Raw genomic sequence first — 141,781 nt, 5'->3', positions numbered from 1 at the left:
TCGTGCAGATGAGACAGAAATTTATCTGGGTTCTGGGTACAGGATACGCAACTCAGCTAATACCTAGAGTGCCTGAATCTGTTGGCCACAGACAGGAGGCTCCGGCTTTAATTCCACTGCTGTCACCGCACCTTGGACATAAAATGTGAAGACAGGTATGTCCATTTCTAAGTCACTTCACACCACGTTTACAATTTTCACTGTGGTTCTGATCTGTATCGTCCTTCCCAGACGTTCCAGCAACAAGAAGGGGAAGAGTAACCAGGTCAGGTTCAGTTCAAGGACAGGAACAGTTCAGTCAAATGTAGCTCGGCAGTGAGAAAAAGCACCCAGACATGTAACAAGCCCTCATTAAACCATTACCTGTTGGATGTGCCCATTGACCGTCTGCACCATCTGCTCCCCTGTGGTGGCAGCCACTGTGGTGTACTGCTCCATGCTCACTGCACTTTTAGGCTCTGCGGAGTACATGGTGGCACATTAGTGTAGGCTGACGTTTCCTTTCTTTACCAATAGGATGAACTTCCCAGCCACACCCTTGACATAACGAAACATCCACATTAGGGACAACTTCTCCCTGCAACACAGTCTAATGTGAAGTTAGTTTGCATTGTGCACAATGAAATTAAGAAGGTGGTGAGTCTGAATCTGAATGACCACCACAGACCACACTGTCATCTTTTTCATGTAGTTTTCATTGTCAGTCCCTTATTCAAATAGGCTACACACAAAACGTTTCCCTGTGACAGAAAATGGGGATGTGATCGGGATCTTTTTATCATCGAATTAATTGATACTTTGATCTCTGAATGAACTCTGGAAATGCCTGAGACGTTAAAATTAGTTTTACATCGATTATGAAGCTAAATAAAAGCTTGTTTACGTTCGTAGTATGTGATAAGATAGTTCAAAAAACTTAGGCCTCTTTTCTTCTGATAAGTAGAAAACGACGGGGCCAACATGCGCTCATGCTGTGGCTCTTCTTTGTCTCACGCATTATGCATTTATTGCTGATGAACGACAAGCAAACACCGATACCTTACTCTTTCGTAGGGATTGCATTACCATCTTATTAATGTTTCTAGTCCCTTTAATGTCAAGGTGGACATATCTGTGAATTGCACACGACATACAATTAACGTCAGCTACAAACAGGTCATTGGTTACCTCATGTTAGCTAACCTTAGATGCTAACTTGCAACTGTACTGTTTTGCTAATCTCGCTCATTTTACCTGACAAACTGGGAGTGGCCAAGCAGGGAGACTTGGCCCGCTGAAGTTACTGGCCTGATCTTTACATTACATTGAAGAGAGAAAAGTAACCGTTTCGCGACTTTTTAATAGACTTCTTTACTATTTTCACCGCTCACCGTTTTGTTTGTTTCTGTGCCGCCCGGTCCTGATTGGCTCCAACGACCACCGATGAGTCCAATCACCACGCGCTCGGTCCGCAGTAAAAAGTGAACGCAAGCAACTCGCGGGCCAGAGAGTATCCAGGCAGAACGAGAGGTTTCACTTAAAGGGCAAAACAATTGGCTTTTGAAGCCAATGCGGAAGTCCTGGGAGAGAACAACTTGAAACTCCACCCACCTTTATATACTCTGTGTTGAAATATAAAGTCAGTATTTTTTTTCTACAAGATGTTACTGTCACAGTAACTAATTTAATTTCTTCTCTCGTTATGCTGATTTTTTTTTTATATAATTGTGCCAACAGAAAGATATTTGCATTCATTTCAGTGTATACAAGCATTTATTTGCGTCTGCATAATCTTGTTCTTGCCTAGCAGCGTCAATATACAGCCCAAGCACAGCCACTTCACTTTGAGTCGTTTTGCTCTGTCAAAAGTTGTCAGTGGGCGTTTCATTCGGTGTGTTTTGGGGCATCAGAGTAAATTCTCAGTATGTTTAACATTATTTTTGAAGACACATTATATATTTGATCATTTTCTTCATTTAATTTTCCCCAAATGTAAACAATAAGCATTCATTACTCTACTGCACAAACTCTGGCTCCAAAATTACATGTTGGCACAGACTGTGAAAAAGGCACCAGTTGGCACGAAGAAATCCCTCTTCCCAGGCTTCAAATGGGCCAGTATAATATCAAGAGGTGACATCACCGTCACTTTGTCCATTATTGGAAGATAATAGTGGACAGAAAGTGGCCTCTTTGGAAAAAGAAGAGCCTGACTTCTTTTTAGGCAGAGGAGAATGCTTTATAAAGTTGAGGGAAGTTAAACTATTTTCACTATGGAAATAAACAAAGTACGTGTCATGCAACCAGCTTTTCATTATCAGCACAAAATACATTAAGGGACCACTTATTCTACAAAAAAATCTAAGAGAGTTGAGTGTTAACTAGACTGCTTCTCTTCTGAGAGTGTCTCACATTCATACCTTTATGTGTGCAAAAGGCTTATTTGATTCAGCCAAACAGTTTAAGGTCTTAGTAAGATAGCCTACTGATAATTACAATTACAATTACAATTTCACATTTGGCAGACGCTTTTATCCAAAGCGACTTACACATGAGATTTGCATACAACACAAGCAAGTTTCTAGATAGGAGAGAACAACGAGAGTAAGTGCTATAGAGCTAAGTTCTGGTCCAACAGGACATAGGTGCTACGAGGGAGTGCTACGAGGCAGTGCTATGAGGTAATGCATAGAGTGCATCAAATTTTTTAATTTTTTTTTAAATTTTTTTTATGAAAGGAGGTATTCGCTAAAGAGCTGGGTCTTTAGCCTTTTCTTAAGGATAGAGAGGGATTCTGCGGATCGAATGGAGTTTGGCAACTCGTTCCACCACCGGGGAACCACAACTACTGATAACATTGTAAGAACTATAAATGTCTTTAAATTAGTAAAAACAATTATGATGCAGATGCTCCTGTTTTGTGTATGCTGCCTGATGTCATAAATGGATATTCACATTCATACTGGTGCGCATGTGAGGTGCTTTCCCGCCCCTACGCTGTACCGGTCAAGCGGACAAAGTAATTATCTTGATAGTATAAACTCTTGGGACGAGCTAGACCGGCGAACCCACTTTCTTTGTCACCACCCCTGGATTGTGTGTGCGTGAGTCTGTGCACGCGCGTCCTAGTGTGCGTTCGTTAACCTATCCGGATCAGCCCTTTGTTCATCCCTTTAAAGTGTTCGGGGAAATGCCTGAATATTTTAGAAATCCCTCTCAATAAATCAAACATGTTGAAATGGTTCCTTGTAATAACTAAAATGTGTATCCAGGCTGTATTATTTAATGTAACGTTAGCCAACATAGCGGCACAAATGACAGGCAACACTTGCCCCGCCCTCCCAAAATATATACTGTAAATATACGACGAGCCACCACCTGGATATCCTGCTAGTAGACGTATTTTTCGTCACGCCATTTTTTCGTATACGACCGGAGGGGGTACAAGCCAGTGAACTGTGGAGAATTTGTGGCGTGAATTGCATCAAATACGGTAATTTACGTTGTACCAGTATGTGAACAATTATTGCTATTATTACATCGGGTTGGTTTTGTAATACTTATCCGTTTGAACGGTTAATTGGATATGCATATCTATTTTACTGATGGACTCGGTTGCTCCCTGGCTAACGCTAGTTGGCTAACGTAGGCCACAGAAAGGCGACAGCCATTTTAGCTATCTAGGTTAACGTTAGCAAACGCTGAAATGTAACGTTAAATATGCAACAAGTATTTTTCATTATGTAGTGTAGGTTCGCGTTTTAGCTGTTTAGTGTATTATTTGACTAAACCAAAAAGTTAGCCAACGTTAACGTTACTGCTATAGCTAGCGTTAGCGTTAGCTAACGTAAATAAATGTACGTAATTGAGACTGCCCGTCAGAGACGCAGGCCAATATTCCCGTTATTCCCCATCCGTTTGAAACACTGTAACGTTAAAGGATAAATTTCGAATGTGATGTGATGCAAAGTTACTTTTTGCATGTCAACCATTAACAGAATGTTGCTATTGTTACTATTATCACAATGCAAGAGGAAGCAGAATCGGTCATGGAACCTGGAACGTCAACAACAGAATGATACTAGCTACGTTTCTATGTGCCATGCATTTCCACCCATAGACATGCTAGAGTCCTAGGCTTTATCTTATAGTTTTGCCCAAAACAAAACCAGAATGGTGGGAAGCATACATACTTGTTGCAAACACATCTGGGCCCATCTAACAGGTTTTGCGTGGTGCAGGAGGGGGCTGTGATCACTGTCCCAGTCTTTGTCATTCTTCTGAGTATAGGTCGTTATGTTGTGGGAAATGTGTATTACATGCATACTTAAACTGACAGTTCTTTCAGTTGCTCATTCACAAATCAATCATTTTTTGTTGTGGATGGACTACATGTGGCCCTCCGCATCATACTGAGGTGATTCTCAGAGCATGATTAAGTCACTTTCTGAGTTGTCAACTATCCTGTGCAATGCTACCATGATCAACTCCACATCCTTGTTCATAATGTTTCAGATCCAGTCATGCATAGAGACTGTCCTCTTGACTGCAAGGTCTACGTTGGAAATTTGGGCAACAACGGAAACAAGACAGAGTTAGAGAGAGCATTTGGCTACTATGGTCCACTCCGCAGTGTTTGGGTGGCCAGGAACCCCCCGGGTTTTGCTTTCGTAGAATTCGAAGATCCCAGAGATGCAACTGATGCAGTGCGCGAGCTTGATGGAAGGTAGGCAACCATTAAACCTAATGGTGAAATAAAATTGCTAAAACTAAAATGAAACTGGACTTGTCTTGCTTTAGTTACATCAGTAGATGGTGATTGGTTGTTTTGTCTGCATGGATTTTTACAGGACACTTTGTGGTTGCCGTGTTAGAGTGGAGCTGTCCAATGGCGAGAAACGCACCCGCAACCGTGGTCCTCCCCCTTCGTGGAGCCGCCGTCCTCGAGACGATTACAGGCGTCGTAGCCCGCCGCCCAGACGAAGGTAACCCAGACAATCTCATTTGACAATGGTGCCTTATAGAGACCACTAATATTTCTGCTCCATCTCTGATTTTAACCCTACACTTTTACTTCCTGATTTCACTCTCTGACCTGCAGTATATTTCCTGGTAATTGCACGTGTTTTTGCAGTCTAGACCTTTCTAGTGTTTGTAACATTTTGCTCTGTGGTAATATATATTTGTGACTGTTGCAATGTCTAAGGCCTGCAGTTTTCATCTTCATTAACATTTTAAGTCATTTAATCTAAAGTATCAAAGAGCTAGACTTTCATGACCAGTGTTTGCAGTTAAATGTGGTATGGGATTGGACATTATATTGGGTAATTCAGTGTATCTTTTTCCATTGCTAAACACCTCTTAAAATCTGGCTTGCAAGCCTTTCACTTTTGCTTCAAGCACTGATGTATCTTTTGAAGTGTACCATTTCCTGTGCACTTTCAAGAAGTTTTGAAACTTTATTTCATTGTTTGAAATGGCAATAAGATATGTGAAATAGGATTAGGTAATTCCTATGTCAAAAAAATACCCTTTTGTATACAATTGGGGGGGGGAAATGAAAATGCCAGTTGTGATGCCTTTTCTTTTTAAAAAAAAATTGAGGATGCCTTTTATTTTCCATCTATATTAATAAGAATGAAACCCGTTGCAGAGTCACCACCATGCCTCTTCTCACCACCCTCAATCAACTAGTCCTCTTTCAGCATCATGTGACCGCTGACCAGCGTGCCCCAATCAGCTTGGCTGGTGCTGTGTCACATGACCCGGGCACGGCCAGTCGTCAGGTTGCACCAGCCCATTGGTTCCTGAGCATGCCGTTCTCAACCTCCTCCTCCTCCAACCTTAACCCAAATGGCAGCGGCCCACCTCACATTCCCGACCAATCAGCGTTTTACGTTCCCAAATGTCTACACTACAACCTACCAGCAGCAGCCTTCGGCTAACCAATAAAAGCAGGAAAAAAGCCACAGCCAGCCCCCATCTGCCTGCCAACTAATCACCTTGCAGCATCTGGCCAGTCCTATTCAGCCAAATCTGCCTACCCGGCCGACAGTCTGCCTCCCTTTCGTCATATCTAGCTTGTTGAAAACCAAAATACTAGTAAGTTTTCCTGCTTCATTCAGTACACTGCTGATTACAGTTTTGAAAGTGAAGAGACAGCTGGTTTAAAAAGGTTCTTCTTTTTTTGTTTGAATCGTAAAGGTTTGTCTTTTGTCCTCACCCATAACTGTAACTCATTGTTTCAAAGGGGAATGGCCCAACATCCAATGTCTAGAACATCACATTTCCAGAGATTTGGATGATAGATAATCTTCTGCTGTGTCTTGGGGCTCTGAGCAGAATTATGAAGACACATGAGTCAAACTCCTCCTCAACCCCCCTGAAATCAAAAGTCATTTTTCTGTGTTCTCTATGGTTGATTGTAATTGATCTTAGCCTGCTTGTTTCTGCAAGATTTATTCCCAGTACCCAATGTATTATCATTGGTTTTGTTACAAACCTCCATTTCCTTATGCTCTCCATTCACATGCAGTGGACCAGTTGCATACAGATGGTGGCCTGTGTGTGTATGTCTCTTATTTTCTCACACCATGGCCATCCCACAGTGCAAAGTGTTCAATCTTCAGACAGGATTGAGATATGCAGTTTAGGAGTGCTAGGTCTCCTTCATATTGTCATAAGCCTTCCTTGTCTGCAGGCATGGTGAGTAAATGTTCACAGCTGGTGGGATCATATCATGAATGCAGCAAGGAAGCAAATGGTTTAGGCCCAAACATCAAACCATGAAAAATCTGTAATTGTGTATGTATAATCTTAAAAATCTGGAATGGTATATTCCATTCCAAATTAAAAGCAGGACTATAATTGTCACTGCGGATTATATAGTTTGGTCACTTTCTTCATGACATAGATACCCTCTTTGTCCAAAAAACATAATCAGCTTTTGCCAGTTTGGACAGAGAGGAAGACACGGAGCAAATCCTGGGTGCGCATTGCACTGTGGGATAGGCCGGGAGGACAGAATGATGTCAGCCCTCAAGGCCCGCCATCTTTATGGACTTGGTCCATTGCCATTGAGTAATCTGTATTATCTGATTATATTGAGGTTATTGTGTTCTTGTGAATAATATTCTCAAGTCTTCTATTTCTGTTTCTTGAGTTACCGAGCTAGTCTAAGGGGCTGCGTTAAAGGAGGCCCATTAAGGGATTACCTCAGGGGGGTACGGGCAATAAGGGGATTGGAGTACTGTGGGGGTCAACAGGTGAACAATGCATCTGCCTTGTTGCTAACATTTTTGTCTTTCCCCCTCTCAGATCCCCACGCAGGAGGAGCTTTAGCCGCAGTCGAAGCAGGTATGTAAGCTTTCAAGTTCTGGTGTTTCCAAAACTAAAGGCTATTAGTCCTTTTCCACACAGTCAAGCCTAGAATGAACAGCTCCAACCCAAAGCCAGAAACCAGAGAGCCAAAGCTCTAATCTGATTTTAATCGTGTGGCAAAATGTAGAGTTGCTCTATTGACAGCAAATATGTAGACTTACTTTGTGGTGAGTTGAACTTAGGAACTCCCTACTTGGGCTAAAAGAAAGCTTAAAGCAGATGATTGGGGATCATTTTTCTAGCAGTGACAGTCCATGGGTTTTTTACTAGTGTAACAATTTATTTTAAGAACTTCAAAGTAGAAGCAAGATAATACTTTTCTGATTGTATGGCTTGGCTTTTGCAGGTCCCTCTCTAGAGAAAGGAGGAGGGAGAGATCCATCTCCCGGGACAGGAACCACAAACCTTCAAGGTCCTTCTCTAGATCAAGGAGGTATTTTCATCCTCTTAAACTGTTTTCAAATCATTTTCTAGTTTATCCTGGTTAAGTTTGCCAGTGCATCTATATAAAAAATGTATACATTTTATAAAAGTTATACCACTCTTTTAGTAGCTATATATGGGGGCTCTCACATTTGTAATCACAAATACCTTTGCATCTCTCATCATGACAGTTCTTAGATAATGGAAAATAATGACTCGCCTGTTGAAAGTGCTTTATATTTGTATTTTCTTTAGTGGACATTGGACCATTGAGACACATACTAAGAATAACACTTCTACAACATGCATGCCGTACACACAACATGCAAATAGTGCTGCACATCTACATCAAATCATATGGCAATAGCACATACACATAAAATGCAGAGTCAACTGGATTCGTTATAAATGTTACTCAACACAATGTATGCCAAGGTAGCTGGACACAGATGAACACTAGCGCATCTGAACTGAACTTGTGACTGGATTAACTTTCAACTGAGACAGATTTATTTTATCTGTGAGATGGTCCGCACCTCCCAACAAAATCTTCCACCACTTATGAAATTTCAGTGTTTATTTTGCAGATCAATGCTTATGTGTTTCAACTATCTTCCTCAGAGCATTGAGAACAAATAGACTGACGGTGTCTTTATAGCTCTGTAGAGGAAAGACTGTCCACAGGTGTAGTGACTCGGCTTATAGGTGAAGTAACCAGTGGGTGAATCAATTTAGTCTGCTGTTACAATAAGTCACTCTGCATATCCAGGGGAATTCATCACAATCTCAGAGGAAGAAAACAAAACAGAAGAAGGGGCACAAACAAAGGAATGGATGAACTATCACATTTCCCTCAAGCACTAAATATTAAAGTGAAGAACTACAATGAATTGGAGAAAAATAAACATGTTTTATTTCATCTAGTAACAGCATTAATCATGGAGTACATATTACAGTTGAAAATATAGCCGCAAGCGGCGATTGAGGGGTCCAAGCACAATTTGATAAGACAGACAGATAGACAAAACATTACAGAAGGTAGAATGACACACAAAAACTGACATGTTGTGAAGATCAAACATGCAGTCTAACACCGGCTTTTGTGCAAAATGACTCTCTCTGTAATGACTTATCAATGTTAAAAACATTTTATAAATCAAACAGTATGAAAGTCATTGTAATGACATTTAATAGGCCTATAGTTGCTTACTATATGAGTAGTCTATTCATGAATTGATATGGATGGATGGACAGGGGGATGAATGGAAAGTAATTGGCCAAAATGTAAAATTGTTTGTTAAAATTATTTGAATAGCAGTGATATAAAGGGTACTGTACTTCCTACATCACACAGTACTGACCTTCTGGCTTTTTTAGTGCCTTGGTTGACCCTGGCTTCAAAGTAAGAGCTGAAGAACTGAATTTTGTTGCCTCCAAAGGCACTTGACATACCCACTGAGCCAGTGAGGGAATGACACTACTTTTGCGTTTCTCACAGTATGACTTTAAGAGAGCACGGTTTGAAAAGCAGATGCATTTTAGAGATCTTTTTTGGACATTGCCACTGAATCTGCTTGAACAGAGGAAGCAATGAAAAAAGTTTACAATTAAATTGAACTCAATTTGTCAAAATAGTAACCTGCAATACTATTCTCTGCTAACTGATTTATAATTATCTACTGCAAACATAGGGCTGAAATGGGAGTGGCCTATATGGATAGATGTGACTTGGCCCAAGGAATCCAGCAATCAAGGAATTTTGAAATGTTGCTATAGCGCCCCCTATAGGCAAAATGACACCAATGTTTGTATATTGGCTCAGAGTACATACCTGCACACATGTACCAAGTTTGGTTACCATAGGACAATGCGTTTCTGAGTTATGGCGATTTTTGTGAAATAGGCCCCACCCACGACAGTTGACCAAAATTTGGAAGTCAATTATATGAAAACGGTGTGGACTATCAAAAAACTGCTTGATAACTTTTGTGCAGGACAGTCCAGACATGCTGTGTGGCAAATTTGGTGAAGATTGGACAAAATTTGTAGTAGTAGCGAAAAAACAGTTTTGGACAAAATTCAAAATGGCGGAAAATCTAGTTAGGCGGAAATGGGCGGTGCCTATATGGATGGATGCAGAATGAACCAAGGAATCCAGGGGAAGTGGAATCCCATCACTTAGATATTTATATATTGGGAGAGAGAAGAAGTATGTCAACATTTTGATGTATGATATGTCCATGTAGTGTGAAAATTGTGGGAGCTATTACAGATCAAATATTGTATTTCGGCATGTTTTTTGGGTTTTTTTTTTTTGAAAAATCGGTAGAAACAAGGCAAAATGACTGTAAAGCAGCAGTGTTGAACAAATGTCCCTAACTCAAAAACTACAAATGCTACCACTTACATTCCCATTCTCACATTGTGTGAGAGAGGAGAAGTGTGTGAACAGTTTGATGTAAAATATATGCATGTGCTGTGAAAATTGTGGGAATAGTGGCAGTTTAAAAATCTGTTCAAGTTTTGCACTGATGTTAAACAAATGTCGTAACTCAAAAACTATAAATGCTATGGCTTAGATACTGGCATTTTGAGTGGCACAAGAAGTAGCAGAACAGTTTGATGTGTGATATGTGTTTGTAGGGTGAAAAATGTGGGAGCTACCCCAGTTTCAAAACTTGTGATATTTAGTAAAAATCACAGCCTCTAGAGTTCCTGGAGTGTGTGATGACATCACCACTCTAGCAGGCTGAAGATTCTCCATTCATTTCTATGGGGAAAAATATCATGTTTAAACATAAATTGTGAAAAAAAACTATAAATCCCAACACTTAGAAAAGTAATAGCACGCTATTCCCGAACATGCTGAACGTGTGAGAGTTTGAACCGCTTCGATAGCTCAAACGGTTCAAGCCGCATTAAAGTTTTAAAAAGTGTCCGGAAGAATAAAAATAAGTATGACGGAGAACAATAGTTGCTGAAGCAAGCCCTACTAATAATCCCAACAAAAACAATAAGGTTCCCAGTACTACGTGCTTGGACCCCTAATAAGAGCATGGTGAGGATGATTTATAAATTTGTCCGCCTCCCACCCCCCAATTTATACTTTAATTGCTTTCACTTTAGCTCAGCTGCCCCTGGCTCCCCGTAATGTGAACCCTGTTATTACATGAATGTTGCACTGACAGTTTTTTTGCCAGTATTTCATGTTTGATTGAACAGTGTTTTTCTTTTTCCCTTGCAGCCGCTCCAGGTCTAATGAGAGAAAGTAGGAGAATGCGTGGCTGTCGATTGTAACCGGAACTGAAGATGAATGAAAGGTTGTACTGGATTTACCTTTTCAAATGATGGACTGAAACAAGACCCTGTGGTCATTTTGTGTTGGATTTTGTTTTTTAAACAATCAAATATTTTACAGGTTTAGGATTACTTTTTTTCTTTCTTTTTGCTTTGGTAATGCAATCTACCTAATTCCTCTTAATTTGTAAATACAGTAAGTGGGTGTGTGCAGGTGTAACTCTTGACCCAAGTCCTGTCAGTCCTGTCAGTGCTGAAACATAGTTGTGCCACCCAGCATTCCAATTCACCAGGTAATCTTTCTTTTTGTTTTTTGTCAATGAATGTACTGTGTAGTTTGACATACTGTAATAGTTCTTCATTATTAATGTGTAAACGCCAGCAGAATTTTTGTGTCAGGAAGGATGGGATAGTGAAAGGAAGTCCCTCCCTTTGACCGCCTGTTTAGCCAACCTGTTTTCTTATTTAACTTTCATACTTCTATTGGTAAAGGTTGGTCAATTGGAATAAAGGCACTCTGATTCAAGATACTGTAACATGGCATCAATGAAGATGCAATGAACACAAGTACAAATTTTTGACCATAAACAATTCCACTGTTTTTCATTTCTTTGATATGTGTAATGGTCTCGATTAAAATACTGGTTGTAGAAAAAGTACTGGCTGTATTATATTGTGTTGTTTGTTTTTTTTTTCTTGAGATTATTAAACTGCCAATGAAGTACACTCACATACATCTAGTTTTAGGTTTTCCACAAGAGGTCACTCTTTTATAGTATCACTGACCTTTACAAGGATCTGTACAGTTCTGTAAGTTGTGTTACTTTAATGTTTAAATCAGTAGCTGTATAAGCTGAATTGTATAGCTCTCAGTCGCTTGCACACATAAATTAAGATATAACACAGAGCCAGTTATTGATTCCTCTGTTGCCAATTCAGTGAAGACTTTGCTGAGGCCCAGAGCGAGAGCACATGCTGTCTCAGTTGACTTGAGTTGTGGTCCCTGTTTCCCCTGTCTTACCTGCGGTTTTCCTCTACTATCCTTATGAAGACCAAATTCTATACATATCACTTAAAACAGTGATTCTCAACCTTTTTCATATCAAGGACCCCTAATTTAGTCCACATTAGGGCCATGGACCCCCATTTGAGAGTATTTCTATTGTTAGATATGATTTTGTCCAGAATTCCATGACTATCTGTATTGTAGGTAGAGAGATAACAGTGAAACTATGATCAGGATTCCTATACCTTCTCTAGTTGTGTTAACTTCTGAAATAAATGAAATAATGCTGAAATGTAACAATTCATCAATTTGCTGGGGACCCAGGAACCCCCTCAAGGACCACTGGTGGTCCCCGGACCCCACGTTGAGAACCACCGACTTAAAACATCCATATGTGCTCTTCATTGTATCGGACTTGTATAAGCCAGTCTGAAGTTACAGGTGTAATTAAGTGGATTATGGTATTGGGTGGAAGGTCCATTCATCCCACCCGGTCAACTCGGGAAAACACCGAAGACAGCCAGTCATGTGTCACACAACGCTGTAACTTGCAAGTTCCTGGTGACAGTCCCTCAAATTTCCCTCCTTTTCTGTCGTACACTGTGTCGGGGTCCGAGGTTGTTATGTAACTCGGTTGAGTTACATAAGATTTACATTGAGAGTTTAACCCTTTCAGGCAAACAGATAAGTGATAAGCATCCAATTAAAGGTTTCCTTGTGTTAACAAAGTTATCTGTGTATATATGAAATGGTCCTAAAGGCTATGATTATCCCCGTGTAATCTGAGGCTTCAATTATTCACAGATAGTTACATGAGGAGCAATGAATCATCATGTTACATTTTCAATTAGGCTGTGTAAGGAGACTAAATTAAAAGTATGTTGTTCAATCCGGTTTTAAAATGGTATCTCTGAACTACTTGATTTAGAGATTCCCACTGATTCTTCTCGTAGCCTGCCATGTCACCCACCACTCTCCCACGTTATCCAGTTGCGTGTTTTCGGTCACACCCCTTCCAGATCCACAGCTCCCTGTTCACGCACACGGTCCACGTGAACCGGCATAGCAGTCTGACAGAAAGCTCTCAAATCTCCGCGCGCTTTTCCTCCAATTACTTAAGCGAGTGTGACGTCACAGTAGATGACTCATGGTATCCACGGGGAGAGGTCTCAGAGACAAGGAACTCGCGGGAACCCACTCAGGAACGTAGTATTTCCACCCACTGTTATGTAACAAACTTGCCTTTCCTATAGATATGCCACCTATGGCTTCCCGCCCACGAAATGTAGCCGTTGAGTAATGACAAGTTTCACAAAAACAATGGTGCATTTTGTGGCTAATAAGCTATTTAATTTAGCTATTTTTTTAGTTTGATCCTACTTTGCCCTTGTTTTTGGAACCAGTCTTGGATGCATCAAAGAAGAATAGGATATAAATAAGAATAGAGCAAATGGGGTTTATGTGCACATACATAATCATCTATCTATCTATCTATCTATCTGTCTGTCTGTCTGTCTGAGGATGAGGACTAGGACTGTAGACCTGTTACTGTCAATATGAGCACATTTTTACACATTCTTTATATATGCTGTAATCTTTCACATACTGTCTCCTCATACTTTAATATTTCTCTCAGTATTGTATAGTATCTCACTACTGCTGTTATTTTGCACATCCTATCAATGCCGGTATCTATACTCTACACATTTTCATTCATACATTTCTACTTAATATGTCCGAGTGTATAAATTGTTGATTATGTATGTGCACATAAACCCCATTCGCTCTATTCTTATTTATATCCTATTCTTCTTTGATGCATCCTATTACTTGCTGCTGCAACAGCCCAGTTTCTCCATAAGGATCATTAAAGTTTCATCTAATCTACTCTAACCTATCCATGATTTTACACATTAAAACAGCATTGCTAATACTTTGTTCAGGAATAAAGGCACCAGGCAATCCCACCTGACCTGCTGAATGTAAAAAGTCATGTGATAAGGTTATCTCTCTAGCAGAAAACATACCATATCCTTCCCCTGTACCTGTAGCCCACGTGTTGGATAACGATGGTGGCAGGTATTATTGTTCCAGAGAGTGCAGGTCCCTTGGTGACCTTCTGTCACTCACTGAATAGTTAACTAATAGTTAACTAATGCACAGGCCATAAGCACGCTGTACGCTCCAGATGGCACCATGTATGACATCAAACTTGTTGCTGTGGAGCCAGAACAAAGGCCTGAATACGGTCCAATATAATGAATAAGACAATTTGGTGGGGCTGGCATACCCGCTGCACTGTGCAGCTGCCTTCAAGTTCAGAGATAAAGCATCTAGTCAGCTGTACAAATTCAACTGAGGCTAAACTGTGCCAAGCGGTATGCCATAATTGTATATTTCCATTTAGTTTGAACTTAACTAGGTTGAATCTCTCGACTACCTGCTATCAGCATAGCTATAGATCTACTCATCTGAATCTAGTATTCGGTTGGAGTTATTGCTCGTTTCCCCTCAACATCCTATGTGTTACTCAACAAAGGACTCACTGTCACATCAGATCAGTTGGGCCATTGTGCAGTGCATCCTACAGTTAGTGCTCTTTTTGTGGGTGTGCTGGGAACTGGGCTGAAGGGAAGCAGTGATGGGGTTGGGAAGGGATGATGGGAGGGGTCTTGGCTGAGATAAAAACACCTGGCTTCAACAACATGAAGACTAGGCGGGCTGAGCAGAAATATTAGCATATAAAATGGCAGATAATTGAGGGAGCCTGGTAAACTAGTCCACATTCTACTTATATGTTCCTATTCCTTTACATGTCTGGGAATCAGAAAGCACGTTGTATAAAAATTGACCTACTGTCATTCACTCAAGGAATTTCCTTTCTCTTTTTTTCCTCCACGTTCATGAAGTTGGCTGCTGCTCGTGATCTCAACTTGACTACACAGGTTAGGCTTACATATTTGTAGGTGGGAGACAGACGGAGGCTACAGAGAGTAGTTAACAGAATAAACCACCTGGGACAGTGTCAAACTTTTACATTTCCGCTAAGATTTAACTAGGCAACAAAAACGCCTGATTCTACAAACTCCACTACACCAACCGCTCTCCTCGTCCCGCCCCCACCCCCCTGTCCAGGAAGACGGAGCCTACATGCCATGCAGGGCTGTCCTGCTCCTGAGCTGGAATTTCCTCCTGCTGCAGAGAAAACCTTCACGTGTGTTTACCGGGCTAAATCCACGTGTGGGAGCGAGCAGACCCCGCCTCTGCACGAGAGAGGAGGGTTTACGCTCACCGAAGTTCATAAAAGTTTAGCTCGTGCATGTCTGTGAGAATTACTTGGAGAAAATATCAAGCGAAGTCGCGTTTGACGTTGAAGTTTAAGAAGTTTAACAAGAGGATCTCGATTTGGAGTGAACTGCAGTCGGCTGACAATGTAAGTGAGATGTCTCTGAACTAATGTTTTAAATAGGCTATAGTTTGTTTGTTTTTACATTTGATCATTTCATTTAGCCTATCCGTGTTTCATTAGCCTATTAGTTTGTAAGCTGTTATAGCAACACGTAGCTCTATCCATAGCCTATGTCTATATAGTCTATATGTCTACTGGGACAGCCTATCCTAATAGTTACGAGAATATTGATTGTTACTATACTATTCTGACTTGCAGTAGCCTAGGCTATGAGCTATAAACTTGCGTTTTATACGTTTGCCTTTGCATTTATCACAAAAGAAAACTAGGCTCAACTAAACACGACATTGGAAAATAGGCTATAACCTAGTGACTTCTTGTCAAAGTTGAGTTTGTGTGTGTATGGTGACAGTAAGGGAGGTCGGACAGCCTGAAGTGACAGCCCGGTTTGAACTTGACTGGTTGCCACGAGCTTCAGTCTCACGTGGAGTGTGTAGTAAACTGGGCAGGGTCTTCGGTTCTTCCGCTCGTGCCGCAGTCTCCCGCCACAGCCTTGAATCGCCACTCCCGGCCCCGCCCCGCTCTCTGACGTCCTATCCCGTCGAGAAACTGAGAGGAGGAGGAGATCCACGTTCCTCAGGGCTTAGAACAAACAGGGGTCCCCAAATTTTTCCGAATCAAGCAGTCAAGGACGCCTAGATAGATAGGCACATTGAAGACCTCTCTCCCCAATTTGATAAGAGTTTCTCCCAACGAGCCCCATCCGAGAGGATCCTTAGCTAGGCCTTATAGGTAGATCCTTAATAGGTCGCAAACATGCATTAATTCACAATAATAATAATAAAAAAACATAGGCCTATCATAAATAAAGGATTTTGGTAAAGGTTAGAAATAGATTTTCTCAAATTCATTTCACCACCCCAGTATCATCTTGGGGGGGTAGCCTATTGAACTCCAAGATAAGAACAGCTGAAATAACTTTGAGTGAAATACAGTTAATTTTAGGGAAATGTAGGCCTATTTCCTATGTAGGCCAATCAAGAAGACTACACTTTTTAAGTGTAGACTGTAACGGTTGTGTGTCTGCTTATTCCGAGTTTCTGTCATTGTGCTAAGTTTAGAATGAATGAGCAGTAGGTCCTTGGTCTTGGGAAAATGCCACAGACATGAATGACCTCAGACTAGTCTGCTCCGCCCCGCCCGGCCTTGTGGGGTGGGGTGGGCAGCAAGTCAGGTGATTTAGGCAGACACACAGAGTTGTTTTACCAGGATTTCTTTTTTCATTTATTTATTTTATTTTATTGTATGGGACAAAATGTCATGTCCCATTTGGAAAGTACTACTCTACTCTAAACCCACGTTTTTTTCAGCTGCTATAAGTAGGCTATACAATCCAAGTCAAATAGGTTAGTGCAGACAGGGACCTATTCATGTGATTCATATATTCATTTATTTATTTTTTGGGGATGGAATTGCCTACTTTAACCATAGGCTATGTGTCATGTGTCAACCCAGCACCACCTCACCCCAGCTAAGACCAGAACATTTTCTCTGCTATGATAATCAACGGCATCTTACCTAGTTCATCAGCAACGACAAACCTAATTAGTGTCCTCCATATTATCACTCTAATCGAAATGACCTCGCCTCTCCCACGGCGCATATTTTGCTGGATAATTAGGATAGGCTGGGAGGGGTTGCTCTTGGTTGTTGGCTCAAATGGGACCACTGGGAATACTGCCCAGCCCTTCCTGGATCCAAATTCATTATTTGCCTTAGACATTTGGCTGATCTCTTGTAGTATCTTTTATCTCTGTCTTTCCAACTCAATCAAATGCAAGGGCCGTTTAACCTATCCTGGAGAAGTTTGTGCTCTGCAATATCTTGTTATCATAATTCGAAAAGCTCCGGTTTAAACACTAGCTTCAAATTTCTAAAATCTGTTCCACCTAAAAGTGTGTAATCTAGGTTGATAGGCCATTTCTGACATGACAGAGTTCACTTCACTGTGTCCAGCTGTGAAGTTTGTGTAGATGTGTTTCTGACGATGGAGCGACACTGCCTCCTAGCGGCGACACTGTCTATCTGCAGTTAAAACAGTTGCCGAGGACTTGTCTTAACATGTCGCTGTGAAGATTATGTCCGGGCATGTACCGGAGTGAAACGATGAATCACTGGTGTCTGTTTATAAAGAGCTTCCCGTATCGGACAAGTTTCAATTGTTCTGTAACTTTCACTGAGAGAAGTTGAACTGACTTGCACAATGGTAATTTTGTTTTATGTTCTGTTATGTTGTAGGTTTTTGATTTTTTGCAGTGATTTTTGATTGGGAAAAAAAATACATTTCAAATTTTGGAATTGGATCTTTTTTATTTGCGTTTATTTGTGTGAAACAGAAATACATTTTTGTGTTTATTATTTTAACACTTAGTGACAGAATGTGATAATGTTATAAACTGATCAACACTCCAGGTTCAGCTGTGCCAACTAACCAGTGCTGCTTTCTGTTCACTTGTCTCCTGCAGTGTAGAACTATGGCTACTCACAAGCGGATCCTGAGCGTCCTGGGGAACGGCCCCACCCGACGAAACCTGTTCGGCCCGGTGGACCGAGAGCAGCTGCAGGCGGAGTACCAGGCTGCGCTGCGGAAAGACCTGGAAGACGCTTCGCACCGCTGGGGCTTCGACTTCGTCTCGGAGAAGCCTCTGGAGGGTGGTGACTTCCAGTGGGAGGGCGTCCCGGGCACCAAAGTGCCGCTCCTCTACCGACCCTGTATGCTCGGTCTGGGGCAGGTAGGAGGACAGAGGGCGACAGGGGCAAGAGTGAACCGCTCCAGAGCCAGGGTGGGACCGCCACAGAGCGAGAAGGAGAACATCCCCCGCACCCCGGAGAGACGTGTGCTCAACCTGGAGAACCTGGAGAAAACACCAGAGAGAGGAGACAATGCAAGGCTCAAGAGGAAACAGACCAACATTACAGGTAGCTACTTTGATATAGTAATTGTTATTGTGGAGGGGGGTTCAAATGGGTTTGCTTGAGTTGAATACTTCAGTGTTTCCTTTGTAATTTTATATAGCTGTGGTTCTTTGGGGATATAATTCTAGTTTTGTCCCATATCTGTTGCTATTTGGGTCTTAGTTATGTTTCAAGTTGAGGTTGTAGTTCTAACAATGTTTTTTATCATAATAAAATTTTTCATAATAAAAAATAAAAATGTGGACTACACTTACTTTAGTTTAAGATGATAGTAAGACTAAATTACCATGCTGATGTTAATTTCACATTTTGGTGGTCATTTCCTTGCTGTGGTGAGGCACCACTGCCATACGAATACAGAGGAAACACTGTACTGTAAATTTTCACTCCGGTGCTAAACACAGCATTTCCTGTTGTCTATCTCAACAGATTTCTATCAGGCTAAGAAAAGAGTGGTTTGGGTGCCCCGCAAATCCGGCCAGTGATTCTGGTGCAGTGCAACGTTGAAGGTGCCATTATTCCAGGAGAACCACAACAAACACTACTTCACTCAGGAAGAAACGGACGTTCTGCACAGACTCTGCACATTCACACACGAGGAGGTCTTGAACACAGTGAATCATCGAAAATCTGAAAACCGAAGAGACCTCAACACACAGGTGTCGTTAGGCTACTATAAGGCTAATTGGTGTACTGTATTCACTCTAGGGGGAGGGGTTGGTATTTTCCCAGTGGTAGGAGGGAGACATTTGACCAGAGAAGATAAGTGGTAATCTGTTGTATCAGTGGATTTCCTCTTTGTATTTGGACCAAGAGGACCTCAGAGTCTTGACTGATACTGTCTACATTCAGTGCCGGCGTGTGCCAATCAGGCGCCCTGGGCAAAACTATAAACACCGCCCATCTACACGTTTTCACGTTTTATCAACTATTTTACGTAGGGTTTGCAACTCAATGTTATTTGGCGGACGCCTCATATTATTATTAACTAATAATAATATGATGCCCATTGTTATTGCCACACAATGACCCACAGCATCAATCAGTTCTCTCTCTCTCTCTCTCTCTCTCTCTATCTCTCTCTCTCAAACACACACACACAATGTTACCATGCAAAATAGAAAAATAGGACCATCTACTATGAAAATTTGCACTTTACTTCATTCCTGACATGTATTTTGTTGCCAAATTGCCATATGCTGTCACCATAACGCAATGCCAAAATGTATTTATGCTGTGTCACCCAGTGTAGTAACAATCAAATTAAGAAAAGTGTGGACAAATTTGGCACCCCTACTGGCGTGGCGCCCTGGGCAATTGCCCTGTCTGCCCCGCCCACGCGCCGGCACTGCCTACATTCCTCAGTACTGAAAATACAGCCGCATCTCTGCCTCCGGATCTGCATAGAAACTCTTATCACCAGAACGAAGCCATACTTGTTATAGAGCTATGACAGATGAATATATGTATTATACACTGCTAAAAACAGATGTCATGTTTGTAAAAAAGGATTCTCTCGTCACAGGGAAATTAAGGCGTGGCTGTGGCAAAGTTGTGTTCAACTACAAAATGATTGAAAATGGTAGAGAATGGATGAGGCCCCTCGGCTCCTTTCTCCAAATCCACTTATGTTTTTGTATCATGGTTTTTCATTATGTGTATCATGAGGGCAAGGAGTCATTTTTAACTTGTTTTTTTACAATCACTTTCTGTCCAAAGTGTATCTTTTTATATCTTGATGTAAAGTTGTGTTTCGTCTGTCAACATGATTAGTCAAAGCAGATCTCTGCAGGTGCTCTGTAAGTGTGTATAGCACCAGATATACAGTAGGTTAAGAGCATAGCACAAGGTAGGAACGCTTAAAAAGCTATATTTAGGTTATATATCAGAGATTTATCTATAGAGTTTAATGCAGCACTGTTAAGTAGCGAAATCATCTGAAAACACTGCAGTATTACACATACAGCTGAAAAGTGGTGTATTCTAAACAATCAAGTGCCTTTATGATATTTGAAGCTCCATAAACGACAATAAGAAGAAAGTGTTCTCAGAAACATGCATATAGCTATTATTTACAAAGCTTAAGCTAAGTGCTTCATTCTTTTATGTTTTGGAAGTAGTGCAATTGAGACAATGTGTTTTTATCTGCCTCATAACAAATAGGATATTTGTCCAAGATAATTATTTATGTCAATGATGGCAAACCCTGCTGCTATGGGTAATCTGAATGGGTGTCAGACAAGGTCACTGTATAATGCTAATCCTTACAAACTGCTTTGAAATGTTCACCGCTGCAAATATGATGCTAAGCAAAAAACAGCATTACCCCAAACAATGAATGCACTTCTGTTTATAGATGCTTGTGCACAGGTCCTACATTGTGTTTTATGTTAAAAGCTACGAATGAAAAATCTATTCTTATTTATTTTGAGATGCCTTGTGGATATTTAGTTGCGTTTAATTCCAGTGAATTCCAAATTCCAATAAAAGGTTAAAATGAAGATTGTTGTGGATGTTTTGCTTCATTACGGTCCTCACTGCATCCAGTTGTCTCACTTTGACCCATCTCCTCTGCTCTCATCTAAGTATATGTATGTGTGCACTTGCATGCGTGAGGAAGACGGCCAATCAAAAGTGATGTAATTAATAAATATGTAGAATAGCCACCAGGATTAATCTCTACTATTAATTTGCTATAAATTCAGGCCTAATAAACAGCTCAAACAGGGTGTGTCATGTCCAAATTAACATATGTGATGGGAAATAGTTTTGAGTTTATCAAACAATATGCCTTTGTTTTTATCACTGTTTTCTTACCTTTAGGATAGAGAGGAAACCTTAACCGACTGGAAGAGGACTGTATGTAGTCTTATAAAACAAATACACATTGTGAACAGGAGTTTGACTGAAGCCTCCTGGCCTCCTGACCTGCTGCCAACAGCAAGGAGACTCATTTGGAAATGTTGGTGTAATATTTTCCAGACAGATAACAAATAAATCTAGTTGTTTGCAAGGGCTATGCCAGTTGGTCCTGGCAAGTGTTTCACAGTGGGATACTGGAAAAATGCATAAAAAACACATAAAACAGTAAAATAAAATAAAAAACAAGGAGAAATAAAACAAGACACAATCAAAGGCAAGAGACTAGAAATGGGTCTTCAGCTGTTGTTTAAAGATGTTAGTTGATTCAGATAATCTGATATCAAGGAGAAAGCTGTTCCAAAGTTCAGGGGCAGTGATAGTAAAGGCACTATCCCCCTTTAGCTTTAGACAGGCAAATTTGGAGAAACAGTTTTGGAACAGGCAAAAATATCAATGTTGATTTATGTTTACAAGTTACTACGTCCACAAATAATTTTAGTGAGCTACTCTTTTATTTTCTAGCCATATTACACTGGTGCCCTTGCAGTAAGAGTGCTTCAATTTGAATAAAATATTTCAGTATTCTTTCCACTGCTAGAATACCCTTGTCATTACTGTTGGCTTAAACAGTGTATCGATGTTGGCAAAGCACACTGACGATAAATACACATACACTCACATATACAGTATAATGTACAATAAGCTCCACTAGGATAAAACCAGTCATCCTAGTATTTCCAATGAGGAAACAGTCTTGAGGTTGAAATGATTTCATCTCAATTGTCAGTAAGTTGCTAAATCAGTTGTTGTTGTTGTTGTTGTTTTGACCTGGAATTCCTGGAACTGAAACAAATCGTGGGTGTAGGTGACATCATTTACACCAGGAAGTAGATTGGAATTCTAAAACTGTTTGATTCTGTTTTGTAACCAGAGGGAGAGTTGTTCAAAGGGCGTTTCTACACATTTCCACAATGCTAACAGTTATAATAATTTGGGTGACTTTACATTACCGGGTCCTTTGTTAAATTATATCATGAAATTGAGAAATGGACTGGACCAGAGTTTTTTGAAGTCCTATGGAGGTGTGTATGATCAGTAATTCTTGCAGAAAAGACCGCTAGTGTCTTTTTTCCATCAACTTATTGTCAGGCTGGTTGCTAAAATGATGATGATAATATGTTCACATTCCTCATGAAAGACCTAATCTGGGTGCCAGGATACTGAGGGAGTATCTAGTGTCTCTCTCTCTCTCTCTCTCTCTCTCTCACACACACACACACACACACACATACCGAGATTTAGACACTTATGGGATACTTCTACAACTTTAAAAAGTTTAAACAGGCTTCTGTCCTCTATAAACACCTATTGGTGTGACACTGCAGATATTTTCCTTCCTTTGTGAAGAGCAGCAAAGGCAAATTAAGATAGTGAGTCATTGTTGAGACGTACTCTAGCACCACATCACTCCAGCCCCACATACGTATGCACTGGGGTGTGAACATTCAGGGTTTTAAGGGATGAAGGGGCCATAATAGGCCCTGACACAAGCTCTGCTGTTTCCCTCCCCCCTCCCTCTCCCTCTCCCTCTCTCTCCCTCCTCTCCTCTCTAGCCTCAGCACAGAGGCACCTGCACGCGTGCGCTAAGCTCTCCCATCCCCCCTCCCATTTCCCTCCATCATCTGTCCCTCAGCTCCCACATCCATTATAGGGCAGGACGGCTAGCGTTTGCATTTAGACAGAGAGAGAGATAGAAAGAGAGTGAGAGAGAGAGAGGGAGAGAGAGAGAGAGAGAGCGCGAGGGAGAGAGAGAGGGAGAGGGAGGGAGGGTAGGAGAGAGTGAAAAAGAGGCAGGCGGAGGGAGCATATGACACAAAGGAGAGAGAGAGAGAGAGAAATAGAACAGAGCGTTAGAGAGAGGGAGAGGGAGAGGGAGGGAGGCTGCAGACATCGTTGCCGTTAACAATGGAGCATTAGGATCTAGTGAGGCGATAGGCAGACAGAGATTGGTGAGGGTAAAGAAATTTGAGGAGGGGGGCTCCTCTGTGAGCACGGGGGGAGGAGGGAGGGAGGAGGAGGAGGAGGAGGAGGAGGAGGAGGAGGAAAGAAGGATGGGCCTCGAACACAGACTTGCAATGGCACTGCCAATCTTGGATTAAAACAGTATGGTAACGTTTCTAATTTAATCTATTGCTGTACTGGTTTTGTCTCATCCTCATGTGTTCGCGTCCACGCTTGTTGACATCCATCACCCATCGCTTATGTCGCAGTGTGTGTCCCCCCCGCCTCCGCCCCCCCGTGTGAAGTCATGGGCACATCCTTTTCCCTTGTTTTTATGCCACAGACATCTGTCATCTTCATCCTCATCACAGCCCTGCTTCTGCTCTGGCCTCCAGGAGTCTTAATTCACCACGGACATCACCCTGTGGCTTTACAACCACCGTTGAATTTGAGCATCGGCCATTGCTGTCTATTTCCCTGTGTTGTTTATGTTGTCTCTTTTCAACCATTACCATGTACCGTTGCACATTTCATCCCTTCCACCGAAGCCATTGCTTACTGCATAAGCATCTGACTTTCTCTGACAAGATCAGTGGATGATTAACCAGCAGGGACTGCAGTCATCTGTTTTTCCGTTCCATTCCATTTACAATGTGATTGTAACCTACTTGGTAAAAATGCTGTCTGCTTCTCTGTGGGTGACTTAGAACGGCACAGGGAGCTTCTGTTCATTTGACACTGTCTCTCACACAAATAAAACTGTAATAAATCCTTGCACTGTCCTGTCTAGAGAAATGAGAACAGCGTTGTGAGATGTTTGGTGTCATGTGTCTGCCTGAGCTCATGCTTGCTGGGTCTGATTACATTATTTTGATGTCTGGCAGGGCGACAGGGGGTCATTAATGATCCACTGTCCACCAAGATACACACATAGAATATAATACTGAACGGGGAAACCCCACATCGATCAATTTGTCTGTAAATTATATGTCAGCAAAGGGCTTGTTGTTTAAATGGATTACAACTTCATGCTATTGGTTTTCCAACTGAGGAGGAGGGAGTACTTGGTACCTGGAATCATGCAGATAACATAAAAAGATACCTGAATAAGATACATGGGCATAAAGCTGAACATTTGTTCACAGACTATTATCAACATAATTTTCATCAATGTCATTAATATATCATACATTATTTAACAATGTACCATAAAAACAGTGACAAAATCATTGTTGTAGTATGATTTTAGTTTCTTATTCCACATATCTAGCTAATGCACCTTCAAAGGAAATATGTTATATCCTAAAAATGTTTTGTATTGAGGCTGAATTTCTGAGGTTGAGCTGGGCAGGGCAGTGTAAATGTGTGTCATCTGATTTATGCATGATGGCCTTTTTGCTCTGAAATATAAAGTGTACTCTCTGGTGCCACCACCAAATCAATTACGGCCATTACCATTTCCCCCTTCTCCCCCCCTCAGCTGGATAAGAGTGAGGTGACAACTCTAGGCCTACCCCCCACCACCAGCCATGGAGGCTCTGACGGTAACATCAGTGTGGACGGAGCAGGGGCAGCGGCTGGGGTTGTGGCAGGGGGAGCGGAGGCGTCAGGGGTTGGAGAGCCACAGCGGACCCGCGCTGCTCTGGAGCACCTGCAGCAGAAGATCCTAAAGATCACCGAGCAGATCCGTGTGGAGCAGGAGGCCCGCGATGACAATGTCGCAGAGTACCTGAAGTTAGCCCACAACGCAGACAAACAGCAGGCCTCGCGCATCAAGCAGGTGTTCGAGAAGAAGAATCAGAAGTCTGCGCAGACCATCGCTCACTTGCACAAGAAACTAGAGCACTATCACAAGAAGCTAAAGGAGATAGAACAGGTAAGTGAACGTGTGTGTGTGTGTGTGTGTGTGTGCAGAGAACCTTAGTTTGTACAGTACATAAGTAAATGTGTGTCAGGATATCTGTGTGTGTTTTGAATTTGAATCATCATGTTAAGGCTGTCAACAAATGTTGAACTATCTGGTTGGTTGTTAATGAGGACAGTTGTGTCCAAATATAGAATGATATTTTTACCTCTTAATATTTATTTATGCAAAAACATCATCCTTTGTCTCATCTGATAGGTCCTATTTACCCACCTATCTTCCTCCAGTTTTCTCCCTTAAACCTCATCACCACTCTCCTACCTTCGGGATCCTCTCCTTCTGCACTCGTTCCTCATTTCTCTTCCTTCTCTACAGAATGGGCCGGCCCGGCAGCCTAAGGATGTCCTGCGGGACATGCAACAAGGATTAAAGGACGTTGGAGCCAACGTTCGTGCTGGGATAAGTGGTTTTGGCGGTGGAGTAGTCGAGGGGGTCAAAGGAGGGGTATCGGCCCTCACTCATACAGCCGTGGTCTCCAAGCCGAGGGAGTTCGCCAGTCTTATCCGCAACAAGTTTGGCAGCGCAGATAACATTGCTCACCTAAAAGACACACTAGAGGACGGAGTAGGAGGGCACTCTGAGGACACGCCCACGCCCCGCGCCCTGAGCGGCAGCGCCACACTGGTCTCCAGCCCAAAGTACGGCAGCGACGACGAGTGCTCCAGCGCCACGTCCGGCTCGGCGGCAGGCAGCAATTCGGGCGGGGCCGGGGGAGGAGGCGGGATGTCGGGGCTGGGGCCGATGATGGGGAGCCCCAGGCTAGACGGGCACCACCACCACCACCACCACATGCACAGCTCCTGGGACACTCTGCTGGAGGGCCTGCAGGAGATCAAGGCCAGCCAGGCGCACATGGAAGACGCCATCGAGGACATGAAGGGCCAGCTGCAGAGCGACTACTCCTACATGACCCAGTGCCTGCAAGAAGAGAGATACAGGTACAGATGCCAAAACACTGGCCACTACACACAACCTGCGGGCCCACACATTACAGCAGATTCAGACTTTGGTTCAAGTGTCTGACAATGTGCCGCACTTAACATGCATGACTTTGGAGAGAGAATATTTATGATTTTAACTTTGATTTTCTATGTTATTTTGTGATTCTTGAGTGGATTCTTGTTTGTGTTGTATATTCAGGTATGAGCGACTTGAAGAGCAGCTGAATGACTTAACAGAGCTGCACCAGAATGAGATGACCAACCTTAAACAGGAACTGGCCAGCATGGAGGAGAAAGTGGCCTACCAGTCCTACGAGAGAGCCAGAGACATTCAGGTAAAAAGGCAGAAGACACTCAAATATTAGGCTAACTAGATCAGATCTTCTTTTAAATCTCTTCCTAAAACACACATTTATAGACTAGCTTTTAGCTAATTGAGATCCTTGTTCCAAAAGACAGATAGTGCAGGAACTATCTGACCTTGGATATTTGCATCAGTAGTTTTTACCTCAGCCAAGGAGGTAATGTTTTCGCCTGCGTCTGTGTCCGTCCGTCCGTCCGTTAGCAGGATATCTCAAACAGTTGGGCACAGATTTGCATGAAACCTGGTTTGAAGGTTGGTGATGGGCCAAGGAAGAACTGATTAACTTTTCATGTCAATTGTCCAAAAGGGGGCATGGTGGTGGGAGTGGCATATCACCAAAAGGTGCATAAGTGCCATCGGGGTGTTGTCAGCCTTGGCGGAGGTCTGTCTTCTGCTGAGCACATTTTCTAGTTTTCAGTTATGCTCTTATCTTATTGCTTCTAGGTTTTGTTGTTTTATATTGATATGTTGTTGTTTTTTTACCTTGATTTGTTTTTAGTCTGTTGCTGTCATTTTACTATATTTGTATGGTCTTTTCTTGTTCTTGTTTTATTTTGCTAATGTAAAGCACTTTGTAACTCCATACAAATAAAGTTTATTAGGGATGCGACTAACAATTATTTTTGCTATTGATTAATCTGTCAATTATTTTTCGATTAATCGATTAATCATGTAGTCTTAGAAATGTCAAAAAAAAGTATTCATTTTAGAATGATATGAAACGAGAAAGATCAAGCAAATCTTAGCATTTGTGAAGCTGTAACTACCAAATGTTTGGTATTTTTACCTGATAATTGACTAAAACGATTAACCAATTATCAAAATTATAATCAATGAATTTTCCATCGATCAACTAATCGATTAATCAACTAATTGCTTCAGCGCTAATTATTGTTATTACTAAATTTAAAGAGGCATTTAAGATTTTAGTATGAATAATACTAAATTAATAGCTTTGGAGAATCACACTAATGGTCATGGTGTGTGTTTCTGGGTGTGTGTGCAGGAGGCGGTGGAGTCGTGCCTGACCCGCATCACCAAGCTGGAGCTGCAGCAGCAGCAGCAGCAGGTGGTGCAGCTGGAGGGAGTGGAGAACGCCAACGCCCGAGCTCTGCTGGGCAAACTCATAAACGTCATCCTGGCCCTCATGGCTGTGCTGCTGGTCTTCGTCTCCACCCTCGCCAATTTCATCACCCCGCTCATGAAGACCCGAGCCCGGGTCGCCGCCACTGTCCTGCTGACCCTGCTGCTGTTTGTCCTGTGGAAGCACTGGGACTTCCTGGAGCTGTGGCTGCTGCCCAGCTGAGCGGAGCCTCCCACCTGAGGGACCGGAGCAGGCAGAGCAGAGAATCACACAGCGAGCTGCTCTGCACTCAATCACCACCACTAAGGATTCAGTGACAGAAATAGAATGAGAGCCAATGCACTTTTTCCCTTTGAGTTTAAAGGCGGAGTAGCTGTACTAATAAGAGCTGCGAGGGACAAAAGATTGGGACACTTTTGGTTGAGGAGTGGACAAGAGACTAGAGGGAGTGTTGAGAGTCCTGTGGTGTTTCCACTGAAAAACAACATAGAAATTCTCTGCCTGCCAAACAACAAATGACATTTTCTCATCTTGCCCAATCCATCGGTGTTGATGACCTACCATTGATTGCATTGCTGTCACCAAAACAAGACATCTTTGGAACGTCTTTTTCTAATAATTTATGATACATGAATTACAAGGACTAGAGCAAATTATAATGATTTCTGTAAAATGCTGATCATGTTTGCTGTAAACTTCATGTTGAAGCTATAGTATATTTGAGAGAAAAGGATTTTTCATTTTCCATGAATGTTGAGTATGTGCTCATGCATGTCCTCATATGTGCATTGAGATGCATCTAGCTAGCATGAGTTAACATTTCATCACTAACAAAATGAATTTTCCTCTGACTAACTGCCATTATGTTGTCAGAAATACAGTGCAAATATGTTGTATCTCAACTCAATGCCATTCCTATTTTGTTTCCAGCACACCCTGTTCTGGTGTTGAAGCAGTGCTTTTAGATGCATTTCTTTTTGTCTTTTTTGTGTGGTTGAATGAACAATTTTCAAACAGAGCGATAACTGCTAAAGATTAATCAAAATAACTCAGTTATGTAAAATCTGTTCTGTCCACCAATGCTATTTCATAACCACTAATGTAGAACTGCAAATATCCTATCAGTGTCAAATTCAATGGCATGTCAAATCATTGTCTCAAAAGTTTATATCCAGTTTGCAAAATTCATTATTACTCTGTTTTATTCTTAATAAAGGATTTCTTATATTAGGCTGATCTTGAATACATCCTTATCCTCATATACTGAGACTGACCTTTTTTACTGAATCTATTTGAGATAGCGAAGCCTAAGAGAGCAACTATAGCAGCTATAACTTAAACTACAGAAATAATAGCAATAGTTACAATACTTGAAATGCTTAACATATTTACTAAATACTGTCAAATAAAAGGATAAATAATGAACAAAATTAAGGAGTTCAAATAAATATTACATGAACATATGCATGAGTGACTGCTGAGTAGAACATGCCCACTCAGCAGTTCAGAAACTGCACTGTAGTCTTTGAAACAGAAATAAATACAACTTTTAAAGAGTACAGCTAACCATATGGTGAATTACTTAAAAGCACATTTAACTGTACTAAACTATAAATTATAGGTTCATCTTATGGCTTCAGGTAGGAAGCTCCATAATCTATAGGAGTTTTACTGGCAAAAGCCAGATTGCCTTTATATTGTAGTCTTGGCAGAGCTTTGCCCGAGGACTTAAGGCTGTTCATGTGCTCATAGAGTTAAAATGTCTGTACAGACGACGGCAGACCCATGGTGTGCCCACTCAAGTGACTAATAAAATCTTAAAAGCAATATTTTGTGGTTTATGTTGCCCTTCCCAGGATGTTGTTCCTTTATGTGAAAATTCAATAAAATGCATTCACAGACAGAATCAATTTCAAATTAAGGTGGATCACAATTTAAAGAGGCTAAAATAGAACTGAAAACTCCTCCTTGCTGCATTCAGAACTGTTGCAGGCAAGAAAAAGCTTTAAAAAATATAAAACATAAAAAAGCCTCATTATGGTACGTCAATGAAAAATAATAAAAACTGTCCATTGCATGGACTGCAGAGGGTATTTATATTTATAAAGCTCTCTCATCACCAGCATCTTGATTTGGACCAGATTACATTTATTCTTGGTTTCAAATCTTTAATAAAGGCTTAGCGAAGTGGAATTAATAGGAAACTTCAGCTCAACTGGGTATCCATCTACTAATCCTGCGGATTATTTCAGTTCTACTTTACTACATCAGTCTCAGTTGTGGTGCTAAATTTGCGACAAGATGACTGATAACACTTTGTTCCTGGTTCTGTTTATGCAGTTGGAGATAAATATTTAGGTAACCTACTAAAATGTTATTTAACACGGATGCTGCAGGCATTGTGGAGGCTTAGTGAGTGAAGCTACATACCGTTTACTCTGTCAGTGTGAATCTGGCTGATGACTTTGTGACATCATACTGCCCCCATCTTTCCTGACATTCTCCATTGGAAACTGTCTAACGAAGCAAAAAAACGCCAGAAAATAATCTTTAGATAAGGATGTTGCTGAATTCATACAGCACACCAATTACTAGCTTGATTACAGTCTTAGATACAATTACAACAGCAATGGCTCAGAGAAGCTAGTGCTCAGAAAAGTGTACACAAGCACATATTTCCATTTTGTTTTGTCTTTTTAATAATTACTGTCAGGCAAAACCCATATGACCATTACATTTATGACAGGTATTCTTACAGTACAAGACAAAACTCAAAGGGATCAGAGCCAGTGGCAAGGCCATACCTGACCACTAAAAAGTAAGACATTCATCGTCATCAGATTGTTCCAACTTTTACATAGTTCACAAATGAATTTTGCATTTGACTCATATCAAACACAGCAACAGTTTTTCTTGATTACCTAGCAAATTCTAAAGACCTTGATAGAAACAGCAGAGTAGAAAAAAAAAACAAGCAGAAGAATTCCTGATTTTATCTTAATTTCCTGTCAAGATGTAAGATGTACAATATATTGCTTTCAGGTGCTCAACTCGAATAAAATGGGTACCCCAAGTCTCCCAAAAACATTCTTCAATATCGCAGTCTGCCCTTTCGCTCATTTTTGATCTCCTGCGGTTAGAACAGAGGTGCTGACAGGTGGTTACTCCAACCTGGGCCAGACTGGTCTAACCGTTAAACTGGGGGGAGCTGCCATGGAAAGAAGATAAAAGAGCTAAAAGATGAACAATCACAAAGATAGGACCAACAACGTCAGCCCCTCCTCAAAAGTGCAGCTTTCCATCAATAAAGCATCTGCAACTCAGACTTTTTGCTTATTTTCATGGAAGTGAAACATAGAATGTCTACAAAAAATTGATTCCTGTTCATCATGACAGTCCAGACCAAGGCCTCAAGCCTAAGACACAGTATCCAGTCACAGCAGTACAATTGAGGAGAGGACATGATGAAATACAAACAACACAGGGATGAGTACTAAAATGTCCGTGGCTGACATTTCACAATAATTAAAAAAGCCGGACAGGAGGCAACATGGATTCTGGAGTGCAGTCTGTACTATCACTAAATTTAGCAAGCTATAGTGAAGCTCCCATCCTTATCCGAAATGGTTGTTTTCATTCAAGTGGAACTATGCAATGATGTTTAAAGATGCACATTACCTCTTATAAAATTTAGTGCATTGGGATCAGATGCACAGTTACATATAAAACGCACACTCAATCATTTACCAACATTATTGCGACCCCTTTGGGGGATAAAATGTTCCGAACTCCAGAACCAATGTTGCCTTTCAATGTAAAATGTTCTCTAGCGCCTGGTTGTTTCCAGACTCAACAGACATGAGCCTGATTGTTTATAAAAGCCTGGACACACAACTTGGTGCGCAACAGGCTGAGAGGAGAGTTGGACCTGCTCCCACAGTCTTCAGGCCATAGACCATTATGTTGGTCCAAGTCCTTGGCTGAGACACCGGAGGCCTCATTTATCAAAAGGTTCTTCTTTAGATGCCTTTTTTCCTATTTTACTTGCATCCAAATATAAGCCAAAGTTATCCTACACCGGCAGTTGATTTCCTTTGTTTTAGTAACAGAGAGCAAACCTTTATTATCGTGCCAAGTATGGTAGGTATGCCATGATTTTCATTGCTTTACTCATCTGGATTATGCTAATATTTTCTGTTACACCTTAGCCCCTTTCACACATGAAACCCGTAAAATTGCTGTTTTAAATTTAGCAGTTTCTGTTGTTCACACAGGACATGCCTTTCCGCCTTTGTAACGTACTGCTACCATTTACACAATACTGGCAATACTGTTAAATTCCACTGTTGTCGTTTCCCAGAAATTACGTTTAACCGCCGGAGTTGCTGCAGTTTGAAAATACGGTGGGCCAATCTCTCTGTCCGTCTGTCCAATTCCACATTTTTGTCAAAAAAGTAAAGCTACAGCCCGGTGTATAGTGGCTTGTATTTCCTTCCTACAGTTCGGCGTTGTGCTGCTCATGCCGTTAATGTTCTGGATTCCCGTCAATACAGGACTTTACCAGTAATGTTACAACGTCTTGAACAGTACTGTGGCTGCCCTACTGCCCTCATTGTTATCATCTTTTTTTAGTAAATTCTCTTAAGTGGTTGTTTAATCAAATCTAGGAAAAGGTCGAAGAACATTTTCATAAATGCGGCCCTAGGCGATCACGTTCAGGTCGACATCACAGAGAGAGGGGCCTAGGCAGACCTCTGGGTATAGAAGAGAATATAGGCCTGAGTGTTGCACACTTCCTCCACACTGCAAACGTTCATCTCAGAGTCATTACAGTGGACCCAGAAACCTGAGGATACAGAGACAAAAAACAAATGTTACACGTGATAGTACACACACACACACACTGAATCACAGACACTACGGGTTAGTTTCAAAATGTCCAGCGTTCCTCACCTCCTTCTGTATTGTAGCAGTATGCGGTATAGTGCCCTGAGCCAAAGCCTTTACCATGATGCATAACTACAGCAGACAGGTCGTAGGTGTAGCCCCCTCTATGGACAGAGTGACCTGAGCCTGTGCAGCAGTAAGGTTTGATGTTCAGAATCTGGTCAAAGGCCACGTGGACGCCGATCTTCTCCCTATGGTTCCGCCCCGACCATCTGCCACAGAACAGAGACGAGTTAGTGTCAAAATGATTTATTAGCCCCATTATAAAATTAATGTTCTGATTTCAGCTAAAACAAACCAAGGACAAACTAAGGTATAGTTTAATGACTCTGGGGTTCTCAAAGTGTGGTAAATGATCAAACTCCAGTTTGTTGACAGCCTGTTGAGAAACTTGCCTGAAGCGTTTGAGGTGCAGCCGTAGAACCTGAGGTAAACGGTAGATCAGAAGCTGCTTACATGCCTCTGACAGTACTAAGGGTTTGTGGGATGTTTTTCGTCTTCTTTCTGACAGATCATAAGACAATGAAATGGTAAGTTATTCTGCAGATGAATTCAGAAGCGTATTGTGGATGTCAGGCTTTGCAAAGATATACAGAAACAGCCCCAGCCTAGTTTTCAAGACGTTGCGTCCTCCAAGGCTGCCAACAGTGGGCTAACACACTTCACTTAGCCAACCACAAGCCACTGTTCTCTCTCTACTCTCAATCACCGACTGAGGAGATGAGCAGGGCATTATGCCACATGGCTTATGGTTGGCTAAATGAAGAGCGTTAGCCCACTGTTGGCAGTCTTACAGGTGGTGACTGTCTCCCAGCCGACACTCAGGGAATTAAAGTCCCCTGTGGCGTGTTTTCTGAGACACACGACCGTCCGTCCATTTTTAAAAAATCCATTAGTTCAATATGAGCATGATAAATTCAAATCCACGCAATTCAAATTCAATCTCCGCTAGCACTAATCTCTTTCCACAGTGAAAGTCCTACATCCTTGTTTGACTGAACTTCTTTTGCATGAGTAAGTAGAATGTTGTAGACAGTTTTAAGACCAGTACTATTAAGAAAGCTGTATTTCAGACATTAATACTTTTAAAACTGTATTCAAGACTTAAATTAAGATAAAACATTTTTTTTTTCAAGGGTGAGCAGATATTAATTCAAGAAATCAGATTTTTCGACCCCTGCTATAGTAGGCCTATCTTAATAGACGGGAAATTAAAAATTCTACCATGTATTCAAAACCTGATATCTTAGATTTGCATTGCATTTAGCACTGTACTAACTGTTACAGTGGTTGCAGGCATAGATGCTGCCTTCAAGGGCCTCCGTCTCTGTAAACTTGGCCAGCATCTCGGTGAGGGTACAGCTGCGCTGGTAAGCCGTAGAGCCTGAGCCTTTGTCTATGCTGTGATAACGTTCTGGAAACTCCAAAGACAGATCCCAGAATGGCTCAACCGTGTTGGACTTGTGCTTACAGGACAGACATGTCACCTATAAAACACACAGGGAGGAAAAGAAAAGAAAGGTTTCACATTTCAAGGACAGATCATGACTCACTGCAGTAATGGATAGTTGTGATGTTTGATGAATTCACATCTTAGATTTAGGTTATTAATCTTGTTGGATCTCCAAAAATAATACAATATTGAGACAAAACAAGTGTCACAAAAACAACATCCTTTTTTGCTAAGGAAAAATGCACTAGCCATGGAATATTTAAAGTCCAACTAAATCAAAGTGCAGTGGATATGTGTGGAAAGTCTCACCTGGCTGAGTAGCTGCCCATGAAAGATGGTGTTGAGAACCTTTAGCACTTGCTTGGAAAGTTTCCTCTGGGTGATGGGGATGACTATCCTGCGTTTGGATCCCTCTGTCTCCAGCTCCTGTTGCACCTTGTCCAGCAGCTCACACAGGAACTCCTGGGCATCCTGCTGGTCATACCCACGGAAAGCTGGGATCAGGTTCCACACAGAGTGCAGCATGGCAAAGGGAGATACCAAAGACCACCGGCCGGACCACATGACCCTGAAAAGTGTATGCAACTCATGGCACAGAGACATCTGCTGGCGGGTAGAGCAGCGAGGCTCCTTGGGCTGGACCAGCTCTGCAGCATGCAGGGAAGGGGGGGCGCTTTCTCTTTTGCCCATTGGCAAATCCGTACAGCCTGCCTTCCCCATGCGTCCAAGAGGGCACCCTGACAGGGCTGTACTACCGCTGCTGACTACACCTCCTGCCACATCCTTCACTCCCTGGGAGTGATTGGTCTTGGCCAGCAGCTCCTCAGTCTCACACAGGTCCAAAGTGAGAAAACACTCCCTGAATTTCTGCAGGTGGCTCAGCACCTGCAATATAGAGTTCATGTAGCATGTGTTCCCCAAGTTGCGCAGACCAGTGACACCTGGAGCAAGTCTCCGGCGCGTTGCCGAATGAGAGGAGTAGTACCTCCTCAGTTTACCAGCTCTGCCGTTCTGAGGGGCCTTACGGGACAGGGTAAGAAGGGGAGGCTTCTTGGGAGGAGGAGGTAGGCGTTCTGGAGGGTCACGAAATTTACGAGGAATGAGTGTGATGGTTGAACGTGGCGCCTGAGTAAGGAGCCTAGCACTCTTTCTGGGAGGAACACTGCCAAGCTCTTCCATGAGTCTCTTTTTCACTTCCTTCTTTTGTCGTCTAACTTCTTCCTTTTCTTCCTCTAGCTTCTGCTCACGCTCATCTTGCAAGTCCTGATGTTTGCTCATCCACCTGCGAAGCATCTTCCCCAGGAGTGCTTTCCTCCTGTGCCGCGAGGCCAACTGCATGGCAGGCTGGGGCCCACCTTCTCCAACCCACTCCCCCCCTGCAGAGGAGCGTAGTGAGCGTCTTCCTGGGCTGCGAACAGTAGAGAGAGCCCCTCTGAGGAGTTTGAGGTCTCCCTCTGCATTGTCATTGAGTACATAGTCTCCACAGGCAAAACAGAACACATCCAGCTCCCGCACCTCCATAGCCAGTGGGTGGCATGACTCCTGAAAGTGTTTCAGTGAGTGCTCCTCCATGAAACTTCCACAGGCCACATGGGAGCACTTGAGGCAGGCCCACACTGAATCGGTGGTGCTGCAGTCCACACAGCGCCATTTTTGTGGATTGAGTATGGAATGGTCGTGGCCGAGACGAAGGCGCCCCACGTGCTTACAACGATCCATCTCTCCAGATACACATGTGGCCTCAGTAGTAGGACGCACGTCCCAGAGCCAAGCAGCAACTCATTCTGAAATAAGATGTATGGGGGGAAAAACATCAGAATCTCACTGGAGAATAAATAGAAAGACTGGTCTACTCTTGCTGAGTGGCTCTAAAATACCGATGCTAGATTTCACCTTTGGTAAAACTAGTAAACCTACAGTGTCAAAAGGATTACAAAAACTAATACAGATAAACATATTCTAAAGGCACAGCATAAAGCCCTTGCACATTTTACAATTATTGGTATTCAAAGTGCTGAGCATACACACATTGTACTGTATAGAAGCTGACAGAGAACTGACAGGTATACTTACTGTACAACTTGTTTGCTTGATCAGATTTGGGACAATACATCACTACGTCTGCAAAGAACTTAACGGCAACATTCAGCTTGATCACCCATGCCCACCGTCACCACAGGCATTCACAGGAACATCCTAAGAAACAGAGATAAAATTAAGTCAACAGCATATAGCTTGTTTAACAACACTGACAGCAAAAATGACAATAATCTACAAGCAATACAGCAATAAAAATGGGAAACGGGGAGATGATAGGTCAACATGGACCTACCCATCTCTCCATTTCCAGGATATCCAGCTTTCTGACTTCAAATGCAAGTTAGTTGAGAACAGAAAATCCTTTTAATAAGTTCTCACTTAAACTCACATATCCACTTTGCAAGGTACCCACTTGTTTAAGGTATTAATAGATTCTCTGGGGTGGTGACAACATGCAAAGGTTTAGACTTTCTGCATTTGCTAGTTTAAACAACAATAATAACAATAATAATAATAATATTAATTCACCCAGATGAACAAGTGGCACCAACAGAAATTCTTAAGTAATTAAAAGTCTGTCCATTTAAAAAAAATCCTAATCCAAAGATTTATTAAAAGCCAAACCAGACCTCGAAAACTGGAAAACATAAACTTCTAAAAAAAAAAAAAAAGGTGGGTTTTCACAGTTCAACAGAGATATTACTTTTGACTTAAGAAATTAGTATAATGGAGTAGGTTGATATATGCTGTTTGGGAAAAGTTTGATATTTGGAGCAAATTGCTTGATACATCAGATCTATGGGATGAGATCGTTTCTCTCTCAGTTCCATAGCTGATGGAGTTTACTATAAACAAATGGAGGCAGTCATTCAGTAGGCTTAATTTACATGCCATAGTGTTAGAGTACACATATAGAGTACTTCTGATAAAATATAGTAATTTATTTTGAGCTGACTAGATAGCCATAGAATGTTGTTATGTGGCCATGGGTTTGGACAGTTAATGTTTGAAGTTTAGCCGTGTTAGTGGAATGTTCAGTGAAACCATGCCTTTGCCATGGTAACACAACAGTGTATCTATTCTCATTTCCATGGCAACATTATCGAAAGTTCTTTTGCGGCCAAATATAATTTAAATTCTGTGGCTGATTGATGTAATTGTATTCCCTGCTGGTCTGTGGTCGCAGTACCGACTAGGCCATTCTTCTATCTTATGTCTGCCTGTTATATTTTACAACATCCACTACTTTGCAAACTAGATTTCTATTTAGAAGACAATGTTAACTTGCAAGCCGGTGTAACTATTTTATTGTTGTATATCTAAATTGTATAACGTTGTGTTGCGCTATTCACACTGCAGCTAACATTAACTATGTCTATTATTTGACGCTGATGTTTAATGTCAACGTTACTTTGACTATATTTGTCCATTTTTTAATGCCAGATGTCTGGCTCAGTCTGGCTGGTTGCTGATGCTATGCTAAGCTACCCCACCATCACCATTTTCAGTCAGAACAAAGAACAGTCAGAGAGCCACTCTCTAGGAACATTCAACAACTTTGTTGGTTTGAGGCAGCCCTGCAAGCGTTAAGTTAGCCAACATCGCTATCCGCTAGCTACAGCGCCACTGCAGAGGGCTGGCATTAACAAGCCTACCATATATTGTGTGACTTGCCTGATAAAATACTTTATTAAAAATACAAGACCCGCTTGCCACCAATGAGCTAACGTTAATGTTATTAGCTTGCCACAATAGCCAGCTAGCTACATGGCTAACGCGTTTGCTGAGGACAATCGAAGTTAGCGTTAGTGTTGTTGGTCGCTAACTAACGTTATATAGCTTAGCTCGCTAGCTAATTGCGCTGTTAAAGCGAACAAAAAACTCGCCGGTGACAATCATCACAAGAAACCGGTTAGTGCAATTTACCATAATACTAGCAACATTGATGTCCATACATTTATAACATCTGATACTGGAAAAGATAGCTAACGTTACCATCCCCACCATCGTTTGCACGGTGCACTCCGAGCCGATTGTTGTCCTCACTCAGATTGAACAACCGAACTCTCACTCTGACCCGAAACCCTTCTCATTGGACTGAGACTGTGCGCGAGACTCTCATTGGCGGAATGGCGGAACAACAGGCAGCAGGGTGGACGCTCAGCGGGCTGCAGGACCTAAATACATCGCTGTTATCTGCCGTGTATGGTCCATCCACCCACCATGGCCACATGGAACAATAACACCTCTAATCATTGATTTTGTTGTAAATACCTTTCATTCGTTTTTGCAACACTATGACACACACAGAATCACTGGATGAAAAGATTCAGTTGTTTATTGTACTTCCACGAATGTGCTACAATAAAGAGTTTCTTGTTCAAAGCTTTATTAATTAAATTACACAAAAGTCATGTTTTATGTTTTAGACACCCTCTCTCCACTTTTGAAAGTTCGATAATAATAACCACAAGATAAAAAAAACAGCAAAACTATCAATTATAAGGCTTTACACTTTCAACCAACATTGTTTCTGTTGTAACATCTGTTGATAGATTCCAGTTTAGGTTTCTATCACAACCACACCAAGAGAACAACCAGTATTATGGGGTGAGACGCTTCTATAAATGTATGTAATTACAAAAGGAGTATCACAGTCCGGTCAGAAACATGCACGAATTTTGGGCTACTGTTCGCCACATTGTCTTTTTTTAAGCAATTACTCTTATCTAATGGGAGGGTGTAATGTGTTTACTCTCCAAAAATAGAAATATAAATCATGGGCTGTAATAAATGCCTGGATACCTTGTTGATCCATAGGACCAGAATCGAGAAGCAACAATACAAACATTAAAAGTTCTCTAGATTGCCACTGAGACTTCAGCGCACATTGCTTCCTGGGATCTGCAGTTTTCGGAGTTTGTTGAACAACTCTAGGTACTGAGTCATGGTGTCAACACAGTCTGCTGGTGCATAAAGCCCCTCAGGCTTGGTAGCAAACACAGATGGCAGCTCAGGGACACTGGGGCCCAGGAAGGTTTGCATGAACTCCTTCATTAGGTTCCAGCAGTCCCCTGGAACCACACAGGGACAGTACTCCACCTGAGGAAACACACCAAGGGCTGTAACACCACACATAAGGTAACCACGGAAACAGTGGGAAAGGTTTAATGTCTCCACTCCTCCTCATGTGCATTCATTCATCATCATACTAAATACATACCTCTACTGATATCCCTCTGGCGCTGGAGCTCATTGTCACCGTACCGACTTTTACCAGGAAGTCACAGTAGCGGTATCTTGAGCCGCGGCACTCCACCTTGTGCCCCTTGGCGTTCTGGAAGTGACTTTTTAGCTTTACCATGAGAACGTCAAAGTTCCCATCGGCTGTGAGGCAGGGCCCGCCTTCGAACAGGCCGAGGCAGCTCAGGGGAGTCTCAGAGTTGTGCATCACATACAGGAGCTTGGAAGGCTGGCCTGTAACAGACAGGCAAAACAGACAGGGTAATACTGCTGTAACTGCAGTAGAAGTTTAGCAGCTTCTAACATTGTCAGAAAACTGGTATGCATGTTTGCAAGGATCAAGACAATAGTGATACATCAAAGGAAAAGTGGAGAACTATGCATTACCGCTGACATTTCCTGTGGCATGGTACGTCTCACAGTCTACGCAGAAGCTCCCCTGCTTCACAGCACCCAGCTGCTCCAGTTTCTTGTGCAGGATGTCCACAGTCTGCTGCACACTCTTTCCCTCTGCAACAGGCACCTGGCACACACTGGAGGACACACAAAGCACAGCATCATAAGGTACAAATATAAAACATCAGCGTACTCAGCAGAGCAGTATAGAATAACTAAGAAGGCATATTGAATTCTGCTTATCAGCTACTATGATGAATGCAGTTTCGGCTACTTGCTTTGTTTGCTACAGAGCATAATGCGTATGAAGCAGAGCGGTGCATTCTTCCCTAGTAGTAATATAGTATATTATAGTTGTTAAGGCAAGATGGCAGTTCTTTAGGTGGACAGGACAGATGTTAAATCGTGAAACATTAAACAATCAAGAAATTAATCTCACCAAGTAACCCCCATTGATTTTCGCCGCCAGTTACCGTATTTATTTCAGACTGGACGGTTCCTGTAACTTCTTCCGGGTGAAAGAATATTGTCTTCCGGTAATAGGAATAAAAAAGACATGAAGCATTGCTGATAATTCGCGGTACTTGATATTCAGATACTGTGGCGAAACTCAAATGCTCATGGGAACACAAATAACGAATATTATTAGGCATGTGTATTCTTGCCCTGGCAAATAACTTGAGTGCCACATGACCTAAATTACGTCACTTCCCCCATGCTGAACGTCTGCACGTGCTAAGTAACCATCGCCTACTGCGGTGTGTTTACTGAATTCGGAAAAGCTAGACATTTAGCTCACACATGCCAACAAAAACTACATACAGTTTACTCACTCTGTAAAAGCTGCAGTAATGCCGAAGGTGAAAAGAGCGAAAGGTGGAGGCGGTGGCGAGAAGAGTGGAGGAATGGTCGCGCTGGCTGACCAAATCCTGCAAGGGGACGTGGTCCGAGGACACGGCCGGATGAAGAGCAGAGACGACCGGGGAGAGGACGAGGACACGTACGTAGACGAACGTCTGTCGCGGAAGATCCTGGAACAGGCACGGATTCAGCAAGAGGAGCTTCAGACAGAGTATGGCTTGGCACCAGAGACGAAGAAACCTCCAGTCACAGTTCTTGGTAATGACAGCTAAAACCTACAGTGTTATAGTTAGTTACCCCTAACACCACTAGCTATCTCATCGTGGAGTAATACACATCTTGAAGCTGTTCTCACATTATCAGAGACTATTGATCAGCCATTGGCCCCGATACGTGCCGTTCTTTCACACCAAATTCAATTAAACAATCTGCCAATTTAATGCGGCCTTGCTTATCTGCAAAACTACACACACATCGTAGGACATGGCTTCTGATCTGTTGTTTTCTGAAAAGCGTTAGGGTCTATCCTTCTATTCGGCATGCATCTGATCCAAGCAGCACTTAATTAAATGTCAACTTTAACAACTGGTTCACTTGTTATTACCACAATTTTCTAAATACGCTGTAGCAAACAGTGTGAGCCCAAAAAAAAGTTGTAAAGTTGAATGCTGCTTGGTGGATCATCTATCAGCCGAATTTACCAGAGGACTCTATAGATTTGTAATTGTAAAATGTCATAAGTTATGCTGTGCTAGCCCATCACATGAACACCCATTACACCTAATTAGACTATGAGGATACAGTACATGGGAAGCTACACACTTCAGTGAGTAATTTGATGCAGTTTTCCGCACACACATAAACATCCATCATACACACTACTTAATATTACAGTATCTATCACAGCCTTTAACTTCTGTGGATTGTGAGCAGATATTCCTTCATTTCATTCAACTGAACAGCATTACAAAGCTATTTCCATGAAAGCACTGTGCTATTGAAATGTACAACTTTGCTCTGCACACCGCCCACTTCATGACAGCTACTCCACAGGAATCAGTGCAAGAAATCACAGCCATGAGTACATGACAGCACCGAGTGTCCCCTCCCCCAAATTAAAATTACTGCTTCCATGGCACAGGTTAGGAATTTTTGTCTTCTGAGAAAGAGCTCAGGAATAATTGACCAACGAACACTAGCAGGTGAAAGACCATGACACATCACTCAAATTCATCAAGGCTAGATTTGTGCGGGCTAATTTGCTAATCTGTGACTGACTGTCTTTGTCGTGTTATCAAATTTTAGGGTCTGATACTCAGGATGCAGACTCAGATGAGGAGTGGCCAGCGCTGGGAGAAGCTGGTACTGGTGACGGGGATGCTGGCTGTGAAACCGAAGTAGTGGTTGACCCCGACGACGAGAAGGCCATTGAGATGTTCATGAATAGGAATCCTCCAATGAGGCAAGGCGTAGCATAATCCTGACCGTACCCTCACACACAGCACATTTTTTTGCTTGTTGTACTGTGTGTGCTCAGTTCCTGCTCTAAATGCAGAGCTCTTATCGTTAGTCCTTTTTTCTGTTTCTTATAGACGAACCTTAGCAGACATTATTATGGAGAAGATTACAGAAAAGCAGACTGAGGTGGGAACAGTGATGTCAGAGGTGTCAGGTCGACCAATGCCCCAACTAGACCCAAGGATCATAGAAGTGTACAAAGGTGTCAACAAGGTGAGTTATGTCAGTTGTCCCAAAATGCAGATGTTTAGATGAGTGAATATTTTATCTACCAGTAACAAGTGTGGTAGCGCTTCCTAGGTGCTCCGGTGGAAGGTGGGGGGGCAGGGGTTATGCATGTTTGGATTGAGTGAAACTACTTTGACTTTAACAAGACTTAAGAGTCTAACAGCCCTGCAACATTATATTTTGTGGACGCGTCCCTGGTCTCTCGACTGAGAGTCTGCAATCTAACTCCCTGCGCATCAACATTAGAGCTGGCTCATGCATGTGTGACTTCTACCGTACTGTCTGGTGTATGAGCGCAGGGCTCTTTGGTCTCTGAGTGGCCTTAAGAGCGCATACCGCCTACGCAGTGCACGTTGCAAAAAGTGATTTCATGCATTAATTGTTAAACAGACTTGATTTCAGCAAGTGGACAATCAGACAAAATATTTGTAATTTCTGCTCTTTTATTTCAGGTTCTGTCAAAATACCGCAGTGGGAAGTTGCCAAAGGCTTTCAAAATCATCCCAGCACTGTCAAACTGGGAGCAGGTTCTGTATTTGACTGAACCTGAGACCTGGACTGCAGCTGCCATGTACCAGGCAACAAGGTTAGTCTACAGTTGTTTTGGGTGTGATTTTACATTAAGAGAATTATCATTATATTTACACTGGATATCTCAGCATTGGTATAATACCTGTAAGGTAATATGTTGTGTTTTTGGTGTAGAATCTTCTCATCCAATCTGAAAGAGCGAATGGCCCAGCGTTTTTACAACTTGGTGCTGCTGCCCAGAATACGGGATGATATTGCAGAGTACAAGCGACTCAACTTTCATCTTTACAATGCGCTCAAGAAGGCCTTGTTCAAACCAGGGGCATGGTTTAAAGGTGAGCCAGAAACTTACTATGTTAATGGGGAGAATTCAGACATTAGTCTTGCGTTTGTAAACTCATTGAATCTTTTCTGAATGAAAAGGCTACAGACAACACATGGTGGTAAGTAATAAGTAGATAAATAACCAATCACCAATCAATAACCAATTGTGTAGTTTCCTTTCACCATCTGCAGGTTTTCCAGTTTCCTTCCACAGTCCAAAGTCAGATGGACTGGGGATTGTAAATTGCCCTTATCTGTGAATGTGATTCATTGTCTGTATATCTGTGTCATGGGTACATGGGCCTTCTGCCCAGTGTATGATAGGATAGATATCGACTTGATAGCTATAAATATTTGACAGACAGTTACAAAATGGAAAATACAAGCTTTCTGGGCCTCAGTATTGAGCTTTCTAATTTAGGTTTCTAATTTCAGTATTGAGTTTAGAAATTGTGTTCTGAGCTGGGACATTGGGACATTGAACGAAGATTGGCCAGTGTCCAGAGGCTAATTTAACAGCATTGGTTCTGGTAGCACAGTAATTGAGGCGGTCAAATCAACTCCCATCTATCTAGAATTCATTTTGGCTAATGATTGTCGTCAGTGAAAATTTGTTCTAATTTTCCAGTCCAGTTTGTTCACAAATTTTCTGTCTCTCTGGGCTCTTTTCCCCAAACATCCTGTGGTTGATACGTCCCATAGTTTGAAAACTGCTAGTGTAAGACAACACCACTTAGTGGCAGTGTTGCTTATAAATACAATGGCAATAAGGGAGCTGATTTACCAGTAGGGGTGTGCATTTTCCATTATTTTTGATTTGTTTGAATTCACAGAAGAAATTCAATATTTAACTAATGAAATTGATTGATGAAGCAAAGGAGTTCATTTTGAATGCATATTTCATATGATAGAGGCACTGTAGGCTCTGAAACAATACCTAAATGCTTTTACAAAAAATGCATGTCCTCCTATTAGGAGGTAGGGTTGTGTATAATGTGGAGCAATGTTAAAGCAAAATGAATAGAGCACAGAAGTAAACCTAATCAAAAGCCCACCACAGATTATCATTTCAGTTCTACAACTACACAGTGGCTGTACAGTAACGATTGGTAAATTCATTTCTCAACACCCTTTTTGTTGAATATAGGCTGTTAGTAGAAAATCAAACATTCCTAGCTTATATTGAATCAGGTATTTTTTGTCAAATGTGCTTATGCATCACCTCTGGCTGATTATTCAGGTTTTCAATTTTCCTTTCTAACCCTCAGCAGTACAGTTGCACTTCATGTTATTTTTTGTTGTTTTGTGATGGGACAATTTATTATGCAATCATTAGTCATAACAATGGATCTCTTTGTGTGTTGTTATGTGAACATTTTAAAGAAAGTATCATTGATCTCATGTTTGTGCTCCCCCTCTCACCTAGGCATACTGATCCCACTCTGTGAATCTGGGACATGCACTCTCAGGGAGGCCATCATCATCGGCAGCATACTCACAAAGTGCTCAATCCCTGTGCTGCACTCCAGGTAAGGGGAGAGGAGAGGAAGCCTTGCCTTTCGCTAACTCACTGTTAGATTTCAAATATCAGCAGTCGGTTAGATCTAATGTCTAGCCAGTTGTCCTTGAGGGCCTTTTATTGTGTAGTTTTGCAATAGTTGTCATTTTCAGAAATAACTGCATCTTTGTTAAAGCTTGGAAAGAAAGTGCAAGGACTCCAAAATTTATCACATTCTTGTTTTTCAGTGCTGCGATGCTCAAATTGGCAGAAATGGAGTACAATGGCGCCAACAGCATCTTCCTGCGTCTCCTGCTTGACAAGAAATACGCCCTACCGTTCCGTGTCCTAGATGCCTTGGTGGCTCACTTCCTGTCCTTCCGCAGTGAGAAACGTGTCCTTCCTGTGCTGTGGCATCAGAGTTTTCTTACTCTGGCCCAGCGCTACAAGGCCGACCTGGCCTCCGAACAGAAGGCCGCACTGCTGGAGCTGCTCAAGATACAAACACACCCTCAGATCTCTGCAGAGATTCGCCGTGAGCTACAAAACTCTGGGTCGCGGGATCTTGAAACTGCTGTGCCTGTTACAGTGGCTATGGACTGAGTATTTAGTCGAGTCAGGCACAATATTCTTCTTCTCTGATGCAAATGCTTATGGTTTCTTAAGCAGGCAAAAGGCTAGATGTTTTTTTTTTTTAAATCTAGCCTTCTTCATTATATGGATGCTCTCTGTCCTATTAAAGGGCAAAAGATGACTCTGACAGCCATCATTTTATTCTCCCCTTGGATGAGATTGCATTTTCAAAAATGCAAATTAAAAAGTGATGAGGCTGCTGTAGTATGAAGCTCAGAACTGTTTTGATGCCACTGTTGGAATGCAATGTTTGCTTTACAAATTGAGAGTAATGATGTACAACAGGTATTTTGTATACATTTGAGCAACTTTGTCTTTTTGAGGCAACACAAGTATCTTGGATTAAAACAAAACTATGCTTCAGTTACAAAGGGCTGTGTGTCTATCCCTTGTATGGTATTTAAGGTTTAATAGATCCACAAACAAGATAAATAAAATTCATTTTGGTTTAAATTGTAATGCCTAATGTATTTGTCGCAGAGAGAGACGTGGATCAAAAACGTGCTAACATGATTGACAGGTACATAAGTGGGTCAGATGACCTCTGACCTGTCAGTTGGACGTCAGGCCCGTCAGGGGACAGAGCTGGACAGTACGTCCGCAGTTTAATTTCTTGACTTTGCCCACTTTTAGATTGTCCCGTTAAAAGAGCAGGGCAATGAGGGTGAAAGTTGTCGAAATTTAAACAGTCAGCCCCTCGGACCCCTGCAGAGCCCGTCACAGGTTTGCTGTATCGTACACTGGTTTACAACACAGTAGTTACAGGAGTGTTAGCTAACGTGGTAGGTAACTTAGCTAGCTAACTTAAAGTCTAACATCACGTTACCTGTGTTGCTGTTTCATGTTTAGTTGAAGGCTAAGTATTTATATTTTCGCCGAAGGGTTGGGGTGCCAGAGTTACCCAAAAGCTCGGCTTCTACATAGTCAAATGGATTTGGTGTGTTGTGAAGATGGACAGCTTCAAAACGGATCCGACACAAGCGCCGGTGAAACGGCTCAGTTGGTAGCTCTTCGGGCCGGCTGTGACCCGGCTCTGACCGGCGACCACAGGGCCCTGCTCCACCTGACGGCCCTTGAGAAGACCAGCCGGCTCCTCCCCTACTTTGGGACAGTTCAGACAGACATCCAGCCATACATGAGGAGAATATTGGCAGTATGGATGTTGCAGGTATGCAAATTGGCCAAGTGGGATGCTTATGTTTGCTGTAAAGTTCACATAACATATGAAGTAAAACAGACCTGATCTCCGACAGGTGTGCGAGGAACAGAAATGTGAGGAAGAGGTGTTTCCACTGGCAGTAAATTACTTGGACTGTTACCTGAGCCGTTTTGCCACTGAAAAGGCCAACTTGCAACTTTTAGGAGCAGTTTGCATGTTCCTGGCCTCCAAACTGAGAGAGACTGTTCCACTGAGTGCCAGCAAGCTTTGCATCTACACAGACAACTCCACTTCAGTCTCAGACATCCTGGTAAATCTGTAACATTTCATTTATTTGAATTAGACGCTAGATGGGATGATAGAGAAGTGCTAATGTTCACAAAGTGGAGTCTGGGGACCCCCAGGGGTTCCTGATGGGGTTTCAGGGGGTCTCCAGCAAAATGAGGAATAGTTGAATTTCACTCTTATTTAATTTGCTAGAAACCATCCCAAGTAGAAAATGTACAATAATAACTTCTCTAATCATAGCTTTGGCTCTATTATTTAGTCCTAAATTTACGACTCATTCAAATGACGTTAGTTAGGTCTAAGAAGTTTTTAGGAACCCCTGACGAGGAAGGTACCACCAGGCGGTCATACTCATTTTGAGTCTGACATCCAGATCTATGACTAGGCCTTATCACTTTTGTTAGAGGTCTGGTGAAATAGCCTATAGTCTAACAGGTTCTGTTTTATTCTATAATCTTGCTTGTTATGACTGGATAACATCTAAATCCACATGCTGACAAATGAGTTAAATATACAGTGTATGTTCATTTTGGATTTATTTAGAAGAATATGTGTGTGTTCCAGCAATGGGAGGTGGCAGTGGTGTCAAGGTTAAACTGGTGCCTGGCCTCTGTGATACCCTCTGACTTCCTGGAGCCAATTCTTCATGCCATACCCTTTGTTCACCCCCACCACCTCCAAAACATGCGCAGGCATGTTCACTCCTACATTGCCCTGGCAGCCATAGGTAAGCTACATAACATGGTAGGCTGCCAACATAAGTGAGAATTTATCCAAACAACAAGTTTGAAGGCACCCAGAGAAAAAAAACAATATGTTTCTAGAGTGGATGAACTGTTTTTTGTTTTTTTTCAAACTAGAATTTTCTTGTGTTAATTGAGTCCCGTGGTCAATTATAAGACCATTTTATCATTGTAGCAGTAGAAATCTTATGCACCATGCAACTATAGCAGTGATAATGTTTTTCTGTCATTTATTGGGTGAAATTAAGTGACTTTCTACATGGTGAACAAAGGGCACAAAGCAGCCATAACTTTGATTACGATGTGTCAGCAGTTCATTTCGGAGACAGGGAGCTGAGTTTGTGTAATCCTGTATTGTGTGCTTTGAAAGACCCACGTCCGTCTATTCAGCTGGCTGATTTCCCACGAATCTCCATGAGGTTGCCCGAGGCAACAAGTCACAGGGATACAGCCAGTTAGGACTTTTTAGACAGATTGTGGCATTGCAGCCTGTAAAATTTAGATATTTCCTGGCTCCAGACATTGTAATCCATTCAAAAAGGTGTTTGAGAAAGGATTGAATGGCTGACGTTTTGTCTCACCATCTTTTCTGCCTGAAGCAATTAGGCTAATGTGTCGGATTATCAGGTTTTGGGAAATGTCTGCTTTAAAGCACTTGCTTTTGTCTCTCTGGGTGTGTCTGTAATGCTGGCATTCCTTTAATTATGTTACATGTCACCTACCATTTAGCTCTTATTGACTTTCTCACAGTCTTGTCCTTAAGGTGAACTAGAAAATGATGATAATTATCAAGTAACAAATATGTGGATAATTATAATCCTTTTGGTTTTAAGTATACAAGTCATTTTTCTCTCTTATCCTCAGACTGCAAGTTTTCAGTGTTCTTGCCCTCCACTGTTGCATGTGCCTGTGTGGGGGTTGCCATACATAGACTGAAGTTACTGGATGGTACCATCTCCACTGATTCAGTCCTGAAGCTTTTGGCCAACCTTCTGGTCATTGATCTGGTAAGGGTAATGTTTAACTAGACACTTTCAGACATGGTAAAACCTTCATATCAGTGTATCTTTTGACTTTGCCCTGTTGTCAGCATTGACTGGTATGTTTTTGATCTTTTTGGAGTATTACCAGGCACTCGCACGAAATCCGCTCTCCAATATCAGTCAAGTAGTTGGAGACGGATCATAGCTTTCAAGCACCCTGAACAAACAATTTGAGAAATATCAGTTCAAGATGCATCATCCTGGTTTGCTTAACTACTCCCTGAAAGTCAATCATGCTCTTCAGTGCATGCTTGGAAGGCCAAGCATGCTTTACTCAAACATGCACATAAAATATTGAGTAAGTTGCTTTTTTATTGACCCTGAACAGAACTCTATCCGCCTCTGCTATGACCAGCTGGGGAGCGTGTTGGAGCTCAGCCTGCCCTCTTGCTTCCAGGCTGCTGGTGTTTACGGATCAGGAGCACCCAGCCCACAGATCAGCTGAAATTCAGGATGTTGCATTGACACCTGTGACATTACCGCAGGCAAGCAAGCTCTCAGACTCCTCCCTGCCATGAATGGCTAGGGTACATTATGAATTAACTGCCATGAGAGACGGGAACGCTAAATACCAGGCAAAACTATTTGAGTGTCTATTCACAAAACAAAGACTGTGATAAATGTGTTTCTTCACATGTTGATTTTTGGAGATCCGTCTGTGACAAGGCTCTGCGACATGTCTAAAGGTCCCACTGTTTGACATAATGATTCAGAGTTCTTTGATATGTCTATGCTGTTGCTGCTCATGTTTTTTTTTTACTTTTTAAAAAAGCATTTTGCAATAGGTTTGAGAGATATGAATCTGATGCTTGCTATCTAAGATATTTCAGGGCTTGTTTTAACTTTTGTGATATTACCAGATATATTGCACTTATCCTGATAACAATGTTTGCACATTTTAAATGTAATATTTCAATTAATATGCAATAATAAAATGGCATTTTCCATTTCTCTTGATTTCATTCCAAAACGAATAGTTAGCTTTGTAGACATCCTCTGAGCACTCTGGACTTTATTCCTGATTTCAACATTGTATTGTATTCTCCAACTACTACCATAAAACATTTGTAACTAGGTCGCAGTCAATTTAAGGCAGCACTCAAGCACTTTTTTTTTTATTGATTTCTTCATCCAGGTCAGATCAGCTCAGCAGAGCACACAGTAATGCAAAAGATAAGCCAGTAACTTTGGCAAACATGATTCTTGTTGCTCTCAAGGAAAAAAAACAAAACACATCTTTGAACCTGCATATTTACTATTTCTGGGACATGTTACCGGTTACATGTGTGTGAGATGAACAATGTAAATTTGTAAAGATAGATAGGAAACATTTGACAAAAATTAACCTTGATGGCAAAATGCACAGTGCATATTATGTTTAATTACACATAAAAAAATTAAACAAATGCCACCGTAGACCCGTCTTCTCTGAAGATGACTGTATTTCTTTTATCTGTACCACAATGAATCAATAATGAATGATATTGCCTCAGCCAGCGGTGACAATGACTATAGCTCAGTCTTCAATACTATCCCTTAGTTTCCACAAGGTAGAACTTAAAGATGTAAAAACTTTAAGAACTTCCAGTTGAAATTAGGACATTTCCTAGCTTATATTAATGCACATACTGGCTTTAAATTCCTGTTGCTCTTTTTGGGGGTATACCACCCATCAAAAAAAGTAATTAAATACAAAAAAACACTACATTCCTTACATTCCAGTAATTGAATAACAGCATGATTTTGCAGCTTCTGGGAATTGTCTTGTGCGTTTTATTTTGTTACATGAAATCAATATTCATGGGTAAGTGGATTGCATGGTTATCAGGTTTCGATGGTCTGATAAAGTGCTATTCCAGGCACTGGCTTGACATTATTAAAAATGCAACGCCAAGGCACCAATCCAGTAAATTCGCACTAATCCTAACACTTAGAATTAAATATCTATCTCTATATGTAAATTAAAATAACATAATATGCCTTTCCCTGACCACCTGTTGTTTTAATTAAAATGGAAAATGAAACACACCTGAGCTCCGTGTCTGATCTTCTACAGCAGACTGGCTGAAAGGTTACACATTAACTGGCCCCCACATTATACTTGGCTTAGTTGGTTGGAACTCATTCAGACAACAACTTTTCAATGTTGTTCAACTTGTCACCTTCCAAAACTATGAACCGATTTCATGAGCTAACCCTAAATTTCCTGTAAAATTGCCAACTGCATAGAGACTATGGCCATCTGAGCATGTATACCAGTGTAGGCCTGGCAGCACAGGCAGGTTCTACAGGTTTCTCTTGTTATGAGCCAGTGTATGACAAATATCATTCAAGTCATTTTCTCATCTTATTATTGCAAGTCATCTCAAGAGGAAAAAAAACAAAACAAAAACAAAAGGTTCTTTGACAGATCAAGTCCATGTTGCATACAAATATCCTCTTGGCACTTTGCTACCATTTTAAATAATAAAAAAAAAAAGAAAACACAGCGTTAGATAATATCAAATTTACTCTTTGGTATTGATGAAATGTACCATTTCCCCATATCCTAAAATGCAGTAAAAGCAGTAGTATACATTAAAAGGAGAACCCGCCCTAAAACTGAACTCATGTTATTCCAATTATCTTGGACACAATATTTGAACATATGAAACTATGCTAGAACCATTACTAGAATCTAAAGAGTCAGTAATTGGACTATAAACACTTTCTCAAACCGTTCTGTTGCCAATAAATGAGAGACTGACTTTGTGGATTCGGTTAAGTGATTCTGTGGATTTCACAACTAAAATCAGCTTTATTTCACAATAGTGCTAACCGTTCTAAATCAAACATACGACCAGATATTAGCTCTGGGGCCTGTCACAGTGGCCGCACAGTCAGTCTCCTAATCACTGTCAATGGCGCAGTTCTAAAAACTGTTGCTTGATGACATCGCAGACCAGTGTTTTGGTTTTAGGGTGGAATTTTGCACCAATTATGAAACTTTGAGAGCAAGCCTAACAATGTCACCTTTCTTCTGAGAATCTTTGAAATGGACATTTCAACTGCAGTCAATAATTGTCCGACACTGTGTCATCTGGTGATTCTTAGCCTGTTATCAATCAACAAGCTATCTAATAATATCATGATTGAGAATTGTTTATTAATCACCACCTAAACTAGCAATCTGATCTGAAACAGAAACTCTTTCCCCTTTTTGGTACTGTACAATTCCTGAAGTTAGCCAAAACGATTATCACCTACTACAACGTGCTATTCATTTCACATACTGCACTTTGGCTATGTGTATGTTCAGCCTCATTGCTACTGTCATTAAAGAATTCTTTACTCAGTGTCCATTGCTGCTTGCTGGTCTTCAGCTTGCTGCAGCCCCTCTTATTACCATGGCCTGCTTGTAAGCCTCCGTTACATTCTCACAGTCTGTGATAGAAAAAGCACTGTCAGCAACTCCAGACTGGTAGCAGTTCCAGGGCCTCAGCAAACCTTCCCCAAGAATCCCGTCTTCTTTGATGTCCAGGAGGTTGTCAGCAGACACACATCCCCTCATGCTACCTTTGGCTGGTTGATCCAACTGCGCTGGAGGTCCCACACGGTCTGGTAGATCCAGCTGATCAAAGGATTCTGAAGAGAGAATACTGTCCTCGCTGATGGCCCCACTTGGCCTCGCCCTGGCATCCCCTCGGGGTAACGACGCTGCCAGCTGGTCGAGAGAGCCAAACTCCTGCAACCCACCAGAGGAGAACTTTCCATTGCGCTTTAGGATGCCTTTCCTACGGGGTGGTGCTGAGGGGCACTCGTTAACCTGTGGTATCCAGGCAGAGTCACTGGTCTCTGGGGAGGAGGAGTAGTACCCAGACTCTTGTTCTGTGGGCTTCTTTAGGATACCCTTGCGAGGCAACAATGCAGCTGAAGGGGCATTGGCTGATGTAGACGAGCCAAACGTTCTCTGTGGCTCCACTGCAGCTATAGTTGGGGTTTCACTGGTCACTTTCTGTTTCAGACTGCTGCGTCTCTTGAGAATGCCCTTAGAGGGGCGAGTGTCGGTGGTCCCTTCATGAATGGTCTGGGAGACGTTGTTCTCTTTTCGTGACCTCCGCAGCGAACGCTGCCGCACTACATCTCCTCCACCACCTTGTGACCGGAGCAGGCAGCGCATCTTGGAGCCGTTCTCCAGTAAAGGCCTGGATGTACGGCGCAGCCAACCAGCAACACTGGCAAGCCCACCAGGATGTTGTGTGGAGGGAGAAGCTGGTGAAACTGTCTGCTCTACTGGAGCCGTCTTACCCTCAGCCAGTAATGGCTGCTGGTAACCCCAATTGAGCCACCAGTGTCCTGCTATCTCCTCTATTGTGGCTCTGCGTTCAGGATTCACCATCAGCATCCAGCGAATAAGCCCACATGCATCTGATATAGAGAAAGAAAAAAATAAAGTTAATTATGGTGCTCAGCAAGGGCAAGTCAAGACATCACCATAAAGTACACTGCAAAACAAAGTACATCAACTAAAGTAACATTTCAGTTCCAAGAGAAGCTGAGCTGAAAGACTCACCTGAGGGATTGTTAGGTTTGCGGTAGTTTCCAGTGCTTATCTGCTGGACTAACTTTTTGTGGTTGTTCCCATCAAATGGCATAGCGCCATGAACCAGGGTGTATAGTAGCACTCCAAGGGACCAGGTGTCCACCTCTGGCCCCCTGTAAGGCCGTCCATTGACAATCTCTGGGGAAGCATACAGAGGGCTGCCGCAGAAGGTTTGAAGGTACTCGTCACCATGGTAAAGATTTGACAGGCCAAAATCTGCAATCTGCAAAAATAAAGAATACAGTTCAAGCTGACCCATGTCTGATCTTTTACAGCGTTGTCAAATTAACTGTGAATATCTCCGAAGTGTTTTCTGTCTGTATCATTTTTTTTTGTCACTTTCAATATAAAAGATTTCATAGCAAGTCACCTTTTCCTCCACAAAATCTTATGTAAGTAGCAATAAAATCCTGTCATACATTACAGGACTTGATTTAAACATCTAAATTCCTTTATAATATTTCACTAATACCCAACACCTCCTTTATAATCCCTTGTATTGTTTGAGTATCAAGTATTATGACAGCCAACCCTAACCCAATAAATAAAAAAAATACCATAAAAATAAATGACCATGAACCTTGTGTGTGAGAATGGTACAGGTGTATAAATGCCATTTTCTTTGGGTGTTGGATCACATGTGTCCTTTATGCCTACCTTAACATTACCACTGCCATCTAGTAAAATATTCTCCAGTTTCAGGTCCCGATGCACTATTCCATTCTAGGAGAAAAAGATAATCAAAAGTTATTTGCATAACAGTATTTTTGTACAATGATAAATTCAACACCCAGGCCATTCAATATCAGTTACTGGAAGTTGTCCACATGATATAAAAGGATTCCCCTTTACTGGGTCAGAACAAATTCTTTTCCGAGAGAAGATTTTTCTGGTACGTCAGCTATGCTCTATTGTCCTCTACTCTGTAGGGGGGCATGCCTTTGGCTGGAGCAGGAGTTTGAATTGAGTTTGCCTTCAAAAATGCAGGTCAGCTACTTCATACTTATATGCCTGTTGCTAGCACAGTTGTAGCAACTGACACATTCTGTGTTTATGTTTTGCACCATTATTTAGATGCAACCATTAAAAAACTTGTTTAGAATGCTTTAGACTTCATCGGACCAAACATAATTTGGGAGAAAAGCTTAGATGATTTTTTCCTGCTTTCAACATGGATACTGAAATATTTACTTAACACATAAGCAATCAAAAAGTAAAGAAAATTGACAGACGGTTAGTACAGTCAACATGGCAATCCACTCTGCAAATATTGTCCAGGGCACATTTATGATGATTGCACTGTACTGTGCTGAACAGCCACACAATATAATATTACACAGTGTGCCACAGACTTGCATCGTTACAGTTCTAGACTACAGAACAACTGATTTGTGTGTGTGTGTGTGCAGAGCCCTTCTGTTCCATCACACCCTCATTAGAGTGTGAGACCATGTGTGTCTGTGTGTGTGTGTGTGTGTGTCTGTGTGTGTGCTGGGACCACTGGCCTTTAGCCCTGACGCTGGCTCTCCACAGACCAACTGTTCATTTCACCCTGCATCGTTCTCACAGCCGCCCGGTTCACAATGGCAGGCTGACAGTGAAGAATGCCCATTATGTAACTTTGGGGGTGCCAGTGCCCTGGAAAAAGGCTGATGAGCTGAACAGTTAGTGTGTGCTGAGCTCTGCGTCATTAGGTTTGGTGTGGTGGCCGTGGGTGAAGATTTGACAGATTTCCACACCATGTATATTCTACTTTAGTCATAACTTCAATTTGTATTCAATTCCTATGACAGATAATCTAATCATTTCCTTTTTTAAACCAGTTTTATATGCCTTGTAAGAAAGCCCTGCACCTTGACATGATGAGAGGAAGAAGAAAACTACCTTACCTGATGGCAGTAATGCACAGCTGATACAATCTGTCTGAAGAAGTGTCTGGCCTCCCGCTCAGAGATGTTCTGCTTGTCACAGATGTAGTCATATAGGTCTCCCCGGCTGGCATACTCCATCACTATCACAATCTTGTCCTTGTTTTCAAACACTGCAAGACCACACATACAGTAGAACCTCTTTTATCCAAAGTTCAGACTTTGAAACCCAACCAGTCTACCGAACGGTAATACACAGCAAAACCTGCTGGAACATGAAAATGACTTCAACAGATCATGCATAATTATTGTTTAAGCAATTTAAAAGGCCAATTTCTGCACAAACATTTAAAACAGCATATTGGACTGTGCAGCATTTTATAGTACTTACACATAAATGTTAGATGTTGGGAATAAGCATTGGTGTGGATTTAAAACATATTTCAGAGTTCTATAACTTCATTATCCTGTACAACCTCCATTCCCAAGGGATTAGAATAAAGAAGGCTCCACTGTACATATAATATACATGTAATGTACACAGACAGGCATGCAGCGAATGGTTGCACTGAGGTAGAGACCTCAAAAGGACGACCATCTAGGCAGGGAGGGACACTGGAGAGCACAAGGCTCTGTACATTATCCCGCAGCAGTGACAGGGTACGTCAGGGCATCACTGCTTATGTAACCTCGCATCAGTCTTCCAACACAAAGACTTGCGTGACCAAACTCTGAATGCCTCTTCAAACAGAGATTGATTCGGAAACTTCTTTTTCCAGGTGTCACGCATGCAACTTGGAGATCTCATTCACTTCTCCCGAAATGTAAACACTGATGCTTTGCTCCAAAAAAAAAGAAAAACACAAATACAATAATTTGATTTTGTATATCGTACCTTCATAAATGGTGATGATGTGCGGGTGACTGAGTGAAGACATGATCTCAATTTCTCTACGAATATGAACCAGGTCCTGCTCATCCTTTATCTTCTCCTTTCTGATGGACTTTATGGCAACCTTAAAAGAGAAAAGCCTGACTTTAGAAGAAAAATGTACTTTCAAATTGCAGCATTAATTTAAAACACAACCATTAACCTCATTCAAGCAAAATTGATTCCAGACACTAATGATATAATACAGCTTTACTGTTATAGAAGAGTCAAATGGTTGTTTTAACGACAAACAACACTGAATACAATGGTCACCAGCTGGCTCAAGACTAATAACTTATTGTAGCAATGGTTAAACCCTCATTGATGACACAATATAATGGCAATGGAACAATGTTAGGCCTCTTTATTTAGTTTAAACATATATCTCTCCCAAGAAATTCCTTTCATCCTGGGGTGGTCCAGTTGTGAGAAGGACAACAGATCGTGAACTGAAAACACCACAGTGTTGTTTGTAACAAGGCAGTAGGGGTGGGGGGTCATGTATTGTCTGTGGTTATAAAATCCATTGTCTGGCATTATGTCAGTGAGGCCCCCAGAATAAGAAAATTTAAATGCAAAGTATGTGTAGGGGTCTGTATTCGTAAGCCAATTTTGGCAGACTGGATACACGTCTGTACGTTGCGCTTGTCAATTTGAAGCTCAGATGCCTCGGATTCCTCTTTGCCCCCCCGAGTGAGTCATCAATCCACCCCAAGGTTGAGAGGCGTCATGAGGCAGCAGATGGCAGTTCTGGTATCGTTGGTGGGGTGTCCTCGCTTCCTCTTGTTTATGACCCTCAAAACTACAGACATGAGGAATGAGTAATCTACCGACTTGTCAGATCAGATCAGCGTCAACACACAACTGTCGCTTCTACTGAGTCATTGTCTGGAGTAGATGATCCTCCAGTATTATCATCACATAGGTCTCCTTCCTGAGTCTGGGAACGGAGGTGGTTTCCTGCTTTTGTTGTCATAGCTGTCAGACAGCCTCATGATGAGTTAACACCGCTGTGAGGTTATCTGTGGGTGTTTGTTTCTTATTGTAGGTCTGTTCGACTGCAATACTCCAACTGAAACCATTTTTTCACTGCAAAACACAGAATTGATAACCAACTGAAAACAAGTGGTGTTTGATACTGTGTGAGGGGAAATAGTCAAACACTGATCTGGGTGTCCTGATGAATCAGTGAACTAAAGCACATACTTGTGACGTTGTCAGTTAGAGACCAGTACAATATTGATCCACGTTGAAGCCTCCCTGCCTACATAATAAGATTACGTAATCAAACTCAGACAATGGCAACAGCAACACTAGTGCCATCCGCACGCAAGATGAAGCCATCCTTTGTGTCGTGTCACTCCCCGTGTCAAATTACATATCTTTGCCCATTGTGCTGTGAAGACTGAGGTAGGAAGATCAGAGAACAAAAGCATTTGAATGTACTCTAAATATATCTGCCGTTTCAGTTTCCTGGTAACTATCATTTAAATCATGCCCGTTTGGTGTGGATTCAAACAATAAATCTGGGCTGAACATAGCCAGCTTAACCTGGGACTGAGGCATGCAGACAGGGCTGAACATGTACAGGATCTTTACTGTAGTTGTCGGGGAGAGAAATCCCAAACTGTTACTTCCTTGAGTTTTCATTATAAAACGTCATCTTTTAACAAAGTACGTTTGTAATAAAAAAAATAAAACCAAGATGACATGACAGTTGGGACACACTTGGGGACAAGGGAGTTAAATACTGGGAAAAGTAAATAAAATGTAGGTCCTATGCTTTTTTTTCTCCGTTTTTTAAGTCGTATAGTAAATGAATGAATAGTAAAAATGCATTTACATTCTAGGTGTAATTTTTGTTAGATCATCATCCTAAAAATGAGGTCCACATTTCATGATGGTCTTGTGCGTTGGGTTATGGAAACAAAAAATCTTTCAGTTTATCACAATGTAAACTGTTTGTACTGTTCCAATAATGGATGACTCCATCCATGATGATGTTAAATACAAACTGATATTTTTTTGTTGATAAGATTCAATCATCTGAAACATGTCTCTGACCGTCACAGGTGTAAAGTAGACATTTATACAGAGACTGTTCAGTTTATTTTAAATACCTCCCTTTCCTCTTAGGTCATAGGAAATTGGAATCCACCTAGAAGAGTAGTGGCAACTTCCCCTTACCTCACCAGACGGGTAAATTTCCAATTTTCCCATATTCTTTCCAAGACCGAAACTGGGGGATAGGCTATACCTTATCTCATTAAAACCTAATGCCATTAGAATACAATTATGTAAAACTTAATGAGTCTTGACAGATTTTAGCATATCAGCATTTACAACCTAGCCTTTGTATGATGACCACAAGCAGAGGTATTGCTTTTATAGTCCAACAACTCATCTTTCTCTTCATTTTAATACACCACAAAGAATCTGTTAAGCCCCAGACACAGGGACATCTCTTAACCGTCTGTCCAATAACTGATGTCAGGATATGACAGTACTTGCACCGTTTTAAATTACTTTAATTAAGTTTGTCCAGTAGTTCTCAATAAGCACCCTTGTCTCAGCACAGGACCAAGACTAGGTACATGTGCAAACTTCAGACCTGCCAAACATAACAAAAAGTAGCGAGAATAAATTTAAGCTTAAGCATTACCCATGCGGTCTAACTCACAGGACAACATAAAACAGCCTGGCTACTCAGTGATCTGACCATCTGAAATTCAGACGGGACGCTGTGTTCAAAATCCAATAGGTCAAATAAGAGCATCCCCACCCCCCAGACACACACACACACACACACACACACACACACACAAACTAAACTCTTGGGCAAACATAAGTTGATTAGCCAACTGCCAATCATTTGTTGTTAAATTTGTTGTCTTTTACTAGTACTTTTACCATTTATTTATGTTTTTCAAATTCAGTAATATACTCACAACTCTTAATAAAGACAATCTGCCACTGGCCTACAGATGTCTGCCATATGTTTTGCCAAGCAGTAGACACATTTTGATTAGTCAATAGATTGTTCTATGTACCTGTACTTTTCTATGGATTTTATTTTATTTCTTTAAATAAAAATCCAAATGTAGGCTACCTGTGTACACAGACAGTCCTTCTAAAAATAGCACAGAATCTCCAAACAGGTGGTCAGCAGGACAGTAGTACAGCAGGCCTACAGACCTAACACTGCAGATGTGGGCATCACTGTTCAAATGCATTACACCGCTTACACTGCAAACAATCCCAAATAAAAAGTGAATATTAAAAGCCTTACCAGTCTGCCGGATCTTTCCTTTGCTTTCTTCACTTTCCCATAAGTTCCTTTCCCGAGGGTCTCCAGAAAGTCGTATCTGTGTTTCAGGTTGTGTTTGTGGTGATGCCTTTTCACGGCTTGCTTTTTCGCAGGCACCTGGGACGCAGGTTTCCCCAAATGACCGTTTTCCCCGGGTAAAACCTCCCCGATAGGCGGCCTATACCCTGACGAGAGTCCGGCATTATTTGAACCCTCCATTCTAGTGCACGAAGTTATTTTCTTTTTTGCTTATTCTCGGACGAAGGCAGTGTTGTTGAACCACATTCCTTCGTGTTGAGCCCTCCAGTTGTTATTCTTGGTGCGAGTTGTTCCTGCTTTCAAGGTGTTGAGGTTAGAAAATTGAAACCGCTGAAAAAATAAACATGAACCGAGCCTCCACCACCGATTTCAGGAAGGTTATTTACTGCGGCCGACAAACTAGGGTTGAGGACAGACGGTAAAACCCAATTTATACCCCAGGATGCGCCTTTCGTATTCGTTGTGTACTGAAACCTGCTGCTATCAGTGCCACAGACATGGACCTATGAAACGAACCAGCATGCACGAAGAACCACGTCAAATAGCCGAGGGGCGTTTGAGCAGCTCGGTGTCACGTTTGATTTATACGACGGGAGGTGCCGTTCTACGGTTCCTGGGTCTACAATTATATTTCTTTGCAAACCCTGCATTAGTACTATAAAAAGCGTATTATTAGTAGAAGTAGTAGTAATATAAGTAGTAATAGCTGTAGAAGTAGTTGTAGGAGTAATGGCAGTAGCAGTAGACAGTAGCCTAGTAGTAGGAGGCCAATACAATATAGGTCACAGCCAGTAACTGTTCTGCAGAGGGACATACAACGAGCGCACCAAAAAACAGGGGGGCGGGACAAAGGCTGAACTTTGATAGTGTCACAGGTGTTTTTACTTCTGTTCTCAATCTAAATAATCTACTTTAATGTATCACCCCCCCCCCCCCCCCCCCCCCCCCCAAAAAAAAAAACAACAACAACAACAAACAAACAAAAAAAACCCTTTGTGCTCCGTTGTTTCAAGGCCAAAGCACTGGGCTGTGTGGAGGTCTAAACTGAAGTATTAATCATATCCAAAGAAGTCTTAACCGCAGAAAGCTTATCAATATATAAATTAGCAAATCATCCAGGCACTGTGTCCAGTATCATTTCCTCATCATGCGGTTTATCCTGCTGCGAACGTGTAATGTGCTGTAATTGTTGAAGTAGGTTTTTTTCCACTTGTAAACCACTATGGGAAAAAAATGAGATGAATGATCCGGTGCATCTTTTTCTTACACATCAACTTCTATCTGATTAAGTAATACAGACTGGAGAAGGTAACTTGCATGCTTTGACTGTCATTCCCCTTGAAATCTGTTTCAGGACAGCAGAGTGTGAGTGTTATGTGTGAGTGTATGTGCTGCAAAAAAAGTTTGGGTTTGTGGATGACTGAACTTTTGAATTCCACTTTCCCAGAGATGTACTATATTATCTTATCTCATCTTATCTTATGTGCAATCTTTATCAACATTTCAAAATCTGGGTCCACTTGACCAAGAGGGAAGTTGTCCTAGATGTACGGCTTTATTCGGTCAACTTGACCTTAGTACTGTATATCTCTCTAGGGAACTGGGATAAGTATTGTATTAATTTGCTTGTGTAATGCACGGGCAAGGGTTAGGGCAGGTTATTGGGTATGTCATTACCTCTGTGCGCCACTAGAGGCCAGCATACAGTCAACAGTTTCTTGAAATTGAGTTGTTTGAGTTGGACTGAGTTGGCTTCACTGAAAGAAAACCTGGCAAAGCCATGATTCTTTTGATTAGCTAGTCAGGACATGTCCTGCAGGATGGCCGGACATCCCCGTTTTTCAGGAACATCCAGTGTTGGTGCCGTGTTCCCAACTGACACTGTCCCCATAATATTCACAGATTGCCCTGAAACAATCTGAGCAACATTTTGATTTGAATCCACTTGGCTGCTCTGTCACAACAAACATCTCATTTCTGTCTTAATTGACCTCATACCACAACACGAACATACCCATTGTGTTTGCTTTTTGGTTTAGAGTGCCAGTGTTTATTCATTTGTTCAGGTCCGTGTGCACAAATTAGACAATGAAAGTGGTGCTTTTGGAGCGAAAAATGTCCCCTCACTTGGTCCACAAAACCATGTCACAGGGCAGCTGAATGAAATGCACAATGTGGAAGAGCGGTACGTATTTCTGATCAAGTCTAAAAGAGCTAATTCCAGAAAAATCGAGCTTTATTATCACAAAAACCTGAATGTAGGCAGGGGAAATGAATCCCATCCGCACAATGCTAAAAAAAAAAAAAAAAAAGAAAGTCAAGCTCATCACAAATATTTGTCTCTAATGACTTCATAAATATCAAGTGCACTTTACTATTGCCTACTCTAGCCATTAGGCCACTTAAAAGGGGTTGTTTATGTAATTTATATCTCTGCCACAAGATGGAGCTCATCAGCACTTTGACCCAAATCTGCTTTACTCACAACTGATTTTCTCCCTCAAATGAATGTATGTATAATACGTGTATTGTGTTTTCTCATTTTCACCTAACAAAAAGTTTGTCATGTAGGCTGATATTTGTTATGGAATGTATATTATTCTAAAGGAGGAGGTACAGAAATACATATCTCTTTACTTGAGTATTATACTGGACAAAGAGAGAACAAGTTTAGTTCCAACTCCACATGGTAGGCTAATAAGTCTTTCTTTGACACAACATTAATATTTACATACGAGAAGATGTATATAACCGACAATATTATGTTAAAATTAACAAACGTCTTTTATGCTTGGGGTCAAATTGACCCCAGCAATTTGAGATTTTTCTTTTTTCATACCTGTAATCTGAACCAGTCCTAAATCCCTATATTTTGCGCTTGGTTTCACAACAAGTAGTGACATTGTATTTGGAAACACAGAGTGCAGTGTGATGTACCCAAAACAGTAGAAAATAAAGTATCATCCAGCTGCAGAGGCGGAAATGGTTCTGGTGTGTCGGAAATGCCACCGGCACACCAGGGACATGTGTGATAACGATGCTACAGGAAGATGGGATATTGATGCTGCATTCCACTGGAAGTCGGGTCTAAATGCGTTCCAGTGAGGCTTCTCGGGAAAACATGGACGCAGCACTCAATTCACCCATTAACGTAGCTATCTGACAGCTAAAATTAAGTAAACGTCAGGTGTGTTTATGTCGGAGAGGAACTCGGGCGGAATGAATCTTGCCCGAATCCCCGACTGGGAACTCCGACCGTCCTGTTGCACTTCTCCGTGTTGGAGGTTGTTTTTCCGAATACAATGGAATGCAGCATCGCATGATTATTTTTATTGTATCATATCTTCAATGACACGTACAATTTAATTGATGCACAAAGTCAAATAAAGCACATTAATTTGTAAAACAGCCATTTGGAGTAATTATTCTACTGTTTTTGGCCACTTGATTAGTCTCAAGTACTATTATTATTATTGCTATAGTTATTGGTAGTAGTATTACGATTACTGTGATTTTCACTATTGATATATCAAGACTAGTGTACATGATGTATTATTATTATTATTATTAATATCACCACATGCACATACATTGTACATACAACTACTTTTACATTATACTATTATACTGAATATTCTGTATACATTTATGGTTTCTTCAATCCATCACTCTCATTGTTTTTGTGTTCGCACTATAAGGGCCAATAAAGAGCTATCTATTCATCATGAACTCCAAATAGTCTGGGTTCAGATGATTATAACTTTTGATGTGTGCCGCAAAGTATATGGCCATGTCATTATCAGAAAACACTTCTTTCATCAATTAAAAAAAACAGGTATGAAAATGATGGCAATAGTCTCCGGGTCTGCAGCTGATGATACAGGAGATGTTACAGGAGTAAAATGCTAAAGTAAAGTAAAGGGAAGGTGGGAGAATTCAGCCTTCGGCCTACGTTTCCCAGATGGCAGTGCGCAATATCGACCCCGCCTTCTTCCCTCCCTGAGTTGATTCTTGTCGAGTTTCTCTTTGCAGTGATTTGATTGCTTGTCTGTATGTGATTTGGCTCGGACACACCTCGCCCCGCATCATCACGGTCCTCCTCATCTTCATCGTCATTAAAAAAAAAACAACAACATTCAGCTTCAATTTTATTGACGTCGATCGGCGGTGTTGAAGATGTCTGCTAGCTTCCTTGGGCCAGAGCCAGTTTAGGAATACATCTTCCCACGGAACCTGAGGAAAACGCCAACGTTTTGTTGTGAACAGGCCGCTGTCATTCAGAGGCAACGGGCTAAAGTTCGCCTCTTTACATTCAGCTGTACGGCTGTAAAGCTATGCCCGGGACTGTTTACGTGAGTTGAAAGGGCATGTCTGTGTGCCAGGCCAAGGCGAGGACCGGAGATGCCTACTGGCTAGTAACGCTACTTGGACCATAGCTAGGAAGCAGGAATCAGATTAGCACATTTGCCATAAACAAAACATTGACGTTTGACTTTTGGCATTGTTTGTTTTTCAAGGCGCTCATTGGGTTGCAGTCAGTCACACAGTCGAGGTTAAGTTAGCTAACTTAGACGAGGCAGCTAGTCGAAGATGGCTTAAATAGCAGTAACATTGCTAGCTAATTGTCAAAATCTTGCCTTGAGTCAACACTAGTCTCGCGCTCAAGGCTATGGCACGATGTTAGCTGTGCTACTCAGCTTTCCATCATAACAATACAAGCCTTAATGCCTTTATTCATTGACACTAGCGACTGTAGGGACGTTGACTGCCCAACACTAACGCTACACTAATGCTAAAGAAATCGTTGGTGGGACTACGAGCGAAGGCGTTTATTTTTTAGTTGGTTATCTAACAGCCTAAATTAGCTGTATGATGGACAAACCCAACGCTAACTGTTATCTAGCACGTATTGATATGACCGCAGAGCAGTTGATTCATTGAATTGTCTTTGAGCATCTCTTAACCAAGACTCTTAATTTGGGTGTTGTAAGAATCGGTACCTGCCTTGAAGTAGTACCCTTGCAAATCGGTGCAGGAGTCGACAGCAGATCAACTATTGATCATGGAGGGAAGTTTACAGAAAACGACTCCTTTAGCTCGAGAGCTAACACGGACATTTAGCAGCTACAACAAGCACTCCACACAACTGAAAAAGAACCTGAAAGAGACGGATGTATTCTTCCGGGAAATAAGACAAAATTATAGCAATGCTTGTGCATCAGCCATAAGCTCGGATGCAGCTTCTCTGGAGGCAGGTAAGTTTTAAGCACCTGCAGCATGTGACCATAACTGTAGCGTGTTCAGTGCACCCACAACTTGAAGTCTATTTAACAAAATCAAGACGTTCTCGAAAAATAACTGCAGCCACATCCCCGTGATTTCAAGTATTTTATATTAATGTATCATTTGGGAAAACTGGTGGTTCTCTAATAGGAAGAAGTAACAATAAGCCGCTGCTGCCAAGTGATTTCTCGTCCAACACGTCGACTGGAAAAATGTATTAATTAGGGTTGGGGAAAACTAAAGAGATTAAGGTCCTTCTCAAAAGCATGAGCAGGCTAAGTGCACCAAATATGTTGAGATTTATGCCCATGAACAGTGAGAGCACCTCACTAGTTGGCTGAAAGCCTGGGGTGTCAGGCATTCTCCTTTTATGCATTAATTGTGTGTGTGTGTGTGTGTGTGTGTCACTGTGAGGAGTTGATTAGTTCTTGTAAAAAAACGAAATCCTTTTAGGTTTAGTATAGGTTTAGAAATTTGTCTCAGTTGTCCAGATAACTGGTAGGCCATGGAACCATTACAGTATCTTTTTGGGCCAACTTAAGAAGGATCTTACTATTCACTGTGTGATCTTGGATACCATCATGTCACATCGTTGCATTACAACTACTTCCACGGAAGAATGTTTTAAAAAAAACTTTCAGTCATTGCTACATCTACTCTAACATTTCATGGGAATAGTACACCCTTTTTCACACCATACTGTTAAGGTACTTATCTCTGTGAAAATGGATTAAGCACACAGGATGACATTCCTGGTTACAGTGGTGTTATGCTGCTAAAATTGCAATGATTCACGTCTACAATGGTAGCTTAGGCTACTGAAACTTGTATCCTGTACAAAGAGTAGGCCAAAATATTTTTTCCAATGTTGAATGAACAATGTTAAGCCTAAGATTAGTCATAATCTATCGGAAACAGGACCATAATGCTACCTTTCATGGGTAAAGCCAAATGCATGTCATCACCTACTAACTAGATTCATCATTCAAATGTCTTGGTCAGACTTATTTGTCTGTACAAAAATGCATAATAGCACATGATGCAGTGGGATCTTAAAAGAATCCTTGATGTATAATTTAGGTAGAGGCTATACATAGATCTACAAGCACAACCTGCAAAAACTGAGGCTGTTTAGCATTGTCTATCCACTGGACGTAGGTCATGCAGTCAAATGCTTAGCACAGGTCGGTCTGAAACTGTAGGCTTTAATGTATCATGTTAGGTACAGTCCAGTGATAATGCCAGATTAGACTTAGTAAAATTTGGTGGATACGAGAGAGAAATGTGATGGGATGTTAAATGTAGAGTAGGCCATTGCGGGCCTCTGTTCTTTGTGTGTTGTATAACTGTTTTGGACTGTGACTCAGCATCATTGAGGATTATGTCTGTTACCCTCAAATAATCAGGGTGAAATGGTTCTTCTGTATGTACTCCAAGTCTCAGGGTTGGATCAGGAAATGGCGCGAGGAAAGATCTACTATCAAAATCTACTTTAATATCTCCCCCACGTCACTATCACAAGAGTGATCTATATCCTGAAAATAAGGCTCTTTAAAAGTTGATCATTAATAACAGGAGCGAGTAGGGTTGCTTAAGACTCTGTTAGAGTGGTGGGGCATCTTTAGTTGTAATACCTAGATAACTGTGTTCTGTTCCTAGTCCACTGTTAAACATATCACTGCTTTTCTCCTGTCTGTTTCCCCTAGGCCAGCTCAGCTGCATCTCTCTCCCCAGCCATGAGGAAGAGTTCCTGTGCAACACCGTGGGCGCTGCTCCTTACATCCTGGTGCTGGGCCAGGACTGTGCTGCCCGCTACCAGCTGCTCAATTGCCTTCTGGGGGAGAGACTGCTACCACTGGGCCCTGAGGCTGGGGAGGCTTGTGAAGGGGTCCAGGGCACTGTCTGTAAGAGGAGGAAGTTGTGTTTCACCCACGGGAGACAGACGCGGCTCAGCCTGGCGCTGCCTGGCCAGTATGAGCTGGTACACCAGCTGGCAGCGAACTGCGGACGCTGGGACACAGTGCCCCGGGAAGACCTGGAGATCCACGAGGAGTGTGAGGACCCCGCCCACAGGCTAGCAGAGCTGGAGATTACCCTGCACCACTCACTGCTACAGGTAGGCTTCAAATATATAGCCCAAGCCAGTAGAGAGGGCATCGCTGTGAGTTAAAGTGGCGTATTAGGGGGTTTCAGTCAATTCTAATTAGAGGAGCGTTTACATAATGGAAGGAGAGGGCACTCTCACAATGGCCTACTGACAGAGGGAATAACTGAGAAAGTATTTTGGCAATTATTTTGTCCCCATATACACAGGCTTAGTCACTGTATCTGGTAACCTTTTGTTTGCTGCAATTGTTAAAGTAACCAGTATGATACAGCCTACCTTAAGAGAAGAACAGCCTACTTCAGAAGTCTCTCACTGTGCGTGCTGCATGGTCGCACATACCCCCAGTTTTCTCCCCCATTTTTGAGCATGTCAGTGAGTATCTCTTAGCTGAATAAGACAAACTGATGTTATAATACTGTAAGTTTTATTTTCTGTGAGATGTTTATTTTCCTGTAGTACTGGACGGAGATTGATTTTTTTTTTTTTCATCATTGTCTCTGGCTGGAACTAGCCGTTGCGCTCACACATGGCTTAGCTGGCATACAGATTACTGACCAGAGCTGATTATTTCCTGTGTTTTTCAGTCTTCTCTTTGCCTGATTGGTTGTACTGTTTGGGAATACAGTGTCGTTGCGGTTGCTTTTCGCCTGTTCAGGTTTCAAGAACACGTCCGCAGGTTACTGTTGATTGTTGTATGGAATAAGGAAGACCTGCTGTACGCATAGTGGTAGTCATGCTGGTCTTCAGCCAGTGGGACCTGATGATCAGACAATCTTGTGGGGTTAATTGATTTGCCATGGTGTATGGGATTGTAGTCATTCCTTGTCATGTGTGAAACTGGGAAATTTGTGCCTAATCCTTTAGACCCAGGCCTCTTAGCAAGCATCAGACAGCCCCAGAAACTAGGCCTAGCATTGCTTCAAGGCTGCCCACCCGCCCAACCCCCTTACGTAATGGCACTGGTCTGGTGCGATTCACATGACTAGGCCATGGAGAATAAATCCCAAACCCTTTGCTACGATGAAGTTGCCATGGTTACAACTGAATTCCGGGATACTGTTTGTTCATGTCGTCTTAAGACATTTTTTATTTGAGGAGTTTTTATTTTTATTTCAATGTTTTCTAAAGCCCCAAACTGTGATTTTGAATGAGCTGTGCTGATGGAAAGGAGCTTTTCACAGCTTTTAGATCCACTATTATAACTCTAAAAGTACTGTCTGTAATATTTACAAACAATATAAACATAAACTTTGATTGCATCTTTAGAATCATCACATTTCTGTGTCAGGCACCTAGTCAATAAGTTAAGAATGAACAATTCTCTTCAATCTTGTTTTGACTTGTTTTGGATTTCTGTGGCAGGCAAGCCTTTTGTTTACATTTGTATCAAGCTTTGGACCTTACATAGCTGAGTTATTGTTTGGAAGACATAAACTACATATCCTATATAATGGAGATTCAATACAGAATGGCCAGTGTGGTCTTGAATCTATTGTCTTTGCAGATTATTGGCTGTGCTTGATGAAAATTAGGCCTGTGGCTTCTAGTTAGTTAATGTTAGGGTTGAATAAATTTGCATTTAATTTCAATAGGTGTGAATTGTTTAAAAAATTATGATTGCTATCAGCCAGTAAACATAGGTTTATATTTCATCTCTTACAAACTAAAGCAGTATGCGTTTCTGGGTTTGGTTTCTGATGAATGAATGGAGATTTACATGTTTACTTGGGGGTAAATGAAGTCAGAGAACCTCTCCGCTCACTGTGGTTTTCACACAACCCTGTCATAATCACAGTACCCTGCTTTGGAGGCCAAGAGGTAAGAACCAACTTGCTAATTAGCCTTCTCTTCGTCCCAGAGTTTGCCCATGCTTCCTACCTCAACTTAGGCACACAGTAACACAGAGGACATAAAGGGTGGTAACCTATCGCCACATTTCTAAGATGCTTTTGAGCTGCATAATCTAGCACGATTGTTCATTGCCAGTGCTCCCTGAGTTCACATAAGACACCCTGCTTATTAACAAAGGGTTGAGATATTAACAAACACCCTTTAAAATGTGCTATCAAAAGAAAATTCCAGTTTCTTTCATGGCCATTTGTCTGCCTGGTTGCATGTTACTTTTACATTTGTGACTAGGTGGGACGGTGGCAATGACACTAGAAAAGATTGACAGATTTTTTTAAGACGCATAGGAAACAAAATAACAACTTCAAAATAGCCTAGTGGTGTTCTATTGAAAGGTTGCTGTTGGAAATTGACTGTATTAAGGCAATTAAAACATTGTATTTATTTTGATTGGTTGTGAACAAATGTTTGCAGGCTATCTTTGTTCCAAAGAGACTGCTCAGTTGGTCTCGGCTCTTGTTTCTTGGAGACAGGACTGACTGTCTCCTTTGTGTGGCTGTTAGTCATTTATGCCTCTCTTTTCTCTGCCCCTCCCCCCCCCGATGTCTCCCTCTCATGCTCTCTCCAATTCTATTTTTGTTAATGTTGTAATTTATCAAAGGTTAAGCATGCCCGCCTGCCATAGACATTCCCAAGACCACCATACATGTTTGTGTCACTATGTGTTCAGAAATACAACTAGCATGTGGTCTGTGTGGCTAGAAAGTTTTTTGCTCCTGCCAAGGAATCCCTTTTAACATATTTTATTGTAAATGTGGTTGAAAACTGTGCTCCGATTATCTGGGACACTATATAGCCCAGAAGTTATGGTTTTATTCTTAAGGCCTGGTCCCCTGCATTCCCTGCATGAGGTCAAGAAATGAATAGAAACATATTCTCTAATGATAACCTTCATAGAAACAGGTTAACTTGAAAGGAAAATAACATTGTCTGTGGTTTCTTTGTGGTTCCTTATCAGGAAGCCAAGATCATGGTGGTGCCTTGTCCAAGTGTCCAGCCCATAGAGGAGGCCCTGGAAGACTGCACTCGTAGTGTGATCCCAATCATACTCTACGCCCTCAACCAGGATTCCCTTAGTGCGGAGCAGGTGGCTGAACTCCAGAAGGTCAAAGAGATGCTCTCCTTTCCAATCTGCTTTGTCCGTATCCCTGCCACCATCCCAGAAGCCTCCCCAGAGCCTGGCCGCCGTGCAGAGAAAGAGAAAGAGAGGGAGAAGAGCGCCCTCCATAAGCAGCTGCTCTCCCTTGGCTTCCTAAGTAGCCCGGTAGGGAACTGCTCCTGCGGTGCCCCCTCACAGATGCCCAGCCCGGGTGCGAAGCCCCAGAGCGTGCTGGGGGAGGCCTTTGAAAGACTGCACCGGTTGCTGGTGCCCTTTGCTCGCCAGGTGCTTCATAACCAGCAGGTGGAGGCTGCCAACCTTCTCAATGGGATACATTGTCGCTGTCTAGATCTTTTCATCAACCAGGTCAGAGGATGATGCCTCTTAATACTGTCTCATCTGTCTGTCTGTGTTTATTTTTCCACTTCAACCTCATGTGACAAATGTTAATACTGTTGCATGAGCTGCTTCAACCCAGTCTCCTGCCCCAGCTGAAAAGACTGACAGACCATTTCTCCTTCCTGCTCCGTCTCCCTGCAGGCTTTTGACATGCAGAGGGACCTGCAGATAACGCCCCGCAGGCTGGAGTACACCCGGGAGAAAGAGGGTGAGCTGTTCACCTCCCTTATGGCCATTGCCAACCGCAAACAAGAGGAGATGAAGGAGATGATTGTGGAGACGCTCAGCAGCATGAAAGAGCAGTTGCTGGAGGATGCTGCCAACCTGGAGTTTACAGGTGAGCGTAAGAAAGCGTAGGTAGATGCAACCTAAAACCAACAAAAACATAAGTAGGAAAGTATAAGCAAAACTGATGTCTTGCTACATGTCTTTGCATAGAAATTATGAGAGGTTGATAAGGTGGGTCAGGCATTATCCTTTTCTCTTTTCTCTCTCTCCCTTTCCTCTTTGCTTGGGATGCATTTTTCAGTTTCCTCAATTTCCTTTCGTCTCTAAGCAAGACATTGTTCTGTAGCTAACCCTATGTTTTGACCTCCCTGTGGAGAGGGGCAGGGGAAAAGAGAATTTCAATATGTGGATCAATAAAAGTACCACATTATTATTATACTGTGCTGTCTGTGTACTTCTAACTCATCAGTTTTCTAGTGATGCACAGATATATCGGTTGAATATCGGAAATAGACGATTTTTGCATTGTTGACTACAATCGGCTCATTGGCCAATAAGATTAAATCCACCGATGGCAGTGGCCGATACTCATTAACATATATTGCGTCACTAATCTGTTCCAAAGACGTTCAAGTTTGAATGGAAGGACAGCCTATCAGCGTGAGGTAATGTTATTTGTTTATTTTAATTAAAAAAGGCATTTTTAGTTATGTGAAAGAATGTTACAATAAAAGATGTTTCTTAAATCTATGTGTTCATTTGCTTTCTATTTATTTAGTTCAATTTCAAAAAGGGCATTTTTGGTTATGTGAAAGTTGTTACAATAAAAGCTGATCCTTAAATCTATATTCATTGCAAAGTATAATGAAGGGCAGGATATAGATTATTTTGGCAGGGCACAAATGGGTCAATACGAAACAAAATATCGGCAGGCTATCGATATCGGCCGATTGTGGTGTTTGAAAAATCGGCTATCGGTATCGGCCCAAAATTTCCATATCGGTGCATCCCTACAGTTTTCTTAGTCATGACGTAGTAAATACTAGCCGGTAACTGATGTGTTTCCAAAGTTGTGATTTTAATTGATGGCGGAGAGTGGACTCATTTTGACATGTCAGTACTTCTTATTTGCTCCCTCACCGATGTGAGTCATTTCCTTTAAGTTAAGTTTACTGTTGAGATTTCCTGGGTGAACTCAGTATTCAGCAAGAGTGATTTTTCATTTTATGATGTACATATGGTTTGCAGCTTTTCTGATCAGTAATTAATTAGTTAACAGAATATAATTTAGAAATCTCTGTGGGGGCATTTTCTGCTGCTTTGTCTTTAACTTTTTTTTTTTTTAGCACTTTAGATTAGGACAATACATTCTTTTACTCAACTGGGACTGCCCAGCAAAAGAAGTGGAATAGTAAAAGCCTTGTTGCTCTGTACAATTTACTGATGTATACTGTGAAAAAGTTAGGTTTTACTCTGGACAAAAGCCACAGTCACAGTATGAAGAGTTTATTACAAATGAGATAATCCAATTTTTCCAAAAAGTGCTATCAACTGGCAAATGATTTTTGCCATAAAAAAACAAATAGTAGTTATTTTTAAAGTAATAAGTACATCAAGTCCTTGGTTGTCCACATTATTCAATAATGACCAAATGTGTGTCATTTTTTTTTCTCCCATCTGAAAGTTAATGGGAAGGGATGTCCTCTCTTAATTATGTCCTTATTTGTCCCCATTACAGAAGATAGCTGACTCGTGGCTCCCAGGCTGCAGCCTATTCAGCCAATTTCCATTTTAGCCTTTCTCTTGTAGCTTTGTGATGCAGCTGATGCACACTTCTCTGAGGGAGAGGGCACAGACAGCTGACTTGTCTCCTCCTGCCAGGGTTTACTGTGTGTGACTCAAAGCCAGTGTCTGTCTTTAGACCCGAGCCAAATCATGATTGTCACTTGTTTCACTCATTCTCTCAATCAAATGCTGAACCTAAATGTTGATTTAAGTGTGTGAGAGGTGCCTGTTATTTTCAAATCCCCATGATCTTTGGCTAGCTGCCTAATCAATGGAGATGCAAACCAAACCATACCATGCCATGATTCAGACTGAAAAGAGCGCATGGTGACAAAGCAAGAGACCACCACAACTCCCCAGTGTTTACTTTGTGTGCCAGCAACAAGAGCACCAGGTGTGAATGAGACACTGTGCCAAATGGACACACAGAGTCTTTTCATACTCCAGTCATGTGTATTGTATTCTCATAGTTCAAGAAGAACCTCAACTGAATGGAAGGAAGTTCTATCGCCAAGTCTCTTCTCTTAAAGATTACATTCTTATTTTAACTTCTGTAACCTGTTTCTTGATGCATTCATGACATGATAAAATACAAATGCTCTGGTTGTGAAATGCCACTTTGTTCCTATGCATCATCGCATCTTTATGTGAAAATCTTAAGGGACCATCTCTTTCTAAGGTCCCTTAATATTACCGCACTAGGGTTTCATTGTGCTAACTAGGAGTTTCATGAACTTGACAAACTCTTTATTTTCTCTCAACCACAGACATCATTGTGACAACTAATGGAGAGCCTGTTACCTCAAAAGAGATCAAATCTTGCATCCATCAGATCCAGGAGCTCATTGTGGTTCGTTTGAACCAGGCAGTGGCAAATAAGCTGATCAGCTCTGTGGACTATTTGAGGGAGAGCTTCGTAGGAACCCTGGAGCGATGTCTCAACAGTCTGGAGAAGTCTCACATCGACTCATCTGTCCACAATATTACTTCCAATCACCTCAAACAGGTGGGCTGTGGTCTGTGGCAAAGTTAAATTAAGTTAAATTCTTACCATATCCAAAATACATGGAAAGGAGTGTAAAGATGCTTAAATGTGAGCAATGTTATCATATTTCTTACCTTCTGTTAAAAGTCTTGCATTCTAATCAAGCTGGAGACAGGAGAGAGGCTTGACTGTGGCAGCAACAGTAGCAGTGTCAGCAGATTGTAGATGTTGTTAGGGCGTAATAAAGCCATTTCAGTTATAAGGCGTGTTACACTCTACTAAAATGAACAAACAAACAATAAACAAAACATACAAGTGGTAGCTAACAGAAGGCTGCTGGAGAACCAAACCAAGGCAAACAGAAGAGGTCAAAATGGTTTCTGAAAGACACTCACAGGGTGCCCACTGATTTCTGTCCATAACAGACAACCAGAAAAACAAACACAGATTTTCCATCAGAAACCATTCAACTAATACTAGTGACAATTGAGTCGCTGGTCAAGAGGCCTCTGTCAAATCCACTTGGCTTCAATACGGAGCAACCTGATTGCAAGCAAATTTCAGAAACCCATAACAGGACATAGAGTATTATAGTACCTCAGGCTGTTGGTTTTCACATGTTTTCTCCTTTTTCTCCTCTGCCTCAGATATTAAACGCCGCCTATCATGTGGAAGTGACCTTTCATTCGGGATCCTCTGTCACACGACTAGTCTGGGAGCAAATCAAACAGGTCAGTATCACACAGATCCAGCCACAGCAGTTTCAAAATGCATGATAAAGGTGACTTCAGAAATGGTGTTTTTTTAATTCCTTGTCATCTTCTTCTCTGTCTCTCACCTAGATAATCCAGAGGATAACGTTTGTGAACCCTCCGGCCATCACTCCAGAGTGGAAGCGGAAGGTGGCTCAGGATGCCATAGAAAGCCTCAGTGCCGCCAAACTGGCCAGGAGCATCTGCGCCCAGTTCAGAACGCGCCTCAACAGCTCCCATGACGCCTTCGCAGCATCCCTGCGCCAGGTTAACTTCCTCCGTTCTCTCAACGTCTTCCCTATGAGACAGTGCAGATCATTGTTTCCCCTTTGCTTTCATTCCTCCTCTGTCGCAATGCCTTGCACATTGGTAGGCCTACAGCATTATGCCTTCTTGCATCTATACCACTGAAAGTGAGTTAAGCTCTACCCCTATCATGAAATATGGTAATGCCATTCAAAACATAATTTAAAAGAAAATGGTCAGTGAGTGGCAGAATCTCTTGCTGATGGTTTCCATATTGATGAGAGCAATTGCAGAAATTTCAAAGCAATTATAAGCGCAAATGAACCTTTTGATTTTTTTGCTTTAATTTGGATTTTAAAGTGACTTTGTCATCATTAAGTAAATCAATATTAGGAAGCAAGTTAATAAATCAGGACTGCGTCACAGTGTCAAACCTCCCCTAGCCGATGTTCAATGTAAAGTGACAACTTGATCCTTTTTTTAACATTGCAACCTTTGTTCAAACATAAACTCTCACTTGGAGTAGAACTAGCTGCATTGTATTCTGACAGAATGCCTTCATGTAAGGAAAACCACCAGTGTATGTTAGAGCCAGCTGTAAGCTCCTCTAAAGTCTTGCCACAGATATGTAGTGAGTTAATGTTAAACTGCAGTCATACCCACCGCTAGGTTGTCAAGCCAGCTAATTAGTCAGATAACTGTCATAATATCTATTTTCTCATACACATTTCTCTGCCAGTGAGGACTTTTCCAGGGAATTTGCCTCAATACCCCATTACAAAAAATCCCAGCAGAAGCCTTTAGAAAAAATCCTGATTGAATGAGTGTGACATTAACTAACCTGTCCAGACTGACAGGTTATTGTGAATTCCCTACCAGATTCACCAGAACTGTTGAGAAGCCTTTGCACCTCTCAGTGACTAGAGCAGACACTCAGGACCAGCAACAATGAAATAAGAGCGCTGACATTAAATATATTAATCGCTGAAAACTTCTTTATACCTTTCTGAATCTACTTTCAAATGACACGCATGACATTTGTTAATAAACTTGAGTTGTATGATAACTGTATGATATCTTTAATGACAGCTCTTATTTGGGATCATTCAGCTCCCTGACAGCAGGCACTCTATGGCAGCATGGGTTAGGAATTTATTTTTCTTGACTTGACTTGCTTCACCTTTCAAACCCAGTATCCAAATAGCTGTAACTCCTTCCTCACAATCCACCACAAAGCAGTTTCAGTCAAATTGCTGTGATAATAATCCTCACATGACAGACAATGTGATTCACATCACTTGCTACATTTCTCACTAATTCTCCAGTCTTAATGCAGTTATAAAAATACATGGAATAATTGGGTGACAATGTGACAGAGGGGGTGATCTGGTGATCTGATGCTTTGTAGTTATGGCTGGGTGGGATTGCTGATTGAGGGAATATTCTCATTTCAGTTTGTTTTGCAATTCTAAAAGGATATAGAGAGTTTTATCTATATAGAAGAACAACCTGCAGCATGACAGAAGTAAAATGCCAGCATGTGTTTATGACGGGAAGGAAAAGATTGTTGCTGGTCACCCATAGAAAAAGAATCAGTTGTCATCCTCAGTCAATAATTTGAATAAACAAAGTTGCCTGATGATGCAAATATTAACTAAACGTACTTTTGTGCCACACAAATAAACGTCATAAAATTCATAATCAGAGGAAGGGCTATAATCACATCAGAGTCACTGACATCCACAAAGGCTTTTTCAAGGGTTTTAAAGCCTCTCTGTGATTAGCTACTAAATTACAATCAGCAGGCCTTGAATACACTAGTCATCTGATTGTAATGCAAGGAAGTGACTCTATGAGCAGTCGATGTGCCAAACACTAGAACACATTGATTATTAGTTCATTCCTTTTGATTCTTTGTATGGTGCACTGCTTGTTTACACACACAAACAAGCAGTGCACGGTTTAAGTTTCAGCTTTATTTGCCCCCATGGGCAATTGGTTTTGCAGCAAGTATTAAACGGTAACATTAAAGACTGATAGTCACAACAGTCAGTCAGTCTCTAATGCAAGGCGTTGATGCAGAGTTTCAGGCAAGAAACGTATGACACGTTTTTGTGATCACCATCATGATATCATGAACAAACAGTCATGGCTCTCCTCTTCCCTCTACCAGCTTTAAGGAAACCTAAGGCACTAGGGATAAATTAGCTCTTGTAACCGTTTCTTGGCAGTACTGAGACTGAACAGCTGAGCAGAGAGCAGCACATTAACCACAGATTGTGATGGATGGGTACAGTCAGAGATAATGCCATTTGCTTTGTCTACCACCCGCCTGTTGCATATGTCACTCAGGCTACTGAACTGTACTGCTATCTAATGGGCCACCTTCACAGTCTTCACTAGAGCACTCTCTCTGAAGCCAAGAGTATTATTATATCAACAAATAATTGGAAAAGTCAGTACTGAATCAATATAAGCTCTATAACAGGGAGGCACAGCATTTATGTGTTGCAATCAAATTTCAATCTGTTGTCAATCATGTTGCCCAAGTACTTGTCATTAATTACAGTATCTACCACCTGACTCTTAATGATAGTACTCTGAGAGATAACATTAGACACCTCAACCACATTTTTTTAGTTTTGGATGCATTCAGTTGTATAAAAGCACTCTCGCACCAGTGCACAAAATCACTGACTACAGGACCATGGCAAGTTTCATCAACCTTAAGTAGACTAACTACTAGTCTTGAGTAAACTTTACATTATGTCTGTTCCCATGCTGGCTTTGACCCTCATCTGTATACTGAATAAACAAGAGTGGAGAGAGGACATGACCCTGGGGAGAGCCAGTACATGAAAACAGCTCCCCAGATAGACATCTGTTTACCCTCACCCTCTGGCTGCTGTTGGTCTAAAAAAAATGTCCAGGATCTAGCCCACAACTAGACTAAAGTATTGAAGTTACAGTTAGAGTCTTTCTACTATAGATGGGGTTGAATGTTATTAACAGCCGATGACAAATAAACAAGAACCCTGCCATGGTTTTTGCTGCCCTCCTGGTGTTTTGAATATAAGATCAAGCAGGATGACTGTTTGATACGTGACTGGTCTCAGCACGTATCAAACAACATACGTGACATATGTGCATTTAACGAGTTTCATTCACAAATGAGATCTCGACCATTTAAAAAAAAAAGTGACACCCACTCTTACAAAACAACTGTTTACATAAAAGTAAAGCACATTATGGATTACTGTGAAAGTTACACATCATCTTAAGACTTTTGCTTACAAAATAGTTGCCTGAGCAAAATTTTACTGTAGTGGATACAAAGCATTTTATAAAGAAACCTTTCATTTAGTACCTGCTCACAGTTCTTAATACTAAGCCATGGGAGGTTTGTGATGTTTTTTGTCTTTTGTGTGGGTATTTCCAGCTGGAGGAAGGCCACACAGGGCGGCTGGAGCGCACTGAGGACCTGTGGCTGCGTGTGAGGAAGGACCACGCCCCTCGCCTGGCCCGCCTGTCTCTAGAGAGCCGCTCCCTCAGGGATGTGCTGCTGCATGGTGAGTCACCACCGAATTCTCTCACAGTTCACACACACACACACACAGAGACAGAGCTGAACTCACAGAGCCTACTCACACCCTGTAGACAGAGGTGCATATTTTACAGCACACTAATCTTATTCGACTCAGTACACATCAACTCTGTATGTTGTCTGCACATATTTTTTTTATGCGTGCCAGGTAATGGAATAAAATATCAAGAATCTAAATAAAAAATACCTTTTTTAAACTCTAGTAATTGTAGTATTCTTGTGTGCAGAGCCATTTGTGACTTTGACATCATTAAGTAAATCAATATTAGGAAGCATGTTAATAAATCAGGACTGCGTCACAGTGTCAAACCTCCCCTAGCCGATGTACAATGTAAAGTGACAACTTGATCCTTTTTTTAACATTTTGTTCAAACATAAACTCTCACTTGTAGTAGAACTAACTGCATTGTATTCTGACAGGCAAGCCCAAGCTTGGGCGAGAGCTGGGCCGGGGCCAATATGGAGTGGTGTACATGTGTGATAGTTGGGGAGGACCTTACCCCTGCGCCTTAAAATCTGTGGTGCCACCTGACGATAAACACTGGAATGACCTGGCTCTGGAGTTTCACTATACAAGGTGAGCCAATGAGTAGTAAGGAGTTAGAAACCGCATACAGAGGGCTAAAGACTATATAAAGACGGCTGCTTTGGTATGATCTCAGCCACAACCCAGTGTCTGAAGCGTCTCTCGTGGTTAGTTATTTGAAGGCATCACACCAAACTGCCCCAGCTAACATGCAAACAAGTCTGCATGTTAAAAGTCATTGGACATGACAGTTGCCTTCATATCTGGCCCGACCACACCCTGCTTCTAAAATACATTTTGTTTTGACTGTTCAGGCCTTGAGGCTATTTTGTGCACCATCAGCACATTGATTCTGACGTGTCACAGTCTTATTAATGCTTGGCTATTTCAACAGTCAATCTGAGGAATGCAGAACTTGGCAGTTCTTAGTAAAGCTGTGACAGGGCTGCCCTCGTGTGGACACCTCAACAAGGCTTTCAGTTCAGTATTTTGTTTTTTGGCCATATGACTAAAAGATTTTATTCTCCCCCCTTGTCCTTCTGGGTGTTTTGGCTCAGGTCCCTGCCTAAGCATGCACGCCTGGTGGACCTGCACGGCTCTGTGATTGATCATACCTACGGAGGCGGTTCCAGCATTGCTGTGCTGCTTATTATGGAGCGACTGCACAGAGATCTCTACACAGGCTTGAAGGTGACTTGATATTGCAGTGCATGGAAAAGGAGATGTATCATTGGTTTATTTGAAGGGCAACGCACACTTCCATCTTGCTCCCTGTCCCCAGTTTTGTCTTTCTCTTCTTGTCTGTCTCCCCTGTGTCTTATGTGTCATCCTGGTCTGTCTCTCCCAGGCTGGTTTATCACTGAGGGAGAGACTTCAGATTGCGCTGGATGTGGTGGAGGGAATCCGCTTCTTGCACAGTCAGGGCCTCTTGCACAGAGACATCAAGCTAAAGAATGTTCTGGTAAGTGCAGGCGAACTACTGGTTCAGCAAACTGTAGACTAGTTAATGACTTTATTTTGCATTGCATCACGCATCACATTGATGTGGAAAAATAAATGCATCAATCTGTAAGTTTAGAATTGATTAGAATAGGTCACATTTAGATCACATTTGGAAATTAATGTATGTGTTTTATTCTATGTATTGGTGTTGCATAGTGTACAGGGTCTTATGTAGTGCCTCTACCTTCATTTGAATACTGCTGTGCTCAACGTTTTTCATAAGTGGTAGCTCTATCACAGCAGTTAATGTTTTATATCATCAAATTGCATAAAAACACAACAATCTCAAATATACATCATTTTAGAAACTGATTTTTATACACACATTTTTATACGCCAGAAAATGATATTCCAGACAGACTTAGAAGATGATTTGTTATTTTCTCTGATTGGGATCAAAGACGATGCTTTACTTTTGTTGGAATGGCCATGTTTTAGTTCCTATAACATCTAACTATAAAAAAAAATACAGATGACTAAGCCAAGTAGCTTTGTTTCTTTCATTTCTGGCCAAACAAACCCTCCTTTCTCTCCTGATCTCCTGTCTGCTGTCCCTCGTTCCTCCCCCAGTTGGACAAACAAAATCGGGCCAAGATCACAGACCTGGGCTTCTGTAAACCGGAGGCCATGATGTCGGGCAGCATCGTTGGGACGCCCATCCACATGGCCCCGGAGCTGTTTACAGGTACAATAACAGAGACGCCTGTCACACTGTCAAAGAATTGCATCACAAGGCAGCTCTCATGACAGAGCTTCAAAGAGCTTGTTTGGAGCCGCCAGTGGCTCATAAAAATCTGTCACGTCACTTATTCGTCTTATTCTGTATATACTGAGCAGTACAACACCGTCACATGACCTGCTTTTGTATACATAATGTTATCAGCACAGCAGAGAAATGTTATATATCAGTGTCTCAAGTTTTGCTCTTCTTCTTCTCCCAGGAAAGTATGATAACTCTGTTGACGTCTACGCCTTCGGGATCCTTTTCTGGTACCTCTGCACCGGTTCAGTAAAACTCCCAGAAGCCTTTGAGAAATGCTCCAGCAAGGACCAGCTCTGGAACAACGTTAAAAAAGGTGAACTACAGTAGCTGCTGTTGTCTCTAAGAAATAAGTGCTGAATCACAGCGCATCTAGCTGATGTAGAATGCAAATAAATAAAAAAAACCTGATCTAAGAAAACCTAATCCTAATTTAACCTGCCAGTCTTTGTTAAGAATGAAGCCTTCATGTTCAGTGTTTGTCTGTGTGTCTTTGGGGTCTGTTGCCATATGTTTCTGTTTGTTGGCTGAATGGGCTGCCAGAGACTCACTTGAGCCCGTGTTGTGTCCAGGTGCCAGGCCGGAGCGGTTGCCCGGCTTCGACGAGGAATGTTGGCAGCTGATGGAGGCCTGCTGGAACGGAGACCCTTCCCAGAGGCCCCTGCTCGGTATTGTGGAGCCCAGCCTGCAAAGCATCATGGTGCGGCTCTGCAACTGCGGCTCGGATCAGAAGAGCAGCAGCCTTGAGGACTCGAACTGAAACACTCCAGACGACGTAGCGCACATTTGCTAAGGATTCTGATCAGAAAAGTATTTTTGTTGTATTTATGAAAAACGGAGCTGAACGGAGTATTTCTGAAGACCTAGAACAGGTGACCAATAAATTATGACCAAGATGTTCTCCGTGTTCAGTTGTTAGATTTACATTATTTATGAGGAGTTGATACAGAAGAAGCAAGTTCACAAATATGTATGTTTTATTTGTTTGTGCTTTGTGTATTTGTATACAAACTCTAGCCAACAATATGCTTTTCTCTCAGCTGGCATGCTAATTGCTACTTGGTCATAGGATTGTTACTAGATGCAAAATGTTTTAAAAGTAGTCCATCCCCAGTATTATGAAAATATATATATATATATATATATATATATATAAAAAAAAAGATTAATTTTAGACTGTATTTAAACTGAACATATCTCTGCATCTATACAAATACATCTTTTTTTTTTTAATAAAAATGATTTGTTAAAACTAAAAATTGTAGATTATTTCTACAATTATTTCTAATTCTGTAATTGAAGATTTTGTATGAGGCAAGATAGTTCAATAGTATTCTAGAACTCATTTATTAGCTCTAGTTATTTATTTATCCAAGTTAACTCATCCATCAAAATTATTTTGCTGCTGCTCAGATAGTACAGAACGATATGATGGCAAAAGTGGAAACTTTAAAGCAACAGTCTACAGAGTTACCAGTGCAGTTTTGCTTCTTCTGCTCCTAATTGTTTGAGAGATTAGCGTTTGAATAAATCTTGGTCCCATGTATCGCGTGGAGCGATGAGGATGACGAAGAGCCCGAAGATGATGAAGATGCAGGAACACAGGTGAACATTTTTCACTCCAGCCTATCTCAGGACACTTTAAGGTGACTTATTTCGAGACTTGTGTTTAAAATGTGCTGTCTCTTCATGTTCGGGCAGCAGCAGCAGCACTAGCGCCATCTGGTGAGTGTTTTTTGATGTGCCTCATCCCTCTTTCTTTGACTCACAGCTGGACTGCAAAACCAGTGTGAGCCTACTTCTTCGTCATGATCCCAAACACCCGACTACTGCATTTAAATGATTTCAGTTACAAACACTATACAGCCTATCCAATTTTCATCAATTTGAAAAATACAACTTATGAAACCCTCTAAAATGTCGCTCTTGTAACCAAAGATAAATTCTTTAATAACTACAGTAATATTTCATATTCGTTTTGCCATAAAATCAGCAACGAAGGGGTGTCATATGTTTCAAAAGGTGGATATTTTATTTTAGATGTGTGGCAGTATTCCTTCAGGGAAAAAGCAGCAACAGTTGCAGTACTTTACCAGGGTGCAGTTGTGCCAGAATATATTTTCAATTTTGGTAGCATTCCTTCCACAGATCCCCTTACCCACGGTGTGTATGATTGAGAAGGAAGCTCTACAAATACTGGAAAATACTTTAAAAAAGTAACTCTTTGAAATGTATTCTTGGATGGATATCTATACCTCATCCTTTTTGCATCTCAACAACCTACAGAGGATGTTTTGGTCATATTTTCAATGTGGGTTTACGCTCTGGGTTTAAGAAAATGTTGCTGAATTAAAAAATTATGAACTAATCATTCTCACCTATGTCACCTTTAACTTGTTTCACTTCAACAGCTGTAAGAATTTGTACTTTAGATGTGAGGATAGTTAATTATTCAAATTTATTCTGCTCATACCTAAACTGTAATAATAAACTTGATGACTCGATCATACTTGACTTGGTCCCACCTCTGAAACCCTCTATGTTCTCTACAGGAATAATGGTAATTCAAATCTTATTATAGACCAAAACATTGAACACAGCCTAGAACTTTTGATCTCTCAATGCCCATTTTTCCTTCCTGTAGATTACAAGTCCACGTTCGGTCCCAATCACGCTTTAACTAAGGAGGTCCAGGAGCGTTTTGACAAGCTCAGAACCCAGTTGTCTGCAAGAGTTAACAGCCAGACGGGAGACAGAGGCTTTCTGGGGACGGTCCCTGCTGTCTCTCCGAAACGGAGTAGTAGCAATAAACAAAACACACTTTTGCTTGTGATGTTTTCATGTCCTGTTGGTAACGTAGCCTCAGTGATGATGTAGCAAGGAGGGATTTGATGCATCATTTCACCTAACTGTATTCTGTTTAACAAGGCGAGGGAGGGAGGGTTGTTGTTGCAGCTGGGTCAAATAAATACCAGTGATGATAGAAATAATAATAATAATAGATAAAAATTATCCAAAGCACAGAAGATAGCACAACTGTTGCAGCAATTCTCACATTTGTTTCCTTCAACTCAGTAGGCTACTCAATCATGATTAAATGAGGTATTGATTTTCCTCTTCTTTCTCACTTTTTAGAGCTTTTTCACCACCTTTCTACAGCACTACTAAATTCATTTGCATTTTTTATTATTTGTTTTTTCATTTAGGTTTGCTGCAACGACCCAGTTTCCCCACAGAGGTCGTTAAAGTTTCATATTATCTTATTTGGCTTCATGCAATGTGCCACTGGGGGATTCTCCACAAAGAGCAGAAACACAATACCAAAATTAAAACCACATCTGTCCGTTTTACTCATTGAATTTTGGTGAAATCCTTTACAAAGAAATTTCACATAGAAAAATACCAGCCATTTTCTAGAGACTACCCTGTATCACTAAAGCTTTGACATCAGTCATCTACAACAGTTCTTGGTTTTGAAGCAGTTGATTGCAGGGTGCTATAATGAACAATTTTTACACACCAGATAAGAACAGTGTATCAAAGTAGCAGTTAAATGTTCAATAAAAAAAAAAAGAGTAAAGGAAGTTGAGCGCCAGCTGTGTGACAGCAGGTTGATGTGAAATGGCTGCTATATCTAACATTAAGAGTTTGTAGCCTGGTCCCTTTTATGGCAAATATTTGATTATTCCACTTGTATGTACAGTAGCAATATGTACCTTGATATAAGCAAACAGCAGTGAACTTAATGCAAAATACATTATAAAGAAGAAAAAAAAAACAATTTCAAGAAAGCGAAAATGTTGTTACTTGGCACAGATATTGAGGTAACATGGGAAATGGTAGAAAACAGTTTAAACCCTAAAAAGAGGAGCACCAGAGTAAAAGAGACAATCCTCTGTTGGGTTACCAGTGTTGATTTAAATTTGTGTTGGTGCTTGTGACATTGCAATAACATTACATTTGTACATTAAATTTATATGGTTGGTAAAAAATGGCTTCCACAAAGGTCACATAAATTAGACTGAAAGTAATAGCAGTAACTTAGATGTAAGATATTTTCTTCCCAATATCAAGAATGATTCCTCAAAGTTGAGATGGTCTGGCCCAGTTAGTGGGACTGACTGTGTGAAGTACACATCTATGCAATATGATTCATTTAAAGATATGTTGAAATTCTTGTTTCCTTTACAGGCCACTCTGTACAGTAAAATTGGAATACAGCTCAAATAGTATTACAACACAAATTTGCAAGTATTTCATTAAGTATTTTACAAAACGACAAATGCCTCATAGCTAATCTATAAAATACAGCTGTTAAGTCACAGAACTCAAATGAAAGCATTCGTCCCTCAGATAAAACATTGGAAAATGAGAGCACTTTTAATGTCCATAAAAAATTAGCTCTCAGTGATTTACAAAAAATGATGTACCAAAAGTCCTTAGAGTCCTTTTATAAGATCTGCGCATGCAGGTTTCCCCCGTCGCTGATGTGAGGGAACAAAGGCTAAGTAGTGGAGAAGGCAGTCTCTCTCTCTCTCTCTCTCTCTCTCTCTCTCTCTCTCTCTCTCTCTCTCTCTCTCTCTCCCTCTTTCAGATCTGTACAGTTGTCAGCTCACCAGTGGTGAATAGCTGTTGCCTTGGGAAACATCCTTCATTAATGAGAAATAGCTTATACAGAGCATCCATTGCGGGCAGATACAGAATGCAGTGATTCTGTCTTCACTGTTTCAAGTTCAGTTCACTATCCACAAATCCACGCAGAGCTTCTGCATCCAGTGCATCGCAGTGTGATGGAGGGTCACCTCTGGATGGGACAGGAGTCAGTGTATCGTCTGTGAACAAGCTTAACTCGACCGTTCTGTGCCTCTCGGACATTTCAGGCTCGTGAAGTAACTTGCTCGACACGCAGTTTCAGTAGCTGAGACTGAACCGTACAGCAAACCTCAGACTGGCACCATCCCTTAGCACAAATACTAACGCTTCTAACAAAACAGTAACAACATTAGCTATGCAGGCAAATCATGATGACATTACAAACTAGTTATGCATGAAGAGGAAAGTCCCTGAATGTTTGCAATTCTACAACTAAATGTCCCACCCGAAAGAATGACTTCTTTATTGTTCCATAGTCTTCAAAACAAAATATATATCCTGGAACAGAAAAAATAAAAAAAATCCAAAAAGTTGACTACCAGCAAATCTGGGCAGGCAGTGTACATAAAAAAAAAAAGTGCATTGCTTCAAGTATGTAAACAAAAGGATTTCTTTAAAGGGAGAGTGAGACTCATTCTATTAGTGTGCTTGAGCCTGGGCCAGTGCAGTGACTCCTGAGGTTTGGCACACATGTATGAACATAAATACACACAACACACACACACACACACACACACACATACACACAGACTGCTTGACCTGCAAAGTCGCACACACTCCTTCAGAGGATCATGGTGACGAGGGGGAATTCCATCTTTTTTTTCCCCACGTTTTACATAGTTTGTTTTCCCAATCGGTAGAAAGCAACAGGATCGGTGTTGAGGAAGGAGGCTCTATGACCTGCAAAGACACACCCCTCCGTCAGCGCGGTCACATGGAGGTGTTGCGGTGGCTGCTGGGAAAACACGGTGGTAGATGAAAGAGGAGGAGGAGGAGGAGAAGGAGGAGGAGCAGGTTTAGGATGGAGAGGGATGTGTTGGAGACAAAATGCAACACAACACAAGAAAGAACAAAAAAAGAAAAGAAAACATGAGTGGCAATGACTCACACTTCCATACACACACACACACACACACACACACTGGTTGTGAGGGGTGCGAGATGCTAAATGATGCACCAATCTGAAGACAGTGATCCTGATATTTGAAAGAGGATCAGTGCTTCAGTGAGTAAAATTAAAGAATAAAAATCTATGATTTTTGGAAAGAGAGAAGGGGCAGAGAGGGTTGATTAGTAAGCTGTATAATATCTATTTCAAGAATTTAGAGTATTCAAGAGTGCAAATAGGAAATCGTGTTTTTTGCATATCCCTCTGAGAGACACTTAAATACACACATACATGTACAGTATGCATTTCACCAGAGGTATAAGAGCCTGGAGCAGGTAGGGACTCTGCACCTTGTGTCTTGTTCTGTGTCTCTTTAACAAGGATGGCTGTTGCGGGAATCGAACCTGTGATCTTTGTTCTTAAAATAATCAGTTGTGTTGCTCTACTTAATCACTAACCAACCAGTGATTTGTTTCCAATCAAATGAAATCACACGGTTATGAGAGCTGTTTGAGATCCTTCCAGCTGGGGACAAAGGGAGGATGGTGTATTTGTTTGGATAATGAAGAACTGCAATATTAATGTTAACACCACTTGGGTACAGGTGGAAATGGGACAGACTACAAATGATGACGACAACGGAAAATCACTGAGGACAGCAGCACAGATAGTTGTTCGACATTAACAGTTGAGAAAAAAAAAAGCTTTTCACAACATACTACAACATCTGCACATGCTTATTCTCACAGTCATCTCAAGTCTGCAGAATCCACTACTCATGTGGTTTATGTGAGTTTGAAAATGCTTTGTGTTCTAGTATCTGGTCTTGGTTGTGTCCTAGATCCTGTCCTGTTTATTAGCTTTATTTGGCTATTTGGGTCTCAGCCTTTGTTGATACTCACTCTGACCCTGATGAGTCACCATCCACCGTCCCGGCCTTGATGCTCATGGCGACTCCGTTCAGCTGGTCGGGGAGGCTGGGTTTGGCCGGACCTGCTCTGCCGTCGCTCGAGGAGGATCCCTGGGGAGAAGTGGGGCCTGCGGCGTTCTCAGACAGTTCGTTGTGGATGCGGTTGATGCCATTCCTCTCTACAATAGGGGAAAGCTGCTTCTTCTTTAGGATCCCTGCATGTGATGGAAAAATAGGAGCTCATTATGGAATGAAATCAGACTGTAAAAATAGTCTTTTTGTCATTCAGACTGATATTCAGTCTTAAAATCTAGTTTTTAACTAGTAAGAAATTCTGCCAATATGATGAGATAATTCCACTTGTTTCCAGTGCAGTTTCATGAATTTTCCAGGGCAAGTGCCACTACAGAATAAGGCAGATCACTCTAGTACCATCAACAAAAAGCCATGATATAAATAATTGTTTTTAAATAAGTTGACACTGAGAACAAGTAAAAATCTCCCACCACAAATTGCAGATTTTTCACTTATTTTAAGAAAAATAAGATTTTCAGACTCAACACTCAATTCAAAAATGTATTAAGAAGCGATAGGTTTTTACAGAGCAAGTAATGTTCCAAACTCTAGAAAGTGTCTGCACTGGGCTGAACTGCTCACCTTTCTGAGGGTGAGCGTTTAGGTTTGGCAGACTGGACAGCAGCAGTGTCGTGGCGTCCCTGTCCCCTTGCCTGTCGTCCCGGGCCGGGCCCAGACCCAGACCCAGACCCAGACCCAGGCCCAGGCCCAGCTCGGGGTTGGCCAGAGTCTCCACCTTCACTCTGTCTGGTCCTCCCAGCTCGCTGTCCCCTGCTGGGGCTGCGAACTCTCCAGGCCAGTACATCTTAGTCAAGTTTTTATCTGGGACATAACCACAGAAACATTTAAGTTACTATACTCCTAGTTACACATAGGTATACATATAACTTGGGTATAACTCAGTGTGATACCACTTACTATGATGTATACTATGAATTTCAAAACAGAATGATTAATATCAGCCTAAAAACTGTTCAGGTAAACTGGGTTTACCTGAACATACTTGGCATTGAACAAGTCCTAACTGTAATGTTGTAGTGTTATTAAACATAGTAGATATTTAACCAGTCTAACTATAACTATAAGGCAAGTTGTGCTCAATGACTATAATTGCATAGTTGTGTTCAATCAAAAACATGTGTACTCAAGGAGAGTGCAGTAAAATGAGAAGTGTTCCTCATAGGTGAAGTGGCTGGGGGTTTAGATTAGGTCCTGTACCATGTGGGTGTGGCCTCTTGGCCACGTTGGAAGCCAGGCTTTCCCAGCATTCCTCTGGGGGGTAGGGCCCCTCCTCGTCCTCACTGTCAGACGAGTGTGTGGAGGCATAGGAGCCGCTCTGGTCGTCCTCTAGAGACAGATCGCTGTCCGAGTCGCTGTCACGCTCTACACACAGACAAAGACAAAAAATATGAGTAAAACTTGTCGCAGTGTTGAAGCTGATATCCTTTTCTTAAAAGAACACATCCATGCCAATACAGCGAGTCAGAGATACTGAATGGGAAAAGTACCGTCCAAATGCTCTTTAGTTTCATGGAAGAGCGACCCGTGTTCGTTCAGAGCAATATGTGCCTGGCTGTTATTTAGTCCATCGTCCCTGGAAAATACAAGAACACTTTGTTAAAATTCCATCCACCCCTCACACACAATCAGGTATTGTAGCATATACATCTTTTCTAAGACAAGAACTACATAAAGGGAACTACTGATACACACTGATTATGGAAATTCTATTAGGAAACACAGACAGAAACTGTTCTGCAAGTGGTGTTGAACAGCATTGTTCATACCGTACCTGAGGACAAAAGGGACATAGCTCTGCTGGCTCTTGCCACTCTGCATGGTGCCGTTCAGAGACATACTGGAGTCTCCGAATGGAAGGTGGTACAGCCGGCCATCCATATAGTTTGAGTTACATTTGTACCCCTGGGATGTGCAGAAATAAGGAGAGGAGGGAGGAGAGTGTTATGAATGAAAAGCAACTCTAAAAAAAACACAGTATGTTGTTCTTCTCTATCATCTTGGGCAGTTGAGAGTGGACAAGTTTCTTGTTCAAAGCTAGAAAAAGGCATAAGAGTACTTTTATGGCTCAGGATGATTGACACTATTATACAATAAAGTTAGTGTGAGTTTAAAAGCTCAAAAAAAAAACCTTTCGAGTTCAGAGTCAAGTTAACCTCTCATGAGAAAGTCTCTCAATGACATCATAGAGTTTCTGTGGAATGGATTCTGGCTTTGAGAGAGAGCTGACCATATTCACAAAGATTACTGGAACTAACCAAGATCATAACAAATGTGAAAACTCTTGATGGGTGGATTCCACATAAAGTTCAGTATTAGTGCTTTAGGGCAGTGGTTCTCAACCTTTTTGGCTTGTGACCTGTTAAAACGAAGCGATGCTAATTTGCGACCCCCGTCACATCATAGGCTGCATATGCAGAGTGGTGAACACTTCAACCAAAGAATTTCCCTTTTCAGGTTGATTCATTTGATCATTTATCAAAGGAGGCTGAAAACTATTCAGTATTTCACAGGAAAAAGCAAAAAATTGAGAAAAATCAGAAAAACAGATATGATAATACATTTGTAGTAGAACTGTTTTTTCCTTTCCCATAAAACATCTTGTGACCCCCACCAAAGTTATCATGTGACCCCCTGGGGGGTCCCGACCCCCAGGTTGAGAACCACATCCCAGAGGTCTGAAACTGCTCCATGAGGAGCAGCTGCTGCTCCTCCATTTTCTCAAGGTTTACACTGAGACTCACAGAGGCCTTGGACTTGATCATATGATCGGGGCGCTTGCGGCTGCAGCAGTATTTCATGGCATTCCTCGCCTCCTTACTGAAGACGATGCGGAAGAAGAATATGAAGGGACCCTGGGTTGGACAACAACAGAGGAGAGATGGTCAAGCTAAAGACAAAATCAGCCATTCAAACTGAGTCTCAGAGGGGATCGGAGGACTCACCTGTACACAGCTGAACCCGGCAAACAGATAGTGGAAGATGATCATGTCGCTGTTGACGGAGAGGAGGGCCAGAAGACATGTGACAGAAACCAGGAAGAGAACCGCACCCGCTGTCCTCAGGCCCGAGCTGCAGACCCGGATCACATGCAGTGACAGAGACAGAGGTCAGAGGGGGATCGTCAGCAGGATCTATCCGTTAGTTATGCCCTCATGACCCCAAGATGCAGGTTGAAGATAAGCAACCAAAATGCACCAAAACAAACATCAGGAGTTCAGCAAATTGGGACTAAACAGAGCAGTGCATTGTCTCGCCCATAAAGAGCCGAGTTCCTGATCCTTAGGTTACAACAGCACATAGTGGTGGAAAGTAGAAATATGTATATAGTATGGTATGACAGGACTCTGGAATAAGAGTCCCAAATTTTAAACCTTTTTTTGATTTATGTAAAATAAAATATCAAATATTTTCTGTCAAATCTGCTTAAGTATAAACAAGGTAACAGTAAACATGTCGTCCCCCACACATGATGCAGTTATGTTAGTCGTTTGGACTAATCATTTAAAATAATGTTACCCAGTGTTTATATAGTATGGAGTATTGTGTTTGTTTGTGTATTCATTCATGTGCTGTTAGGCGTCATATCTCAGAAAACCACTGATCAGATTTTGACTAAACATGAGAGTGATCAATCAGGCCAATTAGTGTCATTTGTAGGGGTAGCTGGATTTGTGTAGCAAGTTTTGTATCAATCAGATTTCATGGTGTAGGAGTTAGGGCCTTTCAAAGTTAGAAATGTGGACCTGTATTTATAGCACCCCCATCAGGTCAATTAGTGCATTTTTTAAACACCAGAACAGTGAAAATCGAGCAGTGGTGTAGCAGTATTGCCTTTCAAAATGTGAAAGTTTGACCAATAAAATCACATGTGCTCACGTGCTTACTAGGTGCACTGATGATGTGGTAACTTGAACATGTTTTGCTCTTTTCCAGTTGAGCACATGTCATCTTATTGGTCAGAAGTATGAGTTCCCCTTTCTTCTAGTCCTCTGTTTTTGCATGTGCAGCCAGTTCAGTAGGGACAGATTCAGTTTGAGCTATTTTTAAAGTGGATTTATGGAAATGTTTAATGTAATGCCCTTGTTATTGCTGGGGCGAATTCCATCATTGGCTCATTATCCTTTAGGTGGTTGACTTGGTACTCTAGTTTTACCGGTTTGATTACTTCCTCATGAAGTTGGCTGATTCAGGTTGAAAGGTTCACAATTTCTTCATAACCTAATAAACCTCTCAAAGTGTCTAGTAACTGCAAGTTCTTTGAGAAATTTGCTGAAAATACGGATGCTTGTTTTGAAATGTAGTGGAGTGCAGATACATTTCCCTACAACAGAAAAAGTCTTGTACAAACACCTCAAAAGTGAACAGCACTTGAGTGAAACTACTTTCTCACTCTCCACAAAAGGCAGCATGCCACCGACAGATTAGTTGGTGTTTGTATTCAGACACTCACACACGAGGCTCTTTCTTCTCAATGCTGTGATGTCTCAGAGAGCAGGAGGCTCTGGAGGCCAGGATGTACAGGAAGATGTTCATCTGTGGACACAACGTCAAACTGTATCACACCTTACAATACAGCACCAATCAGTGATATAGTGGTACATGCAATGGCAGGTAAACTATAAACTCAAGTCTGTCAAGAACAAATCAGTGTCCCTTTCAAAATATTATTATTTTTAACTGTCATTTTTTACTTACTAGAGGAAATTCTAAATAAAATGTATTGAATTTAGGTGAGTTAACTTACACATTTGCTGCCACTAACTCACAAATTGAACAGTGGTGGGTGTGTTCATTGTAAACAACAATTCTAGTGCCACTCTAATGAGATCACCACTCATGACTCAGTATGTTGGACTGTAATACGGACTGTTGCACTGGGAAAGACTAGAACAAATACCATCCTCCTACAGTGTGAAAATCAGTGTCACTGTGCACAGATTTGTCAATCAGCAACAATTTTTTTCTGCATTGTTATGTTTGTATCATGTTTATTGTATTGGCACCTTTCAGCAATTGGAAAAGTGCCTTGCATGTATATTATTTGTATCATGCAAATAATGACACAACAATCTCCACGATGAGTCAAATGCAGGGAGCTGCAGGGACTCACCGACACGACCATGGCAATCGGTCCAGCGAAACTCCAGATGAGAGTGTCGTACATGGACAGCCAGCAGAAGTCGGGGTTCCCATAGCCTTCTGGGTCCAGTCCGACCGCCAAACCTTGGGACAATTCAATTAAATTAAATTCAATAAACTTTCTTTTTAATAAATAGACAAAGCCAAAAAGAGAACAGAAAGCAGACCTTCCATCAGGCAACAACTACTAAGTTCTCAGTGCCCTTTGTGTGCATACAGTATTTGTGTGTGTGTGTGTGTGTGTGTGTGTGTGTGTGTGTGTGTGTGTGTCTCCATGTATGCATGTCATAACCTGGAAAGCTTGTTTTTCTTTGTTAATGTAACGGATGACAGTTGTTGATTTGATTCATTTTTAACTTCTGTTGAAACCATGTTCTAGCTTGAGGAGGATTGGTCATCTCAAGCAGGGTGATTCCAATATAAAGTGCTTTTGACTGCAGTTTGTAATACAATGGGAGGACAGGGTAGTAGACAAAGTAGACAACTGCTATGTTGTTGAAAATAACTTTTTAATTGTCTAGGAATTCTTATTAATGTAAATGGAAACAAGAGCGGGGTTGAGGACAAAGGCCCGGAAGGAACTTTTCAGGTTTTCTCCTTGAGTGTTTTCTCTCTGTGTTACCATGTGATCATGTGAGGTTTCACACCTGTGATGAAGGCAGGCACTCCCCAGCCAATCAGGTAGTAGAAGCGCATAGGTCCGTAGTTGATGTCTCGCACTTCACTGATCATCCGATAGACATGCAGCCCCTCCAGGAAGAGCCAGGAGAAAGTGCACAGGTAGAAGAAGTGCAGCAGGATGGCAATGACTGTGCACAAAAACTACAGGGAGAGGGAGTGGAGGAGGAAAGGAGCATTGCTAAGACACATTGTACCACAATATATATGGCAGACTGGAAATGATTGTGAGTTAAGATTATCTTATCAGACTCTTCCTATGCCAAACAGATGAGAGAGATGGTGGGATATCAGGAGATGAGATGAGATACACTGCACAGAGGTGGACGGGGACGAGTTAAATAAAGACAAGTAGATGGAAAAGAAACTGATTCATTACTGGGTTGTCGGCCTGGTTGATGCCCAGGATGAAGATGAGCTGGGAGAGGAAGAGGGCCATGGCTCCATTGTTGATAATACTCGTCTTGTTGCACTGCATGGCTCTCAGACAGAGGAGGAAGGACGTAGTGAGGAAGAGGAAGCCCAGCGTCACGCCCACTGTACTCCATGTCACTAGTTTGACTGGCAGGATCTCACCGTTCTGGACCAAAGTTGAGGATCGGCAGGGGAAAGAGAGGAAAAGATTGAGTTACTGAATACTGAGTAACTGTGTTTCAAAAGGTTCAGTGAAGCGTATCAGTCATGGTGTCCGTCAGTCTGCAGTGTTAGGTGGCTGTTGTGCTCACTCACCTCTCTCCTGGAGATGTCCATGAGCACAGCGAAGCTCGTCATGTGGTAGCACTGGCAGCTGATGTGAGTGTTGTTTCTGAAAACCACCTCACAGCCCTTAGCTGACCAGCCTCCGTTACCGCCGCTGGCATAAAGTGGAGAGAGGAGAGAACAATGTGAAAACACGGTTTCATGCAGCTAAAGGCTGAATCGGCTCTGTTTGTGTGTCAGTGCGCTCACAGTATGGTGTGATTCCAGAAGACGCAGATGGGCTTGGAGCGCTCCTCTGTGGTGACCAGGCGAAACTGCACCGTAATGGGTTTGTCCAGTGTGTGCTGCAGCAGCTCGTCATTGTCATGCACTGTGATGCTAACCACCGGTGTGTTGATGACCGGACGCTTTGGCACCCTGACGCGAGTCACATGATAAAAGGTATGAATTCAGCGAACACCACTTTTAATTCAGTAATTCTAGATGCAGAGCAAAGTGGTTAAATAATAGACATCATGTGTATTATTGTAACAACTCAAAAATCACTTTGAGACCAATCATGTAACACCAACAACACTGATACCAACAAAAAAATAGGATACATTTTCTAATGAATCTAAGATAACATCTATTAGATATCTAAGAGCCCACATAGTTGGGATTCAAAAAAATATTTAATCCAAATTGTCTCTGGCTTAATGTTGCATTTAATGTGATTGGAGTTAATATTCTACAAAATATACACAGATTACACAGTCTGCATCTGCTTTATTTAGTCTCACTTCCTTTTTCCTTCCTCCCACTCAGTCTCTTTCTATGCTTGTTTCTTACCGGAGGCTTCTCTTGTCAGGGTCGTAGCTCTCAGGCAGCAGCGCGGCCAGGCTGTGGAAGATGATCACGCTGGCGATGGCGTCCTGCTGGCTGTCATCAGGGTGACGCCTTTTCCTGGAAGCTGAGTGGTTCCTCAGCGAGGGTTCTGGGAAGACATCCAGGTGCCTGTGGCCCTTGGTGTCCACAGGTGGTTCGAAGACTGAATCAGGGAGGGTGACGGCCGTCTCCAGGTCCAGAGGACGAGGGCCTCTCAGCGACTGGTAACGGGGGAGCTTGGCTCCGGCAAAATTCATCTTTTTGAGACGGTCCACAGAGATAACTGTGGAGAACACAAGCAGGGTCAGAGAGCAGGGTAAGCAGTCGGGCGGCAGGGTGGTGTAGTGTAGTGATTCTCAACGTTTTTCAAATCAAGGACCCCTAATTTAGTCCACATTAGGGCCATGGACCCCCATTTGATAAGATTTTGTCTCTCTGACCCAAAACAGAGAATATTTTTATTGTTAGATATGAATTTGTCCAGAATTCCATGACTATCTATTGTAGGCAGAGAGATAACAGTGAAACTATGATCAAAATAATCATTCTTCTACATTCTCTAATTGTGTTAACTTCTTGTAAATGGAATAATGATGAAGTTTAACAATTGATCAATTTGCTGGGGACACCTGGAACCCCTCAAGGACCCCTGGAACCCCCTCAGGGCAAGTGAAAAGGAAGATTTATCCTTTATCCTAAAGAAAAAATGAATGAACATACTGCTGTCTGCCAAAAGGACTATATTGTCTTTGCTAGTTGTTGGTACGCCACTAGAACCATTGTTTTGTGGTAAGCAGTAACTGTGTAACTCACCTATATGCGGGGTAACGATGGTGAAGGGGCTGAGGTAGGTCTTCCTCATGTTCTGTGCGAGTGTGTTAGCGTAGTCCTCGTAGTGGCGCAGCAGCGCGGCCGTGCCCGCCTCCGCCTGCTGGATCAGCTCCCAGTGCGGCCGCGTGTCTGGAGACAGGATGGCGCTGCCCACGCAAACCAGATTCTGTCAGAAAACAGCAGGGGGGTCAGTGTGACGGGATGTGACAGCGGAGAGTCGCATGAAGCGTTACGTATATCCTGTTGCTTCCATCATGATTATATTCTATTGTTTTTATTTTGTTTCATGCCATGTTTTCAATAGCAGTCTTTGTGTGTGTGTGTGTGTGTGTGAGTGTAGTATTTTCAGTGGAAACATAAGGCGTCGTCGTTCCTCACCTCAGTGAAGTGGACGTCCTGTGTGGCGGTGAGGTTGAAGCCCTGCTGGCTGCTCTCATGCTGCAGGAGGCTCTGGGTGAGCCGGTAGGCCACCTTCACATCGCTGCCATAGTACTTCTGTGTGTGCACGGTTGCGTTGGCCAACATGGCCGCTGTCTGCTGAACATGGCCGGAGTCCAGGAACGATGCATTACGGGATAGCTTCTCAGACTGAGGGGAGGTAAAGCATAACAAACAATTTATCAACTTTTAGATGCTTTGCTAATGAAATATATTTTTGAAATTATCCTCTACCTCCACATCCTTATGAGTGAAGATTTTTTGTGGAAATTGCAGAGTAAATTGAAAAGTGAGGGGAATAAGAGAGTAAGAGAGAATGTACACACCAGGGCCTTAAGCTTGGTGAAGGTAATGGAGGTGCAGTTGAAGAGATTGGGAGGCAGCCATCCCTTGTGCTCATCACAGTGGCGGATAGCTGTGCCTGGGAAGGAGGCGAGAGAGAGAGAGAGAGAGAGAGAGAGAGTCATCACATGTGAGATGAAAAGCAATAGAGTGGAGCAGAGGAAGGGCTTGAGGCACATTTCATATATTGACATTATTGTATGGTAATTTGATGAGCTGCTGAAAACCATCCTACCAGAAGTTCCCTTGGGACAAGGAACCGCTGCAGGAAGACCAAACTTAGTCCTGGGCCACCAGATCCCAGCCTCAATGGCCTGAGGACAGCTGTCATAGATTACTGAATGGCAAGAATGACGGAATAGGGACAAGAAACAGAGAGGGATAATGAGCATAAAAAAGGAAAATTATTTAAAAATCTGTATGTAATATATTTGTGACAGAGATTTTGCTTTTAAAAACCAGCATTAGGTTTATCTAACGCATCCTGACCTTCACAGCCGTTAGGGGACACCTCGGCGAAGGGGTTGTCGCAGCGGTCACACTGGCGTCCGATGACACCAGGTTTGCACTGGCACTGGCCGCTCTCCCTGTCGCATGCCCTGGAGAAAGAGCCGATTGGGTAGCAGTCGCACAGCAGGCATGTGTCGCTGCCCTCGGGACGGTAGTGGTTGTCCTGGAGAGGTAGGAGGAGGAGAGACGAAGGACTGAGTCACAGCTCAATTTTTTTAACCATTATGTATCCATTTTTAGCACCACCCTGCTTCACGTTGATGCAGTTCCACACATTCACACCTGAGAGCTGCCCAGCACAACCAGTGAGCAGCTCCACTGCAGCAACTGGGGGTTAATTGCCTTGCTCAAGGGCATCTCGGCAGTGGTTGTTGAGGGAGGGAAGAGTGTTTCTCAATCACTTTCCCTACCTAGTTTTTCCCAGTTAAAGCCCACTCCTTTAACCTCTGGGCCAGTGGTTCTAAACCTTTTTGGCTCGTGACGAAGCGATGCCTACTTGAAGAATGATTTTCCCTTTTCAGGTTGTATAGTAGTATATCACAAGAAAAAAACAAAAATGCTAGAAAAAGCAGAAGGAATAGACATAACAATAAATTTGTATAGCAAAAATACGTTTTTTTTCCAATCCCATAAATCATCTCGCAACCCCCCAAAATGATCCTGCGACCACCTGGCTGGGTCCCGGCCCCCAGGTTGAGAACCGCTGCGATGCACCTCTTACCCGTGGGTCTGTTACAGAGCGATAAGCAGCACACTCACCTTGCAGCGGCACTCTCCGCTGGTCTTGTTGCAGTCAGAGTCGAAGCCTTTGTCCGTCTGACAGTCGCAGGGACCACAGGTCTTGTGACCCCACCAGCCTCTGGGGCACGGCAGGTCGGTCCTACGAGGATACACAGTTAGTTTAGTTTAGTTTATCTGCACAGTAATAAAATATAAACTAAAGCTAAAAAAAACAGTCTTCAACTGAAATATAAAATACAAACGAGACTTTATGAAAAAACTAAAAGTGAACTGAAACTAGTACTTGTAAAACTAACTTAAATAAATTATATGTGAAATCTTTTCAGTTTTGGGGTTTTTGTTTATGAGAAGGGTAAAAAATAGTGAATTTTTTACTATTTTCACTGAACGATAATTGAGAAATGAATGTCAATACATTTTAATTAAACGTATTACTTATTGTTTGCATCACACATTACCTGCTGCAAACAGATACAAAATACCTGTTCTGAACTTCTAACATTATACCTTTACAGTTTAGTGCATATACACACAGCAGGGGCATCAGAAAACATACAATACATGAGGAACTATGACATACACATAATTTAACATGAATATGGAAAGTTGCACTCTACTTTTTTTCACAGTATTGGCCAAAGTAGCTGCTGGGACAGTCACAGGTGTAGCCGCGAGAGGAGCTCGGCTTCCTGGTGCATGATGACTCATGCTCACATGGGTTCAATGAACATGCATCAGTACAGTTGTTGCCATAGTAACCTACAACAAAGCAATGCAAAGGAAAATTAGTCGCTTTGTTCTCACAGCTCGAGCAGTGGCTGAAAATTGTGATAAACAGTGCTGGGAAGTACTGGATTACATGTAACAGGACAGTAATGATGGCAGAAACTTGTAATCCATTAGATTTACAGAAAACACAGTAATCAGATATAAAATAATGTAATCATATTCTTTAGATTTTGTCAACAAAGTAATCCCAGCGTATCTAAAAGTAATCTGATTATGTTTCCGAGTTGGAATATTCAAATGATCCATGTGACGGATAACAATACTAAGTGAATATTCATCAGTGGCCTGTGACCTTCCAACCCTAGAACAGATGATGATCACGGTTGTATTCTCTGAATGTTTCCAGTGACAATACTGATGACTGACAACAGTCAGACTCACCGGTGAGGCAGGTGCAGGAGAAGCTGTCCCAGTCGTCGCTGCAGTAGCTGTTGGCAGGACAGGGGCTGGAGCCGCAGGGGTCCGGCACACTGCAGCCCTGCTCGACGTTCACCTTCCTGGCCTGGGACAGACTGAGGGCCCCGCCCACACGCAGACCCTGAGGGGAACCAGAGGGAACAAACAGTCAAACACACACACATGCACACATTCATTAAAGCACAACACAATTATGGGAGTGTGAGGCACTGTGTGAGAACAAGCGACTAAGGCGAGACATTTGGCACCCGTCAAAGCACAGGTCTCATTGAAGCACAAGGGATATAGTCCGTTTTTTTGACATATCACCAATGTTGATGTGAACGGGGCCTAAGCAGTGGGACGGACCTGTATACAGCCACGGAAGCCATGCTGGATTTTCCCATCAGGCCTTGTCACACCTCCAACGCTCACAGTCTTCAGCTTGGATTGCTTCAGCTTCCCATCCACCTCCATACTGGCCTGAAAAGGTGCATGACACAGATTGAATGCAAGTTTGCTGACTGCGAATCTACAAGAATCTGTCTGTCTTTTTTTAACTTAACTTTAACTTTTATTTATTTTGCACAGCTGAAAACAAGAAAGAGAAGACATTAGAAAAAAAAATTCATGGCCTATTCATGGCCTCTACTTAAATAATAATAATTATTATAACACAGTATAAAAAAAAAAAAAAAGATCACTAAGCAAATCAAAAACTTAAACAAAACATAATGGTAATAACAAATAATAATAATTATAATGCTAATAATAAGTAATGATAATAATGGCAATAAACATGACATTTAAAAAGGGACATAAAAAGGTTATAACCAGTTATAGTGTAATATATGCAAGTATGAGCACACCATGACAAACAGCCAGTTCACTACAATACAACACAGCGATCAGCCATCTGTAGGGGAACTCCCACTCACCAGGTAGAGGCCGTGGTCTATAGACAACACCGCCTTGTGGTGGGCCGCCACCCCCGCAGACCCGCTGATATCCAACTGCAAATGATGCCAGTCTCCATCGTTGACCAGCACCTCCTCCACCCGGGAGAGAGTGGAGTCCTCCCCCCTCTGCAGGCCCATCACCACACTCCCCCCACGCAGCTACAAGGGCAGGGAGAGAGCAGAGAACATGGAAAACACAGCAGGAGGTCCAAGAAAAGAGGAGGGTGGTGGGAGGATTGAAGAGGAGGGAGGAGCAGAGGAGAAAAAGACCATCAAGATTCAGCACCACTTCACACAATGAACAGAAAAAGACAGCTCTTCTTTTTAACGCATTCGACCGTCAAAGTTCAACCTTTGCATTGTTACACATCATAGGTCTGCTTAGCTGGAAATAGACATCGGGCGGTTATGTAACATCAAAGAGGCGTCAGTCTAGACAAACACAATAACTGCAGCACAGGTCTGAAAATGGAAACTCCTCAGATGCTGCGATGAGCATCATATTATCTGGCATGTTTTGTCTCAGCATCTTCCAATATTTACAGACATGCTGCTATTCAGGCAGCCAACAGGTGGAGCCTCATTCCAAAAAAAGTTTGGTCTTTGCTCATGTGGGACTCCAGGTTAGGACTGGCAGACACACGCTATCATGTGCTGATCGGACCCCCCACACACACACAGAGAAATGTGTTTTCAGCCTCTGGTACAGGTTCAGGGCCTATAGGCATTAAGGTGCTAACACTGCTCTTCACTAATCAGGCCAAATAACCATGAAAAATAAATAACCTTTAAAAGCCTGCTCACGTTTTCTTTTCTTTCTAATTAAACAGAACATTTTCTGCTACTTATATACCGTACTTTTCCCCCTGAGGACAAATTCACATTGCTGTGCATCTGTGGAGCGAAATAATGTATGATGCAACTTGGCCTCAAGCAGAATGAGACCGTATGGGCTAGCTAGAGAGTGAGTTTGTGCGTGTGTGTGTGTGTGTATGTGTGTGTGTGTGTGTGTGTGTGTGCAGGCGAGGAGAGTATGTTTCAGTATACGGTGTGCTCTGACCTGCAGTGTGAGGTTGTGCTGCATGCCAGCTGAGATGTGCAGCAGTGTGGCGCTGGGCTGCCGCGTGCGGAACATGAGTTCGACATGCCAGGGAACACTGACCGCCGCCGCAAGGTTACTCCACTGCAACAGGCTGTTACCCAGGAAACGCTGCGGGCTGGCCATAACTGCAGCAAAAATAAATAGAGAGGAAAAATGCAGAAAAAAAAATTAAAAAGAGTGTGTGTGTGTGTGTAAGGGTGGGAGAACGCAGGAGCGAGGAATGGGGAGACAATTTCACAGCAGGTGAGGTGACCGTGAGTCATTACTGTCAAACAGCAGATATCTTCCATCTTATGTCCAGCATGTTCACTGATCACATCCAAGTTATCACAACTGAACAACTCTTATCTCATAAGGGTAAAGACACCAGTCTATCAGAACTGACAATATAAATGAGTTAGAGACAAAGAGTATAAGGTTAAAATTTAAGATACAATTAAAAACCCATTAGTTATTCCACACCTATTAGTGTGGTATTAAAATTTATTGTGTTTTCTATATAAAGTAAACACATCACTTATTCAGTATTACTTGTGATGAGTGTTGATTAAAAGATGGTCATGTCTGCATGTCTGTCACTCTGCATGGACTCACGGCTTTCTGAAAGAACAGCTTTCTGTCCCTTTTTCATGTCAAGAAAGGGACATGAAAGGACACTTACTAGATATTCAACAGTTTTTCCCTCATTATGCTGTCTCTTCGAAGTGAAAAAAACCCCCCAAAACACCCTGAATCACTCAGACTGAAGTGATCGATTATTAATGCCAAATAAAGCTGATGCACTGTGGCTGTCATTGTTGGCTGAGAAGAGGAGCGAGATGCAAGGAGAGAGCAATTGCAGTGCAATGTTTGAAATTTTCATGGAAAAAGAAAAGTACCATTAAAAAAACTAACCCTTTAATACAAGCTTTATTAATTGCACTGTGCATATACAGTAGGTTGAAATATGCTGGATAGCGATAGATCAATATTTATGCACGCACACGCTTTACATACACGGACCGTCAAATAAATGTTTATTCCTTCAAATTAAATACTTTAGCAATTGGAGTTTGAAAGATACCTCTAATGCCTATGATGAATTGTTCATGACCACGGTTGTTAATATATTCATGTTATCAAAGCTCATTAAATCCGATTTGGAGATCAGTAACATGTGAGCACACTACATTATGCTTCCCTGTCCCACTTCTACATCCCGCCCCCCCCCCCCCCCCCCCCTTTCTTCATATGGAGGGCTCTCTGCAACACGTTACTCCTCCTTCAACCTCCCTGCACCTTAAGCTCTTCTCATCCTCCTCTTCCCTAATTAATCTTTGTGAGAAAACGGAATGCTCACTTGAAGAAATGTTCCTTTTTTACTCATTTTACTTCAAACCAAAAAACAAGGGCGTTACATGGCTCATTTCTCTTCCTCTGTCCCTAACAGCTGCAGTGTATCAGGTGGAAAGAAAGGAAAAAAAAGACATTGAAGAACAGGGATAAAAACATTAGCTGTGTCTTCAAAGCCCAAAAAAGCAATTAGTCGTACACTAATTGAACACCGTTCCTTCAAACTCAAAGAGAGAGAAAATGTTGCCTCCTCTGGTTAATGCTGTAATACTTTAGAGTCGATACACACAGTGGATACTGATAAACACCTGTCAGATATTTGGCAAACTAGCCTGGTGTACACAACAGGAAACAGCAATCAAGTCAGGTATTTCTAGAAAGCTCTTATCTCTGGCTTGACTAACACCAATAATTGCACTGAAAAGCCCTGGTTTCTGCATTAGCGACTTTCTGTTACTGAGGAAATGTTTCCACTTGGCTTATTTCGACCTACTGGATGCAAAGCAGCAAAGTAAAGACGGCTTTATACTTGTTAGGCTTCATCTCATGTGTGACTGCTCCCACCCAGATGCCCCAGACCTTTAACTCCACTCACTTACCTCTTTCGCAGTTTTGTCCTCCATATCCTAGGGGGCAATCACAGCTGAAGGAGCCCCACAGGTTCACACAGGTCCCTCCATTCAGACACGGGCTGTTGTTGCAGAAATGTCTTTTGGCAGAGCATCCTAGGGGCGCGAGGAAATAGGTAGATAACGTACGTTTGATCTATCCCACCTCATTATTCCATCAAAGTGGCAGAGAGGCAGAGGGTAATAAACTATTCATAGCAGGTAAAATGATCATTTCCCAGCGCCTCCACTTCCCTGCTGTTCTCATTATAGTCTGAGTTATTTTCTTTCCTGTGCCAAACCAGGCTGGTGTAACAACAACAAACATTGGTTGACTGCAAAATGGTCGCAGTTGTAATAAGTAAAGAAATGGATAATCAGCAGCTTAAAAGCTCCAAAGCTAAACGGCAGGTCAAAATGCTACATACCTGGCAGAGTGCCATTGTTAGCGATGAAGCTGGCCATGTCTATATGTTGGTTGTCGATACGCAAGTTCTTCATGCAGCCCACAAACTGGCGGTTGCGAACGGGGAAGTCCTCTGGGAGTTTGGGCACCCCCCCGAGCAGCAGAGGCCCGGTCAGGTCCAACGATCTGAACACACAACCCAAACACATTTAATAGCTCAAGTTTTGCTCTGCCTCCACCAAAACAGATCGTCAGCACTGGTGCGGGGGCCATGAAAAATTCATCACAAAGACAGTTTTGCAGTGTTATTTCCCCCCCCCCCCCCCAGAGATACATGCAGAAAAAAAAGATAAACATCCCAATGAAGAAAAAAACAAGCTTAGTTAACACCCTGGAGATGTGGAACTTCACTTCAAAACAAGTTTACTCAGTATCTGCTAATGAGATGACTGCAAAGAAAGGAATCAATGAAATTACTGAAATCAATACAGAAGTAGTGAGGGGATGCGTAAAGCACAGAGAAAAAACACACAGAAGGAATTATTGTTGCAAAAATGAAATTTATTGTAACTGCGCTTGGCAATGACCCTCCAGCTAGCCAATTAGAGCACCCATAATACTGTTGATGCGTTTCCTGTGTACTTACTTTTTGGATCCTGATTGGCTGCCCTGGGCAGAGCAGCTGTAGTTTCCAATCATATGGCCAAACCTCAGCGCCACAGACGTGTCACAGTTGTCCACTGTCACCACAACAACCTTCTGGTCCGAGGGCCCCTGTGGCAGGCCGGCCTGGTTTAAGATCGGCTGTGGAGTGAGAGACACAGTCATCAATGTCAGGAGCCATTATGGAGCGCTTTCCTTATTTTTCATGGCGGCTTCAGTCAAAACAATACGTGTTACAAAGAGTCTGTGTGTACACTTGAAAACCTATTGACATTTATTTGTCTGAACCTCAAATCCAAACTGACCACTTATCAGAATGGATGTATTAAACAAAACAGACAAACTTACAACAATATATGCTCTTAGTTGTGCAGACAATGTTTGAGATTCCTTGCTGATGTATGCATTTCAAGGATTTTACTTGTCCATTCAACTGTGCAGGGGATTTAGAAATGAAAGCATATTTTTTTAAAGCATATTTTTTTTAAAAAGGTTTTTGACTGGTGCATTGAGTGTGCTTTAATCACAATGTTATTTCAATAACATGTTATTTCTAACCCTAACCCTTAACATCAATATGCAATATGCATCCCAAGGATCTGGATTAGTACAACGCAGCAGAAATAGTATAAATAGCTTGGCTGAGATGGACAGATAAGAGAAAACAATAATATAGCCCTATAATACTGTATTCGTTTGAAAATACCCAGAAGGTTTGTCTGCACAAGGATCACAAAACACTGAATAAAGAGACAGTATTTCCATTCTTCTCTTTTTGAGACAGTGAAGTATTTTTGGTTGCTCCGCATTTATAAATAGTCAGACTCAAAAAGGGTTTGTGTGAAAGTATCTCATCATCATACTGCATTCAAAGAAAGGTACCAATCCATAAAACAGCCTGGAAATTTCTAGAAATGTCACCCAGCGCTAACCTGTAAGTAGCTTTATGTGTCAGCTTTAAACCTGGAGTTTTTGCAATAGGGGAACAACAGCCAAATGGTCTTTTCTATCACATCAGCTCGCTCATCTCAACTGTTCTTGAGCATTTTAATAATTCAAACCATAACAGCTAGAGCTAAAGGCAGTGGCTGGCAAATAAAACCCAACACACACACACACACACACACACACACACGGAAGGGCCTGCTCTCTGCAGGACAGCAGCCCTGCCGACAAAGGATCTCTTTCATTGTCTGAGAAATCAATGGGGGGAGCAACAAAAGCAGGAGGGGCCTGAGGGGGAGAGAATGATGATCCTGTCAATAAAGGTCACGACCTCTTTTCAAACCGGGCCGTTTCTCTGAGGTCACGTAGAGCTCATATTAACCTTAAGTATAGGTTCAAGCTGGTGTCGCGAGCTGCTGCCCCAGCGATGAGAGGAGCGACCGCCCTCACGGCCTGCAGGCCACTGAGCTGTCAGCTGGTCAGACAGGATTTAGCAAGAATTAGCCTGTCTAGTGTGCAGAGATGATATGAGGACTCGGCCTGAGTGGGCTCATCGCTTGGGAATACTGTGCACACAAGGTAATCACTCTCATTGCCTGGTTATTCAGTCCTCCCATAGACATACACTAAAATAAGTTCCCATCACTGATTGCATAAGCCTTAGGAATTATAATTTCCTGATTGTTCTCCTGTTATGACGGCCTCATCATGACTGTCTGATCCCCCAAATTAAAGGCTCTAAGAGAAGACCCCCATGGGGATGTAGGTGTATTTTTGCTCCCAAGCAGACATTGCTGGTATAATATCTTAGCCAACTGCAGTATAGAAACTCATGACAAAAAACACTTTGTCAGTCATCACAGCAATGACAAAAACCATTTCACCCAAAGGCATTTTAGTGGGACTTAATTTCTCTCACATGCTTTTCTAATGGTATTCATTGAGTAAATTAGATAAAATCTCTCTGAACAATTAATGCTGCTGTTCTGGTGGTCATTATGTGTCTTGTGATCACAGTGTGCTGAGTTTTAGAGATGTGGATGAGAACAATAACCCTATTCTACCTGAATGAATAAACACCCATCCCCTCACAACACCTCACCTGCATCAATTAACATTAACTCCAAGTGGAACAGAAATGTCAGTAAAAATTAGTGTAACACGTATTGTTGACTGTGAAACTCCTTACTGTTCCACGATGAAATGTTATGTAGATGAAAATAGATTTTAATGGTGACTTTTATTTTTTCTAGTTGACCCCTGTTGAGGTGAAAGTGGGCAAATTTGTTTCAAATTTGTTGACGACGGAACAAGCAAACATGAGGTGTGAAACAGCGGAATAGTTAGAATTGTCATAGATGAAATCATCCGACACGCTCTTTTCCACGGTTTCCCTTTGCCATGAAAGGTCCAAAGCAGGCTGCGCTCCAGATCCGCCGGTCCTTTCACTGACCTGCGCTGTCTGCCGCGGCTCCCGGGCCCCCGGCTCCCTGAACTACAGCCGCCATCAGTCACGGCTGTTGACTCTCCTATAATGACTGTCCGCTAATGTCTGTCAACCAGTCTTTCTACTACACAAAACCCAGTCCTGTCAAAGCTGATTGGAACGTACATATTTGCTCAAGACTACATTAAACACTGCTCTCGCTCGCCGCAACAGGGGATTATGGGAATATGAGTTCCCTGTCACCCTGTCACCCTCTATGCACAGGAGGAGCATGGCAGCAAACAACACAAATATGGGATCCGAGATTGACTGGAAAACCATAGCAACTGGAGGGGTTGGCCCTGAAGCGCAGTGTCCCCGCTCAAAGCCCGAGTCAATACTTCTCTCTGCTTTTCTTTACCCTCCTTTTGGTCCTCTCTTCTGCTCCGCTTTTCTCTCCTCGCTCCAGAACAGAGAGAGGGGCACCTTCCCCGGGGCCGCATCATTCACTGCCCATGGTCCCAAAGGAAGCAGAGCGAAGCACAAAGGCAGCGGTCATTGCCATTCTCCACAGTCCCCACTACCCTGAAAGGCACATTTCAATCTAAAATGCCCCCCCACCTCCACCACCTCATCCTGCCCCACCCCCTGCGGACAGGGACAGGCCAGACTAGGCCACCGTGGGATACCTCTAGTGGGAGGAGCCATCTTTCTACCTCAGTGACTCACGGGATGTGGAATATGAGGCCAGCGCTGCAGAGGCTGAGAGGATTAGTTCAACTAGTATAGTGACGGGGCTCTATCCCGGGGTTGGGCCCTCGCTGTCCTGGGGCCTTCTGACGCTCAATGCTAAAATTGTGCTATGTAGTCAGTGTGATGAATACACTTGTGTTGACTAGTACACTTCAACTGTAGTAACACAACAAAGAAATAAAAAACTGTTGCATCTCTCCGGCTCTAGAGCTGGTACTGTACATGGACAAACTTCAGAGTAAAAGCATGTATATGTCATCAAATATGTAGCACACTTGTAAAACTACCAGGTCAACGCAAAAACAAATGATTCAGAGATTCATTGGACTTTGGGGTTTGTACCAAAGTGATTAATGAGAGTATAATGTCTTCTAGGCAAAGAACCAAATAGTTTTCATCCAATTGCCTACAAGATGCCCCCCCTTTCTCCCCCCCCCCCCCATTACTTCTGCTGGCTAAAATCTGACATGGCCATGTTATCATAGACACTGAATAGAATATCCACAGTGGGGGAGTTGCCTGGCAACATCTTTATGATGCAAAGTGACTTCCTCAATAGAGTAAAATGTAACATCCTGTGTGTTGGTCTGGGGTGGGAGTGGGAAACTGCTGAAAGGGCAAGTATACGAGACGGAGACAATAGTTCCATACATTCTTCACTGATTGAGCTGTGAAGTCCTTATAGAAAAATAATTGTCAAAACATATTTGGTCCTATCTGAGCATGTCTGTAACCCCCCCCGTCTTTTTCAGTCTCTTGCTCTCATCTGCCATTCCTCCCCTCCTCCTCCCCTCCTCTCCTCTCTCCGTCTCTGTCTCTCCCTCCCTCCCTCCCTCAGTGTCTAGCTGGCAGCCTGGCTCTCTTCCAGATCATCAGCCTGTCAACGGTAATTCTTTAGACTGACACAGCAGCAGTTCTAAAGGAGCAAAAAAACAAACTTACACAGCACAGAGTATGCTGTCTCCAGCGCGGTCTACACCCAGTACAGTCATTACACTAAGGATGCCCTAATGATCAATTTGCCATTGACAATGCATGACAAGTGCCAGTTATCCTCACAGCCTACACTATTTCCTGTAGTCTGTGACCTGATTTCACTCCAAATGTCTTTAGCAACTATGTCTGGTATTGTATTGTCATGCCTGACGGTGACAGTGGCTGAGGACAATTGTGTTTAACCAAAGGCATGTAGGCTCTTGTCAACTAACTCAGAGAAGGAATAAAGAAACATACAGAAGGCAAGATCCAGTACTGTAAGTGGCTAAAACTAGCTAATCATAAACCAGGCTCTACAGATTCATAATCTTTGAGAGGTGGAATGAATGTTCTTCTACTGGATCAGTCGTACCTTATTGTAGTAGTGGACTTGGACCACATGCCACTGGCCATCACTGACACCTCCAAGGATATATGGTGAAACCGTAGTCTTGGTCTCACCTGGGATAGGATGACAGAGGTCAAACACGGCACAGCGCACAGTACAACAATGATATGCATCCATATGAAAGAAACAGAAGAAACTGGTTGCAGCAAATCATATGATAATGACGATAAAGTGTATTAGTGTTCTACCTGCAGAGAAGGTGAGCTGTATCTGCTCGTTGATGATTTCCATGGCAATGAAGTCGTGCTTTTCATTGAAGCGACCGTTGTAGAGTAATAAACCGTTAGGCTCTTTGGTGGCAAATCTGGAAAACAGAACAATAGAAAAATACATGTTTTGAATGGAAAACAATGTGATAGTGTCCAAAGATATGATAAGGACCCTGGCCAGGAATGAATCCCTTGATTGTATTGTGTAGCATGTGGCAGCTCTTGCAGGCTCTTATCTTCACCCCTGTCTTAAATGCTGAGAGTGGCACAAAGGACAAGGTGCCATTTTTTGTGTCTTTGGGATGACTGGGATGGGAAGTCACAAGTTGCCACTTTTAGGGCAGATGCTGCACAAGTCCATCAAATTAGTCAGCAAAGCAGCAGGGCGTTGCTGTCGGTTACCCATGGATAATGGCCAAAATGCATTGTCTTTAAGCAATAAACAAGGCTGGTTTCTCCTACTTCCAGAGAAATGTAAATTTTGCAGATACAAGGATATGATGCCTTGCTCTAAGGCTGTTCAGCCAAAATGGGCACATTCGATTAAGGTGATTGAAAGAAGGGTGGTGAGCTACAAACCGTTCTATCTCAGCCTGTCTAACTTCAAGGCCAGCCTGCCACTTGAAAATATTACATAGTTCATATTTTGTATTATGTATTAATTTGATCCATCTTCACCATGTAAACTGAACATATGGATCTCAAAATGTCTAAATCATTGTCCATCAACACAAACTGTAAACAACTGCATCCCATATTATGAGGGGAAAAAAAAGAGGCCAGTAGTCTGGCATGTCCCATTTAAAAATATAAGACACCCAAGAACGACTTTCCCCACGTTCACCTTGTTTTCCTGTCCTACTGGATTACTGCTCTAGCGCAGTAATGCAGTCTGCCATGTGATTCACCGACGAGGAAAAGAGGGCAAGATTTAACAACGCCGAGACTTTACAAAGATCACTGAACAGATAATAGGGTTAATCATGAGCACAGACCAAGACAGGGACAAGAGATATCTGCCATATCTGCAGCACAGTCACGGCCAATGACACACTCCAGAAACACAGAAACTGCATGAATAGGTACCACAGTGTCACATAAAAAAACAAAACAAAAAAACCCCCACTATGTACTACATAGAGACAGAAAACTAGGGCAATGTCAAAGCAGCCGGGTGGGGGACAGCCAACGCATTACTAAGTAAGGAAAGGCATTAAACCTACAGTGGAAGACACAGTTCAGAGTAATAACAACTACCGCTTCAGAATATGTTTCCTCATGAAGGAGAATACAGACAGCTGCCAATGCCGTAACCACAACCTCAATTCCAGATTTGTGTTTACGTCTGGCGGTGACACTGGAGCGCCTGGGGCCAGCGCGTTGCCTGTTCCTTGCATATTAATGCACATTTCAACACATGTGAGCACGCAGTTGCACCTCCATATAGTTCAAACTCCGGGACCATGTTGCCAACGATTCCCCTCCGCCTGGGATGAAAGTATGCGGATGAGAGCACACGGTTTAAAAATAACACACTATACTTGGTCTGTGGTCGTAAATCTGATCCACTTCCGATGTAATGAAGTAGGTCACCGGGATGTGTGAAACTGTTAAAAAAAAAAAAAAAGATCCAACACCAACAACAGGATTTATCCATTATCCTTCTCCCTGGGGACCATACAATGAGCTGCTTGTGTACATCTGTCTGACAACTGAGAGGCGTGTCGTTTGTGTGGCTTATTGGCATTTGTAATTTCCACCAGGCTGCTACTGACTACTTTGACGTGCGGCTTAATAATCCATCAAAAGCACCGTCAAATGAGCTGACCTAGTATAAACACCTTAACTCAATTACAGTCAAACCGGCTCTGATGCAACCACAACTTCATTGTTAGTGTGATTTTTCTGGCGCATAAACAGTTTCTCATCAAGTGCCACAGTTCAACTACTATTGAGTCGGGTTGGGTTGAGCTGCAGCCTCCATCGGAGTGGTTTGTTTTTAGAAAGAGGTCGTCATTCACAAATCCAAATATCTAGGGATGCTCTGAGAGAACGTGGGGAGGGTTTTTTTTCTCTCCGCTGCCTTCGGGGGGGCGGTGGGGGTGGGGGTATACCGCATGTAATGCTGTTTGCGCAGTATTCTTGAGCTGGAGCGTAGCCAGGGGGCACGGCACTGCTGACCTGCTTACTGAGAAAAATGATAATTACAACCTCAGAAGGGAGCGCAGAGAAGGAAAGCGCAAACATCAATCCTCCAACTGATAATAATAGCACAGACAATACACAGACAAAATAGTCAGAGGGCTACCTATAAGTATAAGTCCAGTAAAAATAAAGAATACCATCTTAGAATGATTAGTCTTCAGCAGCTCTGGCTTAGCCTTCTAGGTTTTGATGTATCGGTTTAAGAGGCTGCTCCACTTTGCCCCCTGAGCCCTCTGAACTATGAGAGTAATCAGCCGGAACTAAATACTGGCTCCATTGGCATCATTGCATGTCACATTAGGCACTCATCAGTAAAAATAACAACCAGCCCCTTATGTAGGAAGAGTGTCATGGCACGCTACATGGTGCAATGCAATAAGATGTGTGCAGTGGTGAGAAAAAAAAAAACATATATGAGAAGCCCCAACTGATTTTGTTTTTTGGCTCATTTTACAACCTTGTATAGATAAAGCATGGTGTAAAATTATGCTACAAAAATCTACCTTTTCAGTACTTCCGTAGTACATGAATTGATGAGAAAAAAGTCTTATTGTTAGAGTGTTTTTTCAACAAGATTTTGCTTCCTCGTGCTCTTGTATGGTTTGAAGATTGGTAAAATGATCGATTCCATGTTCAGGTCATGAGCAGTGCACATTTGGATCAATGAATGATCCAACAGCAGGTGTGAATTTTACAATGCTTTGATTGTTCATGACCTCAACAATAATAATTAAGAATATCAGGGATGGTTATATTGAGATGAGGATGAACCCGACATAAATATCATCAATCTCACAAATTCCACCACCAAAATCTGTTTGAATATGGCCAGTTCTACTTCAATGCTATTCACTATAGTTGTTTACACTATTTGTCAAATCTCAGCCTTAATGGTAGACCTCCATGGCTAAAGTTGTGAAAGAATGAGACCTATAATTAGCTGCATCTCTCTGCGTAAACAAGATCCACATCGCGAGCTGTTTGTCATTAGAAAAGCTCTTTATGGGAGAAACCTGATCAGCGCTGTTCTCAGGTAACAGAGCTGCTTGTTGAGCTCACCTGCCTCAAGCTTTCAGGATCTGCACCTTCACACAACAGCTACTTCACAGCTCTCTGACCCGTCAGTGAAACACACACTGGGGCTTTTCAAAACTGGTTTGTGCAGTTCCCCATCTATACGACTGCCATCTGAACCTCATGTAAAGAAAGACCATGTCCATTAAAATCACAAAGGGATATCATTTTCACCGCCACCCATTCTGAGTGTCAACCCCTGCCAAGCATGTCTAAAGTGACAAGCATCACAATAAGTGAAGCAGAATGGCAGGCACATTCCCTGTGATACCTTCCAAGAGGTGAAGCTTTGTTGTGATCGATATCAAACAGAACTGAGCGCTTTTATTGTCGCTTACATTTCCACACATGGCGTATTTCCGTCAGCCTTAGGTAGATTCTTATTAACATGGAGGCCCCCGCTGGCTTTGCATGTGCTCAGTAGTCACAGCTCATCTGCTCATTTCGGAGCACCTCCCCCTCCACATACACCTCCAACACACCAAGTGCCTGGCACAGATTTAAAGTTTTACGAGTATTCTGCTAAATGACGTAATGTAACGTAATGTAATGTAATGTAATGTAATGTAATGTAATAGAGCACTAAGAGATGTGTAAGAGAGCAGCCTTTAAGTGCGCAATGGCATACCCAGGTTATTATTGTAAACTAAAACTAAGGTGAAAACTAGGAGTTAAAAAGCACTGAGGTAAACTGAAAGTATGTGCAGGGTAAAAAAAGAATTAGATTTGGGCAGTGAATTTTTACTGAACGCTAACCACACCATGAGATGACGCTCTCCTATAGACCGACTTGTTAGGCCGTCATGAGCAACTCTTGGCCTCGGAGGATTGGCCAGCGCTGCCAACACCATCGCTGACTCAGTCCCGTTTGTGATTATTTTTAGCTAAATGCTCTGAATTCAGATTGCTGTTGAGTCTGCTGGTGCTTTTCATTTCTGCAGCATGAAACCAATGCAAACATGTACAAAACACCTGTTATGGACATCTATCATTATATCTTTAAAACATACCAATCTTACCAAAAATACTACAACAAGAACTGAAACTAAATAATAACTAAAGTAAAACATAACAATTAAAAAGCTCACACTGACAACTAAACTGAAATTGAGATACACATGTGAGGAAACTATATAAAAATGATGAAAAATCCCAAACTATAATATCCCTGTTGCATACAAATACATATACACACACCCAGCCAACGGCAGCCTATCTCAAGCTTCACCTTGATGAGAGAGACAACGCTGAAATAGGCCAAGCACTGACTCACAGTTCAAAGTGACCAGTGGCTCTGACTGTAATAAGATCAGACTCTTGGCTCTGGGATTAATATCCTCTGTTATGCAAGGCTCCTCTCCAAAAACACCAGATCCTTCGGCTGATCACTGATCACTTATCTTCTGTTCACACTTTATAGGTTGCAGTTTAATACAGTATAGTACACATGCCTCTACTATGTTTTGGCAGTGATATTACTGTGGCAGTGGTACTATATTTATAGCACAGTTACCATAATCTGATACCAAAGTGCCTCTTCAAAAGATGGCTGTTGAGTGATTCCATTATTGTTATGAAACACCATTATGGGTTACATAAATGTGAAGGGGGGCTGGAGGCAAAACCATACTTCACTCAAGGTTAGCGCTGGTGAGTATGTATGCGAAACTGCGATCTGGCGGAGGCTGATTAAAAAGTGAATCACAGATTGTGGAGGCGGGATGGAAGAGAGTGGGAGATCCAGGTGAGGCCTGCTGCAGCGAGGTGGAGGCACTTACGTGAGAGAGAGAGTGAAGTGGAAGCGCTGGCGGAGGCCCTTGAAGGTCAGGAAGGACTGCGGGGGGAAGTTGCGGGTGGTCATCTCGCAGTAGGGCTTGTCGTAGCCGCCCGCCGGACACTCGCACTTAAACCCGCCGACCAGCAGGTTCACGCACGTGCCGCCGTTCTTACAGACGCCCGGTGCGCAGCGCCCGGAGCGGGACGACAGCTCACACCGCTCTCCTGGTGACAGAGAGATAGATGGAGAGGGAGGAAGGTAGAGAGCAATGAGGATTAATATCGTGTGTGACAAGCAGCGCTGCCTTAGCTAGCCGTCCCTGTGGCTTCCACCTCAGGGACTCCCTCCAAACAGCTATGCTCTCTCTTTCACTCAGTCTGGCCGGTGGCTTTATTCGCTACACTGCAGCTGTCCAACACGGGCCATAACGAATATCCAATTCAAATCTGCCAGACCAGGCCAACTGTGTAAAATATGACTGCACTGTGTCAAACATACAGGATGGGGTGAAAGCTGGGGGAGACTGTTAACAAACAGCATTGGCCATCTTCTGACCGGGGAAACCTGATTCAACAGTCAAAATTGAGAATATTGATTTCTCTATTATAGTGTCTTTATTTCACACATTTTTTCTCCATCCAGTTATGAGTTTCCCCCCTTCCTTTGTGAATGTGGCTGTGGTTTATGCTGCATTCACATGATGTGGGAATATTCAGTGGAACAGCTTGACGGCTCAAAGCAGTGGAGTGTCACACATTCAAAGTCTCGTCAGCCAGTCAAGTATTTTGTAGTTTATGTTTGCATTGAAATGTCAACCAGAAACAAAAAGTAAGTGGTTGTGTGTGCTGCCATTGCATTTTCATCCATCATGGAATCTGTCACAATCTGATTCATTTACAGAAACGCTGTCACTTCCACAGCGGTGGAACATTATCCGCCGTTTCTTTTTTCTTTTCTTTTTTTGGTGTGGTGGAATGCAATATTTTCACATTTCTAGCAGTGGATGAATTTTTCCCATTGCTGGAAGAATGTAAGATGTAGGGAATGTTGATAAATCCATTTATATTGTCAAGCTCCAGAGAAATATCAAACAGAGGTACATTATGTGCCACAGTAAAATGCACAACTGGTGAGACATTCCAGTTGTTTTACACAGATGCCTTGCCTATTTATAATGCTTAGAGTCAAAATAAGGGCACCATAACAGGTAAACTCTGAATTGCTCTTTATAGCACTGAATCAAATTGTATTGGATCAAATTGGACCACATCAAATCAAAAATGAATTAAACTGTATTGAATCACTGACCTACTCAAAGGCATCTTCCCTACACTGAATCACTAACTATACAGTATATGGAGATTCATACTGAACCAATCCAGGAAAGAGAGATTCACATCCCCCGGGGCAAAACAAAACACATCACACCTCCAGCCTTTACCACATGAGCCTGAGACTCCGGGTCAAACCAGGCCAACAAAGAGAGAATGGGACAGTGTGCGAGAGGGAGGAAGTGAGGAGGGAGGTGAACAAGTGAGGGATAGTATAGTGAGGGAGCGAGAGACGCGCAGACAGTGAAACTGTGTCACTGTGAATGGAGCTCCGTCCTCCTCGGCTCACATGTGCCATTTGTCTCCACTCTCCGGATGGGAGGCTGCAGCAGTTGCTAAGGCGAGACTACATGCTTCCATGCATGAGCTGGAATTTGTGTCAAAGCCACTCAGTCAGCAGCGTGGAAGACTTCCGCTGTGTGCAGCGCTACTGTAACACTGGCGCACACACACACACACACACACACACACACACACACACAGCCTCCGGACAAAAATGCATCTTCATCTAGACCATCGATAAACAAGCCTTTTATTTACACTGTGACTATTAATCACTCTATTCACAGTCAACTGAAAGCCAGTTTCTTTGTTTCGTTACTGTTGTCGGGGTAAATCTATTCATTCAAATGAAATTCAAAGCAGCTATGGATGAGACTTTAAAGTCACTGAAAATAACTTAATTCTTGAACTGAATAATATAATCTAACCAGAGACTTTTTAAGCACAGGCAGCTGTTATCTGGTGAAATATCACTAAGGACACATGCAGGATAATAAGTTTCAGTTGGCACATTTTCATACTGACAGTCTTGTTTGAGTATTCTTCATGGGGTATGTTTAGAGAGAAACATATACAGTATGAAAAGTAATGTAGATTAGTGTAGTGTTATTCAGTCTGTCCTGTATCTACAGACTGACTCAGCCAAGATTAATCATTCACTCCTTCTGAAGAATAGCGAAGATGATGGCTGTTCTCTGTTGTATTATCAGTGAAAGAAAGTGAATTCAAAAGACAGGGATTAACAGCTCTAATGTGTCATGGTGCCATTACTTCATTGCACTCACTTCCAAAAGCAACAAAATGAAGCCAATATCCACTCTACCCTGGCAACTTAGGACAATTTGTTAACATTTTCTTGCTGATGGTCTGTAAAGACAAGCAGCTACTGCTAATCAGCTGAAAAACAAACCCTTTCTATTACAGAGCTAGCTTCTAGCGGACTTGTTATTAATTCAGCAACTTGCTGTAGGCAGTAAACTACTTATGTTTCTTTAAGCAGTCAAACAGTGCTTCAGCAAACCGTACTGCACTGAACAGAGACACTGTGATGGTACGACCTCAGAGTCACTTTAGACGGGCCGCATCAATACGAAAGGTTTTAAAATAGGAGTACATCATTAAAATAAAGCATTTCAGTTTTCACACCTGCTTTACTTTGGAACTTGCACATTCAACTGTATTGTCTGTGACAGTCAAGTGTCTGAAAAAAATCACCAAATGCAGTAATAAGACGTTAAGCATCTGGTCTCCTCACTGTTGACACCTGAGCACAGCTTTATTGTCTGGACTGTGCACTGGGAGAAAACATTGGCTCTGTTTTTCTGTGTTAGTGATTCATATGGGACCCCCCCTGTCCCCTGCCACAGGTGCACGTCTTCAAACAGCAGCTCTGTGTTGCTAGGTGAGCGGCACAGCGAGGAGGGAGGGGCTTGTCAGCTCATGGTCACAATTCCACAGAATATCCTGATCAATTATTTAAGCAGCATTTCCTCTGCTCTACTTACGCCCCTCCAGGTCCATCCAGTGCCCACACTCTCTGTTTACTGCCAGCATGAATCATTAAGGCTAGCAAAACACACAGGTAGCTCCGAGAGATCACACTGCTGTTTAGACAGGAGGAGATGCTGCAGCACCCTCCTTCTAAAGTTTCTTCAGTTTCAAATTGTTGGTTAATAAACTTGGTAGATAAGCATTTTCGATAAGCATTATTGCTCACAATAACAATTACAGGAAAATTACAAAATCAAGGCAGATACAAACCAGGTGATAATTTATCTCCAAAATGGATTGGTAGGACTTTGGAACACTCCAATTACCATATATAAGATCCTGGAGGATCATCACATTGAAAGAGAACTAATAATTACGTGGCTCTCTGAATGGACACCCTCCAACTTCAACACACGTAAAAGACTCGAAAGAAAAAATAAAACTTAATTACCTTGATATCCACATCTGAAATAATCCCTACCGCATTTAAGAATTGGTTCTTATTCTTATTAAAGAGGAGTTTGAGGTGATCGAAAAAGACAATAATAAAACCTGAAAAAGTGTATTGTTTCTGACTATATGGTGTTCACAGAGAACAAGCATGCTGAAAACGGCTTGTGTAAATATATACTAAAGGCGTATGACCCATTCCTCCTGCAGAGGAAGTTCCCTTAGAGATCCTAAACCTGGAACAAGTGTTTCTGGGCTGCTAGGTAACAGAAGTGCATCATCTCTCCTCCTAAGTGAAACGGAGTGGGTGGATCCCTGAGGACACGCCGGCGGCACAGAGCTCAGGGAAGTCGAGACCGGGATCCACTTTCACTACCGCTGACACCGGGCTTATTCCACCACCAGCCTCTCCTACCACAAGGAGTTGAGTGTGAGGATACGCAAAGCTGATTTCAGCGACAGTTCTAGTCCACAGAGGATTCTTAAGGTGAATAACAAGACATGTGACAACCCCATAGGTACATCTGCAATCTCACCCTCTCATCACATCACATGTCATTGTCTGGAAGACAAAACAGGCTAAAATGCTTTTGGGTAGATCGAAATCAACAATAAGTGTTTGAGGCAGTGTCCGATATTCACTTTTTGACCAGAGACTTTTTAGCTGGTGAAATATTAAGGACACATGCAGGATACGTTTCAGTCAGCCCATTTCCATACTGACTGACTGTCTTCTTTGAGTATTCCTCATGGTGTGTGTTTAGAAAGAAACATATATGAGAAGTAAAGTAGGTTAGAGTAGAGTTCCAGTCTCCGTCCTGCACCTACAGACTGACTCAGCCAAGCTTCATCATTCACTCCCTCTGAGGAACAGCGAAGATGATGGCCGTTATATTTTCTTGCTTTCTATCCTACTACCATCTGGCAATGCCTACGGGCCAACAGTTCCACACCACACACACACACACACACGCCGTAACACACCATAACACATAACAGAGACATTCCACAGATTGTCCATCCTTTCTTACACACACACGATCACAGCTATTCAGCACTTACCTACCCACCCACATCACATGGAGAGAGCAATTTAGCACTTACACACACACACACACACACACACACACACACAGACACACGCACACACACAGACACACACGCACACCGAGCTATTGAGCCACAACACAGTGAGGCTCTCAGCGCAGTGGGGAGATTGGTGAATTCAACACTCACTGAGGCAGAACAGTGGGAGTTGTAGATTACAGAGGAAAATCCATCACATAAAACCGGCCCTTTCAAAGCTGCCTGAATGACCTTGTTTGATCAGACAGAAGACCGAGCCTGGCAGGATGGTTCAGACGTCCTAAATCATCGACTTACAAAAGCATATGGAGCCGTACTCATTCTCTGGTAACTTGGCAAGTCCAGCAGATTGGACGTAACGACACCTGGGTCCACACCCCGATCTAATGGATGTGATGGAGATAACTGTGGTCGATGCCCCGGTGTCAGGGACCGCTTCCAATAGAATGAAAACACGGCCACTTCACCCACTCACACGCTCTTTCTCCCTCTCTCTCGATTCACATCAAAAGCACCTATAGTTCAGCGCTGACGCCCACAGCCGTGCGTAAGAATATGTGAGTGCCACTCGGCCTGGCTGTGAGTGACTGAGCCCACACACTCAGAGGCCGGCACTATTTCAATCTTCATAAACACGGGCATAAAAAGGAGAAAAACCTTTTAAGACTGACATGGCATAATGGAGGCAACAGCCTTAGTGAAACAATGATTGTCTCGACATACCTTGAGGGAAATTTGTGTGGAAAATTAGCAATTTCTAAACTGGCATGATTTCATTTGGAAGCAAATGGCAATGTTGGAGATAATTGAAGTTATCATTCATCTGGTAATATAGATCATCTCATTTGACGAAGGGGGAAGTGAAGTGGCCCTTCACCAGATCACTGGCTACTGAATACTTGCACGGTGCATGAGCTTTAAAAGTAATGATTTTGCCCCAAATGACTAGTTGATACTGAACTATCATTCTAAATAATAGATATATAATAACGACATACATTATTTCTGAGATAAACCCATGGAAAACAGCCATGGAAAAGACTAAAGGCAAAATTAAAAAGTCAGGATTTTGACCCACATAACCTCTCAACAAAGAGAGGGGGCAACTACCCTAATATTCATACATATTAGCATATTTTAATTTCCTTCCCCTTTTACACTCTTCTTCAGCTTCTCCCTTTTTCCCTTAACTATAAAAAGAGTGAGAGCAGACAGTCTTTAACCCTTTGAGGATGTGCATAATTTTTGGAGTAAAGACTGCATAACAATTCCTGCTTTAATCCACTTTCAGTTTAAAAAAAAAAAAAGCAAACCAGCAATTGGTTACCAATTCTGCAACCGACAGTAATAAATTGCATCAAAGTGGTTCATTAATACTAAAAACTGGAGCTTCAGAACATTTTTCAGCTGCATCTATCCTGTAACGTTTCGATATACTGTGTGCTCTGTGAGCGTTTTTATCCAAGGTATTTTTTTTACCATGGGGCATTTTACAGCCAGGAGACACTCTCCATCTGTAGCCATCTATAATTAATAATTTCCTTCCTTTAGTCCTCTCAGCACTACTCCTATGGACAGCCAAACTGCTAGCACATTCAACACCAAGTGATGCTCCCTCTGCAAGAGCTCAGCCTCCACAATGGGCAATGAGAGGAAACAGAGCTTTGTTATATCATCCTGCTGCCCTGCTCTTTGGGTATTTGTTTTGAAACACAGCCCACGCTGAGCGCTCCAAACTAAATTCTGGGGGAGTGTAGGTATGGGTAAGTATGTAGGCATATAGAGTATTTAATGGCGGGACATACAAATATAAAATTAGCTTTTTGGAACTTACAGATCCCACCAAAACCGACGCAAAATGAATTATTCCAATGTTTACTGACGATGCAAATATAAACAGACCTTTTATAGTTTCAAGATACATTTTAAGTTTTTAAAATATCCCATGTTTAAATCCCTGTTTGCTGGGGCAAACTAGATCTTTAACACAAGCCAACCACTTAACCACTTAACTTCTCCTAGGCCAGTAAATAAACTGTTTGAAAACCAACTGAACAATAGATTAAATTGATGTTGCATCCAGCTCCAATTAAGGCAATCTGTACCTCTGAAGTCACAGAGATGTGTAGCTATACCCTTACAGACTTGTTCGCATTTACCTCTGCTATGGCTCACTGCAACCGGGATTATCAGATCAATAACTCATCACGCTGCCTTTGTCTACAGAACTGTATGGGATGCTAGACAGTCTACAAATGGCCAGGTTCAATAAAGAGCTGAGGATGGGAGTGAGTGGAACAGACGCAGACATAATAAAATCCCATGGGATCTTAGACAAGGGAAAGAAATCAACATTTTGACAGCTAGGCTTGGACAGCTTGGCACAAATTCTGTCCTTTCATTTTCTGTGACTGCTGGTTGTGTTTGAAGGAGAACCATTGTTGCTTAACACATTTGAAGACAGGTGTGCCATTCAGTATAGCATCTCATGGACTCTAAAATTGGTTAAACAAGCCATAAGATTAGATTGACAAGACGAAAAAAGCTATTGCTTCTTCAGTAATAAAGTTTGAGGTGGGTTGAGGACTCACCAGTGTAGTCGTCAAAGCACTCGCAGGTGTAGCCTCCCTCTCTGCTGCGGCAAACCCCGTGGGCTCCGCAGGGTTTGGAGTAGCACAGGTCAATCTCTGTCTCACAGTAGTCTCCTGTGAAGCCAGTGGGACAGCGGCAGCGCAGCCCGGCGATCGGGTGGATGGGTCGGAACAGGATGGTGTCGGATGCGACAAACGGCGCCAGGCTGTCAAACTTCAGCACCGACACGCACTTCATGTAGTTTTCACAGGGCTCGCGCAGGCAGATGTTGTCGTCAAAGGGCAGCACTTGCTGGGAGGAGATCCGAGCCAGCAGGCTTCGGTTCAAATACAGCCTCTCCTGGAGTTCTTCAGAGCCAAAAAACTCTGCCCCTCCGCCGCCGCCTCCAACGCCTCTCCCGCCTCTCCCGCCTCTGTCGCCCGCGCGGCTCAGCCCCGCAGATCGGTGGCCCTCCTCGGGCGCAGGCACAGCCACAGACAGGCTGACGTTGAGGATGCGCGCACTGACGTCCGTGTCGTCTTGGATGTTGAAGACGACCACGTCCTCGCGGGCGGCAGAAAGGACGCGGGCCACACCGTCCAGGAACTGGGCGAGCAGCAGGGACAGGAAGTGCTCCTGGGAGGTGTTGGCCAGCCGCAGTGTGATGCTGTTGGACAGCATTTCATCTGTGATGATGGTGACTTGGAGGAGACACTGGGCTGACACCGAATGGATGCCATCTGAAAAGACAAGAAATGGGCTGTTAACATCATATTAATGAAATATTAAAGCAGGGTTTCCAACCAGTGGACTGGGGCCCAAAAACGGCCCTTGAGTCCATTTGGACAAGGATGCAAACATTTGATCATTTAATATAAAATCTTGCGTGACTTATTTAATTAATGTGTACACATACCTAAACAGATTTTAAGAACTGAGGGGACGTTATTATCCTCCAAAATGGCCATTTAGTATCGTTGTAAAAGATGAGATTATCTTTCATTTAAACTTGAGTCCAATGAACACCAAGGTCACTGGCTTTCACAGCATCAACACCAACAGCAGCAGCTGCAACACTATTGCAGGATAGATGCAGGTACATGCATGGTGGAGGACCATACCCAAGAGTTATTTGCCTTAGGTCCACATGTTTCTTAGGTTTCTTTTAAAGAATCTCTGTTTAAAACATTGGGTTGTTACTGTGATTGCAACTTCAGTTGAGAATGGCTCTCAGAAGTTAAAAAGGAATGTTTAAAAAAAGAATACCTCAGAATGTGTTTAAATCAACACTTTGTTTAACATCAAACACTTTTTTTTACTCATATTCTTGCCTCAGGAGGTGTTTTTCTCATGTCCCAAAACAGATAGCAGATGTATGCCAAGACTGAGAGTGTATGTTTCCTTTCAATACATTCCAAGTTTCTAATCAGCAATTTCACGCCTTTATTCACAATTCACTCTTGCCTTTCCTTATCCGGAAGAGAGTAGCAATGATGCTACTTCATTATACATACCAAACTGAAAGCCTTAAATCTCAAATGCAATGGTTTCCTCAATAAATAAGGCATTTCCCATCTCTACAAATCCCTTGTCTTTTATTCTGTTGTTTTGACACCAGATCCTACATTAAACATTTGATACCAGATACATTATACATTCAGTTCTTTGGCTTTGAATGTATACTTGTGGTGTGTTTGAGTCTACTATAATACAGTAAGTCTTGACTGTACAATGTGTGAGGTCCCGTTAGGTTGTGTCTTGAACCTACTGAATCATCATCCCTGTATTATGAAACGGTCTTGTAATGCGTCAGGCTCAATTAACCCTGCCGAATAAAAATGTGAATGATCTTGATTCCGTTCCTTCACACTGACTTGCATGATGAAGCATAACTCAGCCAACAATTATGCAATAGTTCTATCATATTGAGCTGTGACTTTGGTAAGCCGACTTTCTCTGATTGATTCTCCACTGTAATCACATTTGCAATAAAAGAGAAAACTGCTTATCAGCAACTGCCAGTCTCTAGAGGACTGCTCACTGAAGAGTAAAATTATAATGAAAAGAGACGAGATCCGAGACTGACGAATCAAAAATAACAAAGAACAGAAACAGAAGTTCTGTATGTAGCTAACAAGCATAAAACTTATTGATCTGTGTCAATTACAGCTTCAGGGTCACTCTAGCAAAGACAAAATCCATCGGAGACAGAAACTTTGCAACAGATGTACAACTTCACTTGGGTCATTCAGCTCTCTGCCCAGTGACAAGGAGGTGAAGCACAAAGGACTGTATGATTATATAAGATGGTCAGAAATGACATTATATGGACTAGTAGGTAAAAAAGTTTATTATAATCCATTTAAGTTTGAGTAAAATATTTTGTTTAACATCAATGTTCATCTTAAACATTTAAACAAAATTTCAAGCCACACCTGAACTTACTCAAAGCACAGCTTGCCACACTGTTTGAAAACCACAAAAATTTTGATAATGTGTGAGACATGTTTGAGCACAAAAATGCCATTAATTCTTGAAAAACTAAAGATGCCAACATTTTTGTTTTCTGTTAAATAATTAGCCAAAGTTTGGTGTTTAAGGTCACAGAGAGGCAACTATTTGCTGCCTATCTCACTGCCTGGCCTACAGGCTTCTGCCGCCTCGAGGGCAAACACAAAATACGTTTAATCAAATCAAACGTGTCATGAAAACAAGCCTCAGCCTCTCCCCCCAAAATAATCAATAGGGCGCTTTGTTCAGGGAGTCTGGATACGGGCCAGGGAACAGAACCTGTGAGCCTGGCGGAGCAGAACCCACACAAACAAACAGCAGTGCCCAAAGTTACCGGATCCCTGTTTGGCGCTGGGCGAGTTTAAACACCAAGTGCCAACGGGAGGGGGAGGAGTGGGGGGGGGGGGGGGGGGTGAAGAGCAGAGTGGAAGGAAGACAGAGAACCATGTTTGACACGGCTTTAATCCTTCTGCTTTCAGTCAAACGCTTCCAGCACCGTGATAATATGGGGCCTTAGCAGAGGAAGTGGGGAAAATCAAAGGACATGCACAAGGAGTGTCGCTTCTCTCATTCACACCTTAATGCAAACACACACACACACACACACCCAAATACACACACACACACACCTGTGTACACAGAAAAGCACTCTCGCATATAAGAGGGCAGAATATATCAAGGGGCCATCGCAAAGTCAGAATGGGCCAGGCTCTAAAATGCTTTCCCAAGAGAGGAAAGTTACAAATTACAACTCTTTATGTGACTTAAAAAATACTGTATTTAAAATAATTTCATTTTATTGTTAGGACATAAAATGGGTGGGAAAATAGTACTCTGGTTTCATTTCCACCAAGTCGTCAACATATAGATTTAAACAATAACCTTTTATAGTGAAAAAAATGAAATGAAATTCTTCTGTGCCTTTTTACATTATTAACATTGGCACAGAGCTTCAGCCTCCAAGAAACTATACCCAAACACACACACACACACACACAAAATGCAAAGGGCTTCATGGAACCAAAGTGAGCTCAAGAGGCAATTAAAATCTGTCCTTGTCTAATTTAAGATCTGACATTTCTATTCATAATCACACTAGATTTTAGACAGAAGACCATTTCAAGTGCTGAGTTGTAGGGGAGTCTATTATAATGATAATTGCTGTACAGTTGAGCGCTTTGCTATTGCACTCCAAATGAGAATGACCTCAGGCATGACATACTACCTGAATCCTTTCTAAAGTGGCAGAAACAAAGCGACAACAGTCTACTGTTTTTACGCCCAGCACTCTTTTCCCTTCCTTTATTCAAGTCATATTACTACTGATACTCTGCAGCAACAGTAGCCAGAAAAACAGCTCACATGGAACAGAGGCTCTTAAAGGTTAGACCATGTATAAGGACAGACATCGCCTTAATTATGTCCTCTGCCAATTCACATTCTTGGATCGGGGCTTGGGCAGCGCTCCAGACGCAGACGTAGCGCTGGGAAACTGTGCGCGAGGAGAATCTCCTCTCAAAGAAAACAGACTATCCTTCAAAGAGGTCATTCTATACGGATGGATCCTCCGCTTAGGAATGGAGGGTGAGCGGGCCGTTTTGGGCCAAAAGGAGGAAAAGGAGGGATAGTTAGTTGGTTACAAGACAAGGTGCCAGCTCTGGAGTGTGACACCCCTTTCAGCCCAGTGTTTGACCCCCTCTGGGCCTCTGGGTGCCAGGAATGCTCTCAGCTAGGAAGTGGCGCCAGGGAAAAGATTAAACACACACTGTGCCTGTAGGAATGCCAAGGCAGCACACACAGCGTTGTGTGTGTGTACAGACGGTGGGTGATCCATACTTTGGATTAAGCAGCGCAACCATACAAGAAATAAATGTAGACAAGAGAGTGTACATTAACTCAGTGAGCGCCAATATTCTTTTTCATCTGAAATCGTTTACCATCGATGCTTGTTAGCTGAACATTTTAAGTATTCTGAGTTTTCACTCACTGGCCCTAACATACAATCAGACAGACCAGCAGACCAAAGAAATCTGACCGACTCATCAAGATTTCTAATACAGAAAACTATCATTCAGAAACATGGAATGGCTATTTTGTACTGTGTGTTTAGGCCTCCACACAACACAGAGCATACAATACCAGCCAGGAGGTTAGGAGGGAAGATACACAGCTTTTAATCTCTGAAATATTAATGCATTCCTGTTTCAACTGTCAAGAGAATTATGATGAATGCCACGCGACACAAGTAACGTCGCTTGAACACAACAAGGCGAAACGATTGAGCGATTCCATACAGAAAGCTATAAACTAACATAATCTAGATATATGGATTACCATCTCAGGCCGAGTGGGGATTTATAGTGGCAGGAAAAAGAGACTGCTGAGAGTGAGTGACATAGAGAGAGAGAGGGAGAGAGAGAGAGAGAGAGAGAGAGAGAGAGAGAGAGAGAGAGAGAGAAGAAGAAGAAGAAAGGAAAGACAGACAGAGACGGAGAGAGACAGAGCATAAATTGGTGAGACTGGCCTAATTAGGCCACAAAGTTGCCATCAAATCTCCCAGCTGATTCCCAGAAAATGCCAACAAAGTCATGGTGGATAAAGATCAAAAGGACACTGTGACCAAATTACCGAAGACAGAGACATCACCCACAGCAGCATGACAACAACCCTGTCCCTCTGCCTCAGACCTTCCCTTGGACTGCTGAATTGACAGTTTATCAGTTATTTAAGCCTTTCATTCTTTCTTCAAAGATTGTTTTTCTGGCTTTTTTTTTGCTTTGTTGGTGTACGGTGGAAAGAAAAAATGATGGGAAAGACTGAGACGGAATAACAAGCAACAAATTCTGCAAGGCTGATCCAAAGTCAGGATATTGTGGGCACGTTGTACGTTTCTCAGCCTGCAGAGGCACCAGGACACCTCAAGGCTTTCATTGTTTATTTAAAATACAGAGATGTAAATCATAATATAATAAAATAATAATAATAATATTGTAGCTGGTATCGATGCTTACAGACACAGGGGCTTGAACCTGGGTGAGACACTAAGCCAATAGCTTCTAGTTATTGTGTGGAGGGGAAAGACATTAGAGACACTGTCAAAATACCATTTATCATCATGACAGTAGAGAGCCGATAAATAATCACGCTCAAACAGCTCTCTCAAGCAGCCATACATCACACAGCTGATGGTACGGCATACAGAAGCCACACCTGAACAAGCCGTGTTCATTTTGTGATCCAGAGCGCACGGACGCTCCCTCCGAGGCAGCTGCGTGTTTCACTGCAGAAGTGTGTCATGGGGGGGGGGGGGGGGGGCCTCCAGGTAAGAGGGTAATGAGGTTGAGCAGAGGCTGTCTTGGTTGTTCAACATCAGTATACTACAGTATGTGCAGCACGCACAAAGCGCTTACTACATCAAAGAGTAGCAAAGCAGCGGTCCCATTTCCAAGATCAATAGGGCGGTCATAAATTAAATATCACTTCGGAGGGGGAAAGGCCTTTGGATGTCTTTGCAGTTCACCCCCTCTACAATTCCAACAAGCAAGCCGCTCTGCAAACTTATGCTACCACTGCTGCAAGCTTTTAATGAGGTTATGACTTCAAAAATAAACATGCAGAGTCTGTCTTCCTATTTGGGTGTTTGTTTTAGGATGGAGCAGGCAACCTTTGGCTATGACACCGGAGCAACGGCCCTCACCGACAGGCCTCTGCAATAGAAACAGCAAAACTCTTAGCAAACTACTGTAGTGTGAACCAGCTGTCAGATGTGCCATGTTTACATACTGCTGACAAACACTAAACCGTCGAGTCCACAGAAAGTCACACAGAAACAACACGTCCAAACTACACACCTATCAAGCAAATCACACAGTGTGACCTAAGAGGACAGTCCCATTGGGGCCAACAATAGGACACAGTTTAATTTAATTAGATTTAAATGCTGCGCCCTTGGAACAGCCTGGTAATTACATACATTAATTACTGGGACTCTGCTGCCCTTGGATGACCCGGGCTAATTTATTATATTTCACTTGTGCTTTCTGATGCTTTGGCCTTCCAGAGTCAGAGATCAGCTTTGTTGTGCCATCACCTTGACAAGCTTATGGCCTCTTTTGCAGTTGCTATTCATTACAATGTCAGACTAAACCACAGTGGTGCTGGGACTCGTCGACATGGAAGCCTTTCATGAGAGGGATACCACAGCCACAAATCTGGTCAACACTCCCCTATACGCAGAGACAAGGCTTTGGTGTGACCAAAACACTTGTTTAAAACTACAGAAGACAACTGTGGTCACAACCGTTCCAACACGTTATATCTTGTAACAAAAGACAGCTGCAGCTTGTGTAACTTTTGTGAAATACAGGCTGTTTCCATGGATAATCACTAAGGCAAATGCACATTGCTTATTTAGATTTTGACACCAAAAAGAATTAAACACTGACTTTGGTTTCTTGGATGTCTAAGTCTTTTTGAGAAGAGTGTTTTTTCAGCCTGGCCTCCATTGCCTCCTTGGGGTTTCATGGGAAATTAATTCGGAGCTCTGTTCCACCTGAGTGTGGACATACAGGAACAGAGAGCGCCCAGCAGGACGACAGGCTTAATCCACACCTTCAAGCCAACTAACAAGCCGGGGTCCAACTCCAATCAGCACTCCACCAAAGGAGTGAGAAAATCACTCCTCTGCAGACATGAATGAAGGCTGATGTGGGTTAAAGAATGGAGGAGCAACGATTTATCATATGCTGCTATTGTGGATTTTTTTTTTTTTTAATCAGGGTTGCAAGGTTTAAGTGTATAAAAAAATCTGATATTTGTTGGATCATGCTTATCAGTTGTCTCATTCATTACATCAGCCAAGTGCGCCCTGCTCGGTGTTCATTTAATTAAAAAGCTGAAATTTGAAGTCCTGACGATCAAAAGGAGCGTGGCTCTTGAGAACGCAGTAAAAGGTGATGGGGGAATGCCCTGCTTGAATTAATCAGGGCTGAAACATGAAACACGCTGCACTGCTGCCTGAATGGAGAATGATGGCTAGCTGGGGGTGGAGGCTATGCGCTGAGAGGGGAGGGATGGGCTTTTCATCCCCCCCCCTCCCCCTCCCCCCCACCAGCACCCACTCCAACCCCCCACTCCTCTCTTCCTGACCCCCCACAGGACAACCAACGGCCAAACTGACCCCCCCTCCTCTTCTGTATAAAATACTCTAACGACTCCTGCTAGGCGTCCATCCACCTTACAACGGCTCACATCACCATCTTGCCATCAGGAATCTCTAAGAAAACCTCAACAATAAAACCTCACAACACACACAGGCAGTCTGAGCCCACTGGAGGACTGAAGACTCTCTTACTTTTCAAAATATACACAAAATATTGTCTCATTTACACACTAACTGCTGTTATCAATATCAACTACAATATTAAGCAAGTTTGTTGGCTACTTTACCGTTGAGCTTATAGTCTAAGAAGTTGATGAATTAGTAAGTTTTAGGGTAAAACAGGTAAGATATTCAAATACAATGAGGTATTTGAGTGGTTTGGGTAATTTTCAGAGTATACACTGAGCAAAGTACAGCAGGCTGAGGCAGACTGCTAATTTGGGATAACACCCCTCGCCTCCAGCACATTGAGAGGGTTAACTGGCTGGCTGCATTGTTGGAAAATAGCTGCAGTATGAAATTAAGCACAACTGAACACGAACAGCTCATATGTAACAGAAAACCCACTTGCAAATCTCACTCTCAGTCAAAGGAGGCAATGGGCAGCATGTTCAAACTCCTACGCAGCAGATTTGCTGTTATCTGTATCTGAGCAATGTTGGGGCCATTGCTTCAGGCAAAATAAATTACTGTGAGCATCATAACATGCCATTATCAGATCTACAGCGGTGTGCGTCTGTATGATTATGTATTTCTTTGTCCCCGAACATTAAAAAGGAACAGGTTAAATGTTGATACATCTCTGGACTTGCATTCATAATAATAATATTTTTACTTTAACTAGGCATTCCTATAACTGGCTGTCTTTTTCCTCTTTTACAGAGTGATTAAACCCCAGTTGCAAGAAGAACAAGTTTAGTTTTAATGATAACCACAATACTATGCATACAACACACTCTAACCTCCACTGTGAATTCAATAAAAAAAGTGCTTGTGTAGCTCAATGTCGAACCAAAGGATTTCAATCCAGAGGAGTTCTGGAGCGAACCCACAACCCACTTATGATTTCTCCATTGAGGCGAATAGCTGACTATCTTGGAGCAAGGCCATTTGTTCTCATTTGTGGCCGGCACTGCTGCGGGCTTCCACAACATCCCCGATGACAACTGTCTGTTGCGTCTGAAAACCACAAGAACAGGGCATTCCAGAGATTCTTCCCTTATTATGAGGGGGCTTAGAGCCAGAGAAGAGGATTCAAAACACTTCCAATCAATACATTTGCATATCAAAGGAAAACTGCTGTCAGCGCAATCGTAAAGAGACATTAGCATGCAGAGACATGACCAAGCATGAGGCTGTTATTCAAGCGTACCAAGAGTCATTTGGTAGATATCTGGCACTAAGCAGGTAGTAGAGACAATAATGATTGTGTCATTTATTGAGTTGAATCGAAGACGTTCTAAAACTAGCAACAAAAAAAAACAAGCAACAATTGCTAGCAATAGATAGGTAATTTGATTCCAGGCATGATGCTGAGCAATCCTAAACAACTAAGGGCTGTTACACAAATCTTCTGAAGTCAACCATGTCAAATTTAAGAATATGGGAGTTACGAACTTCTCCAGTCCTAGATCAACAAATGCCCCAAACTGGCTTAGTCAACAAGCCAAGCAAATTACTGAAAAAGAAATCAACCTGCAGCCAACTGCACAGCTTAAACAGTCACTCAAACACCTTAATTCATACAATGCCGTCAAGCTGTGATAGCACAATCACACAACTGTTGTGGCTCAGGAGGAAACCATCTGTTTAGTTCCTCCTGTCAGCATTAAGCTACGTTTGACAGTGATACACACTCTTAAATTCACCACCGCCTACCCACCGAGGTCCACTGCTCTCTACCAGCCACACCTCTTACCTTCATGTTTGTCACCAAGGTCTAACAGACTAATGATGACATTTTGCACTCCGGAGAAACAGCATATGAAACCAGGTCACTGTGAAATCTCTGTCTGGTTCGATGCTAAATGAGCGCAATGTAGCATAAAGGTAGCTATCTGTTAAATAAACATAAGCTGTCGTACTCACAGTGTAAGAATGTAACAGCATGTTCTCCTATTGATATATTTACCCCAGTGGAGGTCTGGAATTATTATTATTGTTACACAGGAAAGAGAAAAAAATGCTTTGTCTGTTGTATCAGGGTTTTCATTATATGTGCTCAATCAGTGGTTCACTGAGGGGAACACTGCTCTCCAAAAAAAAAGAGTCTGCATCAGACCATACAGTAAATAGGATAATTCATGGATGAATAAGAAGCCCGGTGAAACTCTCCTGAAGACGGCAGCACCGGGGCAAACAAGTGGACACAAAGACAGAGGGGTGCAATCCCAGACAGAGCCCACTAAATTCCCCGTCCCCATTGTCTGCGATGATAGTGGGGACAATGCGGGACAACACTGAGATGTATGCACGCACCACAAGGCCTCACCCCAGCGATGCAGCAGGCAGCCCTAATCCCAAACACGATTCCCCTCCTAGCACACGGATGATGTCATCCACCCCACCCCACGCTACCCTGCCCCACCTCAGCTCATCCGGACCTTCAGTGCATCCAAGCATACAGAAGCAAGGCCCACAAAGGATGTTCTCCTATTGAGAAAGAAGCCGGCAGCAGGAAATCGGATACACCTCTCAATGCATCTGTGTCACAAATCAAAGAGCTCAGACGACACTATCGAATCAACCTGTGCCTCAAACTCTGGGGAGCTTTTCAAGTCAAATACTAGACTTTTTAGCTTTATCCTTAAAAAACACTGCAGAGAGAAATGACAAGAGCTTGCGGAAACTGAGTTCATATTTGCAGGTGGGTGCAGTGAAAGCATTGAAAACAGCCAGCAGGACAGGTCACTGCGACTCGAAGTATTACAGCTCCCCAGGTCCAAAGAAAGAGTACATGCTTCACTGGAAAGAGGCAGAGGGGGGACAGTTGCACTTTAGAACTTTATGTGCTTCCCCTCCCCCCCGTCTTCGCTCCACAAAAGGGACCTTACCCCTCGTCCCCACCCACAAGGAATTTCTCAGGCATTGCTGGGTTCACCATGACAACTGGGTGCTTAACAAAGCATTTCTCTTAGGCATTCTTCCTTTCACAGGGGAGAGGGGGGGGGGACAACAGTCAAAGGAGAGAGAGAGGAGGAGGGGGGCAAAGGAGGAGGGTGGAGGGGCTTGAAATGATGGGAGGGAACAGTGGAGGTTGCAGGGGTGAGAACCATAGACCCGGGAAGATAGGAGAAAAATAGGGAATGGTGACAGGCAAACAAAAAGAAGGGAAAGAGAAACAGGATCAAGGTGATAGGTGATGTTAAAGGGAAAAAGAGAGAAACAGTGCTACAAACATTCCATGCAAGCCTGCAAGTGTGACTAACGCCATCCTGGGAGGCGAGCGAGGCACGAAGAATGAAAGGGGCGCGTTATGGATGACTCTAGTCAAACGTGCACACAAAACATGTGCACGCATTTGTAAGCTTTAACTGTGAATCTATCAACCATCAGGGAAAAGAAATTCAAGGTATGGAACGCAGGAGACGAAGATGCACTCGAGCCAAAAACATTATAGAACAGCAAGGAGAAAAGTAATCAGAGTGGTCCAGCTGTTGGAGGCCACACACACTCACACACACACACAAGGTTTGTGCAGCTCTCCATCCATGAGCTTATGTTACAGCCAGCTTAGCCCTGAAGAGACAAACCCCTGAGAAACTGCCTCTACAGACAGTTTATAGTCTTAATAGACTGTAATGAAATTACAACGGCTGTGGCTGGCTTGGCTCTTATTTATACAGTATGTGATGGAGCAGAGAGCCTCCTCCATTAAAATTCCACTCTTGTAGTGTTATCTTATGCAAGGATGGCAACGGGGGGTGGGAGGGTGGGCGATGACTTACAAAACACCATTCAACCACATAGAATATAGACGGCTAGATTGCATCTGACTGGAAAAACGATCTCACGTTGAAAACAGAGCATCTGAATATTCAGAACAAGTTATAGAAAGAGCAACAAAACAATAAACTTGATACACACGCATATCTTAACATCATTCCCGAGGCCGACAGTAAATCAACTGGTTGTCTCCTGGCAGCTGCCTATGAAATTGAGTCACTCAACAGTTAGGCCAGTTGGACTGGAGGGCAACAGGTTTGGCTCAGATGAGTTGTGAGAGCAAAGGAGTTTAACCTTGGAGCATCCGCAGCCACTTCACAGCCACACTCCCTCTGGACAGTGACCAGCTGCTGACAACATGTAATTTGTGAGCTTCTGTACAACCTGCAGTGTGATGTGAGCCGAATCAAACCGCCATCATTAGTTGAGGAGGCGTGTTTGACTGTTAAATCTCAGCGCTGGTGTTTCCAACGAGAGACTGGGGTACAATATTGGCTTGGACTGAGAATTCGATTAAAACAAAGGCAAAGTATCCTGGTGGCTCAGCGGGGATAAGATATACCATGTATTTACAACCCAGTGGGTTCAAATCCAACTCACACAACCGTGTCGTGTCATCTCTCGCTCTCTCTCTGCCTCTCTCTCTGCTCTGTATCAGAATCACTTTATAATACAACAAATGTATAGGAATTTGTCTTGGAGACACATCAATAAACTCACGTAGTGACACACGTATGTACTTGCACTCATGATACAGGGACAACAGGACCTCACATTCAGTAGAACACTACAGTTTACTATCTAATAAAACAAAATGCCATATAAATAACCTTTAAAACAAAATGAAACAATAAAAAAATTAAGGACTAGCTGGACTTTCTATAAATAAGCAAACAGAGCTTTATGGATGAAAGCGAAGGGAAAAAATGTTCACCATCGAACGCAAACACCTATTTATGCAGGCTCATGCTTGCCTCGGAACAGTAGATCAGTTCCCTAGTATGTCAACACCGGTCTGTCAGATCCCAGGATACAGACGCACCAATACTAATCCCAGAGACCACAACCAGCTTCCCACCCTGCAGCGTGACCAGAATTCCCATCATAACTCTTTTCCTGGGCTCGTGTCACTTCTGTCCTCAACTTGGCGGAGAGGCGACAACCCAACAAATCCCACAAATCTGTATTCTGCTGTGTTTTCTGGTCATTATCTATACAGCAGCAACTAATCCAGACATTGTGTCAAACCTCCATGCAATGATATGAAGTGTCTAATCCAGCCCATTAGCCAGTCTCTTTCCTCCCACGTTAGCATGGTGGCAGGCCCAAAGCCCAGCACATCATGGCTGTAAATCTGGCTCCTTAACTGGCTAAGATAACGATTAAATTAACAGTTGAAATTGCCAATTAATGCCAGTGCACAGCCAATACACAATGAGGGAGCAAAAATCCTGTGGCGTTGTGGTTGTCAAATGTACTTTTGAATTGTCTGCTGACTGTTTTGACCGATAGAGTGCTCGTCAGAATAATTGGTACCATTTCTAAAGATGAACCAGCATGAACAGCTAAAGAAAACAATTAATGGGCTCTTCTGAAAATTTGAACAAAATTATTGGCTTGTTCAGAGACAGCTGTTCATAAAATACTATATATTTTCAATGTCTAATAACCTTTATTCTAAAAAGGGTAGTGGTCATAAATATTCAAAGATAATACTGCATGATTTGTTGCAGAGTAAATTTCACTTAGATTGCATTAAACTGCTTCAAATATGATCCATCTAGATCCCTAGACTCATGGTGTATTTCTTCAGAATGCTATTAAACCCACAACTGCAATGACTTGCATTTGAATGATTTTTTCTTGGTATCATCAAGTTTAGCTATTATTCTCTCAGAGAATAGGGAACAAAAATAGAGAACCTGACACTGAAGTATTCCATATATATTTTTAGAAACAGAGCAAGCAGGGTAAAAAATGAATTCTGCTCCCTCCAAGACTTACTATCTTGACAGTTAACTATGTAGTACACTTTGAACTATAGTAAAAAATAATCCAACTTGATGGATACACTGAAAGCTAATTGAGATACATTCAAAAGCAGCAGTAAAGGCTTGCGAAAGAAAGGAAAACACAACAAATTACTACCTAGGCTATATGAATGATACTTCATATAGGTAAGCATGTACATCAAGTGCAAGTGAAATTTGCTATTCAGTAAAGAAGACCATCATTAGCTTTACAACAGTGTCAATATTCTGACTTTTATTTCTCAAATTAACCTTTTATGTTAAAAAAATATATTTAAAAATAAATAAATCGCATTATTATGTTGTTTTTAATTCTCATTTGAGTGATTATTATCAGGGGTGCAAAGATCTTGGGGCATAACAGTATGAGGCACAATAGCTCCTATTTCATATTTATTTAAAAGATGATGATCCTGTAAATTGAATAGAGAGTTTGGGGATTAACAGAATACATACTTTTGGATTTAAAAAAATGGTGAGTGAAATCCTTTAAATTTACTAACAAAGAATACAGTTATAATGGTGAAAGGTCTTTAAAAATTTGGTACATAATGGATTATTATGCTTGAAGGAAAAAAAATAGTTACTTGTTGATATCATTTTACACAACTCAAAATGGTATATCATAGCTCTAGATGGGGTTGATAGCGCTACTGAAATTTAAGTCTGTAAAATGGGAATTGATTAATACCATATATCAACAATTATGAAGCTAGAGTGAGATCCAGTTCTATCAGTCTACATTACTGAGTTGGAGCAATGCAAAGGATTAGATTATCGAATTCAATTTTAAGAAGATAATCATTAATCTGTGGATTACTACTTAAAGGTTACCTTCCCACTGCTATTGCTTAGGTAACATTTTAAAGCTAAAGCAAAGTATAGCTACATCAGAACAATTACATCCATTTCATTCTGTAGTGTGGTGCTCAGAAACAATGTTAATCACAGTCCAACAACATACAATAGAGCCCATCAAAAATCGTCCATCATAAGGGGCCTCCTAAACGGCAGCATAAAGCGAAAGATAATAGGAGGACTTGGGAGGTCCCTTAAGGGAGAAGCCTTTTAAAATTGGGGTCAGCAGCATCTATAGGAGGAGCTCATCTTTCTACCCCATCTCGTTCTTCAGCAGTCCCTCTCTAACGACTTGCCTTCCCTATCACAGTACCTCTGAATTTTCCAATGCACTCCAGTTTACACTACCATGTCTTAACCCCCCTCCTCCTTCTTGCTGCCCCGTCCCTCCCTCCATCTCCCTCCCCTGCAGGGGTGCTGACACATATACCCCAGCAGGTGCGGGACGCGCAAGGAAACAAGGCCTCTAATTGGTCCTTGGTAGAGTCACAGCTGTTGCCCCCAACCACAGCCTAGTATGAGCTCTTGCGCCTGCCCCTGAATCGACAGCTCACTATTGTCCTCCAGAGAGGCGAAGCACAGTCCCAATCCATTATAATGACTACCCACGCTAACCATACAGTATCTGCTATTCAGAGCCCGAGTAGCTGTAGGTCAAGTAAAGAGCGCCCAACACGAATGTACTTACACTGTCAATCATTCCATGATTTCTAAACAACCAACACACGTTGCCACTGTCATTCAGTCAAATCAAAGAAATCCCAAGGTTCCCACTAGCCTTAATCTTCATTAGTGTTGTTGAATATGTGTTTCCATCGTTAATCTTCATGTCCAACCTCTTAATAACACTGGAGATTCTGTTTCTCTCCTTTAGGGAGAGCCAAGGTCAAAGACAAGGCAGATCTACAGCGGATCACACTGCATCAAATAAGCACACTCCCACTCTCCAAGGGAGCAATTCAAGTTCAGTCACATTTTTGGAGCAAATAAAACTGTAATTTGTGCTGGCAGGCAAAATTAAAGGTGCAGGGAACAGATGCAATTAAAGACACAGAGGTTAGGAAAACACAACAGCAGTGGTAATCATGAACAGCACAGTGTCAGGCTTTTTTTGGACCCGCACCCCCTCCCATGTGAACACACCCAGCACGGTACCACACAGACTAAACAGTGATCCATACCTGACTCAAATCGGCTTTCTTTAAATACACCGTCTAATCAGTGCTCTTAGATAGCCTAAAAACACACTTGGGCAGGGAGCATTGCCTTATCATAAACTGAAACTGTTAAACATTGGCCTATCTATGAAATTAGAAGAAAAAACAAGTCAGTCCAACAATAGACTTAGAGAACATTAACCCATACTTCTTACTTTGAACAAGCTATACAAACAGACCACAATTGAATTAGACCTTTCATTCTATGTGGGGGAAGTATGATGGGCAATTATGGGAGTTGATCAGTCTGCCCACTGGAGTGTGGATCCCACAGGATACAGACATGCTCAGACAAACAGCTAGTTAAACCACAACAATGGATCTAAATCAGGCTTGTGTAAACAAGCATGCTCCTTAATAAAAGGACCAAAAAAAATTACAGACCCCCCGCTAATAATCAAATGAAACAATTTACCTTGCAGATGTATATCATTGGCCAACATGCTCTTTGAATGTTTAAATACGTCTGAGTGACTTGGCACTCGGAGGGGAATTTTTTGGATGGAGTGGCTTACAAATATCTTGCAGAGAATGTTAATCCTACCTCATGAATATTGCTATGATAGGGAAAATCATTCTGGACTACTGAAGCCAAGAAAGCCATACTTAAATCATCATCACTTCCATTATCCAGTGAATTGAAGCGAAAATTTAAATGAAGTGACAGGGGATTTTAATGAAAATAGTGTGGGAATAAACCAAAGTGAGTTGGTCTGCCTCCCTTCACTGCACTACTTTTCTTTCAGAGGAGACATGGGGCCTTTTGGGTGGAATCAGCGTTTAAAGAGAATTATCTGCTGGTCTCACCTGACACAGAAATCCTCATGGAGGCCTCCAGGGGCCTGTTGTTATCCAGAGCCTGGCTCAGCTGGATCTCGCCCGTGCTTTGGTTCAGGAGGACTAAGTTCAGCTCGTTCCCCACCTCAAAGCTGTAGTGGAGCTGATCCGTGACATCTGGGTCATGGGCAGGGATGCGCCCAATTACTCCAGTGGGGAAGCTGCTTGACTTCTCAGTCACATAGTTGTTGAAGATAATCTGGAAGTTTTTGAGCACAGGCACGTTGTCATTCTTGTCAACAAGTTTAATGTGTACTGTGGCACGGCTGACCAGAGGGGCGGAGGTGGCCTGGACCACAATGATGTACTCAGATCTCGTCTCATAGTCCAGGTCTATTAACGCAGTCAGTTCCCCAGAGAAAATGTCTAGCTGGAACACCTCTGGAATATTCCCCTCCACTATCTGGTACATAATCTGCGCATTACTGCCTTCATCTGGATCTGTGGCTGATATATGGGCTACTACTACGCCTATGGGGCTGTTCTCTTCCACCATAATGTCAAACTCATCTTTCTCAAACACAGGGGGATTGTCATTCACATCTAGGATGGTAACTTGAATGTTTATTGGTGTTTTCAGAGCAGGAACACCTTTGTCCACAGCAAAGGCTTGCAGGCTGTAAATGGGCACATTTTCCCTGTCTAATCGGCGCAGCGTGCGAACAATGCCAGAGGTCGATTCAATTATGAAATCTCCATCGCCATCCTCTCCTCCCTGGAAGGTGTAAAACACGCGGCCGTTGAGCCCAGAGTCTCGATCAGTGGCAGAGACCTGGACCACGCTGGTAAACACTGGCACATCCTCCATCACAGAGCCCACATAGTGGTCTCTCAGGAAGCGGGGGGAGTTGTCATTAACATCATTCACCAATATCTCCAGGTAGGTGGTGTCAGACTTCTGTGGGATGCCATTATCCCGAGCCGTGATGGCTAATGTATAGGAAACCTGGTCTTCGTAGTCTAGCTCCATCTGGGTGGTGACAGCACCAGTGTCCGGGTCGATGTCAAACTGAGGGATGCTGTCGTCCATAAAGTAGGTGATGCGTGCATTCTCGCCTGTATCTTCATCAGTGGCACTTATCACCACCACAGTGGTGCTCACAGGCCTATCCTCATTGATATTGACAGTGTAATGCGAGCTCTGAAACACGGGTCGGTGGGTGTTGGCGTCGGTGACGTTTACAAACACCTTGGCGGTGTCAAACCGTGTGCCATCACTTGCAGTGACACTGAGGACGTATTGGCGCTCCAGCTTGTAGTCTAAGGGCAGTGCCAGTGTAATGAGCCCACCTCCACTCTGACTAGTGATGGAGAACCTGTTCCGGGTGTTTCCGCTGGCTATCTGATAGGTTACCACACTGTTGATGTCCTGGTCCACGGCAGACACTGTTACCACACTGGTCCCAACAGCGGCGTCCTCATTCAGTCGCATGTAATACACCTTCTGAGTGAACTCTGGGTTGTTGTCATTGACGTCTAGAATGGTCATGCTAATGCTAGCTGAGGAGGACATGATAGGGTAGCCATGATCACGGGCCTCCACTCCAAAATTGTAAAAATCGACACTCTCCCTGTCCAACTCGGCCGCCACCACAATCCATCCAGTGCTGTTGTTGATGGAGAAAGGGAAGTTGGGCGTGGTTTCAGTGAGGCGATACTCCAGCCTGGAGTTATCTCCTGAATCTGCATCCACAGCTTGGATGTGAATGATGGAGTAGCCCAGCGGCACGTTCTCCAGCACAGTGGCCTGGAATGGGGTGCTGACGAAAATGGGGGCGTTGTCATTGACATCCAACACCTGCACTGTAACCAGGCCGCTGATGTTGGAGAGAGGCGGGCGTCCTCCATCCTGAGCTCGGATTCGCAGCGTGTATTCTTTATTCGCCTCGTAATCCAGGTGACTCACCAGGTCCATCTGACCTGTCTGAGCATCGATGTAGAACTGACCCCTGGTGTTTCCGCTCATGATGCTGAAGTGAACGACCGCGTTGCTGCCTCTGTCCTGATCTGTGGCAGTAACCTGTAGGATCTCTGTGTTAGGAGCCATATCCTCTGGCACCTGGACCACATAGCGTTTCTCACTAAACTGCGGAGCATTATCATTGTCATCCTCCACCACGATGTGAACTGTTGCTGTGGCGCTACGGGGGCCGGGGTCACGGCCTTGGTCATTTGCCTGGACCAGCAGCATGTAGGCCTCCACCTCCTCTCTGTCTACTGGGCCTTTGGTGCGGATTACTCCAGACCTCGAGTCAATCTCAAACACATCATTGGAACCGTTGCTGTTGAGGACGTGGTAAAGGATGTTACCGTTGACTGGTGCGTCCCCATCAGTGGCCCTCACGGTTAACACCTCATAACCGATTTCTAGGTTCTCCCTGACGCTCTCTTTATAGTCCTGCTGCTCAAAAACGGGGTCATGGTCATTAGTGTCACTGACTGTGATGGTGAGTGTGGCCATGGCTGTACGACGGGGCGTGCCGTGGTCGACCGCAGTCACACGGAACACGTGGGTGTCCTTTGTCTCCCGGTCCAGCACCTCTACAGTGGAAACAGTTCCACTGGCTGGGTCCACTGCAAAAAGGTTGTTGGAACGGCTATCAAACAGAGCCTCTATAAAATACTCTAGCCTGCCTGCCTCCCCCTCGTCCACATCCACCGCTTTCAGAGCAACAACAGGAGTTCCAGCGGGCTTGTTCTCTGCCACAGCGACTTGGTACATGGGGGGCTGAAACTGGGGGCTGCTGTTGATGCTTCTCCTCCTCCTGCTCACTATGCCTGCATCAGACTGGGCTGCCTTTCCTAACAACTTCCCTAGGTGGCCCTGCCTAAAGGGGCCCTGACCTACACGCCAGTGGATGGAGATGCTGTTAACCTTAGGCTTCACCCCATTTCCTGCGAGTTGATCACAGTGCAAGTCTAGCTCGAGAAGTGTGTCGGGCATCCAGCACAGCGTGTCAGACACAAACAACTCCCCCTGGGAAAAGTAAAAGTCACGGCTATTGGTGACTTTGCAGCGGATCCGGCTGCGGACTGGGGCGCCAGGTAGCAGATCCCCCACTCTAAATAACGCAGAGCCAGCTTCGTGGCACATTAGATGATGATGGCTGTGAGGATTAAACAAACTCAATATCTCCATATCCCACTGAGATTTTCTCTTGTGCTTGTTTGAACAGTTCCTACCGTGAACATGCACGTCGTACTGACTGGTGAGGAGATGCCTGTAGCCAGAGCCATCGTCCGAGTCCGTGCAGTCCACAACAGTGTAGACGATAAAAGGGTTTGAGCGGAGTGAGGGGCAATTTATTGAGTCCGAAAGGAACACAATGCCCGCCGCCGCGTCAGTCTCAAGGAAGCTCTGCGTGAATTTCGGAGCGATGACCTGATCCAAAGTACACCGCGCGCCCTGCTCCACACCGGCCAGCACCGTCCTTGGCCCCGCATCCTCACTGATGTGAACAGTGTAACAATGCGACAGGGAAACGAGTTTAAACCACCAGAAAATCAGGAACAAATCCCATTTAACGAAGTGCATCGCTCCTCAGTTGTGTTCACTCGGGTTTCGGAGTGGGAATTTCTGCAGCCCTTTCCTTTTAAACTTTCCGTCTGTGCGTTTCCCTTTGTTGCAGAGTATCCATGCTCTCAGCGCACTTCCCGGAGGGTTAATCCAGCTGAATTTGGAGGCAAACTGCAGTAACCTTGGCCGGAGCTTCTCATACAAACACACACACACACACTGGCAACAACACCTCCACTCCGTCCGCGCAACTCCGCATGAATGGTAAAAATGGCTCCTGCTACCCCTGCGCCTTGAGGCTTCTCATTACCATAAACCTGTGTGTGTGTGTGTGTGTGTGTGTGTGTGTGTGAGAGAGAGAGAGAGAGAGAGAGAGAGAGAGAGAGCTCTGTCAGGGGTCCTATAGGACTTGAGAGAAACCCCGACCCCTTGAGATAAGCAGTAACTTCCCATATGGTTTGTGTATGAATCGGCAACAACAAAACAACAGGCAAAAAACGCACCCGCAATTTGGCAGGAACTTTTCAAACCCCGAGGCAAAACTGCTATTTGCTCCCGATACATCAGATTAGTCCAGCTGATTGGTTGCTAGGATATTATCTACCTATTGTCTACATGTATTTATTTGAAAATGTATATAATCTAGATATAATCTATTAAATTCACCATGTGCCACAGATTGAATGTTAGGCTACTATAGTCCTTACACGTTTGACATTTACATCTCTCCATGCAACCTATGCTATACTTAACGATTTTTATATTTTTATATTATTTCTTTTTTTTTTTTTAATGGAAGGTATTTTTATAAGTCTGATACTGTGAAAGGTGCTGGGGTATACCTCTCTGTCAAAGGCATCTTCTTCATCATCCTCCTCATTAAGAATACAACAAGCATTCTGCTGTTCGTGCAGTTTAAGACGTTGACATTGATGGTAGAAGCAGCTGAGTTTTTGCCATTTGGGGATTATGTGATAGGGGTTACAAATTACAACTATTTGTAAAACCAAATTGACTTAATTTGGGTCAGAGTAAGATTCACATGGGAGAAAAAAAGTCCCTTCAGATGTTAAGTGGATAAATTTATATCCAGGACGGACCAATCTCAATCTTTGGTAATAAGGACAGTTCAAAAGTAGGAACATGGAAGCTGGATTGATATGCTGAGTTTCGCTGACACCTACTGGACTAACTGTAGTCGTACACCTACAAGTGTCAGGTTTCCCACTACAGGCCCAGCTCTCTTATTATTCATGCTGCTCGCTTGCCTCAATACAGGACTTTCATGATTATTTTTGCATCTCTACCCCAACATAGATGGGTTGTCAGCTGGGTTACAGTGTTATGTAAATGAATGGGCCTGTTCTTAAACCATTGTTATAAATAAACCCACGGTCATAAAATTGAGCTGTCCTGACAAGCTCCACCTGGTCTTACTGTGAAAAAATAACCTGGCTGCCACTGGCCCTGCCACTGTGCCACTGTCTGTCAG

The 141,781-nt window shown here is 42.5% G+C and overlaps 11 protein-coding genes across 19 annotated transcripts in view; 6 read left to right on the top strand and 5 right to left on the bottom strand.

Annotated features, from left to right (window-relative positions):
- LOC139645113 (nuclear transcription factor Y subunit alpha-like) overlaps positions 1-1,473 on the bottom strand; it is an 8,118-nt gene extending 6,645 nt beyond the window's left edge. For both annotated transcript variants that reach the window (XM_071520725.1, XM_071520726.1), the window contains exons 1-2: positions 1,371-1,473; positions 364-458 (exon numbers count right to left, since the gene is read on the bottom strand). In XM_071520725.1, coding sequence (XP_071376826.1) covers positions 364-438 — 75 coding nt within the window. In that variant the 5' untranslated portion in view covers positions 439-458; positions 1,371-1,473. The remainder of the gene's footprint in view (positions 1-363; positions 459-1,370) is intronic.
- Positions 1,474-3,384: 1,911 nt separating this feature from the next.
- On the top strand, positions 3,385-11,759 carry srsf3b (serine and arginine rich splicing factor 3b). 2 transcript variants are annotated; one of them, XR_011695227.1, is made up of 7 exons: positions 3,385-3,472; positions 4,495-4,705; positions 4,830-4,964; positions 5,633-6,081; positions 7,297-7,335; positions 7,706-7,792; positions 11,027-11,039. XR_011695227.1 is itself a non-coding variant. In XM_071520723.1 (6 exons), exons 2-6 carry the CDS (start codon positions 4,503-4,505, stop codon positions 11,052-11,054), a joined length of 492 nt encoding a protein of 163 aa, XP_071376824.1. In that variant the 5' UTR covers positions 3,385-3,472; positions 4,495-4,502; the 3' UTR covers positions 11,055-11,759. The 2 variants fall into 2 exon arrangements, 1 of the variants encoding a protein (XP_071376824.1); XM_071520723.1 differs by lacking the exon at positions 5,633-6,081 and having other exon boundaries at positions 11,027-11,759.
- Positions 11,760-15,393: 3,634 nt separating this feature from the next.
- On the top strand, positions 15,394-20,997 carry cdkn1a (cyclin dependent kinase inhibitor 1A). Of its 2 annotated transcripts, none has more exons than XM_071520753.1 (3): positions 15,394-15,518; positions 18,020-18,473; positions 18,900-20,997. In XM_071520753.1, the coding sequence occupies exons 1-3, from the start codon at positions 15,405-15,407 to the stop codon at positions 18,953-18,955; spliced, it is 624 nt and encodes a 207-aa protein (XP_071376854.1). In that variant the 5' UTR covers positions 15,394-15,404; the 3' UTR covers positions 18,956-20,997. The 2 variants fall into 2 exon arrangements, with proteins under 2 accessions (XP_071376854.1, XP_071376855.1); XM_071520754.1 differs by lacking the exon at positions 15,394-15,518 and adding an exon at positions 17,629-17,760.
- Positions 20,998-21,620: 623 nt separating this feature from the next.
- Positions 21,621-27,868, top strand: tmcc2 (transmembrane and coiled-coil domain family 2). The gene is made up of 5 exons (XM_071520772.1): positions 21,621-21,647; positions 24,814-25,209; positions 25,573-26,195; positions 26,398-26,533; positions 27,569-27,868. Exons 1-5 carry the CDS (start codon positions 21,621-21,623, stop codon positions 27,866-27,868), a joined length of 1,482 nt encoding a protein of 493 aa, XP_071376873.1.
- Positions 27,869-30,337: 2,469 nt separating this feature from the next.
- usp49 (ubiquitin specific peptidase 49) lies at positions 30,338-38,207 on the bottom strand. Of its 5 annotated transcripts, XM_071520730.1 has the most exons (8): positions 38,082-38,207; positions 36,120-36,242; positions 35,165-35,830; positions 34,356-35,119; positions 33,873-34,080; positions 32,989-33,097; positions 32,600-32,805; positions 30,338-32,492 (listed from the first exon to the last, which is right to left on the bottom strand). In XM_071520730.1, exons 3-8 carry the CDS (start codon positions 35,763-35,765, stop codon positions 32,389-32,391), a joined length of 1,992 nt encoding a protein of 663 aa, XP_071376831.1. In that variant the 5' UTR covers positions 35,766-35,830; positions 36,120-36,242; positions 38,082-38,207; the 3' UTR covers positions 30,338-32,388. The 5 variants fall into 5 exon arrangements, 4 of the variants coding, with proteins under 4 accessions (XP_071376831.1, XP_071376828.1, XP_071376829.1 ...); XM_071520727.1 differs by having other exon boundaries at positions 34,356-35,830; XM_071520728.1 differs by having other exon boundaries at positions 34,356-35,830; positions 38,091-38,169.
- A 202-nt stretch (positions 38,208-38,409) lies between these two features.
- Positions 38,410-40,253, bottom strand: med20 (mediator complex subunit 20). 2 transcript variants are annotated; one of them, XM_071520766.1, is made up of 4 exons: positions 40,165-40,253; positions 39,710-39,862; positions 39,310-39,565; positions 38,410-39,188 (listed from the first exon to the last, which is right to left on the bottom strand). In XM_071520766.1, the coding sequence occupies exons 1-4, from the start codon at positions 40,176-40,178 to the stop codon at positions 38,967-38,969; spliced, it is 645 nt and encodes a 214-aa protein (XP_071376867.1). In that variant the 5' UTR covers positions 40,179-40,253; the 3' UTR covers positions 38,410-38,966. The 2 variants fall into 2 exon arrangements, with proteins under 2 accessions (XP_071376867.1, XP_071376866.1); XM_071520765.1 differs by having other exon boundaries at positions 39,310-39,563; positions 39,717-39,862.
- Positions 40,254-40,448: 195 nt separating this feature from the next.
- bysl (bystin-like) lies at positions 40,449-45,742 on the top strand. Its single transcript, XM_071520759.1, has 7 exons — positions 40,449-40,844; positions 41,892-42,048; positions 42,179-42,317; positions 42,785-42,918; positions 43,038-43,198; positions 44,614-44,716; positions 44,934-45,742. The coding sequence occupies exons 1-7, from the start codon at positions 40,577-40,579 to the stop codon at positions 45,286-45,288; spliced, it is 1,317 nt and encodes a 438-aa protein (XP_071376860.1). The 5' UTR covers positions 40,449-40,576; the 3' UTR covers positions 45,289-45,742.
- Positions 45,743-46,246: 504 nt separating this feature from the next.
- Positions 46,247-48,996, top strand: ccnd3 (cyclin D3). The gene is made up of 5 exons (XM_071520771.1): positions 46,247-46,486; positions 46,572-46,787; positions 47,330-47,492; positions 48,373-48,515; positions 48,880-48,996. The coding sequence occupies exons 1-5, from the start codon at positions 46,247-46,249 to the stop codon at positions 48,994-48,996; spliced, it is 879 nt and encodes a 292-aa protein (XP_071376872.1).
- A 652-nt stretch (positions 48,997-49,648) lies between these two features.
- Positions 49,649-59,780, bottom strand: nuak2 (NUAK family, SNF1-like kinase, 2). Its single transcript, XM_071520719.1, has 6 exons — positions 59,222-59,780; positions 55,897-56,017; positions 55,023-55,174; positions 53,791-53,856; positions 53,104-53,356; positions 49,649-52,958 (listed from the first exon to the last, which is right to left on the bottom strand). Exons 1-6 carry the CDS (start codon positions 59,456-59,458, stop codon positions 51,910-51,912), a joined length of 1,878 nt encoding a protein of 625 aa, XP_071376820.1. The 5' UTR covers positions 59,459-59,780; the 3' UTR covers positions 49,649-51,909.
- Positions 59,781-61,331: 1,551 nt separating this feature from the next.
- dstyk (dual serine/threonine and tyrosine protein kinase) lies at positions 61,332-81,158 on the top strand. Its single transcript, XM_071520762.1, has 14 exons — positions 61,332-64,533; positions 66,268-66,677; positions 69,535-70,041; positions 70,216-70,411; positions 72,855-73,093; positions 73,720-73,803; positions 73,915-74,091; positions 77,510-77,639; positions 78,095-78,251; positions 78,758-78,890; positions 79,048-79,161; positions 79,773-79,887; positions 80,144-80,278; positions 80,535-81,158. Exons 1-14 carry the CDS (start codon positions 64,341-64,343, stop codon positions 80,720-80,722), a joined length of 2,778 nt encoding a protein of 925 aa, XP_071376863.1. The 5' UTR covers positions 61,332-64,340; the 3' UTR covers positions 80,723-81,158.
- A 4,289-nt stretch (positions 81,159-85,447) lies between these two features.
- On the bottom strand, positions 85,448-140,307 carry celsr2 (cadherin, EGF LAG seven-pass G-type receptor 2). Its single transcript, XM_071520735.1, has 34 exons — positions 136,743-140,307; positions 120,234-120,953; positions 113,004-113,226; positions 107,926-108,041; positions 107,702-107,790; positions 103,213-103,370; positions 102,589-102,752; positions 102,152-102,277; positions 100,179-100,345; positions 99,098-99,277; positions 98,529-98,642; positions 98,145-98,301; positions 97,592-97,733; positions 96,993-97,113; positions 96,213-96,396; positions 95,959-96,060; positions 95,708-95,802; positions 95,322-95,531; positions 94,926-95,109; positions 94,077-94,395; positions 93,495-93,662; positions 93,276-93,399; positions 92,926-93,126; positions 92,516-92,690; positions 91,840-91,952; positions 91,180-91,262; positions 89,672-89,798; positions 89,471-89,581; positions 88,501-88,631; positions 88,217-88,302; positions 87,927-88,091; positions 87,291-87,530; positions 86,626-86,848; positions 85,448-85,567 (listed from the first exon to the last, which is right to left on the bottom strand). The coding sequence occupies exons 1-34, from the start codon at positions 140,305-140,307 to the stop codon at positions 85,546-85,548; spliced, it is 9,105 nt and encodes a 3,034-aa protein (XP_071376836.1). The 3' UTR covers positions 85,448-85,545.
- Between the last annotated feature and the right edge of the window lie 1,474 nt (positions 140,308-141,781).

The sequence above is a fragment of the Centroberyx affinis genome, unplaced genomic scaffold, assembly GCF_046629955.1.
Source record: "Centroberyx affinis isolate AG114_WGS23_722 - 3 ecotype Tasmania unplaced genomic scaffold, CSIRO-AGI_Caff_v1 ptg000824l_1, whole genome shotgun sequence".
In the NCBI taxonomy this organism is placed as follows: Eukaryota; Metazoa; Chordata; class Actinopteri; order Beryciformes; family Berycidae; genus Centroberyx; species Centroberyx affinis.
This window is presented reverse-complemented; position numbering and strand designations above follow the sequence as displayed.

Coding starts and splice junctions, on each gene's coding strand:
- srsf3b (XM_071520723.1), top strand. CDS start 4,503: ATGCATAGAGACTGTCCTCTTGACTGCAAGGTCTACGTTGGAAATTTG. Junction 4,706..4,829: donor GTGCGCGAGCTTGATGGAAG/GTAGGCAACCAT, acceptor GGATTTTTACAG/GACACTTTGTGGTTGCCGTG. Junction 7,793..11,026: donor TCCTTCTCTAGATCAAGGAG/GTATTTTCATCC, acceptor TTTCCCTTGCAG/CCGCTCCAGGTCTAATGAGA.
- cdkn1a (XM_071520753.1), top strand. CDS start 15,405: ATGTCTGTGAGAATTACTTGGAGAAAATATCAAGCGAAGTCGCGTTTG. Junction 15,519..18,019: donor AACTGCAGTCGGCTGACAAT/GTAAGTGAGATG, acceptor TGTCTCCTGCAG/TGTAGAACTATGGCTACTCA. Junction 18,474..18,899: donor GAAACAGACCAACATTACAG/GTAGCTACTTTG, acceptor CTATCTCAACAG/ATTTCTATCAGGCTAAGAAA.
- tmcc2 (XM_071520772.1), top strand. CDS start 21,621: ATGGGTCTTCAGCTGTTGTTTAAAGAT. Junction 21,648..24,813: donor TTCAGCTGTTGTTTAAAGAT/GTTAGTTGATTC, acceptor TCCCCCCCTCAG/CTGGATAAGAGTGAGGTGAC. Junction 26,196..26,397: donor CTGCAAGAAGAGAGATACAG/GTACAGATGCCA, acceptor TTGTATATTCAG/GTATGAGCGACTTGAAGAGC.
- usp49 (XM_071520727.1), bottom strand. CDS start 35,765: ATGGATCGTTGTAAGCACGTGGGGCGCCTTCGTCTCGGCCACGACCAT. Junction 34,081..34,355: donor ATGGGCAGCTACTCAGCCAG/GTGAGACTTTCC, acceptor TGTGTTTTATAG/GTGACATGTCTGTCCTGTAA. Junction 33,098..33,872: donor TGCCTGCAACCACTGTAACA/GTTAGTACAGTG, acceptor ATGATCTGTCAG/AAAGAAGACGAAAAACATCC.
- med20 (XM_071520766.1), bottom strand. Junction 39,566..39,709: donor GGAAATGTCAGCGGTAATGC/ATAGTTCTCCAC, acceptor CCTGTCTGTTAC/AGGCCAGCCTTCCAAGCTCC. Junction 39,189..39,309: donor CCAGAGGGATATCAGTAGAG/GTATGTATTTAG, acceptor GTGTTTCCTCAG/GTGGAGTACTGTCCCTGTGT.
- bysl (XM_071520759.1), top strand. CDS start 40,577: ATGCCGAAGGTGAAAAGAGCGAAAGGTGGAGGCGGTGGCGAGAAGAGT. Junction 42,318..42,784: donor TGTACAAAGGTGTCAACAAG/GTGAGTTATGTC, acceptor CTTTTATTTCAG/GTTCTGTCAAAATACCGCAG. Junction 43,199..44,613: donor ACCAGGGGCATGGTTTAAAG/GTGAGCCAGAAA, acceptor CCTCTCACCTAG/GCATACTGATCCCACTCTGT.
- ccnd3 (XM_071520771.1), top strand. CDS start 46,247: ATGGATTTGGTGTGTTGTGAAGATGGACAGCTTCAAAACGGATCCGAC. Junction 46,788..47,329: donor CTTCAGTCTCAGACATCCTG/GTAAATCTGTAA, acceptor TGTGTGTTCCAG/CAATGGGAGGTGGCAGTGGT. Junction 47,493..48,372: donor CATTGCCCTGGCAGCCATAG/GTAAGCTACATA, acceptor TCTTATCCTCAG/ACTGCAAGTTTTCAGTGTTC.
- nuak2 (XM_071520719.1), bottom strand. CDS start 59,458: ATGGAGGGTTCAAATAATGCCGGACTCTCGTCAGGGTATAGGCCGCCT. Junction 55,175..55,896: donor CATCATCACCATTTATGAAG/GTACGATATACA, acceptor GTGGTCTTGCAG/TGTTTGAAAACAAGGACAAG. Junction 52,959..53,103: donor CAAACCTAACAATCCCTCAG/GTGAGTCTTTCA, acceptor TCTCTATATCAG/ATGCATGTGGGCTTATTCGC.
- dstyk (XM_071520762.1), top strand. CDS start 64,341: ATGGAGGGAAGTTTACAGAAAACGACTCCTTTAGCTCGAGAGCTAACA. Junction 64,534..66,267: donor TGCAGCTTCTCTGGAGGCAG/GTAAGTTTTAAG, acceptor TGTTTCCCCTAG/GCCAGCTCAGCTGCATCTCT. Junction 78,891..79,047: donor ATCTCTACACAGGCTTGAAG/GTGACTTGATAT, acceptor TGTCTCTCCCAG/GCTGGTTTATCACTGAGGGA.
- celsr2 (XM_071520735.1), bottom strand. CDS start 140,307: ATGCACTTCGTTAAATGGGATTTGTTCCTGATTTTCTGGTGGTTTAAA. Junction 103,371..107,701: donor AAGTCCACTACTACAATAAG/GTACGACTGATC, acceptor CTCACTCCACAG/CCGATCTTAAACCAGGCCGG. Junction 102,753..103,212: donor AGCCAATCAGGATCCAAAAA/GTAAGTACACAG, acceptor TTGTGTGTTCAG/ATCGTTGGACCTGACCGGGC.